At 47.2% G+C, this 144,179-nt stretch overlaps 3 protein-coding genes across 7 annotated transcripts in view; 1 reads left to right on the top strand and 2 right to left on the bottom strand.

Moving 5' to 3' along the window:
- Positions 1 to 14,852, bottom strand: part of LOC137437763 (ETS-related transcription factor Elf-1) — a 98,212-nt gene extending 83,360 nt beyond the window's left edge. The window contains exon 1 of one of the 5 annotated variants that reach the window (XM_068132362.2): positions 14,339 to 14,852. The gene's annotated coding sequence lies outside the window, so the exon portion shown is untranslated. The remainder of the gene's footprint in view (positions 1 to 14,338) is intronic. The other 4 variants (XM_068132365.2, XM_068132366.2, XM_078766218.1 and 1 more) reach the window with 4 other exon arrangements.
- Positions 14,853 to 64,687: 49,835 nt separating this feature from the next.
- Positions 64,688 to 68,190, bottom strand: MMUT (methylmalonyl-CoA mutase). Its single transcript, XM_068132358.2, has 2 exons — positions 68,014 to 68,190; positions 64,688 to 67,729 (listed from the first exon to the last, which is right to left on the bottom strand). Exon 2 carries the CDS (start codon positions 67,694 to 67,696, stop codon positions 65,477 to 65,479), a length of 2,220 nt encoding a protein of 739 aa, XP_067988459.2. The 5' UTR covers positions 67,697 to 67,729; positions 68,014 to 68,190; the 3' UTR covers positions 64,688 to 65,476.
- An 18,899-nt stretch (positions 68,191 to 87,089) lies between these two features.
- Positions 87,090 to 138,645, top strand: LOC137437760 (uncharacterized). Its single transcript, XM_068132357.2, has 8 exons — positions 87,090 to 87,194; positions 95,073 to 95,175; positions 125,924 to 126,172; positions 127,153 to 127,212; positions 133,422 to 133,559; positions 135,357 to 135,503; positions 136,451 to 136,511; positions 137,984 to 138,645. Exons 3-8 carry the CDS (start codon positions 125,933 to 125,935, stop codon positions 138,100 to 138,102), a joined length of 765 nt encoding a protein of 254 aa, XP_067988458.1. The 5' UTR covers positions 87,090 to 87,194; positions 95,073 to 95,175; positions 125,924 to 125,932; the 3' UTR covers positions 138,103 to 138,645.
- Positions 138,646 to 144,179: the final 5,534 nt, after the last annotated feature.

Genomic DNA, 144,179 nt, shown 5'->3' with positions numbered 1-144,179 from the left:
AGGTATGTTAATGATGATGTCATCGGTACCTTAATTATAATGTCATAATTCGACAAGTACAACGCTTGATCCAATCAGTATGAATTTTTTTTTTGCAATTGTTGGTCCGATTGACACTAAATTGTCACCATAGGAGCGCCTCCGCCTGTATAATTTTAGTGATAATTATGACGTTACAGGTCACGTGGTATGGGCACCATCTTGGAAAAACTTCACACCTCTATCTCTGAAACCGCTCCATGGAAATAATTAAAACAAGGCTCATTGTCAAGTAGGGTCAAGTACTCCATGGGGAATAAGATATGTTAATGATTATGTCATCAGTCCATTAATTATGACATCATAATTCGACAGGGACAATGCTTAGTCTGATCAGTTTGAAATTTCTTGCGTGTGATCTACACATCAGTATGAATTTCGAATCAATCGAAAGGAGGCCGTCTAATCTGCTCGCCTCACGCTTGTTGTGTCTTCGACGCGCGGTGTTCTACACCGCCATTTTGGACCACTTCCCGCATGAGTGGCTACCCCAGTTTCAACAGCCGCCAAGCTCCTGAAAGTACTCTTTGGGACGCCAAGCTAAGTGCCGACTGAAGGGGTTTATTTTCATTTTATCTTTCCCTTGACGCCGCCCCCCCCCCCCCCACCCCCCAGAATTTCCATGTTTTAAACGTTTCGCGGTGTGTACCCTGGATAAGAATAGGTACACCATATCCCTGCGTGTCGTAAGAGACGACTAAGAGGGTTGGCGTCAGGAAGGGCATCCGGCCATAAAAATATTGCCTCAAAAAGGGAACCATGACAATTACAACTACATATGGGCAGGGTACAGCCCGAAGTGGAGATCGGTTTCTGAGGTTTGGGACATGGAATGTAGGGACAATGACAGGGAGATCAGGAGAAGTGGTGGAAGTTTTGGTCAGAAGAAGAGTGGACATATGTTGTGTGCAAGAGACGAGATGGAAGGGAAGTGGTGTGAGAATGCTGAAGGGTAGGCAGGGACAGAAATACAAGTTTGTGTGGCAAGGGTGCCCGGAGGGCGTGAATGGTGTTGGTGTCCTGTTTTCTGAGGAGTTTGTAGACAGTGTGGTGAGTGTGACGAGAGTGAGTGATAGGTTGATGATGGTGAAAATGATGATTGAAAAGCTCTTGGTGAACGTCATCTCGGGATATGCTCCGCAGGTTGGTCGAAGCGATGAAGAAAAGGACAAGTTCTGGTGTGCGATAGAGAAGCTGATGGAAAACATGAAAGATGAGGAAGTTGTTGTGGTAGGAGGAGACCTAAATGGACATGTGGGAAGGAGTATGGACGGTTTTGAGGGAGTTCATGGGGGTTACGGATATGGTGTGAGAAATGGAGAAGGTGAAAGGATTTTGGAGTTTGCTGATGGAGCTGATTTGTTGATTTGTAATACTCAGTTCCAGAAAGAGGATAATAAGCTTGTTACATACACGTCAGGTGGGTCGACGACAACCGTTGACTACCTGATGGTGCGTAGGCGAGATAGGGGCCACCTCCGGGACACAAAGGTGATCCCGGGGGAGGAGGCTGTTTCACAGCACCACTTGGTTGTCTGCGACGTAAGGGTGAAAGATGCGAGGAGAGCTCGGCGGGTGAAGTACCAACCGAGAATGAAGGTGTGGAGGTTGAAAGAGGTGACAGTAAGGGAGGCATTAAAAGAGAGGCTGAGTAGGGTCGAGGATGATGTGGTTGAGCTTGAAAGTGGTTGGATGTCAATGAAAGATAGTCTGTTGGGAGCCGTTGGTGAGGTATGTGGATGGACAAAAGGACCACCGAGGCACTCGGAAACATGGTGGTGGGATGATGAAGTTGGAAAGAGGATTGACGAGAAGAGGAAGAAGTTCAAGGACTGGCAGAAGGCGAAGGGTATGGGAGCAGAAACAGCAGAGCATGAAAGTTATAAGGCAGCCAGGAAGGCTGCAAAGAAAGAGGTAGCAAAGGCGCAGGAGGCATGTAGGAAAATGTTCGGAGAACGCTTGGATTGGGAAGAGGGTCAGAAAGCAGTATTCAGGATTGCAAAGCAGATAGCGAAAGAGAGGTGTGATGTGATGGGGGTGAGTTGCTTGAAGGATGAAGTGGGACAAATCGTTGTCGACCCAGATGGAATTAAAGGAAGATGGAAAAGATAAATGGAAATGCTGTTGAATACAGAGAATGAATGGGATGGCAACATAGAGAGTAACCCTGTTTTAGGACCGGCAGAGAAGATAACTGAGAAGGAAGTTGAGGAAGCGATAAAAGCAATGAAGGGTAGAAAAGCGGGAGGGCCGACGGGAGTTGTGGGAGATATGTTGAAGGCAGCAGGAAGTTGGGGTGTGAAGAGAATGACAGAGATCTGTAATCTGGTGGTGAAAGAAGGCCGCATTCCAGTGGATTGGGAACTGAGTACCCTCGTCCCTCTATACAAGGGGAAAGGTGACCCTCTGGAGTGGGGCTCGTACCGAGCGATAAAGTTATTGGAGCATGGAATGAAGGTATTGGAAAGGGTGTTGGAGAGGAGGATAAGGAAGAAAGTGAAGATCGACGAAATGCAGTTTGGATTCATGCCAGGAAGAGGAACGACAGACGTGCTTTTCATTGTGAGGCAGTTGCAGGAGAAGTACATGGAGCAGAGGAAGAAGTTGTTTCTTGGGTTTGTTGATCTGGAGAAAGCATTCGATAGGGTACCACGCAAAGTATTGACATGGGCATTGAGGAAGTTAGGAGTGGAGGAATGGTTGATCAGAGTAGTGATGGCAATGTACAAAAGAGCGCGCACAGCTGTAAGGACGAAGGACGGGAACAGTGGTGAGTTTGAGGTGAAGGTGGGAGTGCATCACGGGTCGGTATTAAATCCACTACTATTTGTAGCTGTGATGGAGGTGCTGGCTCAGAACGTAAAGGAGGGTTTACAATGGGAGTTGTTGTATGCAGAAGATGATCTGGTGTTGATTGCGGAAAGTATGGATGGACTGAAGGAAAAGATGAACACGTGGAAGGAATGTATGGAGACAAAAGGTCTGAAGGTGAATATCGGAAAGACGAAGGTGATGGCAAGTGGTAAAGCATGTGGTGAGGTGGAAAGAACTGGGAAGTGGCCCTGTGCTGTGTGTAGGAAGGGTGTCGGAGTGAACTCCATTCAATGTACAATGTGCGCTGAGTGGGTTCATCAAAAATGTAGTGGTCTGAGAGGGTCATTAACCAGTGTGGCAGCTACATTCAAATGTAAGGTGTGCACAGAGGGAGCTGCAGATGGAGGAAATGTTGAGTTGGATCTTGGAGACGGCGTGAAGCTGGAAGGTGTGAAAACATTTTGCTACCTCGGAGACATGCTGAATGGAGAAGGTGGATCAGACTCGGCAATGGTTGCTCGAGTGAGATGTGCATGGAAGAAGTTTCGGGAATTGAGTGGCGTGCTGATGATGAGGGGAGTGTCGTTGAAGCTGAAGGGAAAGGTGTATGCTGCATGTGTGAGAAGTGTTATGATTTATGGGAGCGAGACATGGGTAATGAACGTAGAGCAGCAACGAAGGTTGGAAAGGGTGGAAATGCGAATGGTTCGACGGATGTGCGGAGTATCGTTGAGAGAGAGGAAGACAAATGATGAATTGCGAAAGATGATGGGAATAGAGCTTGTGATTGATGCTGTGAAGAGGAACAGGTTGAGATGGTTTGGTCATGTGTTGAGGAAGGATGAAAGTGACTGGTTGAGAAGAGTGATGGAAATGAATGTAGAAGGAAGCAGAGGACGGGGAAGACCGAGAAAGACTTGGCTAAAGATGGTGGAAGAAGAAATGCGGGCAAGGGGGTTAACAAGGAGAGATGCAGAAAATAGGGCAAAATGGAGAAGATTGTCATGGGGACCGCAAGGCTAACCCCCGCTCTAGCAGGGAAAATGGCCTTTAAAATGCATGTTGTTGTTGTTGTTGTTGATCTACACAACAATTATATTAGATAATATAAATTTATGATGTTCACGTTGTCTGGCAGCCATATTGGATCAAAGAAAAAAAACATTCAAAAGCAGAGGAGTTGGCTCACACCAAGAAGTATTCTATGAATACCATCTAGTTATTATTGTTATCATAATTGTTATTGTATAAAATAATATAAAGCTCTTTCTAACCACTGGCTGACTGATATGAATGTTCGGTACCTTCCTGATGTCCAGAACGCTGAAATTTGGCGTGCAGACAGACATCGAAGCCGGTACACCGGGAGAAAATCCCAGAACCATCGACAAGCGTCCAAAATGAAGATTTACATAAAAAAACGTAAACGCACACAACAAAAAACAACAAAAAACCTCAATCATTGTCTAGCATTTGAAAATTGTATTTTCTATAAGTGTAAACTTTGAAATTAAAATCTCAATGAGAATTTACGTAAAAGCAGTTGAACGCGTCCGTTAAATAAATAAATAAATATACCTAAATTGATATCTAGCAGCATGTCGATGATGCTTGCCTATACAGGCAGTCCCCGGGTTACGAACGCCCGACTTACGAACGCCCGTACTTACGTACCGACCACCGCAAAGCCTATTATTTTAAAAAATCGAGGTTTTTTTTTTTGTTTTTTTTTTGTATACAAGATCGAGGCTCATGAAAGAGCTAATATTAATCACACAAAAAGTCAAACCGACACATAAAACACAAAATAAGGGGAGCGGTAGACAAGATGGGGAGAGAGGGGGAAGGACACAAACAAAACATTTGAGAGCAGGGACATCGAGAACAATCTTATGTTCACAAAAATACCAATGGGGAGAGGGCCTAGACCTAGACTGACGACGACGAGTCACGTGAACAGGGCAAAAGGTGGAAGGCAAGGAGATGAGTTACATACAATGGTTCGTACTAACGAACGGGCAGACTATTTTGCGCGGTTCGTCGGCCCGAGGGAGAACGCCACGCCGTCATTGCCATTTTAAGTCGGATCGCGTAAACACTGTTGTGTGCGTTGTGTTTTGACTTAAAATTTTCGTGTGTTTACCCTCGTAATCATGGCTCCAAAGCGTAAATCTGATGTAAGTGATGGTGATGCATCGAAGAAAAGGAAAACGCTCACGATTGAAACAAAAGTGGAAATAATAAAGCGATCGGAGAGAGGTGAAACGCCAACAAACATTGGAAAAGCGTTAGGCTACAGTCAGTCAACGATCGGGACAATTATAAAGGACAAGGGGAGAGTAATGGAGCATGTAAAAGGCTCTGTCCTGATGAAAGCGACAATTATCACGAAGCAACGCAGTGGTTTAATTATCGAAATGGAAAGGCTATTGGTAATTTGGTTAGAGGATCAAAATCAGCATAATATACCTTTAATCATTATCTTTTCTTTTCTATCTCAACAGTTTAAGAAATGTTTCTTTAATGTTTTTTATACCTATAGATGTTTTAGGTAAATATATACTATATATGAAGACAAACATTTGACTAATTGACGCTAGATGTGAACCGTACGTAACTGTTCCGACTTACATACAAATTCGACTTACAGACAGACTTAAAAACAGAACTCGTTCGTAACCCGGGGACTGCCTGTAATCATAAAGCTTCTATTTATTATGTACCTACGTACGAAGCACGGTTTGTTATTGCTTTCACAATGTATAAGCATACCCCACTAGTATAAAATAAACCCGATTAGATAATGTAATAATATTGTAATACTGCATTGAGAAAATGCTGAAGAAGAAGAAGACCACTCCTTTTGCATCTTCAGATGCATATGGCTGCTGAAGCAGTTTCCTAGGCTATTGGGCACAATCCTGGATGGATCGCCACTCTGACGCAGGATACCTCCCAGTAAGCTGGTACTCATTTTGCAGACCTCAGAAGGATGACAGGCTGGGTCAACCCACCTGGTGTTAATTCAACAGCATGACAGGGGCTTGAACTTAGGACCCTGAGATCTCAAGCCAGCCACCTTAACCGTTAAGGCAACAACAGGCTTCGAAAATGTTGACTTCCCACAAAATTGGATCCTGAGAGCACCCTCTCCCATGTCACTCCCTCCCCAGATTATCGATAGTTTCCTGTGCTCAGTTTGATATCAAAAGATTCAAGGGTCACAGCAATAGATTCGCACTTGAGGGCAGTAGCACTCACCCACTCCAGACAGCACTCCAGGTCAGCAACGAACATGAATGATAAATCGAAACAATCAATTGATCAGAAAGAGGAATTCTTGCCGGGAAACATTCACCACCACTCAACTTCATCACCTTCAAACTGCACCTGCCATTATGACATCCAGAGTGTGAGTTCGTTCCTTTATACCATGACTATAGGTACGGTAGCTATGTTCATGCACACTCACAGTCACGGGTAGGTGAGCACACACCGAAGACTTTGTACACATCCTGACACCTCCATCATCTGGTCGGACGGAGACAGAGGGAAAGCAAACTCTGGGCCTGAGACCATGAAACGCCCCCATCATGATAACCAAAAACCTCTATTACGCATTTCAATAGTTCATATTTATTACCTCCACCACCGAGGATGGACAGAGGTTATGTTTTCACCCCTGTCTGTCTGTCTGTCTGTGAACAGGATATCTCAAAAAGTGTGGATGGATTATGACAAAACTAGGTTGATGAGTTGGTTCGGTAACGAGAACAAGGATTCTGGTTCAGGTCCCGATCAAGATCTGGCCTGTCAGTGGATCCAAATCTTTAACTGTTCAGCCTGACGGTGGTATGCTCTCCAACGAGTGCTGTTCTAATTATTATTAGTATTATTATTAATCTCATGCCCATTACATTTTGAAGAACAATTCTGCCCCAAATAACCAAAACAACTGCCTAAAAACAGATTCTTGAATTAAAATTTGAAAGAATTTTTCTCCATCTGTTATAACAAAGATAGAAACTTCTTTGGGGACAAGAGGCACCAGTTTCCGCAAAGGAGCGCTTGTTGCACCATGGAACCAGCACCCAGGCCGTCCTTCATGATGGTGCCATGGTTTCAGAGTGGTGTCGAACACGGACCACCGCCATGGAGATTTGAAGTCTCTATCTACCTCCTTGGCACTCTTAATCAGAGATCTCTCATTCCTTCCTTTGATTATAAAAGGGAATCCATGGATAGGCCTTTAGGGAGAAAGTATTCCTCCATTAACTTTTCCGTGGACCATAAATTATGCTCCACAACAAAAGGCACAACAATAGCAACAACCACAGCAGTAATAGACCTACCCTAGTGAAACTGACACCATAGTAGAAGAGTGAGCAGAAAGAAAGAAAGGCCCGAAAGCAGAAAAGAGAAAGCAGAAGCTTTGCACAAGGGGAACAGAGTACACAAGCCAAAGGCCTAATCTGGCGAACGCAGCCAGTTGCCACTTCCTCTGGACGGTGGCTTTCCTGGTTTCACAGCCACACTACCTTATCGGTATTTGCTTGCCTTCCGGCTAGCAGTGCATTGGAGACGCAGAACCCTCTGTTGCTCCCCTTCATGCTATTTCAACCGAAAGCTTCAAACCTTGTGACTCAAACCAACTCTTTCCCCTTCTTTCCAACACCCACAAACAACACCAGCACCCCTACCCCTCTAATCACAAATATTGAACACCCACCAGCTCTCTCCTTCCATTTCTTCCGAAACACTCCCATATCCTTAATTTCCTTCATCTAACCAACCCACCATGCACTCCCCCCTTCCTTCCATCACACCTTCCAGCACCTTTCATCACACCTTACAGGACTACACAATGTCACTGAGTATCAATGAGCGTTGGGACAGTTGGGAAGCTCACACCCATAATTAGGCAGCTTAGCAATTTTTGGGGGAACGAGTTTACAAAAGTACCATTTTTATTTTAGTGCTTCATTGGACCATATGCAATAGAATTAGGACCGGAGGCGAGACATACACAGTGTTTGACTTTTGCGCGAATACGACTCGCACAGCATAATATCGAGCAATACATTTATACAAATAAATCATCAGCTATTGGAGTTAGACTAAAATCGTAAATACATAAATTGCTGGACAAATTACCTTGAACAACATGTTGTCTGTTCTAAAGCAATATTGTCATTACTCCTTGTAGTTGCGTACATGTTAGATAAATGAGAGGTGCGCGAGTCACAAGTACAACACATTTGTATAAACACTCGGTATTATATTACTAATTATTATTACATGGAAGCGTAAGATTTATTATGCAGGCATGCATAAGTTTTACAAATAACACTGCAGGTAATGAAATAAAAGTTAGCCTCCTTGTTGAAAATATATACATAATTGGTTTTTGTCCTTGGTTTTTGTCCAATAAAAAGGTGAAGAACACTGTATATTTCTTGCCTCCGGTCCTAAATCTATTGTATATGGTCTAATGGACCACCAAAATAAAAATGGCGCTTTTGTCTAGCCGTTCCCCATTTTCGATAAATATGCTGCGAAGCTGCCTGACTACCAGTCATCTCTTTTGTCAAGACAATGCACTACCTTGAGCCATTAAGATTTGTGATTTTGTCTCACTCCCAGTCATCTCAGAGAAGACTTCAAGATGGCTGTATCATCCTATTTTATTATTTTGGTGTCCAAGGCTCGTGGAAGAGTTACTGGAAGTCATGAGTACACAGACAATGGGCAAATAGGTCCATGGCTTTCAAACCTGGAGACACAACATCACGAGGTGCTTGGAAAGGAACACTCAACTGGCTGTTTGTGCTAGTTGGCGTAAGGATCACGTGGTTTCTCACTCAGACAAGAGAAGGCCTAAGGCCTTTTTTTTTTTTTTTGTATACAAGTTCGAGGCTCGTGAAAGAGCTAACATTAATCACACAGAAAGACAAACCGACACATAAAACATATAACATGGGGAGCGGTAGACAAGATGGGGCGAGAGGGGGAGGAACACAAACACAACATCTGAGAGCAGGGACATCGAGAGATCTGTGGGAGGGAGAGGGCTTTGGGGGGGGGGAGGCATGGGAGGGGGGAGAGTCCCCCTTCCTCTTCATTAACGGTATGGACCTCAAACATCCGGGGCCTTCGCTCAAACTTGACTGACCTCTCCATACAGGTTGCTTTTGACAAACCAGACGTGATCTGCTGAACAGAAACTTTCCTCCTTCATGATGTCTCTGATGCCTTGGTATCTCTCCCGGGTTACTCCCTCCTCCGGTATGATAGACCTGAGCCTAGTCCTGGAGGTGGGGTTGCTATCTTTATTAAAAAAAAACTCTCTTCCTCACTCGCTCTGCACTTTGTATGGATACCCTGACTGTATCGTAAGTTCTGCTTTACAGTTCAGTGGCCACAACTCATCATTCATCTTCACAGTCCAGGTGTCATCGAGATGTGGACCAAGGGTGTGGTTCTGCGGCAGAGATGACAAAGGCACTTCACTCACTTAACATTAAGCTTGCGGACCCTAACAAATCTGTGGGGGTTGTGGGGTAGACACTCGACCGATATCAACTCAAGACGCAAGAGTGTCATTGAGCAATTGTAAGCTTATCTGTAAGGGCCCAGTGAAAGGTCTTCAATAACACTCAGTGACTTGCACTCAGTAGGGCCAAGCCCCTCGACCTATTCCTGTCCCGACCCCTCTTTTCCCTACAGCCTTCCCAACCCCCTTATTCCATTACCCACGTAGTCCTCCCCAAAACGATGCGATGCCCACGTATACAAACACCCAGTTGTGTGTCATCCGCCCCTCGTATGGCTATGAGCAATTCACATGGAATGTAAAATCGCAACACACTTCAGCCCAGGTCTATTAATATCACAAAGAAACTAGTTCTGTGTTAGCTAGTAATCCACTAGTTTGTGCAAAGGCTTTGCACATCATGAGAACGTCGACTGGGAAAAGTAGGGAATTTCACCTCCAGAGCCGAATCAAACTTGAACGGCCGGGATTCTACTGGAAACTGAACAAATCAAACTATTACAAGCAGAATAAACAACACAATGAGTTAATGCAGTGTAACTTAAAAGTAATGACAAGAACATAAAGACTAGTTATACACACCAGCTGGAATGTCCGTCTACGACGCACCCCAAACCCGACAATCCTACATAACCATGTTTTGTGATAGTTGTATTATTTAATTAGTTTAAAATTTAATTATTTTGTGTGCACATATATGTTTACAATTGAATTACAGCTTCAGTTTCCCAAAAATAGTTTGTACTCATTTTAATTTATGAAAAATACAATCCCTGCAAAAAAAAAACCTCAATTCAAATTTAGCAGGAGGTCGGTGATGCTTGCCTATAATCATAGGGCTTCTATTTATTATGTACCTACAATCTACATACAAAGCACGGTTTGTTATTGCTTACAATGTGGAAGCGTACCCCGTCAGTATTTATATATATACACAAATAAACGCACACACAAACACACACACATACATAGACATAGACACACACACACATAGACACAAACACACACACAGACACACATACATAGACATAGACACACACACACACACACACACACACAAACACACACACACACATAGGCACACACACACACACACACACACACACACACACACACACACACACACACACACATCTCGTTTTTTCATTTCTGTTCCTGACAATTCTATCCCTCTCTTTCATTCACAGACTCACTCACACACACACACACACACACACACACACACACACACACACACACACACACACACACACACACACACACACACACACACACACACACACACACACACACAATTAATTGTACAGTATCGGTTGTTCCTAAACTTAAATAATTTAAAGAATTGTTGTAAATGATGTTAATTTCACAACATCCCATATTCAACTTTATTTAAATTTCAAACCTCAAACATCGTTTCTCCACCTAAAGCAAGAACGTTAACCCGTAAGCAACTGACTCGTTTCCCGACTGCATGGATCATCAGCTGGGCACCGTTATGTAGATATACACACACACACACACACACACACACACACACAAACACACACACACACACACACACACACACACACACACACACACACACACAACACACACACACAAACACACACAGCACAAACACACACACACACACACAACCACACACACACACACACACACACACACACACACACACACACACACACACACACACACACACACACAAACACACACAGCACAAACACACACACACACAACCACACACACACACACACACACACACACACACACACACACACACACACACACACACACACACACAACACACACACACACACACACAGACACACAAACACACACACACATAGCCAAAGGCCATACATACACACGTACACACAAGACGTTAGTGCAGGAATTGTAATTTGACTATTGTGCCGGCGATAGCTTGCCTACCCTTCAATAAGAATACTGTGGGATCTTTAACGTCCATCAACTAATGATGGCAGATGGGACGTCAATTTAACGTCTATCCAAGGGACGTCACATACATTGATGAATCACCCTGCCTGTGGAACACCGGGATAACAGTTTATACCTGGGTCGGGATTCGAACCCAGGCTGCACAGCTTTGGGGTGAGTATGCATTGGGGTTACCTCTCGGGATCTAGGCCATCCTGTTAACCCAAATGAACACAGTACGAGACGTGAAACATGGTGTGAGTAATAAAACAGTATTTCAAGGTAGATATACAGTAAATCGAATAACTACTCCGTCGTACCTGGGAAAGCTGCAATCGACCTGCACGGGCAGACAGGTCGAGCAATTGATGGAAATCATACTTTGATTGATGCCAATGGTCTGTCGATTCAATCCATTATAAATATAGAGGTAAACAATTAGCTTAACACATGATGGTGAAATTGAACACTGTTTACTACTTAAAGGCAGTAAAACAATTTAAGCATTTAATGTTGTTATTTTGTTTGCTGCCTGTGGCTGCTGGTTGCATCATTTTCTGGGAGCACCGCAGTGTCGCTGATGCAGTGCCCCTGTTACCAGTAAGCTGGTACTCATTTTGCCGACCTCGGAAGGATGACGAGCTGAGTCAACCCACCTGGTGTTGATTCAACGGCGCGACGGGGGCTGAAACTCAGGACCCGAAGATCTTAAAGCACCAATCTTAAATCAAGATCTTAAACTTGAAGAAGAAGAAGATCTTACATCAGCACCTTAGCTGTTAAGCCAGCACCAAGCTTATAAGCACACCGTCATTCAAATTAACACATTAACACAAGGTGAAATGTAACTCAAGCCGAATAACATAATGGGGTTTGGTTCCGAAATGTGCCCCGAAAGATCCACCGTCCCCTGGTGGTCGTGTTTGCAATGGCGGAGCGAGTTGGTGGCGCGCCGGCTGTCACCGAATGATCAATGAAAATCAATGGTGTTATAGCAAGTTCCATTTGATCACATTAATGAGTCATTAAAAAAGTCATCAGAAAATGGAAACAAACTCATAAATTTGTCCCTATCCCCCCCGCCCCCAAGTCATTTTCTATCCACAAGTCTCCGCACCTTCGCCCCAACCCCTCCTCCCCCACCCCCAGTCCCTCCGCCCCTACCTACTCAGAATGTGCAAACTTGAGAATGAGCTGAGCGCGTGATGTGGGCGTGTCATGCCCCACCCAATGAAATGTTTGCATGCTGACAATCCATTCACGGAACCCCAAAGGGCATTCGTGGTGGACCCTCATGGCCCGCCCAAAAGGGCAAGCTCATGGGAGAAGAGAAAATCCACGGTACCACGTGTAATGGAGATCCCAAACTTTGATACGTGGTCACCGACTCGCTTTGTAAAAGTTTGTCCACGTGCACACAAGTTGTCACTTTGTAAAAGTTTGTCCACATGAACACAAGTTGTCACTTTGTAAAAGTTTGTCCACAATAGCACAAGTTATCACTTTGTAAAAGTTTGTCCACATGAACACAAGTTGTCACTTTGTAAAAGTTTGTCCACATGTCACTTTCTAAAAGTTTGTCCACATGAACACAAGTTGTCACTTTGTAAAAGTTTGTCCACATGAACACAAGTTGTCACTTTGTAAAAGTTTGTCCACAATAGCACAAGTTATCACTTTGTAAAAGTTTGTCCACATGAACACAAGTTGTCACTTTGTAAAAGTTTGTCCACATGTCACTTTCTAAAAGTTTGTCCACATGAACACAAGTTGTCACTTTGTAAAAGTTTGTCCACATGAACACAAGTTATCACTTTGTAAAAGTTTGTCCACATGAACACAAGTTGTCACTTTGTAAAAGTTTGTCCACATGTCACTTTCTAAAAGTTTGTCCACAATAGCACAAGTTGTTACTTTGTAAAAGTTTGTCCACATGAACACAAGTTGTCACTTTGTAAAAGTTTGTCCACATGAACACAAGTTGTCACTTTCTAAAAGTTTGTCCACATGAACACAAGTTGTCATTTTGTAAAAGTTTGTCCACATGAACACAAGTTGTCACTTTGTAAAAGTTTGTACACAATAGCACAAGTGGTCACTTTGTAAAAGTTTGTCCACAATAGCACAAGTTGTCCTTTTGTAAAAGTTTGTCCATATGAACACAAGTTGTCACTTTGTAAAAGTTTGTCCACATGAACACAAGTTGTCACTTTGTAAAAGTTTGTCCACATGAACACATGTTGTCACTTTGTAAAAGTTTGTCCACATGAACACAAGTTGTCACTTTGTAAAAGTTTGTCCACATGAACACAAGTTGTCACTTTGTAAAAGTTTGTCCACAATAGCACAAGTTGTCACTTTGTAAAAGTTTGTCCACAATAGCACAAGTTGTCACTTTGTAAAAGTTTGTCCACATGAACACATTTTGTCACTTTGTAAAAGTTTGTCCACAATAGCACAAGTTGTCACTTTGTAAAAGTTTGTCCACATGAACACATTTTGTCACTTTGTAAAAGTTTGTCCACAATAGCACAAGTTGTCACTTTGTAAAAGTTTGTCCACAATAGCACAAGTTGTCACTTTCTAAAAGTTTGTCCACATGAACACATTTTGTCACTTTGTAAAAGTTTTTCCTCAAGAGTACAAATTTGTTTGTGTTTGGAGAGCGATGACAGTGCAGACATGTTGAACTTATCTTCCAATGGTGCCATTTTCATAAAAACTCACAGCCGTAACAACAGCAAGGTGTAACAACAGCAAGGTGTAATAACAGCAAGGTGTAACAACAGCAAGGTGTAAAGCAAACACCATTCGGGGTTAAAAGGTTATCAGGTGGTTTATGTAATAAAACGTGGGAATCCCGACTCGCTTGAAACGAAGACCATGGACGTGTTCAAATGACCCTTTCACATCGCACGCAACAAAGAACAGGAGGTTCGTACAAGGGCGTACACTGTACACGCGAACACCTGTCCTGCACAACAAGTCTCTCACCGGGGCGTCAACGGGCGGAGGGTGCGCTTTCCCTGGACATGGCTCGGTCCGGTACCTGGGCTCCTGGACTCGGTGACCGGGTCTCGGGGGTTGGCACCTGGCGATCCGTACCTGGGCTCCTGGACTCGGTGACCGGGTCTCCGCGCTCGGGGATCGGCACCTGGCGATCGGCACTCGGTGCTCGGGTTTGTGGTTCGGTGTTCAGGGTCCGCGGTCCGGGGATCCCCACCCAAGACTGGTACCTGTACCTACTCCCGCCCGAGACCTTTTAATGGTCGGAACTCAGCCACGCACACGAGTAACGCGCGACTCCGGTTGGGCGCCCGAGGCTGTGGCTGCCCCGCCCTGCCAGCTTGAAATGCGCAAAAGCTGCTGCGGTTCGAGTACGGCCGGTTGGTTCAGTCGTTTCGGCAATTGTTTTCAAACTCACATCGGAACAATGTAAAGGTTACGTGGAGATTGCTGGGACGACATTGGAACTCCACAACCCACGGCCCCACCTGATCTCGTGCACGAAGTGCAACATGCGCAGTTTCGTGAAAACGTTCATTTGTGATTTAAATCGGAGGGAAAATGTTTATCATTCCAATTTTGATGAAACAACGACTTAGTACAATAATGGCATTTGCACAAATATTCCGTCATCACTCTCCACAGTTTCATGCGACGGTTTGAACTGAGAACGAACGTCACATACACAGGCTCATCTACTTATTATGTATGCGAAAATGGTGCATTTTTGAGACCCTCCCCTTCACGGCTTTTCCACCATCCCTCTCCATTTCACTCCCCTCCGCAGTCTCCCCAACAATCTCCCACTCACACACTCCCGAGTATCATCCTGTCTTAATGAGATGGTCTCCGAGGCTGTGTTTGGCAAAACGTCGTTTTTTAACGTCAGAAACACACAGGAATATCCTGGTGGTGTCCTGGTGGTGGGAGTGGCTATCCTTGTGGTGGGAGTGGCTATCCTGGTGGTGGGAGTGGCTATCCTGGCGATGTATGCAGCTATCCTGGTGGTGGGAGTGGCTATCCTGGTGGTGGGAGTGGCTATCCTGGTGGTGAGAGTGGCTAGCCTGGTGGTGGGAATGGCTATCCTGGTGGTGGGAATGGCTATCCTGGTGGTGGGATTGGCTATCCTGGTGGTGGGAGTAGCTATCCTGGTGGTGGGAGTGGCTAGCCTGGTGGTGTATGCAGCTATCCTGGTGGTGGAAGTGGCTCTCCTGGTGATGGAAATGGCTATCCTGGTGGTGGGAATGGCTATCCCGGTGGTGGGAATGGCTATCCTGGTGGTGGGAGTGGCTATCCTGGCGGTGTACGCAGCTATCCTGGTGGTGGAAATGGCTATCCTGGTGGTGGGAGTGGCTATCAATGGTGGTGGGAGTAGATATCAATGGTGGTGGGAGTGGCTATCCTGGTTGTAGGTGTGGCTATCCTGGTAGTGGTAGTGGCTAGCCTGGCGGTGTATGCAGCTATCTTGGTGGTGGTAGTGGCAATCCTGGCGGTGGGAGTGGCTATCCTGGGGGTGGGAGTGGCCAACCTGGTGGTGGGAATGGCTATCCTGGTGGTGGGAATGGCTATCCTGGTGGTGGGAATGGCTATCCTGGTGGTGGGAATGGCTATCCTGGTGGTGGGAGTGGCTATCCTGGTGGTGTATGCAGCTATCCTGGTGGTCGGAATGGCTATCCTGGTGGTGGGAGTGGCTATCAATGGTGGTGGGAGTGGCTATCAATGGTGGTGGGAGTGGCTATCCAGGTGGTGGGAGTGGCTGTCCATGGTGGTGGGAGTGGCTGTCAATGGTGGTGGGAGTGGCTATCCTGGTGGTGGGAGTGGCTATCAATGGTGGTGGGAGTGGCTATCAATGGTGGTGGAAGTGGCTATCAATGGTGGTGGGAGTGGCTATCAATGGTGGTGGGAGTGGCTATCCTGGCGGTAGGTGTGGCTATCCTGGTAGTGGTAGTGGCTAACCTGGCGGTGTATGCAGCTATCCTGGTGGTGGGAGTGGCTATTAATGGTGGAATGGTGGTGGGAGTGGCTATCAATGGTTGTGGGAGTGGCTATCAATGGTGGTGGGAGTGGCTATGGTGGTGGGAGTGGCTATCCTGGTGGTAGGAGAGGCTATCAATGGTGGTGGGGGTGGCTATCAATGGTGGTGGGGGTGGCTATCAATGGTGGTGGGAGTGGCTATCCTGGCGGTAGGCGTGGCTATCCTGGTAGTGGTAGTGGCTAGCCTGGCGGTGTATGCAGCTATCCTGGTGGTGGTAGTGGCAATCCTGGCGGTGGGAGTGGCTATCCTGGTAGTGGGAGCAAATAGCACAGTGGTGGGATTGGATATCCTTGTGGTGTGTCCTGGTGTTGGAAATAATACTCCAGCGGTGCGTCCTGATGATCGGAGTGGCTTTTCAGATGGTGAGATAGAATATCCTGACGGTAGGAATGGATATCCTAATAAATAGGAGTGGTGATCGTGATGTTGGGAATGGATACCCTGGTGGTGGGAATGGATAGATAGCCTACTGATAGGAGTGGTTATCCTGCTGGTGGGAGAGAATTTCCTGATGATATACCCTCGTAGGAGTGACTACCCTGGTGGTGGGAGTGGCTTTTCAGATGGTGGGCGAGAATACCCTGGTGGTGTGTATGGCTACCCTGGTGGTAAGAGAGAATACAGTGCCTTCAGAAAGTATTTACACCCCTTGACGTTTTCACATTTTGTTGCGTTATAGCCTGAATTTAAAATGGATATATCGAGATTTTTTGTCACTGATCTACACATAATACCCCATAATGTCAAAGTGGATTTTTTTTTAGAAATCAATACAAAATAATTAAAAATGAAATACAGAAATCTCTAATTTACATGTGTTCAACCCCCATAGTCAATACTTCGTAGATTCGCCTTTGGTAGCGATTACAGCTTCGAGTCTATTTGCGTATGTCTGTATTAGTTTTGCACATCTGGATTTTGGGATTTTTTTGTATACTGAATCGAGGCTCGTGAAAGAGCTAACATTTACTTCACAAACAAATCAACCAGACAAACAAAATATATAAAAAGAGGGAGCGGCAGACAAGATGGCGAGAGAAGAGGAAGCACACAAACACAACATTTGAGAGCAGGGAGATGTGTGGAAGGGAGAGGGCTTGGGGGGAGGAGGCGTGGGAAGGGGGGGGGAGGGGTGAGGGAGAAGTATAAAACACAAGGACACCAAGGACTTCCAGGACAGAAGTTGGAATTTCAAAAAAGTGGAATTGGGGTGAAATTAGCGGGGGTAGAAAAGATCAAGGTTTTGGATGGGGGAAGATAAGAGATGGTGGTGAACAGCTGTTTTAAAGACCTGGAGGGTGGAGTGGGATTGAAGAGAGTGAGGGAGTTTGTTCCAGGGGCGGGAGAAAAGAGGAATGAAGGAGTGAAGGTGAGCAGAGAGTCTGGATTTTGGCAGTTTAACCATAAGAGGGTTGCAGGCAGATCTTGTGCGACCTGTAGGAATATTTGGGGGACAGAGCCCAGAGAGGGCTGGGGGGCAAGGCCAGAGAGGAGTCGGTAGAAGACGGAAAGACCACCAACCTGCCTGCGGTGAGTGAGTGAAAGGCCCTTGGAGTTAGCTTCATCGCGGGAGATTCCAATGATTCTGAATGCTTTGGTTTCAACAGCGTGAAGACGAGCTAGGTGTGAGGCAGGAGCACCAGCCCAGAGGGGAGAGCAGTATTCCATTGAGCTGCGGATGAAAGCCTTGTATGTGGTGAGGAGCTCAGGTGTGCCAAGGAAGGACTCCGCACGACGGAGGATGCCCAGTCGGCGACTGGCTTTGGAGGCCAGATTTGAAATGTGGTTTTCCCAGGAAAGATCATGGCAGATAGTGAGACCCAAAAGCTTGAGTGACAGAACTTCTTGGAGAGGATTATTCAGAAAGTGGATGCGAGGGTTGTCCAGTCGGTCTTTTCGGAGAGACATCGTAAGAGTGTGAGATTTGTCAGGATTGAAAGACATGTTCCACTTGTTTGCCCAGTCTGTGATTTTGTCCAGGTCTGCAGAGAGTGACCTGGAGGGTGGAGTTCCACCGCAGAAAATAGGGCAAAATGGAGAAGATTGTCATGGGGACCGCAAGGCTAACCCCCGCTCTTGCAGGGAAAATGGCCTTAAAATGCATGTTGTTGTTGTTGTTGTTGTTGCAGAGAGTGGGGAGGCTGCAGACTGCCGATCTGAGGGATGAAGAATGGAGCGACAGAGAGTAGAGTCATCAGCAAAGAGATAGAGAGGATTTTCAAGAGAGTCAGAGAGATCATTGATGAAGACAAGAAAAAGCACAGGGCCCAGAACACTGCCTTGGGGAACTCCAGCCTGAACAGGAAGAGGAGATGAGAGAAACCCATTCAGGGCCACACGTTGACTACGACTAGAGAGGAAGTCTGCCAGCCATGCGTGGAGATTTCCATGGATACCAAAAGAGGAGAGTTTGGTGAGCAGAGCAGGGTGCCAGACCGTATCGAAGGCACGTGATATGTCAAGGGAGACTGCTCTAATTTCCTGTTTGGCATTGAGGACCTCGATCCATTGTTGAGAAAGCAGAAGCAGCATGTCCAGAGTAGAGTGACCAGGTCTGAAACGAAATTGATGATCAGAGATCAAGCCATTGGAGAAGAGGAAAGATTTCATATCTGAAGCAATGATGGATTCCATGACTTTGCTGATAATTGGGAGAAGGCTGATTGGTCTGTAGTTGCTGGGATCTGTTTTTGCACCTTTTTTGTGCAAAGCGGTGATGTTGGCAGATTTCCAAGCAGATGGAAGATGACCTTGAGCAAAAGAGAGGGTGAAGAGAACAGAGAGAGGGAGTGAAAGAGCAGAAGAACAGGATTTTAGGACCCGTGGGCTGATGCCGTCAGGTCCAGTTGCAGAATCAGAGTCGAGGGTTGATTTTCTCCCATTATTCCATGCAGATTTGCTCAAGCTCTGTCATGTTGGACGGGGAGCATCAGTAAAGAGCATTTGTCAAGTCTTTCCACATATTCTCAATGGGATTCAAGTCTGGGCTTTGGCTGGGCCACTCAAGGACTTTCACGCTCTTGTTCTGAAGCCATTCTCGTCTTGCTTTGGCTGTATGTTTGAGGTCATTGTCCTGTTGGAACATAAATCTTTGCTGCAGTCTAAGGTGTTTTGCACACTGAAGCAGGTTCTCCTCAAGGTTTTGCCTGTATCTGGCTGCATTTATTGTTCCCTCTAGCCTTACAATTCTCCCAGTCCCTGCCGCTGAAAAGCATCCCCATAGCATGATGATGCCATCACCTACTTCACGGTAGTGATGTTGTTAGATGGGCGATGAGCTGTGCTCAGTTTCTTGCAGACATATTGCTTTGCATTCAGGTCAAAGGGTTCAATTTTCATCTCATCAGACCACAGAATATTTTGTCTCATGTTTTCAGTCTTTCATGTGCGCTTTTGCAAACTCCAGGTGTGCCATCATGTGACTTTTTCTCAGGAGTGGCTTCCGTCTGGTCACTCTCCCATAAAGCCTAGATTTATGAAGGGCCAAACAGACTGTTGTCCTTCTGGCAGGTTCTCCTATCTCAGCCACGGAACTCTGAAGTTCTCACAGACTGGTCATTTAGTTATTGGACACCTCACTGACCTAGGGTCCTTCTTGCCCGGTTGCTCAGTTTGATCGGACAACCAGCTCTAGGAAGAGCCTGGGTAGTCCATATTCTTTCCATTTCCTAATGGAGCTCACTGTGCTCTTGGGAACTTTCAACACTCCAGAAATTGTTGTTTTATACCCTTCCCCAGATCTATTCCTCCTCATAATTCTTTCTCGGAGTTCTACGGAGAGTTCCTTTGACTTCATGGTCGAGTTTCTGCCCTCACATGCACTGTCAACTGTGGGACCTTGTAAAGAAAGGTGTGTCTCTTTCTAAATAATGTCCATTCAATTGAATTGGCCACAGGTGGACTGCAATCAAGTTGTGGAGACATCTCAAGGATGATCAAAGGGAATTGGATGCACCTGAGCCCAATTTGAAGTGTCATAGCAAAGGGGTTGAATACTTATTGACTCAAGACATTTCAGCTTTTCATTTTTAATTATTCTGTAAAACATTCTACAAATAAAATTCCACTTTGACATTATGGGGTATTATGTGTAGATCAGTGACAAAAAAAAATCTCAATTTAATCCATTTTATATTCAGGCTATAACACAACAAAATGTGAAAAAGTCAAGCGGTGTACTTTCTGAAGGCACTGCATCCTGACGGTGGGATAGGATATCCAGATGGTGGGATAGGATATCCTGACAGCGGGATAGGATATCCTGACGGCGGGATAGGATATCCTGATGGCGGCATGGAATATCCTGACGGCGGGATAGGATATCCTGATGGTGGGATAGGATATCCTGACGGCGGGATAGGATATACAGATGGCGGGATAGGATATCCAGATGGTGGGATAGGATATCCAGATGGTGGGATAGGATATCCTGACGGCGGGATAGGATATCCAGATGGCGGCATGGAATATCCTGATGGCGGGATAGGATATCCAGATGGCGGCATGGAATATCCAGATGGTGGGATAGGATATCCAGATGGTGGGATAGGATATCCTGACGGCGGGATAGGATATCCAGATGGTGGGATAGGATATCCTGACGGCGGGATAGGATATCCTGATGGCGGCATGGAATATCCTGACGGTGGGATAGGATATCCTGATGGCGGCATGGAATATCCTGACGGTGGGACAGGATATCCTGATGGTGGCATGGAATATCCAGATGGTGGGATAGGATACCCTGATGGTGGGATATGATATCCTGATGGTGTGAATAGCTTTCCTGGTGGTGGGAGAGAATAGCCTGATGGTAGGAATGGACATTGACGTGATAATAGTGGTTAACCGGGTGGGGGCGTGGCTATCCTGGTGTTGAGTGAGGGTATCCTGGTGGGAGGAGAGGGTATACTGAAGGTGGCAGAGGATATCATGGCGGTGGTGTGGGTGGCTATCCCAGTAGTGGAAGAGGATATCTTGGTACTGGGAGAGGTACTTGGTGGTGTTAGTGAATCCTAGCGGTGGGAGTCAATATCCTGGTGGTGGGAGTGAATATCCTGGTGGTGGGAGTGAATATCCTGGAGGTGTGAGTGAATATCCTGGTGGTGTGAGTGAATATCCTGGTGGTGGGAGTGAATATCCTGGTGATGTGAGTGAATATCCTGGATGTGGAAGAGAATATCCTGGAGGTGGGAGAGAATATCCTGGTGGTGGGAGTGAATATCCTGGTGGTGGGAGTGAATATCCTGGTGGTGAGAGAGAATATCCTGGTGGTGGGAGTGAATATCCTGGTGGTGGGAGCGAATATCCTGGAGGTGGGAGTGAATATCCTGGAGGTGGGAGTGAACATCCTGGCGGTGGGAGTGAATATCCTGGTGGTGGGAGTGAATATCCTGGTGGTGGGAGTGAATATCCTGGTGGTGGGAGTGAATATCCTGGTGGTGGGAGTGAATATCCTGGTGGTGGGAGTGAATATCCTGGAGGTGGGAGAGAATATCCTGGTGGTGGGAGTGAATATCCTGGTCGTGTGAGAGAATATCCTGGTGGTGGGAGTGAATATCCTGGTGGTGGGAGTGAATATCCTGGTGGTGGGAGTGAATATCCTGATGGTGGGAGTGAATATCCTGATGGTGGGAGCGAATATCCTGGAGGTGGGAGTGAATATCCTGGTGGTGGGAGTGAATATCCTGGTCGTGTGAGAGAATATCCTGGTGGTGGGAATGAATATCCTGGTGGTGGGAGTGAATATACTGGTGGTGGGAGCGAATATCCTGGAGGTGGGAGTGAATATCCTGGTGGTGGGAGCGAATATCCTGGAGGTGGGAGTGAATATCCTGGTGGTGGGAGTGAATATCCTGGTGGTGTGAGAGAATATCCTGGTGGTGGGAGTGAATATCCTGGTGGTGGGAGTGAATATCCTGGTGGTGGGAGTGAATATCCTGGTGGTGGGAGTGAATATCCTGGAGGTGGGAGTGAATATCCTGGAGGTGGGAGTGAATATCCTGGTGGTGGGAGTGAATATCCTTGCTGTGGGAGTGAATATCCTGGTGGTGGGAGTGAATATCCTGGTGTTGGGAGTGAATATCCTGGTGGTGTTAGTGAATCCTGGTGGTGTGAGTGAATATCCTGGTGTTGGGAGTGAATATCCTGGTGGTTCGAGTGAATATCCTGGTGGTGGGAGTGAATATCCTGGTGGTGGGAGTGAATATCCTGGTGATGTGAGTGAATATCCTGGAGGTGGGAGAGAATATCCTGGTGGTGGAAGTGAATATCCTGGTGGTGAGAGAGAATATCCTGGTGGTGGGAGTGAATATCCTGGAGGTGGGAGAGAATATCCTGGTGGTGGGAGTGAATATCCTGGAGGTGTGTGAATATCCTGGTGGTGTGAGTGAATATCCTGGTGGTGGGAGTGAATATCCTGGTGATGTGAGTGAATATCCTGGAGGTGGGAGAGAATATCCTGGTGGTGGGAGCGAATATCCTGGTGGTGAGAGAGAATATCCTGGTGGTGGGAGTGAATATCCTGGTGGTGAGAGAGAATATCCTGGCGGTGGGAGTGAATATCCTGGAGGTGGGAGAGAATATCCTGGAGGTGGGAGAGAATATCCTGGAGGTGTGAGAGAATATCCTGGCGGTGGGAGTGAATATCCTGGAGGTGGGAGAGAATATCCTGGTGGTGGGAGTGAATATCCTGGAGGTGGGAGAGAATATCCTGGAGTGGGAGAGAATATCCTGGTGGTAGGAGTGAATATCCTGGTCGTGTGAGAGAATATCCTGGTGGTGGGAGTGAATATCCTGGTGGTGGGAGTGAATATCCTGGTGGTGGGAGCGAATATCCTGGAGGTGGGAGTGAATATCCTTGTGATGTGAGTGAATATCCTGGTGGAGGGACCGGTTATGCTAGTAGTAACAGCACACGTTAGGCAGACACCTTGAAGGTCGAAGGTGAATGGTGAATAGAGAGTCGTGAAGGTGAATAGAGTTTTGATTTTGGCAGTTTCACCATAAGAGGGTTGCTGGCAGATCTTGTGCGACTTGTAGGAATACTTGGGGGACAGCACACAGAGAGCTGGAGGAGCTAGCCCGGATAAGAGTCGGTAGAAGACAGAAAGACCACCAACCTGACTGCGGTGAGTGAGTGAAAGGCCCTTGGAGTTAGCTTCATCACAGGAGATTCCAATGATTCTGAAAGCTTTGGCTTCAACAGCGTGAAGCCGAGCTAGGTGTGAGGCAGGAGCACCAGCCCAGAGGGGAGAGCAGTACTCCATTGAGCTGCGGATGAAAGCCTTGTGTGTGGTGAGGAGCTCAGGTGTGCCAAGGAAGGACTTCGCACGACGGAGGATGCCCAGTCGGCGACTGGCTTTGGAGGCCAGCTTGGAAATGTGGTTTTCCCAGGAAAGATCATGGCAGATAGTGAGACCCAAAAGCTCGAGTGACAGAACTTCTCAAAGAGGATTGTTGAGAAAGTAGATGGGAGGGTTTTCCAGTCGGTCTTTTCGGAGAGACATAGTGAGAGTGTGAGATTTTTCAGGATTGAAAGACATGTTCCACTTGTTTGACCAGTCTGTGATTTTGTCCAGGTCTTCAGAGAGTGAGGAGGCTGCAGACTGCTGATCTGAGGAATGAGAAATGGAGCGGCAGAGAGTGGAGTCATCAGCAAAGAGATAGAGAGGATTTTCCAGAGAGTCCGAGAGATCATTGATGAAGACCAGAAAAAGCACAGGGCCCAGAACACTGCCTTGGGAAACTCCAGCCAGAACAGGAAGGGGAGATGAGAGAAATACATTCAGGGCCACACGTTGACTACGACCAGAGAGGAAGTCCGCAAGCCATGCGTGGAGATTTCCATGGGTTTCTTTCATGATTTCATGGATGATTTCAGTATGTTTCATTTCTTCAATGAAAGGAGATTGTGATTCACTCAAATTTAATTGATTCATTTTTCACATATGTTTAAAAGTATTAAGTGACTTCTGCAATAACATTAACAAATACACGGGGTTGGTAGGATGGTTTCGAGTACGCACATTCGCCTCAAAGCTGCATATACTGGGTTCCAATCCCGACCCAGCCATAAACTGTCATCCCGGTGATTCACAAGCAGGGAGATTCATCAATGTGTGTGTCGTCCCTAGGATGGACGTTAAACGGCCGTCCTGTCTGCAAACATTCGTTGGTGGACGTGAAACATCCCACGGTGTCCTTAATGAAGAGTAGGAGAATGAACTATCGTTAGCTCCATGACAAAATCGCAATTCCTGCTCTAACCAGCAGAGGGGACTGCATCAGCGGCACAGCGGCGCTCTCCGCCAATGATGCTACCCCGCAGCCTCCAATGGGCTTGTTCTTGTCACCTAACTAACTCATCCACGAAGTTTCGTCGAATCGTTCCACAACCTATTGAGATATCGTGCTCACAGACAGACAGACAAACAAACACACATGGGTGAAAACATAACCTACTTCGTTGACGGAGGTAATCTATCTATATTAGCAAAGGAGCCATGTCTATCTCTCTGTCTGTCATGTTATAACTTGAGAATGGATTAACGGATTTCAATAAATCCAACTACGCTGGATTCAGGAAACTCCCGGGAAGGTTTGTGGCCCCAAAAAATAGGAATAAAGATCGGTTTGTGTGTATGGGTACAGCATGGACACACGTGGCGAAACTGCAAACGCCAACTTGCGACACTGGTTATCCCCGCACGGAGGGCAGGATCTCCCAAGAATCCTTTTTGGTTCTTGCTCCATTGATTTAGCCATCACATCAAAAATTGGTATTTCTGTCAGTGCAGCGACGGGTTTTATATTCTGTTAACCGTTAAACTTTAAAGGGACACAATCATGAAATTATTTGAAGAGATTTGTTTTAGAGGATGATATCGCTGACCCATTAGCACAAAAAAAAATTTTTGGAGGAGAATAATAAGCCAGATAATCTTGTTTTAAAATCGGACTATTTTCACTACGAGCTACTTCACATCGATTTCCGTGACTTCGTAGACGCACAACTCATTGGTGGATGTGTACGTCTACGTTTCATCATAAGTTGTTCTAGCGTTCAAGATGCGGATGTGCCAAGCTTTTAACTGTTCGAATCATCGAGAAATTTACCCACATAACTCAAAAGTCGTTTTCTGCATCCCTGCATCCCTGATCACCAAAAAATCATCAACGATTGTGTGCTTTGTGGTTGTGCTCATTCACAATATCGAGTTGTTTTGCGAACACCACTTTGAGCTGTCAGTGTTCATATTTAACTAGATGGTATTCATAGAATACTTACCCTGCGCAGTCAACTTGGTGTGAGCCAACTCTTCTGGTTTTGAACGTTTCTTTTTTTTTTTTTGATCCAATATGGCTGCCAGACCACGATGACATCATAAATTTATATTCTCTAATATAATTGTTGCATAGATCAAGCTCAATAAATTTCAAACTGATCAGACTAAGCGTTGTCCCTGTCGGGTTAGGTGAGTATTTTTCGTATATTGACCCTACTATGTAGCCTGCAGTAATTAGTTATTTCTTATTGAATGTAAAGATTAGCCCTTTCCCATTGTGTAGTACTCAAGACCAATATGCGTTGAGAGTTATGCAGGATTTCAAAACCTTCGTGTGGTTGAAGGAGGACATTTTGATGAGCAGGAGGCGTGGGCGGATCTGATAAAAGTCTGCATTTTAAAAATTAATTTTCTTGGCAACCGTTGGTCCGATTGACATGAAATTTTACTGTAGGAGCGCCTCTGCCTGTAGATTCTTTTTGCTGATAATTATGACGTCATAGGTCACGTGGTGCGGAGGCCATCTTGGAAAAATCTTACACCTCTATATCTCCCAAACCGCTTAATGGAAAAAATTTAAACATGGCTCATTGTCAAGTACTCCCCATGGGGAATAAGATATGCTAATGATGATGTCATCGGTGCCTTCATTATGACGTCATAATTCGACAAGTACAATGCTTGATTCGATACGTAATTTTTTTTCTTTTTCTTAGCAACTGTTGGTCTACAACAAACAACAGGCATTTTAAGGCCATTTTCCCTGCAACAGCAGGGGTTAGCCTTGCGGTCCCCATGACAATCTTCTCCATTTTGCCCTATTTTCTGCATCTCCCCTTGTTAACCCCCTTGCCCGCATTTCTTCTTCGACCATCTTTAGCCAAGTCTTTCTCGGTCTTCCCCGTCCTCTTCTTCCTTCTACATTCATTTCCATCACTCTTCTCAACCAGTCACTTTCATCCTTCCTCAACATATGACCAAACCATCTCAAACTGTTTCTCTTCACAGCATCCATCTCAGGCTCTATTCCCATCATCTTTGGCAATTCATCATTTGTCTTCCTCTCTCTCAATAATACTCCACACATCCACCGAACCATTCACATTTCCACCCTTTCCAGCCTTCATTGCTACTCTACGTTCATTACCCATGTCTCGCTCCCATAAATCATAACACTTCTCACACATGCAGCATACACCTTTCCCTTCAGCTTCAACGACACTCCCCTCCTCGTCAGCACGCCACTCAGTTCCCAAAACTTCTTCCATGCACATCTCACTCTAGCAACCATTGCCGAGTCTGATCCACCTTCTCCATTCAGCATGTCTCCTAGGTAACAAAATGTTTTCACACCTTCAAGCTTCACGTCGTCTCCAAGATCCAACTCAACATTTCCTCCATCTGCAGCTCCCTCTATGCACACCTTACACTTGAATGTAGCTGCCACACTGGTTAATGACCCTCTCAAACCACTACATTTTTGATGAACCCACTCAGCGCACATTGTACATTGAATGGAGTTCACTCCGACACCCTTCCTGCACACAGCACACGACCACTTCCCAGTTCTTTCCACCTCACCACATGCTTTGCCACTTGCCATCACTTTCGTTTTTCCGATATTCACCTTCAGACCTTTTGTCTCCATACATTCCTTCCACTTGTTCATCTTCTCCTTCAGTCCATCCATACTTTCTGCAATCAACACCAGATCATCTGCATACAACTCCCACGGTAAACCCTCCTTTACATTCCGAGCCAGCACCTCCATCACAGCTACAAATAGTAGTGGACTTAGTACCGACCCCTAATGGGTGCCTGAAAAAGGCCAACCCCCGCTTTGCGGGGAAAAATGGCCTCTAAAGGTGTTTTTTTTGTTTTTTTTTTTTAGTACCGACCCCTAATGCACTCCCACCTTCACCTCAAACTCACCACTGTCCTGTCCTTCGTCCTTACAGCTGTGCGCACTATTTTATACATTGCCATCACTACTCTGATCAACCATTCCTCCACTCCTTACTTCCTCAATGCCCATGTCACTACTTCACGTGGAACCCTATCGAATGCTTTCTCCAGATCAACAAACCCAAGAAACAACTTCTTCCTCTTCTCCATATGTACTTCTCCTGCAACTGCCTCACAATAAAAAGCGCGTCTGTTGTTCCTCTTCCTGGCATAAATCCAAACTGCATTTTGTCAATCTTCACTTTCTTCCTTATCCTCCTCTCCAAAACCCTTTCTAATACCTTCATTCCATGCTCCAATAACTTTATCTCTCGGTACGAGCCACAGTCCAGAGGGTCACCTTTCCCCTTGTATAGAGGGACGAGGGTACTCAGTTCCCAATCCACTGGAATGCGGCCTTCTTTCACCACCAGATTACAGATCTCCGTCATTCTCTTCACACCCCAACTTCCTGCTGCCTTCAACATGTCTCCCACAACTCCCATCGGCCCTCCCGCTTTTCCACTCTTCATTGCTTTTATCGCTTCTTGCACACCCTGGTGTTGGGCTAGCGGCTAGGTTGCTGGCTTAGGATCCTAGGATCCTGGGTTCGAATCCCGGTCGATCGCTGAATTAACGCCAGGGGGGTTGACTCAGCCTGTCATCCTTCCGAGGTCGGCAAATTGAGTACCAGTTCACTGGTAATTCCCTGTTTGTCGTTAAAGGCGGCAAAAAGGGTTGGCGTCAGGAAGGGCATCCGGCCGTAAAACATTGCTTCAAAAAGGGGACCAAAAAACAACAACAACCACGGTTCCCGAAAAAGGCCAACCCCCGCTTTGCGGGGAAAAATGGCCTCTAAAGGTGGTTTTTTTTTATTGCTTTTATCGCTTCCTCAACTTCCTTCTCAGTTATCTTTTCTGCCGGTCCGAAAACTGGGTTACTCTCTATGTTGCCATCCCATTCATTCTCTGCACTTGATGTTGCCGTTGGTCTGATGAACACTAAATCTTCACCATAGGAGCGCCTCCCGTATATATTTTTTAAATTATAATTTTGACATCATAGGTCACGTAGTACAGGCGCCATCTTGGATAAAACGAAAAATCCTCTCCAAGAAGTTCTGTCGCTCAAGATTTTGGGTCTCACTATCTGCCATGATCTTTCTTGGGAAAACCACATTTCCAAGCTGGCCTCCAAAGCCAGTAGCCGACTGGGCATCCTCCGTCGTGCGAAGTCCTTCCTCGGCACACCTGAGCTCCTCACCACATACAAGGCTTTCATCCGCAGCTCAATGGAATACTGTTCTCCCCTATGGGCCAGTGCTCCTGCCTCACACCTAGCTCGGCTTCACGCTGTTGAAACCAAAGCTTTCAGAATTATTGGAATCTCCCGCGATGAAGCTATCTCTGAGGGCCTTTCACTCACTCACCGCAGGCAGGTAGGTGGTCTTTCTTTCTTCTACCGACTCCTCTCCGGCCTTGCACCCCCAGCTCTCTCTGTGCTCTGTCCCCCAAATATTCCTACAGGTCGCACAAGATCTGCCAGCAACCCTCTGATGGTTAAACTGCCGAAATCTCGGCTCTCTGCTCACCTTCACTCTTTCATTCCTCTTTTCTCCCGCCTCTGGAACAAACTCCCTCACTCCCTTCAATCCCACTCCTCCCTCCAGGTCTTTAAAACAGCTGTTCACCACCATCTCTTATCTTCCCCCATCCAAAACCTTGATCTTTTCTACCCCCGCTAATTCACCCCAGATCCACCTTGTTTGAAATTCCAACTTCTTTCCTGGAAGTCCTGGCAGTGTCCATATGTTTTATACCTCTCCCACCGCCCCCTTCCCATGCCCCCCCCCCCAAAGCCCTCGCCCTCTCTCAGATCTCTCGATGTCTCCATGTCTCTCGGTCCCTGCTCTCAAATGTTGTGTTTGTGTCCTTCCCCCTCTCTCCCCATCTTGTCTACCGCTCCCGATGTTATATGTTTTATGTGTCGGTTTGTCTTTCTGTGTGATTAATGTTCGCTCTTTCACGAGCCTCGATCTTGTATTTAAAAAAAAAAAAAAAAAAAAAAAAAAAAACGTTGCACCTCTATATGTCCGAAACCTCTACATGGAAAATAAAAGTGACAGCAGTCACTGGTCTGGCAGCCATGTTGGATAAAAAAAAAACAACCTTAACTTAAAAAGCAGAAGAGTTGGCTTGCACCAAGTCCTTCTCAAGACTGCACAGGGAAAGTATTCTATGAATACCATCTATTTATCTATATTACTAGATTACTCGCGGAGCCTACCTGTTGTTTCGCCGACGCACCAGCTCGTCGTCCTGTTTGCCAAAAATTGATGGATTGGTTCACTGCGTCACGACAAACTCGACCAGCATATGGGAATATTTCATCAGTTCATAAAGCGCCCTCAGGTCTATTCTTGATCGGTGGCTCATTGAGGCTTCGTTTGTCATATGCCCCGAGGGCAGTTTTCATTCTCATAAGCTAGCCGATCGATCTCGCAGGAGTGAGCCTGATATCCTTCACCACACAGGCTTCCATATATAGGCTATGAGCCGAGGGGTCGACCATGCTCAATCAGAGGGAGGATGGCTAACAGTTATTTTTGGCAAGGCCAAGGTCCCTAGTGCTGAAAAAAATGTGATAGCAGTGTGAAACTCTTAGCCGTATCTGTGTTATCATCACATTTGTCAGATCACCCATTTATCGCTTTTCGGGTCATTTTTCCCGCTTAAGATTTAGGGGGTGGGGTTAGTTTTTTGGCTCTCAAATAATATCACGTGTATATATCAGCTAGTGTGGTATATCAGGTAAAAGGTTATTGAATTACCTTTCAAATGATGTATAGAAAGTGCCTGTGTGATCTATAGTAACCTCTTTATAATGATTATTAAAACATAATTATTTCCACCAACTCTCAAAACTTCATCACAAAATCCCCAATTTTAGGAACAAAAATAGGCAAAAATCAAAAGGTATGTAAAAGGTATGTTTCGATTTGAGACACACATACAGTATAATTCGAGTCAATATCCTCACACATATGATCATGATGTGCTATGAAATTCAATGCAATATGTGTAGACATGCTAATACGAATGTTGTCATCAATGTCAATATTTTCATTATATTTTAGGTGATTTGCAACCATGACAGCGGTGCACGACATCTAATGTATTTCTCTTTGTAGATTTGTTGGTGCAGAATACATTTTTAAGCAACTATAGCAACTGATGCTAATTTGTAGTAGTGGTGGTGGTGGTGGTCTCATTCGATATTATGTGTCTTTCCAGGTGAGACGGTGGTGGTGATATTGGTGGTGGTGAAACAGAGTGTACCGCAGATAGACAATTGAACAAATACTTGCAATGGAGATTGCGATCACTCAGAAAGTTCCCAAGGACGTTTGTATCATTCATAAGCTATCGTTAGATGTCAAACCAGAAGATCCACTCATAAGCCCTCAAACATTCGATTCGTGGACTACATTGCTGGATGCGGCCAAAATACGGAACCATGCACCCATTCTCGACCTTGCTCAGTCGCTGCCAGAGAAGGAGATTCCCCGAGTATTCTACCACAGGCAGTGCAGGAGCGTGTTCACCATGAAGCGAGATTTGGAAGCACTGAAACGAAAAGCTGAATCCAAATTAACCGACGATGCTGCTGCAACATGTTCAGCGAGCAAGAGACAAGCCAGAAGGGCATCTTCGGAATCACGCATCTATGAACCGGATTGTATATTCTGTGGAAAGACCAAGTGGTGCAAGGGAACGTCATCCCGTGAAATCTGGAGCAGTGAAGCGCTACTATGTCACATCCGAACACAGGAGTGCGTTTCTCCGCCAGATGAGGGAAATGGTGAATGTGAGCAACACACACGTACAACATGCGGATCTGCAGCAAACACGGATCAAGAAAGATGAGGACGCTGTATCATCACTGATAACTCTGATCCAGAGTTGGGTGAACCCATTCACTATGGCCAGCTCTCTCATCAGTATTTCCACCGCATGCGCAGCCCCTCCAAATATTGCCAAGGATCTGGAGAAAGCATGGGAAGTCGGACACAAGTGCTACACAAACTTCAAGATTGAGCGACTTGAGAGCAACCCACCAATCAAGAAATTCCACGACCCTTTGCAACTGAACAAGCTGAAGACTTTCAGCAACCTCACTAAGAAGAAGGAATGCAGAAGCAATGGCAGGGCAGTAATTCTTCAAGCAGACAGAGCTCTATTTGGTAGAATTATCGTGATGGCACAGGGCCGAGATCTTCACATGGCAGAGGTGCTATCTCATCCTCTAGGTCCCTTGCCATGGGCCCTGGCGACACCCGAAGGCCTTCTACGGAAAACCAACAAAGCTGCCCTAGCCACGGCCTTGCAAAGGACTGTGACCCCGGCTGAAAGGATACCCGACAATTCGGCAACAATTATTGACGGGATGCTCCTTATACAGAAGGTGGCAGGTGATCAAACTACATTTGCCGAAGTGGCCATGATTGTCCTATCCATGGCCCTGAAGGATGGATGCAGTAGCCAGAGGATCGATGTCGTCTTTGACACCTACAAGGAGACTTCCATCAAAAACAGCGAACGGTTAACCAGGGGGGAAGAACTTGGACTTGAGCTGAAAAACATCACGGCATCTCAAATTGTAAGGCAATGGCGCAAGTTTCTCAGCTATGTTGGGAACAAGTCAAGTCTTATCATGTTCCTGGTCGAAGAGTGGAAGAAACCAGAGTACATCAGACGCCTACAGGGAAAGGTTCTCTTTGTAACATGCGATGACAAGTGTTATCAGATCACATCTGATGCTAGCCAAGAAGTAGTGGCCCTGGAAAGCACACACGAGGAAGCAGATGGTCGTCTGTTCTTGCATGCTGCCCATGCTGCCGCACATGGATACCAGTCTGTGCTTATTAGCTCAGATGACACCGACGTACTTGTCATTGGCTTGGCATTTCATACCAAGATTCATGCCAAGTTGTTTCAGAAATGTGGCACCAAAGCAAGGGCTAAAATCCTAGACATAGGGAAAATAGGAAAGTCAGTCGGCACAAATGTATGTCAGGCCCTAATTGGAATGCATGCCTATACCGGATGCGACACAGTCAGCACGTTCGCTGGACGAGGAAAACTGACTGCACTAAAACTCATCAGAACCAACAAAGATGTGCAGGATGCATGTACACAGCTGGGAGAGGACTGGGACGTCAGTGAGGAACTGATGGATAAATTGGAGAACTTCACTTGTCTCATGTACGCACCGAAGGCGGGGACAGTGAAGGTGAATGACTTGAGATATCACCTGTTCTGTGCCAAGAGGGGAGAGATCGACAGTCACCAGCTACCTCCGTGCAAAGACTGCTTAACCAAACATGCACAGCGAGCCAACTATCAAGCCGCTATTTGGAAGAGGAGTCTCAAGATGGATCCAGCAGTACCGAGTCCAATCGGGAAAGGATGGCACTGGGATACCCAGGATGGTCGGGTGCAGCTGGCAGTCGACTGGATGCAAGGACAGCCCGCACCACAGGCGGTTCTGGATTTACTGGCATGCACCTGTTCGAAAAGATGCACACTACCCATGTGTGTCTGCATGGCCAGTGGTTTGAAGTGCACAGATATGTGCAAACTCACCACATGTGACAACCAGAGAGTGTATGGTGAGAGTGATGAGATGACAGTTCGGCAGAAGACGATGAAGAAGACGACGACGATGACGAGGATAACTTCTGAATTGTAGAACTGTATGGAGAAAGATCATGTACATATGTGTAACAAATATGGTGTACGCTGAATTGATAACTCGTGTACTTTATGGTATGATGTCTATAAATATATGTTGCTTAAATAGAAAGTACATTGTTTTCCTTTGGTTTACTTTATGTATAGCTGGTAATATAAGAGAACCATACAACACTACAAGACTAAAAACGTTTGCATGAATATGATGTAAATTATCTCGCCAAGTTAGGGTACATCAGGATACATACATATACATGGAGTAGGTTAATCATCACATGCATCATACGTCTGTGGTATATTCAAGAACACCACATACAGTTTGGTCATAATGCCTTCATATTTTTAGAATTAGACATTTCTGACACCAATTTCAGTACTTTTTGGCCTATATATGGCTGACATCCCAATATTATATATACTATTTTTAGACCAATAATGGTATACAAACTATATACATGCTGTCGGTCAAAAATCGTAAAATGTAAATCAATATATCATAAGAGCGGAAAGATATACATTTATGGATTTTAGGTCATGGTTACAGCAACTACTGTATATTGGATTTTCTCATCTTTATCAAGGTGTATGAGATTTAAGGCCCAAATTTGACTTTAATCATACTGTGTGTTTCTCAAATTCAAAAATTCATTTAATATCCGCCAAACTGAATTTTTGCCTAATTTTGTTTTCATTGGGGATTTTGTGATATATTTTTGAGGGTTGGCGGAAATAATTATGTTTTAATGATCATAAAGAGGTTACTATATATCACACAGGCACTTTCTATACATCATGTGAAAGATAATTCAATTACCTTTCACCTGGTATACAACACTAACTGATACATATAGGAGATATTATTTGAAAGCCCCAAAACGAACCCTACCCCCTAAATCTTAGGCGGAAAAATTACCGAAAGCGTTATTGGGGTGGTCTGACAAATGTGATGATAACACAGATACGGCTAAGAGTTTCACACTGCTATCACATTTTTTTCAGCACTAGGGTCCCTGGCCTTGCCAAAAATAACTGTTAGCCATCCTCCCTCTGATTGAGCATAATGTCGAAAATTTGAGGGTCTGGCTCATAGCCTAATAAAGGTTATTGGTTTAATCAAAAGACAGGCATGGCGTTTCCCCCTCTCACCACCCGTTTGTTGGGGTGTGGGGCAGTGGGGTTGGGAAACGCCAATATCATCTCGGCACTATGGTGGGTGAAGTCAAGCAACTGTACTATGAGCCTCTCGGTGCGTCATTACATCATCAAAGCTCGGCTTCGCAAAGCCGAGCAATGAATTCGGGTGGTTTGGTGTGGTCCGGCAGCTATCCGACCAATGCGGGCACATTTCAAAAATCGACCCCAACAAAAAAACAACAACAGCAACGCAAAGCTCTTGTAGACCTGTGACATGTCGCAGGTAAAATTACAAGAGATTGTGCTGGGCAGTATCTGTGTGGTAGGGTGGCACAAAAACGGAAAAAGCGTTGAAAACATGCCACCCCACAAGGCTTGGTCCGTTACACGTGACAACAGGACGTGGCCTGCAAAAAATTGGACAGATAGGAGCACGTTTGGAGGTCCCAACAATTTACACATTTTTCGTATCATTATCCAACCTAGTGTTAATCACATATCTCATTTAGAATTAGTGTATTAGCGTACCTATTAATTTTCAAAACCTAATAGTTTTATATTTTCAACCTTAAAATGATTGTATTGTGGGACCTGTGCTCGCATGATAAAGCCAGACAAAATGGACGACACAGGAACGAAGTTTCACCGAGCTATTTATTTTAGCTCAACACGAAAGAACTCAAAAGCACTGAATCAGCCCATCGAACGGGCGGCAATTTATCAGGCAAACTCAACACACAAAAGCCACGCCTCTCAGGCGGGGCGTGGTATGCAAAGAGGTAAGCCACGCCTCTCAACGGAGCGTGGTGTGCAAGACAAGTGTTCGCCCGGGAAAGGCAAGTCTGGACACGCCCGGGCGAGTCCGGACAAGTGACCGCTCGCCGGTTGCGTCATCGGCCGGTGCAAGGTAATTGTGCCATGCTTCCGGTAACCGCTACATGCGCCCCCCCAGAATTAACATGCACCGGGAGAGTCAGTTTGAGGGGGTCCTGATGACCCGGCCGAAACGACCCCTGGCGATTCGTGTGGGGGTGGTAGGTGGCGTGGCGGTGGATGGTCAGGCGGGGGGCTTGGTTGACGGGGGACGGCCCCGTCGCGGAGGAAGGGCCAACCGTGGAGGTTGGTCGAGGTCCAAATGGGCCGGCTTGAGGCGGTCCACGGAGATGCAGTCCGGCTTTCCGCCGATGTCGATGATGAATGACTTGTCGTCCCTCTTCAGGACCCGGAAAGGTCCATCGTACAGCGGCCGGAGCGGTCCCAGTTGTGCGTCGTGCCGGATAAACGTACTCCACAGTGCGAAGCGCTGGGGGGACGTGGGGTTGGGGGCAGCCGTGGTTGGACGTGGGCACGGGGGCAAATCTCCTGGCGGCCTCCTGCAGGACCGAGCGTTGGCGAGCCGCGGACCAGGGGCCGGTGGCGTCAGGGATGAATTCGCCCGTCACGCGCAGTGGCTGGCCGTAGACCAGCTCGGCGGTGGAAGCCTGGAGGTCCTCTTTAGGGGCCGTTCGGAGGCCCAATAGGACCCACGGGAGCCTGTCGGCCCAACCGTCGTCCTGGAGGCTGGCCCTGAGAGCGGCCTTCATCGAGCGGTGGAACCGCTCGCACAAGCCATTGGCTTGGGGGTGGTAGGCCGTGGTGCGGTGAAGCTTGACACCCAAGGCCTGGGCGACCGCGCCCCAAAGCTCGGAGGTGAATTGCGGGCCTCTGTCGGAGGAGATGTCCGAGGGGGCGCCAAAACGGGCAATCCAAGTGCCAATGAAGGCCTGCGCCATGTCGGCGGATGTTGTTGATGCCAGCGGGACGGCCTCCGGCCACCTGGTGGTCCTGTCCACCATCGTGAGGAGGTGGGTGAAGCCCCGCGAGGAGGGAAGGGGTCCCACCAGGGCCACATTGACGTGGTCGAATCGCCGCGTGGGCACATCGAATGGTGCCAACGGGGCCTCGGTGTGCCGGTGGACCTTCGCGCACTGGCAGGCGACACAGGCATTGGCCCAGTCGCGGACGTCTTTACGGAGCCCGTGCCAGACGAATTTCGCTGCCACGAGCTTCTGTGATGCTTTCCGGCCTGGGTGGGAAAGGCTGTGGAGAAAAATGTGCCGCTGCCATCCGGTGGGCACGATGGGGCGAGGTTGGCCCAGGGAAACGTCGCACAGGAGAACTGTGCCTATGTCCTTGAAGGGGACGTCGGCCAACCGCAGGCCTTTGTCCGCTGTCCGGAGGGCTTCCACCGTGGGGTCGGCGGGCTGGTCGGCGGCCATGCGGGCGAAGTCCACACCCAGGTGGACGGCGTTCGAACCGGACCGGGAGAGGCAATCGGCCACAGCGATGTCCTTGCCTGCGACGTGCCGGATGTCCGTCGTAAATTCGGACACGGCGGAGAGGTGGCGCTGCTGGCGGGCCGACCATGGCTCCATAACCTTGGCCATGGCGAAGACCAAGGGTTTGTGGTCCACAATCGCCGTGAACGGGCGGCCCTCCAAAATATGGCGGAAGTGGCGAACGGCCAGGTAAAGGCCGAGGAGCTCGCGGTCGAAAGCGCTATACTTGCGCTCGTTAGGGCGAAGCTGCCGGCTGAAGAAGGCCAGCAGTTGCCAAGCCCCGTTCACCCACTGTTCATGCACGGCGCCCACCGCGTAGTCGGAAGCGTCCGTAGTGAGGGCGATGGGTGCGTCGAGCGCCGGGTGTGCCAGCATGGTCGCGTTGGCGAGGGCCAGCTTAGCGCCCGTGAACGCCGCGTCCATCTCTGTGGTCCAGGCGACGTCGTGCTTGGCCGGCTTGCCCCGGAGGGCTTCGTACAGGGGGCGCATGAGTTGGGCGGCGCGAGGCACGAACCGGTGGTAGAAATTTACCATCCCCAAAAATTCCTGTAGGGCCTTGATGGAGCGGGGGCGCGGGAAACCTGTGACTGCCTCCACCTTAGTAGGCAGTGGGACGGCCCCGCGCTTCGTGATGCAGTGCCCCAGGAAGTCGACGGCCGTTATGCCAAACTGGCATTTCGCTGGGTTGATGATGAGGCCGTGCTGGCCGAGGCGCTCAAAAAGCGTGCGCAGGTGGATGAGGTGCTCCGCCCGGGAAGTGCTAGCGACGAGAATGTCGTCCAAGTAGACGAAAAGGAAGGTGAGGTCACACAGCACGCTGTGCATCAGCCGTTGGAAGGCCTGGGCCGCGTTCTTAAGGCCGAACAGCATGCGAAGGAACTCGAAGAGGCCAAAAGGTGTAATTACCGCCGTCTTCGGCACGTCGGCCGGCCGGACGGGTACCTGGTGGTAGCCCCGAATGAGGTCGACCTTGGAAAAGATCACCCGCCCCGCCAAACGGGCGGAAAAGTCCTGTATGTGTGGTATCGGGTACCGGCCCGGGTGGTGGCGTCGTTGAGACAGCGGTAATCGCCGCATGGTCGCCATCCGCCACCTGGTTTGGGCACAATGTGCAGGGGCGAGGCCCACGCGCTATTCTAGCGCCGCACAATGCCCAATCGCACCAGTGCGTCGAATTCCGCCTTCGCCACGGCGAGTTTGGCCGGGTCGAGGTGGCGAGCCCTGGTGTAGACCGGTGGACCTGTGGTCGGGATGTGGTGTTCGATGCCGTGCTTGACGGCGCCGGCCGAAAACGTCGGCTGCGTGAGGGCGGGAAACTCGGCGAGTAGGCGGGTGAAATCGTCCACGGCCGGGAGCGCGCAGGCTAGCTTGGTCGGAGCGGAGCCACTCAATGAGCGAGCTGAAGGTCTCCGCGTTGATGAGCCGACGCCGTTTGACGTCGACCAAAAGCCCATGCATGCAAAGAAAATCTGCACCCAGCAAGGCCATGGGCACGTTCGCCGGGATGAAGTCCCACCTGAAGCGCTGGCCCCCGAAGCAGAATGCGACGCTGCGCGAACCGAAGGTGCGGATGGAGGAGCTGTTTGCGGCGACCAAGGCGGGGCTGCACAGCGCGGCCTGTTTGTCCTGCACCGAGGCGGGTATCACGCTCAGCTGAGCGCCGGTGTCACACAAAAAACGCCGCCCGGACTCTGTGTCCGTGATAAACAGAAGGCTGCCTGAATGGCCGACGCTCATGGCAGGCAGCGAGCGCCGGCCTGGTCGTTTCCCAACCCGCCGAAAGTGCACAGTGGGCAGCACGTTCTGGCGTTCTGCCCGAACCTGGCGTGGTAATAGCACATGGTCCGCTCTAGTGGAGGCTCCGACGGTCGCGTCGGGTTCGGTCGACGGGGCGTCGCGGCGGCCGCTGCCGTCAGTGGCGCGGACTCGGCCGCTGGTGGCACCGGTCATGGCGCGGGCATTGCCTCGGTCGGCCCAGGGTTCCAGGCCGCCGCTCCGACGTGTCGCCTGGCCGAGAAAAATTTATCGGCCTCCTTGGCCAGGGCACGAGGGTCCGTGATGGGCGAGTTAGCCAAAGCTAACCGTACCTGCCCGGGTAGGCGCCGGAGGAACAGCTTGCGGAAGAGGAGGTCCGGGCTGTGGTCACTGAGAAGAGCAAGCATGTGGTCCATGCGTTCGGATGGACGGGCCTCACCCAGCTCCGGGAGGTCGAGTAGTTGTCGCGCGCGTTCGGTCTCCGTGAGTCCAAACGCACCGAGGAGTAGGCCTTTGAGCGCGCCGTATTTGTCGGCGTTCGGCGGGTGCTGTAGGAAGCTCAGGACGTGGGCAGCGGTGGAGGCGTTGAGCGCGGAGACCACATGGTGGTAGCATGTCGTGTCCTCTGTAATGTTCCGCAGGGCGAAGAGAGAATCCGCTTGAGCAAACCAGACGGCCACGTGCGACTCCCAAAAGCCCGGGAGCTTCAAAGCTACAGCTGACGCCATCGCCGTGTTCTTAGAGAGGGGTCACCAATTGTGGGAGCTGTGCTCGCACGATAAAGCCAGACAAAATGGACGACACAGGAACGAAGTTTCACCGAGCTATTTATTTTAGCTCAACACGAAAGAACTCAAAAGCACTGAATCAGCCCATCGAACGGGCGGAAATTTATCAGGCAAACTCAACACACAAAAGCCACGCCTCTCAGGTGGGGCATGGTATGCAAATAGGTAAGCCACGCCTCTCAACGGGGCGTGGTATGCAAGACAAGTGTTCGCCCGGGAAAGGCAAGTCTGGACACGCCCGGGCGAGTCCGGACAAGTGACCGCTCGCCGGTTGCGTCATCGGCCGGTGCAAAGTAATTGTGCCATGCTTCCGGTAACCGCTACAGTATGATTGCGTAGTGCGTATCTTGTCATATGCCCCAAGGGCAGTTGTCATATGCCCAGAGGGCAGTACATTGGTCACGTCTTTTCGAAGCTGCTCCATGCGCTCACGCTTTCGAAGCTAAGTGATATTTCTCAATCCTGTTTTTGTCGAGACTGTATCTATCTTTCGGTGTATGTACCTATAGCGTATCTTTTGGAAAATTTTCGGTGCTAATTTTTCGTACATGTATACACAATCGTCGGTTAATGGTATCGAGTATTCTGCGGCCTAGTACTCGTAGGCTTGGACTACCGTACCGTCTGTGGTTTGTTTTTCTCTCAGCGATTCGTCGAATGCGCTGAAATTATTTTCGTTCACTGTTTCGTCCCAGTCGTTCACCCCGTACCTCCTTGTTTAATATCTGTACTCACAAAAAAAAAAAAAAAAAAAAACCCCCAAAAAACTATTTCCTTCCCAGGTCTTATTCGTTTATTTGTTCTTTTTGTTCGTTCGTTCTTCGTTCGCGATCACGCGGTTAGAAATGTATAATCTCTCCCCTGAACAACTATTTTCTCTCATATATTATAACACCCTTTTCTTCTTTTCCTACAAAAGGATGCTTTCGTCTTGCTCACCAAATCTATTCATTCCAAAAAATATATATAATACCATCTCTTACAGTTCCTCCTTTCTACATTCCCTAAACTATGCAGAACTCCATCCCTCCTCCAGTGTCCTCAAACGTATTTTTGACTCGAAGGTCTCAAACTCATTTTGCAAAAAATGTTCGTTTCCCATGAATCGTACACTTTTCAAAATCCAATCTCACCCCTCCCCTCCAAATCCTCCCCATCACCCATCCCTTTCAAATCTCCCCCCTTGCCCCTTCCCTCCCCTCCCTCCTAAACTCCCCCCACACCCCTCCCCTCCGAGACTCTCCCTCGCTCCTCCCCTCCTAGACTCCCCTCTCACCCCTCCTCCTCAAAGCATCCTCCCTGCTTCTTCCTCCTTCCAACTTTCACCTTCATCTCCCCAAACCTCTGCCTTGCTCTTCCCCCTCCTCAAATAACACCTCACTGTGCCTCACCCAATCTCCATCAAACCTTTTGTCCGCCCCATTCTTCCCTTTCTCCAAGCTATTCTGAAATCTCTGACACACCTTCAACAGCTCTCCCTACCTATTCCTCCTCTTCCACATCTTACCCTACCCCTCCCCCCCCCCCTGTTCTGGACCCGATGCTCCCCCTTCCTCTTCATTAACGGTATGGACCTCAAACATCCGGGGCCTTCGCTCAAACTTGACTGACCTCTCCATACAGGTTGCTTCTGACAAACCAGATGTGATCTGCTTAACAGAAACTTTCCTCCTTCATGATGTCTCTGATGCCTTGGTATCTCTCCCAGGTTACTCCCTCCTCCGGTATGATAGACCTGAGCCTCGTCCTGGAGGTGGGGTTGCTATCTTTATAAAAAACTCTCTTCCTCACTCGCCCTCCACTGCCCTCTCTCCACCTCACCCCCAGGAATACCTTTGGCTACGGCTTCCCCTTCGCTCCCACCTTTTGTTCATATGTGTGTTGTACCATCCACCAATCAGCGATGACTCCATCTACATCTCACTGTCTGATAATATGGACCAACTTCTATCTACCCATCCCAACTCTCTCTTCCTCATATGTGGTGATTTCAATTGTCACCATGCCAGTTGGCTGGGTGTGGGTACCTCTCTCACCAGCCATGGCTCTTCAGCAAAGGACTTCTGCGACTCACTGGGACTGACACAATCTGTCAATTTCCCGACCCGGATCTCAGTCAACGGAGCATCTTCTCTTCTGGATTTGGTTATGACAAACTTCCTTGAAAATGTCTGCTGCTCTTCTTCTGCTCCAATCGGCTCATCTGATCATGTGCTTGTCAAAGTGGACATCTCTCTGACCATTCTCAGAGAGCCTCCTCAGCGTCGACGAGTCTGGCATTTCACTCAGGCCAACTGGCACGGTCTTCAAGCAGCCATCAATCATCTGGACTGGTCTCCCATCTCTACCGCCTCTGACATCAACTCATCCTGGGAATTCTTTCAAAGTAAATTGCTCTCTCTCATGCACAGATTTATACCATCTCGTCTTCAGTTGTCATACCCTTCCTCCCGTCCATGGTACACGGAATCTTGTGGTGAGGCTGTTGCCCTGAAACAACTTGCTTTCGTCTCCTGGAAAGCAAATCCAACGGAAGGAAATCTCATTTCCTTTCACAAAGCCCGAAACAAGTGTGTGTCCACCCTCAGGAGAGCCAGGAAACAATATCTCACCATTCTCAAGACCGAACTCTCTTATCTGTCTCCCTCTTCCAAATCCTGGTGGCGTCTGGTCAAATCTGTTTCTGGTGTTTGTTCCCCCTCCATCCCCTCCCTCACCTCAAACGGCTTAACGGCTGACTCCGCACGTGAAAAAGCTGAATGCCTCAACTCTGTGTTTGCCTCTAAATCTTGTGTCCCAAACCCATCCCTCTCTGTACCCACCGTACCCAGTCGTACCCAGCTGCTCCTGGACTCTGTGTCCTTTCCTCCTGACAAGGTGGAAAAGTTTCTGGCAACCCTCGACTCTGATTCTGCAACTGGTCCTGACGGCATCAGCCCACGGGTCCTAAAATCATGTTCTTCTGCACTTTCACTCCCTCTTTCTGTTCTCTTCACCCTCTCTTTTGCTCAAGGTCATCTGCCATCTGCTTGGAAATCAGCCAACATCACCGCTTTGCACAAAAAAGGTGCAAAAACAGATCCCAGCAACTACAGACCAATCAGCCTTCTCCCAATTATCAGCAAAGTCATGGAATCCATCATTGCTTCAGATATTAAATCTTTCCTCTTCTCCAATGGCTTGATCTCTGATCATCAATTTGGTTTCAGACCTGGTCACTCTACTCTGGACATGCTGCTTCTGCTTTCTCAACAATGGATGGAGGTCCTCAACGCCAAACAGGAAATTAGAGCTGTCTCCCTTGACATTTCACGTGCCTTCGATACGGTCTGGCACCCTGCTCTGCTCTCCAAACTCCCCTCCTTTGGTATCCATGGAAATCTCCATGCATGGCTGGCGGACTTCCTCTCTGGTCGTAGTCAACGTGTGGCCCTGAATGGGTTTCTCTCATCTCCTCTTCCTGTTCAGGCTGGAGTTCCCCAAGGTAGTGTTCTGGGCCCTGTGCTTTTTCTGGTCTTCATCAATGATCTCTCTGACTCTCTTGAAAATCCTCTCTATCTCTTTGCTGACGACTCTACTCTCTGTCGCTCCATTCCTCATCCCTCAGATCGGCAGTCTGCAGCCTCCTCACTCTCTGCAGACCTGGACAAAATCACAGACTGGTCAAACAAGTGGAACATGTCTTTCAATCCTGACAAATCTCACACTCTTACAATGTCTCTCCGAAAGGACCGACTGGACAACCCTCCCATCTAATTTCTCAACAATCCTCTCCAAGAAGTTCTGTCGCTCAAGCTTTTGGGTCTCACTATCTGCCATGATCTTTCTTGGGAAACCCACATTTCCAAGCTGGCCTCCAAAGCCAGTCGCCGACTGGGCATCCTCCGTCGTGCAAAGTCCTTCCTTGGCACACCTGAGCTCCTCACCACATACAAGGCTTTCATCCGCAGCTCAATGGAATACTGTTCCCCCCTCTGGGCTGGTGCTCCTGCCTCACACCTTGCTCGGCTTCACGCTGTTGAGGCCAAAGCTTTCAGAATCATTGGAATCTCCTGCGATGTAGTCAACGCCGAGGGCCTTTCACTCACTCACCGCAGGCAGGTTGGTGGTCTTTCTGTCTTCTACCGACTCCTCTCCGGCCTTGCTCCCCCAGCTCTCTCTGTGCTCTGTCCCCCCAATATTCCTTCAGGTCGCACAAGATCTGCCTGCAACCCTCTTCTGGTTAAACTGCCAAAGTCTAGGCTCTCTGCTCACCTTCACTCTTTCATTCCCCTTTTCTCCCGCCTCTGGAACAAACTCCCCCACTCCCTTCAATCCCACTCCTCCCTCCAGGTCTTTAAAACAGCTGTTCACCACCATCTCTTATCTTCCCCCATCGAAAACCTTGATCTTTTCTACCCCCGGTAATTCACCCCAGAGTCCTTGCAGTGTTCATATGTTTTAATCCTCTCCCACCTCCCCCCAAGTCCTCCCGATGTCCCTGCTCTCAAATGTTGTGTTTGTGTCCTTCCCCCTCTCTTTTGTGTCCTTCCCCCTCTCTTCCCATCTTGTCTACCGCTCCCCTTGTTTTTTGTGTTTTGTGTGTCGGTTTGTCTTTTTGTGTGATTAATGTTAGCTCTTTCACGAGCCTCGATCTTGTATACAAAAAAAAAAAAAAAAAAAAAAAAAAATTGTGCAATAACTAAAATTGGGGGGAGCGTTATTTTATTTCGAAGATGAAAAATGTGCATGTGGTTGGGATCTCTAAATATTGCCCGATCTTTCTGATGTTTTGAATCCAGACCTCTGTTGTGATATGGAACAGGGTCAGCCTCGTGGAGAATGACAATTCCAACTTTTGTTTTTTCGGCGCATCCTAATGTGGAACTCTCATTTTAGTCTTTAATTATTCATAAAAATACTTGGAATGGAAAAATTAAAGGAACCTTGGTATCTTTGACTAATCCTGTTTGGAGAACTTTATGAATATCCCTCATATAAGGGAAGAAACTCGAACTAAGGGTCATGTGTTGGTATTGTTGCGGTTTTGAGAACCCCTCACTTGTAAATACTTGTAAATAATAACTCTTGTAAATATTCCATCATTTAATAAGGTCGCACCCATAGTTAGTCCACAAGAAACACGTAGGACACCATAGGACTTTCAGTTATTTCCTTAATATGTGTTTTAGATAAGGCTGTGTTCCCGATAGTTGAATCTGCGTTGTATTAATTAAATAAGATAGGCCCCATTCCGTTCATTTTGCACTCTCTCTCTCTAAATTGGTTACGCGGCCTTGCCAGCAGCGTTCGCTGCATTGAGCCTTCGCTGCCTGAAGCGCTCACCCCGGCCGCCATTACGCACGCGGTCAAGCTGGAGAAGAAGGGGGCGGAGCGCCAAGAACAAGGCGTGGCCCTGTCAACGAACCAACCAGGGCTGAGGTGAGCTTACTGGTGGGCGTGGCGCGGCTTGATCTCTAAGCGCACTATATAAGCGCACGCGCCAAGCCCTTTGACGGACTGCGCGAGGGGGGGCCATTGTGTACGAACTGCGCGAGGGGAGGCCATTGTGTAAGGACTGCGCAGGGAGCGATCGATTGTCGCGGACTTCTTTCAGCGGGCTCCGGGTTCATGAACTCGTTTGAAAGGCGCTTTTTGAACTGAGTGATTGAGAGAGAGGCCCGATGGCCCGATGCCAGAGGGGGCATTAGTGGGGTAAGGGAGCCAGAGGGCCTTCCCCAGGTAGGTTAGGGTGAGGAGCAGGTAAGCTTGGGTGGCCACGTACAGTGGCGGAGGTGTGCAGGTGAGCGGACCTGCTGGTGAGCCACACGACCCAGCCCCGAAATTGTGCGAGGGCACAAGGAGTAGAATCGGGGGAGTGAGACCCCAAATTGGAGAGCGCCACAGTATGTGCAATGGGAATTGGTTTTTAGAACCACATAGTGTAATGATGGCCAATGGATTGGCAGGGAAAGACCCCGGGTAGAGTTAAAGTGTGCTAATGTCATTTAGAAGGTAGTTAGGAGAAAATCTCTTCGCACCATCCGCATCCACTCACCTGGGTAATAAGACTCCACACCATGTTTTGCAGATGTTTGGAATGTGAGACGCATCACGACGTGGGTGAGACATTGTTCGTTGTGCCATCTCTCCCTCCTTAGGAGGGATTGATGACAAATTTGGCATAGAGGGGAGATATGGGGAAGAAAGGACGTAGAGATGAATTTGTTAATAGTGTAAATACGGGGAGGGGCAAGGGGTAGTGTAGGTGAGATGGGGGGTGGGGGGAACGTACGCTAGGGATGAGCTTTCTCAGCTCGCTCGCCCGCGCCCTTCATGCCGTGTTGATGTGTACCCTTGCGCCCTTGCCCGCTGATTTACTTGTCCTCCTTCCCCCACTCATGGACTTGTTTTTTTTGGGCCCGGGGGGAATGCGCAGGTGGCCGCAGTTGTGTTCCCGCACCTTTGCTGCCTCCGGCCTGCACTGATGCACCATATGGACCACACTGGCACCACATATGGACCACACGTTCTGTGGCCTGGCACCACTTTGGACCACACGTACTGTGGCCTGGCGTCTCTGCTGGGACCGGCCACTGTGGCCAGCGGTATCTGGTTGCGGACCACTGTTCTTAAAGTGGCATCCATGCCATGCAGTGGACCACCTACGTTGGCCCTGCTGGCCCTGAATAATAAAAAGCGGACGCGGGTTGTGCCTTTTTTTTTATTATAAATAGACCGCAAGATGAAGAAGATCCATCGACAACCAGAACCAGCGGCCCAGCAGATAAGCAGAGAAGACATCAGAAGACATCATTTTATTATTCTAAAATGTGTGTTTTGTGCATTTTTCATTTCGGTGCTTTTGGTGCATTTTGTGATATGGGTGCATATGGTATGGTGTATCAGTGCAGTGCATGGCAGTGATTTTCCCTCTTATCAAAAACTTCTGCTTTTGTTCCCACAAAAGACAGGTCCTGGGTTGCAGTTTTGTAAATAATCAAAATAGTAGTGTCTTTGTAAATAACATGCTCCCCACCGGCTAAATGTGTAGATTTGAGAATAATTCCGCAATTCGGTTAGTCTGTGGGCATGAGTCTGTTAGGTAGAATGCAACGCAGCAGGCGGGACATACTTAGTGTTAAAACTGTCGCACTCAGGGTGAGGTTAAAAGTAGAGGGTTACCACACCTAAGTGTCACATTAAATTAAAGTTTTTTCGGCCCGGGTGAGTGCCTGAAGGAAAGGAGGGTGCAGTGTTGCGGTTTTGAGAACCCCTCACTTGTAAATACTTGTAAATAATAACTCTTGTAAATATTCCATCATTTAATAAGGTCGCACCCATAGTTAGTCCACAAGAAACACGTAGGACACCATAGGACTTTCAGTTATTTCCTTAATATGTGTTTTAGATAAGGCTGTGTTCCCAATAGTTGAATCTGCATTGTATTAATTAAATAAGATAGGCCCCATTCCGTTCATTTTGCACTCTCTCTCTCTAAATTGGTTACGCGGCCTTGCCAGCAGCGTTCGCTGCATTGAGCCTTCGCTGCCTGAAGCGCTCGCCCCGGCCGCCATTACGCACGCGGTCAAGCTGGAGAAGAAGGGGGCGGAGCGCCAAGAACGAGGCGTGGCCCTGTCAACGAACCAACCAGGGCTGAGGTGAGCTTACTGGTGGGCGTGGCACGGCTTGATCTCTAAGCGCACTAAATAAGTGCACGCGCCAAGCCCTTTGACGGACTGCGTGAGGGGAGGCCATTGTGTACGAACTGCGCGAGGGGAGGCCATTGTGTAAGGACTGCGCAGGGAGTGATCGATTGTTGCGGACTTCTTTCTTTAAGCGGGCTCCGGTTTCATGAACTCGTTTGAAAGGCGATATATATATATATATATATATATATATATAGATATATATATATATATATATATATATATATATACATATATACAGTGGAACCTTGACTTACGAGTGCACCAACTTACGAGTTTTCCGAGATACGAGCCGTCGCTCGGGCGGTTTATTGCTTTGAGATGCGAGCCGAGATCTGAGTTACGAGCTTACGCCAGCCGCCACCAGGTGGGTTCCGGTCACGTGGTTATCTTGCCGTGCAAGCATATCTGCCGTATATCGCTGCTGTTTTGTTTTCGCATGTTGGTTATTTTGGAGCTTACGCCAGCCGCCACCAGGTGGGTTCCGGTCACGTGGTTATCTTGCCGTGCAAGCATATCTGCCGTATATCGCTGCTGTTTTGTTTTCGCATGTTGGTTATTTTGGAAAATTTCTTAGTTTTAACCATGGGTCCTAAGTAATTGAGTGCCAAGGGCAGTACTGAGAAGAAGAAGAGGATGATGTGCTTGGATATAAAACACGCAATCGTCGAAAAACATGAGCGAGGTGTGCGTGTTGTCGACTTGGTGAGGCGGATGTGAAGGCAGCTGAAGATTTTATTATAACTTTTGCCGAACTGATAGAAGCCGAACGATACATCCCCCAGCAAATCTTCAACTGTGACGAGACAGGGCTCTTCTGAAAAAGATGCCGAGGAGGACGTATATAACGGCAGAGGAGAAGAGCATGCCAGGCCACAACTTGTTCAGAGTGCCGGCGATAGCTCGCCTTCTCTTTGTGGAAGACACGGTGAGATTCTTAACATCCAACAACTAATGGGACGCAAACGGGGCGCCCAGTTTAGCGGTACACACATTGATGAATCACCCTGCCTGTGAAACACCGACATGACAGGTTATAGCTGGGTCGGGATTCAAACCCAGGCTGGACAGTTTAGAGTCAAGTGTGCGTACCTCCAGTCCAGGCCATCCTGCCAACTTGTATGCTGCATACAGGTGAAATATAAAGCGCGAGATATTTTTATATATACTGCATATTTAAAAAAAAATTGGTGTGGTTTTTGGGGGGCTGGAACGGATTAATAGCATTTCAATGCATTTTAATGGGGAAATTTGATTTGAGAAACGAGCAAATTGAGTTACGAGCTCGGTCACAGAACGAATTAAACTCGTAAGTCAAGGTTCCACTGTATATATATATATATTGTTACGGACCGCGGATAAGATGTTGGTTTTGCCGAGCGGAGGCCCCGCGGCCCTAACAGTTACCCCGACTAACCCGATTCCCGAACGTTGGCCAGATCGCGCCACAGATATTCAATATGGAAAAGACAAAAGCGACACGGATGTGAAGAAGAAGAAGAAGACTAAAAAAAGGTTGGAAATACTACTAAATTTATTCCTACTATATACACGCTCAAAGTAACCAAGGAAGAAGGAAAGATAAGAAAATAATATACAGAAGAATTAGAGACACAGTGCAATTATTACCTAATACAAGCTAAATTAAATACCGATGGACAAGACACACAGAACAAACTCACGTACACAAAAGGATGGAAAGGCAGGAGGTGGATGGCTGGAGGGAGAGGAAGGTCCAATGGTACTGCAGCACGATCGGCGCGTTTAACCGCCGCCGTTCCTTCGCGGCCCTGCTCCGGAACTGCCGTCAAGGCCCCAAGCTGCTGTCGTTGCTGCTGTGGCTGTGGCTGCTCTGTGGACGTCGCGTGCTTTGCCAGGACTCGTCTGGTCCAACCACACAACTGAACAACGTGCTTGCTTCTTGCCCAACTCTCTTGCTTGGTCCAACTTTGGCGAGCAAGGCGACGAATAGCAGGCTTTGTGCTTCCCTGGATGATCTCTCGCAGTACCTTGCGCGCGCGCTTTTATAGCGCCTCCGGCGATCAAGCCGCCGGCCTTCAGGACACGCCCATCGGTGTGCTCACCTCGGCCCTGGTTGGTCGCGCGACCCTCTGGCACCGCCCTTGATGACGACGGGCGGGCACGCCCTTCTTTCCCGACCCGAGCACATGTTCAATGGTGGTTTTGGAGGGGATGTAATTGGCAATCGAGGCTTGGCAATGATGAAAGGGGAAAGTGAAAGGAATCTACTCTATTTCACTTGGTGCAATGGAGTGTCATCTTAATGGAAGACAAGGCCTTACCCTAATACACATAATAAAGATATAACTGTCGTGAAAATCAAGCTCAGACACGACTTGACCTCTGGGTAGGCTTTAATATCATTTAGATTTGCAGTACATCCTGTAAAAATACATGCATGCAACAAGCATTAAATCAGAGTATTTCAAGAGCAGCAATGGAAGTTTCAATATAACAATGGTTAGCACAGCGCATCCTCAGCGCAGCATTTGGGGCGTACATACCATTCAAACTACTGGATAATGTCACAGTGAGTTCCGCTGAAGTGTCCGCACGCCCCGGTTGTCCCGGGTCTTATAAACGGCCCCTTCCGTAGCGAGCACCCCTGGGTTCACCTTGGTATAATTTCACTACATTCTCCCCGCCGTTAGAACTATACTACCGCTCGGCGGTTTGCAAGCAAGCATCAGCAATAAACCAAAGGGTCACGTCAATCCACGTCAGTCGGTCCACCCGTAGCGGTCGGGGCGGCGAACCTCCCTGCCAGTTCGTGTTCGGAATCTACCGGGCACGGCGTCCCCTAGCCCGGAGTCCCCCGCGTCGGAATAGCCGCCCTAGGTTGGAGTCGGAGGGGGCGCCCCTGCGCCTTCGGGCACGGGAGCGGGGGACGACGGGAGTAACAGTGGTAGTTCCATAGGGGAAGCTTCGATAGAGTCCATAGACTCGTAGACGGGTTCGTCGATATCCCTGTCGTCGTCCCCACATGGGGCGAGATGGCGTACGGAGACAGTAGACTCGCGGCCATCCGCCGTTAACACGCGGGCATGCTCGGGATTAGCCTGGAGGACCTGCACCTTGTCAACAAGGGGGTCGTACTTGCTAGTGCGTACCGCTCGTTTGAGATAGGCGGGCCCCGGTTCAGCGAGCCAGCTGGGTAAAGATTGGATACTGCCGGAGCTTCTAGGGTGGTGGAACAGTCGTTCGTGAGGAGTCTGGTTGGTGGCAGTACATAGGAGAGCCCGGATCGAGTTTAGAGCGGCAGGCAGCGACCACGCCCATTTATCGAGGCCTCGGCCGAGGGTCCGAAGGCTTAGCATGACGGCCCGCCATATAATCCCATTAAAGCGTTCGATCTGTCCATTTGCTTGGGGCCGGTACGGGGTGGTGTAGCTCGAAGCGACATTATGCTGGAGCAAGTAGCCCCTCACCTCCTGGGACAGGAACACTGCACCCCGATCGGTATGCACGTAGGCCGGATACCCGAACATAGAAAACAAATTCTGCAGGCACCGAATAACCGTGGCAGCCGACATATCCCCGCACGTGTAAGCAAAGGGGAATCGGGAATACTCATCGACGATAGTGAGCAGATAGCGAGAGTTGCTCGACACCGGCAAAGGCCCTTTGAAGTCCATCGCCAAGCGCTCCCACGGTCTAGTAGCCCTAACGAGTGTCCCCAGAGGGGGGCTATAAAAACGCGGTTTGAGTTCCGCACAGATCGTGCAATCACGGCAGATGCGGCGGATGTCCTCCATCGAGTACGGTAGATTGCCCGCGCGCACAAAATGCGCGAAGCGCGTTACCCCGGGATGACACATAGTGCTGTGCAAAGTGCGCAGCCCCTCCAAAGTTACAACCCCCGCGCAAGTGGCCGGCCTCGATAAGGCGTCAGCGGCCAGGTTATCCTTCCCCGGGCGGTATTTGATGGTGTAGCAGAAGTCGGCGAGTTCGATACGCCAACGGGTGATTTTCTCATTCTTAATGCGCTGAGCATGTAAGGTGTCGTACATAAACGCAACACTCTGTTGGTCCGTGATGATTTGGAAACTCCGCCCAAGCAGATACGGACGCCATCGCCGAATTGATTCGACGATCGCATACGCTTCCTTTTCGACAGACGAATGCCTCCGCTCGGCGGAGGTGAGAGTCCGCGAGAAGAAAGCCACAGGGCGGCCTCCTTGGGAGAGAGTCGCCGCTATAGCATGATCCGAGGCATCACTCTCCAAAACGAAAGAGGCACTCTCGTCAATCGTCGCGACAGCGGCGCCAGCAATGTCGACTTTAAGGCCCTCGAAGGCCGCCAGGGCGGCCGGGCCCATGGGGAAAGTGTCGCAGGCCACGAGGGGGCGGAGCTTAGCGGAGAAATTTTGCACCCACTTTGAGTAGTGGGCGAACAGCCCTAGAGCGCGTTTCAGCGAAGCCCGATCGCTAGGCGGAGCCATATCGAGCAAAGGGCGCAGACGCTCCTTATCCGGAGAGACGGAGCCATGGGTCACGGTGTACCCCAAAAGGTCTACCGTGCGTAGAGAGTATTGACACTTCGCCGCATTCATGGTTAAGCGATATTTCCGCGCGACCTCGAGGAAGCGTTTCAGATTAGCGTCGTGATGCTCCTGGTCATACCCACAAACCGTAAGATTGTCCAGATAGACAAAGACATCGGTCAAATTCTCCTTCGCAACGAGGTCATCCATAGCTCTCTGAAAACAAGCGACGCCGTTCGTTACCCCAAAGGGAAGTCTCGTGAACTGGTACAACCGCTGACCCGATTCAAAGGCTGTAAAGACGCGATCAGCCCTAGAGATGGGGACTTGATGATACGCACTACGCAGATCGAGAGTGCTATAAACGGAATACAGGGCCACCTGGCGTACCAGGGCGTCCATCCCCGGTAAGGGGTAGGCATCCAGCTGTGTAAAACGATTAATCGTCTGCGAATAGTCGATTACCATTTGCCTGCGGTGGGCCTCACTCCGCACCACTAAGACTTGGGCCCGCCACGGTGACCTACTGTGTTCTATGATACCGTCCTTCAAGAGCAGGGCCATTTCTTCCGCAATGAATTGCGCGTCCGCGCGTGAGTAGCGCCGCGATTTGACGGCTACAGGGGTACAATCAGTGGTCAGGTTGGGGAACAGTGAGAGTGGCTCCATGTCCATTTGAGCGAGGGCGCACACAGCGAGCGTGTCCGGCCCTCCGAAGTCTATTTCCAAACGTCCGTGCCGCTTAAGGAAATCAAGTCCTAACAGAACGTCAGCGCATAAGGCCGGTAATACCATGAGATACACGTCCGGGAACGTGCGTCCGTTTATCACAAGTTTCAATCGACATGCCCATTTTGTGCTCAACCGAAGTCCCTGAGAGGCCATGAAGATCCGGCGGGTTGTCCCGAGAACCGGCCACCCATGTTGATGCACGAGTCGCTGATCAATAAAACTATCCGTGGATCCCGTATCAATCAAAGCTTGCGCAAAAACGCCCGCGACCGTGAGCGGGATGAAGGCCTGTGCTAGGCCGGCAGACCCGGCAGGTATAGTTCCGGCCGGGCGAGAAGATCGCGCCTCGCGGGTGGATCCCACGCCGGCTGCAATCCTTCGGGCCTCAGCAGGAGCATTGAAGTCCGTTGGCTCATCGGTAGTTTCATTTGCCAGAGTGGGTGTGGGGTGGTCGTGAGAGCAGCCGCCAGATGGCGCTCGTGTCACGTGAGAAAGATTTCTGCCATCTGCAGATTCATATGCCACAGCGGGGGCATGTACTTCATAAAAGCTGCCATCAGATGGGGCTCGTGTCACGTGCTGCGTTTGCCGCACCTCGAGAGGCATTTCCAAAGTAGGAGCATGTCGCTTGTTTGAAGTAGGCATTCGAAAGCCAGTCAAGGTCGGACGCTCTGTGACCGGTCGCGTTCGCGCCATTTGTTTCGGCGGCCCGACGTATCTCACCAAGGTCGGGCGAGAAGCCAGAGGCCCGCGAGGAGGGGAGCGGCTCTTCAAAGCTGAGCAAGGCACCCCGTCCGGCGCTCGATCCGTTGGCTCCGCGATGAGCCCATTCAAGGTCGCTCGGGAATGCGTGCCCCGAGCGGCCTTTCTGCAGACCTTTGCAAAATGGCCTTTGGTGGAGCAGAGGTGACATGTCGCCTCTCGGGCCGGGCATTCAGAGCGAGGATGCTGCCGATTTCCACAAAAATAACATTTTGCATACCGGGCAGGCAGTGGCCTGGCAGCGGTGGCAGCAGTGAGGCAGGAAGCGGAGTCCGCTTCCGGAGCACCCAGAGACTCGGCCGTCGTGGGGGTCGGGTCCTCCTCCGTATCCTCGGCGGTAGCCCTCTCAGGTCGCGCGAGTTGCGAGGTCCCCGCCACGACTCGTGGGTGATCATATGCGGTCAATTGTTCTCGGGCATCGGTGTATACACGTGCCAGCCATAGTGCTTCTGTAAATGTCAGCTCCGCGACCTCCAAGAGACGGAGCCGCAAGACTCCAGAACTAATTCCGGAGATGAATGAATCTCGGAGCAAATCGTCCTGCACTTGCTCGTGGGTCCGGACGTCCTGCACGCAGTCTGCCAATAAGTAGCGCAGCTCCTGCGCGAAGCGATCGATCGATTCGGACGGTTGCTGTCTCCGCTGAGAGAGTTGATGCCGGCCGTGCACAGCGCTCCGTGTTTTTACGTAGAGGCGCTTCAGCTCGGCTAGGGCCGTAGCGTACGTCCCAAATCGAGAAATGTTCTTGAAAACAGTATGATGGACCTTGGACTGTAACACGGACAGCTTTATCGCAGCGGTTGGCTCTGTCTCGTGAGCCGCAAAGTAATTCTGCAGCGTGTTGAGCCAATGAGCAAACTCCGATGCAGATCCCTCAGCTTGAGGGTCGGCTCCGAGAATCGGTACCACGATCATCTTGTGGTCAGCCATTCGAAGATCTAAATGATATTAAATGTCGTGAAATCAAGCTCAGACACGACTTGACCTCTGGGTAGGCTTTAATATCATTTAGATTTGCAGTACATCCTGTAAAAATACATGCATGCAACAAGCATTAAATCAGAGTATTTCAAGAGCAGCAATGGAAGTTTCAATATAACAATGGTTAGCACAGCGTATCCTCAGCGCAGCATTTGGGGCGTACATACCATTCAAACTACTGGATAATGTCACAGTGAGTTCCGCTGAAGTGTCCGCACGCCCCGGTTGTCCCGGGTCTTATAGACGGCCCCTTCCGTAGCGAGCACCCCTGGGTTCACCTTGGTATAATTTCACTACAATAACTATCAACCAGGGGGAAATCTATGATTGGCTAACGTGTATGCTTTATGGAATTAACTACGGGAACGCCCTTTGACCTTTATACAACACTGGAGGCAGGAGGGTCCAGAATAAAGCAATATTGCACAACAATTTACTATACAATACAACACAATAAAAAAACATAATCCTCATATCCGCAACACTGCACCCTCTTCCTCTTAGGCACGTCCCGGGCCTATAAGTTTAACTTAGTGTGACACGTAGGTGTAGTTCCCTCTACATTTAACCTGACCCTGAGTGCGACAGTTTTAAAACATAAATAAATATGTCCCGCTGCTCCATTGCACCCTACCTAACAGACTCACGCCCACAGCTAACCGAATTGCGGAATGGTCTTCAAACTATACACTGACGGTGGGGAGCATTATTTACAATGACTCTGCTTTTATTTACAAAACTAACCCAGGACCTGTGATTGTTCTTTTGGGGGGGGGAGGGACAGTCTGCTCTGCATCAATGCACCATGAAAGCACCCAAAACGCACCAACACACCCTCAAGCAGCAATCGGTGCACAGTCATCATTGTTCATGAATAAAATTAATCGACAACCACTAACCCTGCAGGTGGTCTCTTGCTCTTCGGCTCCCTCTGCTGGCTATTATTATTTTCCTGATGTCATCTTCTTTGCTGGCGGCCTATTTGGATTAATAAGATGCACCCAACGTGTCCATTTCTTTTATTTATGGCCCACAGGGGGCCGACTAGTGTGGTTCACCTGTGGGGCATCGGTGCCCTGTGATCAAGGTCCGCCAGCAAGATCTCGGGCCTTCATGGCCGGTTCCAGCAGAGGGGCCATGCCCCAACCCATGCGGTCCATCAGTGGTGCTCAGCCACAGACATGTGGTCCATAATGTGGTGCATCGATGCAGACAGCTGGTTCTGGGAGTTCCGGGCGCACAATGGCGGACTCACACACGCTCCCCTCGGCGCCCAGTGGTGCACAGGTCCTCATGTGGGAGACAAAGGGGGGGGGGGGGGGGGAAGACAGATGAGCGAGGGGTAAGGTCACAAGGGTACACATCAAACAAGGCAATGCAAGGTGAAGTGCGTACGGAGAGCGAAGTGAGAAAGCTCGTCCCTACCGTACGTCACCCCCCCTGTCACCTACTCTACCCTTGCCCTTACCCCATATTTACAAAATCTACACATTTACAAATTTGTCACTACTGTCACGTCTTCCCCATATTTCCCCTACACCAAATTCGTCACCACAATCCCTCTAGCCAAAATTTGCCATCACCCAATTCATCATCAATCCTCATAAGGAGGAAGAGATGGAACATCAGCACAATGTCACACCCACGTCATGATGCGTCTCACAATCCAAACATTTGCATCAAAAATAATAAAACAACCTGGCATGGTGTGGAGGTACGTCATCCCAGGTGAGTGGATGCAGATGGTGCGAGGAGACTTCAATCCTAACTATCCTCTAAATGACATTAACACACTTTACACTACCCGGGGTCTTTCCCTGCCAATCCATTGGCCAAATTACACTATGGGTTCTAAAAACCAATTCCCATTGACCAAACTGTGGTGCTTCATCAATTTGGGGTCTCACTCCCCCGATTCATCTCCCGGTGCCCTTGCACAATTTCTGGGCTGGGTCGTGCAGCTCTCCCAGCAGGTCTACCCACCTGCATACCTCCACCACTGTAGTTGCCTCCGAGCTTACCTGCTCCTTACCTAACCTATCTAACTGGGGAAGGCCCCTCCTGGCTCTGTCACCCCTCGGTGCCCTCTGGCACTGGGCTACCCGGGTCCGTCCTCCGGATCCTCGGGCCCCATCCACAACAACCCTACCGGCTCCCAGAGCCCACCTGCGGCCTCACCTGGCCGACATCCTCACAGTGGTGGAGTGCCCAAACCAACTACACACACTAACAGGCTACACGCCCAGCCATTTCCACAACACTAATGCACCCATCCAAATACCATTCTTTCACCCGCACCACAGATGCCAATATCCAACCACAATTTACCTATACCCTCTACCTAACACTTACACTACCCTCCCCGGGTATTCGTGATGGGGGTCCATCCTTCCCCCATTCACACCTTCGCACCATCCACTCCACTCCATAGCTTCCACCATACTCACTCCACGACCATCCATTCCAATACTCCATATACTCCAGACCATTTATTTCACACAACCATTCCCCATACACCTGTCGTTGCACACCTGTGCAATCACACCTGGTGCCACCTGCACCCTCCTTCCTTCCTGGACCATTTGGTCAACACAACACACATCACCATCACTCCCTCATACACTGCTCCATACACCTGTTCAGTTGCACACCTGTGCAATCACACTACAACTCACAATCATTTACTCATACCCTGCTCAATACACTTGAATACAGCTCCAACACTCACATGGCATCATCTAATCTACCTGGTGCCCTGCTAACTTAGTGCTCCCCGTCTTCCCTTTAAACTAAGCACATACCACGTCATTATCATCCAAACTACCCTCTCTATGTCCCCAGCTACCTGTCCAATGTAGCTACCTCACCTTACCGTTACCTATTGTCAATCTCTATGTCCCTACACATTATATCCTAACCCTCCCGGGCTAGTTTTCACTGCCATAAACCCCATAAGACTAATGCTCCTTTGCCCCCGCTGTGAGAGATGGCAGAGTTGCCATCCCACCACATCGGGCATCTTCCACTACCAATTTTGCTCGTCCAAATTCAACAAATCAAAAAATTTGCCAATCACTACCAATCGTCTGCCAATCCTCACTCTGCCAATCATCAAATTTTGTTTTTCTAATTTCGGGGCCAAAGCACTATCCTCATCATCACACGTCTACTCACTTCAGCCTCTCGGTGCGCCAATTCATCTCCAAAGCCCGGCTTTGTAAAGCCGAGCAATGAATGCGGGTTGCTTGGTGCCGGCGGCTGGATGCGTCCGACATTAGGTGCAAGGACGGGGGCTTACCCGGGCCGAGATCCCACGCACCACCTCGGCACGGAGCCGTCCAATGGCCCGATCTCGACCTGCCGGAATGCCTCAACAAAAAGGGGTCGCCATGACGACCCTTCCTATCGGGCTGCCCGCTCCGCCTAGTGGAGCACGGACGCGGCCGTTCAAAGCGCGGCCCGGCGTGCATCGCGTACGGCGGTTCTTTCGAAACCGCCGTGGTTCGGATCCCCGCTGGTCCTCGCGGCACGCGAAGCTGCCCGGCGCGCACCGAGGGCCCGATTCGGCTATAAGTCGCTCTAACCGCTAACCCGGTTACCGTCGATGCTTCACCTGCATGCTCACACGCATACGCTACCCCTTTCACCCTCACCGAGCTCGGTGCTCCAACGCCGCCCGTACACCCCGCGTACTTCGCTATTGCACTCGTTCTTTCGCTCACAGACTTGGTCACACACCTGACCACCGCACACCTTTGCACACACTCGTCGTTCGCACACCTCACCAACACACCTCTTCGCGCCCCCTCCTCGGTCACCTCCTCTGTGACAATCACAGGTGCGTTCTCACTTGCACACCCAACCACGTGCCTCACGACCAACTCCAGCGTGCATTCCCATACGCGTTCTACCATTCCAGGTGTGCATCCCTCCATTCCAGGTGAACATCCTCTCTCACCTGCCACAACCAACTCACGCTCCGTGTCACTCTCACTACTCTCACCTCCACACTCGGTCGCGCACTCACCCTTACTTTTGACAGCGCACTCTTTCCTCATGCACCCATCCGTTACACACCTTTCTCACGCATCCTCTTGCACACACTCTCTCGTTACTCCCTCCATAACACTCACCACAGGTGTGCATTCTCCCTTACTCTTGACAGCGCACTCTTTCCTCATGCACCCGTCCGTTACACACCTTTCTCGCGCATCCGCTTGCGCACACTCTCTCGTTACTCCCTTCGTAACACTCACCACAGGTGTACACTCTCTCGTTACATCCTCTGTAACACTCCCCACTCCGCGCTTCCATGTGCCCCCTCGCACACGCGCTACGACCAACTCACTCTTGACAGCGCACACACTCCTCGGCGCACACTTTTTCCTCACACACCCCAGAGTCAGACATTCTCGCACACCTCCTCTTTCGCACACCGTACCTGTCGCACACTTCACCAACGGCCTCTCACGAACACCCGGATCCACACCAACCCCCAAGCCGACTGAAGCTCCCCTCACATCATATGCATTTCCGAATATATCGCCACTCACCTTGGCACCTCGTCTCCGCACCTCCTCTGCCACCTGCAAACTCTTTATTTGGTTAGTGAGCACATAATCACGATTCGAGCACAGACCTTGTACCAATTCCATTACCTCCTCCTTTATCTCCTTTTTAGTTTCCCTTCATCTCTTCTTAATTTCACTCACCCCTTCTTCCACCTCCTCTAATTTTTCCTTTACCTCCATCTCCCAGTGCGCCCCCTCTATCTCTTCCTCTAACGCCACTTTAACCGTTTCTATGTGCGTCCTTACCTCTCGGTCCTTCGTCTCCATTACTTCTGTCACCTCTTCCAACTTCTTCGTCAACCCCTCATGTACCATCTGACATTCCTTCTGTGTCGCTATTAATTCATTTTTTATGTCTTTTTGTGTCGCTTTTAACCCCCGGATTATTGCAGTGTTCTTTTCCACTTGGTCTACGAGTTCCTTTTGTCCCACTGTCAGCTGTTCTACTCCCCTCGTCAGACCCTCTATTCCCCCTTGTAACCTCGCCGTATTATTCCTCACCTCTTTCTCCATACGCTTTTCACCTCGCTTTACCTCCTCGCGTACCCCGAGACCTCCTCGCTTACACCTCGTCATATCTCCTCCTTCATCTCCTCCCTCTCTTTTGTAGATGCCACCCTCACCTGTCCCAATTCATCCCTCTGAGCATCCAATTTGGTTTCTACCTCGATTTTCACCTCCTCTATCTGCTCTCCCATTTGTTTAATTTCCCGGGCCGATTGCTCCCCTATTTCCCGCAAATTGTTTTCCATCTTGTTTTCTAACCCCTCTAACCCATTTTTCACCCCCTCTATCTGATTCTCCTGGGCAGCCATTCTATTTTCCACCCCCGTTAACCCATGTTTCACCCCTTCTATCCCAGTGTCTAATCCCTCAAATTTCTTGTCTAACCCCTCAAATTTCTTGTCTAACCCCTCAAATTTCTTGTCTAACCCCTTAAAATTATTGTCTAACCCCTCAAATTTCTTGTCTAGCCCCTTTAAATTATTGTCTAACCCCTCAAATTTCTTGTCTAGCCCCTTAAAATTATTGTCTAACCCTTCAAATTTCTTGTCTAGCCCCTTAAAATTATTGTCTAACCCCTCAAATTTCTTGTCTAACCCCTTAAAATTATTGTCTAACCCCTCAAATTTCTTGTCTAACCCCTCTCTTAATTGCTCACCCATTTTGTCCATAAGGGCCCCCATTTGCAGCAAAAAAAGGTTCGAATCCACCGGCGGCGCTGCTACGGTCGCGGGCGCGGTCGCCGTAGCCATGTGCGAGGCGCCATTTTGCGCGCCCGTAACCTCGTGCGCGAGAGCGCCATTTTGCGTGCCTGAAACCTCCTCAACCACCTCCTCATTGCCCTCCTCCACATACATTTCCCCTAGGTCCTGGGTCGATTCTACCCCGTCTATCTCTCCCACCGACATCCCGTCGCCTTGACCAGCCATGGCGCGATTTCAAAATTCGGGTTTTTCTTTAAAACAACACAAATTTTGGCAGCTCGTAATTTTGAGCGCGTTAAGCGTGCTTCGGGTCCGACCCCGCTCCCGACACCAATTGTTACGGCCAATAGTACAATTGGTGTTCCAAAATTTGGGCTAAATAAATTTAGTCCCAGGTCCGAATCCGACACTCCTGACACCAATTGTTAGGGCCGCGGGGCCTCCGCTCGGCAAAACCAACATCTTATCCGCGGTCCGTAACAATATATATATAGATATATATAGACATATATAGATAGATATATATATATAGATATATATATATATATATATATATATATATATATATATATATATATATATATATATATATATATATATATATAGATAGATATATATAGATGTATATATATATAGAGAGATATAGAGAGAGATAGAGAGAGAGATATAGAGAGAGATAGAGATAGAGATAGAGATAGAGATAGAGATAGACACAGAGACACAGAGACAGAGACATATATATTACGTACGCAGCAGTCCAGCCCTCGCATATGTAAAGGTCTGGTCGTGCTCCAACGACACGCAAAGCTGCCGGCCGTTCTTCGCCGCGGACCCGGAGCCGGACTCGAGTGGACCGGAGCCGGATCCCATCGCCTGGACCATCTGCTTGGACCTTCTCCTCCTACCACTACCCTCCCGTGTAAGTCTGTTTGTTCGTCCTGGGGTTAAGTAAGACTATAGATAAGCTTGCTCTGTGTCCTGCTTCTTCTTCTTCTTGTACATTCTTCCCTTTCGTTTCCTCTTTGGTTGTAATAAGTCCTTTGTTCTTCCTTACCTTTTGGTTTCCTCTCCATTCGATCGTCTTCGTCCTTTCTCTCCATTGAGTATCTGTGGCACGATTTCGGAACCGCTCAGGATCGGGTTTCGTCCTTTGTTAATGGCTCGGGCTTCGGATTGCTAAACCGCTCGGCAATTTCCATCTTGTCAGCGGTCCGAGCGAGAGTTATCTCCCTGCTTTGCGGTCGGATTGGCACTCAGGTATTTGGGACTCCATTGACCAATCACCCTGGCCAATCTCAACCGGAAAGGAGCGTTATAATTTCCAGGATTGGGGGACGGCCAGCTTAAAAGACAAGGGGATTAACCCCCCCCCCCCCTTGGTAAGGGGAGCGCCGACCCCCGAATCCGCAACAGTATATATTTTTTAAAATACCAGCAGTTAGAAAATTTAAAAACAAAAAAGTTTTAAAAGGAGTTAAAAAAAACAAAAAACAAGCAAAAGGTTATAAAACTCATTTATTTGGATATTGTTCCCTCCCCCTCCCCACTTCCATCCACCTTCCCCACTCTCTCCTCTCCCTTCCCCCTTCCCCCATCTCTCCACCCTCTCCACCCTCTCCACCCACCATCTCCCCCCCCCCCCTCTCACCTCCCCCTCCCCCCTCTCACCTCCCCCCGCCCCACCCTCTCTCTTAATATTCCCACCAAGAAGCGACCCTACGTTGCCCAGCAATGCCAGTTACCTTTGCTAGTTTTATGAATAAAAACTGTTTCAGTGACCATAAAGTGGCGAGGCAGAAATGACCATTCATTTCAGTACCAAGAATGGAAGGGCTTCAGTGGATAATTGTTACGGATTCGTCACTTCCGTTGTTGTGGTTCTCGTCCACTGTAAACATTTTTGGTTCCATGTACTATTATCGTTATCGTTTAAGTGAATTGGAGATAACTGTTTTCAAAAGGTAAAAAAAATTAATGTTTTAAAAAGAAACCGGAAACCGGATGAAGAAGAAGAGGAAAAGGAGGCGGAGCAAGTGAGGTGGACAAGGAGCCGAGCTGCTTTGAGGTCTTGAGCAAACGCTGGCGAACGGGGGTCACGAGTAAACTTTGGGTTTCCTGGGAAAGGGATTCCTGCGACAGAGTTGTTATCGCTGTGACAGATAAACCTGCGTGACAGGTTTTGCAGTTGATTCCGAAGAGAATCGTTGGAGTGCCGTTACGCCTCGAGTACGGGCCGGTTGGCCATTTTGCCTCGCGCCCGATTTTGCATCGCTGTAGGCTCTTCACCTTGCTTCAACCATTTCACCGCATCCAGACGTTAACCTGGTGTGTGTGCGTAACGTGGATTTTGAGGTGGAATTTGCGGTTCGCCGTAAGGGGAGCCGTTGAACGTCCATTCCCGAAGGTGTGTTTTCCCAGTAGCCTCTTGAGGGTACCTTTGCCCATCTTTGGCAGTGTGACTGTCAACCGAGCGGGATTCTGGTCTCGATACAACATCGTTCTGACAATCACTGGAGCGTGGATCGACTTTGGCTTGAAGCCGGGACAGAGACATTGGGAATGTTCTTTTCGCTCACTTGGAGCACAGTGAGTTATATTGTACGAAACTGATGGTACCATCATAGGAATGATATATTTGTTGTACAATTGATTAATATTGTTTTTGTGCTGTTATTCTTGTGTGACCTTAATACAATACTTGTTTGTTGGTAACAATTGGTGTGGTTTCACCATTGATCTTTGACATGCAGAATAACACATCTTTCTGCCGTGACTCCTCTCGGGGCTCGGAGGTACACCGTGACCGGGGTTTGGGGAGGAGCACGTAACAATAATCTGGAATTACTGTGGAGTGGAGGAGAGGAAAGAGGAGTGGAATGTGGAGTGGATGAGAGAGGAGTGTACTGTTGAGTAGAGAATATGGAGTGGAGGAAAGCGGCTTGGAATGTGGAGTGGAAAATATGGAGTGGAGAAGAGAGAGGAGTAGATGTGGAGGAGAGAGAGGAGTGGAATGTAGAGTGGAGGAGAGAGGAGTGGATGTGGAATGGAGGAGAGAATGTGGATTGCATGTGGAGTGGAGGAGAGAATGTGGAGTGGAGGAGAGAGGAGTGGATGTGGATTGGAGGAGAGGTTAGTGTAATGTGGAGTGGAGGGTGAGAGGAGGAAGAGGAGTGGAACATGGAGTGGAGGAAGAGGAGTGGATGTGGAGTGGAATGGAGAGGTGTGGTGGAGAGAGAGGAGTGGAATGTGGAGTGGAGTGGAGTGGATGTGGATGTGGAGTCGAGAAGAGCAGAGTGGATGTCGAGTGGAATGTGGATTGGAGGAGATAGTAGTGGAATGTGGATTTGAGAAGTTAGTTTAATGTGGAGTGGAGGAGAGAGGTGTTTAGGGGAGAGGAGTTGAGTGTGGAGTCGAGTAGAGTGGAGTGTAGAGTGGAGTATGGAGTGGAGGAGTGGATGTGGAGTGGAATGGAGAGCTGTTGAGGAGAGAGAGAGGAGTGGAATGTGTAGTGGAATGGAGAGGAGTGGATGTGGAGTGGAAGAGAGGCATGGATGTGGAGTGGAATGGAAAGCTGTGGAGGAGAGAGAGGAGTGGAATGTGGAGTGGAATGGAGAGGAGTGGAAGAGAGAGGAGAGAATGTGGAGTGGAGGAAAGAGGCATGGATGTGGATTGGAGGAGATAGTAGTGGAATGTGGATTTGGGAAGTTAGTTTAATGTGGAGTGGAGGAGAGGAGTTGAGTGTGGAGTAGAGCGGAGTATGGAGTGGAGGAGATAGGAGTGGAGGAGAGAGGAGTGGAAAGTAGAGTGGAGGAGTGTAATTTAGAATGGAGGAGAGAGGAGTGGAATGTGGAGAGGAGGGGATGTGGAGTGGTGGAAAGAAGTGTGTATGTGGAGTGGTGGAGAGTGGAGAGGATATGGAGTGGAGGAGAGAAAGGAGTGGCTGTGGAGTGGAGGAGAGAGAAGTAGATGTGGAGTGGAGGAAAAAGAAAGGAGTGGATGTGGAGTGGAGGAGAGAGGAGTGGATGTGGAATGGAGGGGGATGGAGGGGGAGAGAGAGAGAGAGGAGTGGTTGTGGTCAAAAACAGAAGTGGCTCTGGACTATATGGCCTGGTGGTGGGGCCTAGAGTGGTGGGGGGCCTGGAGTGGTGGGGGGCCTGGAGTGGTGGGGGGCCTGGAGTGGTGGGGGGCCTGGAGTGGTGGAGGGCTTGGAGTGGAGGGCTTGGAGTGGAGGGGTTGGAGTGGAGGGGTTGGAGTGGAGGGCTTGGAATGGAGGGCCTAGAGTAGCTGTGGAATGATTGTCAAAAAGACATTAATAATTCTAAGAAAAAAAAAAAGTTAGATATATAGAAAAGGTAAATGAAAGCAACATCCATTATTCGAAATAGTAAACAAAGACTTCCTCTCGGGAGACATCAGGTGCTATATTACGCAGGTCAGCCTGTTCAGCGTTTCCATCTGAACCGATGGCTCTGATGTGAGGAAGCCATGTTCGAAATCACGTGTCGTTATTCATATGAAGTACACTGATGTCTGCTCAGGTTTTTGTCCTGCGCATGATTCATGTACAAGCTCCACCATGTGCTTCAGATGAACATTTAAAACAAACAAAACAAATGTTAATTACAAGATGGTGGACATTTTGGCCCTCAAGATAAAAACGTTTTATATTTTCAATATGGCCTTACAGAAGGAAACAGCAGCGCTTATATATTATTTAGTTACCCATTATAAGTTCACTCAATGGCACGCACTCGATCCGTCATATCCCATATGGCACGGCTCATCACTTATCTCCTGTGAGGACACAAACAACAACAACGACAACGACAACAACAACAACAACAACAACAACCATCGTAAAACAACTTACACCAAATTGCTTTGTCGGGATCCATTTATTTATCTATAATATTGTAATTACAATCAGCAACAGTTATACCAACAATATATTTACAGAATATACTATTCACATAATTTGAAGCCACTGATTTACAAAAAATATATATATAATGTAGCAACAACAAAAATAAGTACCATTTTTTAATTTCCAAAGCAAATAGTCACACAGTAAGTGAAGAACATACCATTTTAGCCAGAAGGTGGAACAAACCAGAAGCAACAGCTGATTAGATATGATTGGTGGGTTGTTTATATTTGACCTTTGATCAGGGTATTTGTTCATAAAAGTCAGACTCATGCAGCTGCATGGAGATTAATCATCATTTTGTAACCAGGACCTATAATCACGTGGTTCCTGCTTTAATGCAGTGCTCAAAAACAAGATGACAGGGAGAGGGAGAGGGAGAGGGAGAGACAGACAGAGACAGACAGACAGACAGACAGAGAGAGACAGACAGAGAGAGAGACAGACAGAGAGAGAGACAGACAGAGAGAGAGACAGACAGAGAGACAGACAGACAGACAGAGACAGACAGAGAGACAGACAGACAGAGAGAGATAGAGAGATATAGAGAGAGAGGGAGAGAGAGAGGGCAGCATCAAATAATTATGAAATTTTAACTCAAAGAAGACAGGACACCTGTTGAAATTTAGATTGTTCCTTGCAAAGTGACGATTGCCTGTCAAGGTTGCCTATAAACTGAGGGATAAACAGAAGTAAAAATTCAAATTTCAACCAGTCTCGTATTTCTCGTATGGTTCCACTTTAGGCGGTGCTAGCCCGTTTCTCCAGACCGTTCAGAATATCCTCCACGACTTTTCGGGCTGCCTCGGGGAGACGCGTACCGGGCCCAAATATGCTGGAGCAACCGGCCCGGTACAGGAATTCGTAATCTTGAGGCGGAATGACACCTCCACAAACGACAAGGATTCCTGAACCTCCTCGACTGGCTAGCTCGGACACCAAGTGCGGGATGAGTGTGCGATGGCCAGCCGCCAGCGAGCTGACTCCAACGACGTGAACGTCAGAGTCTACCGCCTGCTGAGCAACCTCTCCTGGAGTCTGAAAAAGGGGACTGATGTCAACATCAAAGCCAAGGTCAGCAAATCCAGTTGCAATGACCTTCGACCCACGATCATGTCCGTCCTGTCCCATCTTAGCCACAAGGATACGAGGCCGGCGTCCAACCTTGTATTCAAACTGCCGTACATAATTCACGGTTTCATCTATCTCTCTGCTCTCGCCATACTCTGTACGGTACGCTCCGCTGACCATTCTATCCCTTGCAACATGCTCGCCAAATATGGCCTTCATGGCATCGGTTATCTCACCAACAGTGCAACGAGTACGTGCCGCATCTATCGCGCTCTCCAGCAAATTACCTTTACCAGACCGACAGACCTTGCTCAGCTTTGACAGGCACTGGACCACAGTTTTTTCATTTCTATCAGCTCGAAGTTGGCACAACTTTTCAATCTGCTTCTTCCGCACAGCTGAGTTATCAATCGACAGCACCTCCACCGGCTCCTCAGTATCCAGGCGATACTTGTTCACCCCGACAATAACTTCCACCCCAGAATCGATACGTGCTTGACGCTTTGCAGCACACTCTTCAATACGCAGCTTTGGGATTCCTTGCGTGACTGCCCTGGTCATGCCTCCAAACTCCTCAATTTCGTTAATGACCTTATGCGCAGCTGCAGCAATCTGGTCAGTCAGGCTTTCCATAAGGTAAGATCCAGCCCAAGGGTCTGCCACATTGCAGACTCCAGTTTCCTCTTGCAACACTAGTTGCGTGTTGCGTGCAATCCGCGCGCTACGTATTGTCGGCAGTCCTAGTGCTTCGTCATATGCATTGGTATGCAAAGACTGCGTCCCACCAAATACCGCTGCCAGCCCCTCGACCGTAGTACGTATCACATTTGTCAAAGGGTCTTGCTCAGTAAGCGACCAGCCAGAGGTTTGGCAGTGTGTGCGAAGCAACATGGATTTCTCATTGCAGGGAGAAAACTTCTCCTGCATGAGCAATGCCCAAAGACGCCGTCCGGCCCGCAGCTTGGCTATCTCTACGTAGAAATTCATCCCGATGCCCCAAAAGAATGAAAGTCGCGGAGCGAAATCATCAATGTGCAGGCCCGCCGATAAACCGGTACGGCAATACTCCAGGCCATTAGCAAGCGTGTAAGCCAGTTCCAGCACCGCATCTGCCCCTGCTTCTTGCATGTGGTATCCACTGATGGAGATGGAGTTGAACCGTGGCATGTACTGGGCCGTGTAGCTAAATATATCAGCAATGATACACAGCGACGATTTGGGTGGAAATATGTACGTGTTCCGTACCATGAACTCTTTGAGGATGTCGTTCTGAATTGTACCGGTAAGCTTGGCCAAGGGAACGCCTTGTTCTTCGCCAGCTACCACAAACATGGCAAGCACCGGAAGAACTGCACCGTTCATAGTCATCGAAACGGACATTTTGTCCAAAGGTATGCCATCGAATAGGAGCTTCATGTCCTCGACCGAGTCGATCGCCACTCCGGCCATGCCGACATCTCCCTCGACCCGGGGGCTGTCCGAATCGAAGCCACGATGCGTGGCCAGGTCGAAGGCCACCGAGAGGCCTTGCTGACCGGCGGCCAGGTTCTGTCGGTAGAAACGGTTGCTCTCTTCCACGGTGCTGAAGCCGGCGTACTGACGGATGGTCCACGGCCTGTGGGTGTACATAGTCGGATACGGACCTCGGGTGTACGGAAACACTCCGGGCAGCTCGTTCCGACTGGCAGAATCAGCATCGAGGGACGTGTAGACCGGCTTCACCTTGAGGCCTTCGGCGGTCTCCCACATGAGTGACTCGACCGATTTGCCCTTGAGCTGCTTCTGCGCAAGTGCAGCCCATTCTGGGTGGATCGGTTGCTGGTGAAACTGAAAGGACCTTTTCAGACCCAGGAACCACAACCGTGGTCGAAGCACCATCTTCGTAGTCATAACGATCCTCCTCCACTCTTTTTCTGTGTAACACTGACAATACAGACATCGATTATTATAGAAATTTTAAAAACTCGAATGTACTCTGAAATGGTTTCACTGAAAATAAACAAATAATTCACAAAACGCGTAGAGGGTTCATTCTTGAGAATGTGATTTATAATAACTAGCTATTATATTATTTCACGGATCGATCTTTCTTTCTTTCTAATGTTTAAACACGGACAAAGGGAGTTTACATCGGTCCCCCAAATAAAAAAACTATTAACATCGCAAGTGTAATCCAAGCAGTCATCCAAAATCCAAATGAACTTTACCGCAAGCAAAAATGACCCACGATCGCTTCTTTCGGACCACCTGTAGTCCTTGTCCTGTACACTGACGAAAGAACCTGATTATTGAAGACGCGAACAGAGCATCTTGATCAAAAATAGGCAAACGCACTATGACAATTTAAAATAAATAATCTGATGAAAAAAATATATATATGAAGTGAGCGTGTGATCATACACCGCCTTAAACGTTGTACATTATTCACTGCCAATTGGCCTAGTGTAAGGACGAAAAATAACTTTAAACACATTACAATAAAATGTCTTTATGATAGAATGATTTTAAAAAGCTGGTGATTGTAAATAACGATATTTTGATTGTTACTGCCGTTTGGCAGAGCTTGTGAAGCACATAAAACAAACAAGAACTATTATAAATCGGAAACTGTAAAATTTATTATTGATAAAACTTGTACTTAGTCAGAAAACTTGAAAAACAAGTTGCACTTATCACGGATGACGAAAAACAAACGTGACTGTATTTTGAAGTGAAAATGTCGATATAAACAACAACACACAATACTGTTACACCGCCCGAAATAGTTTCTTATTACGTCTGTGAGTATTTCGGAAAATGTTACAATATCTTATGAAACGCGTAATAACTTGAAGAGCAGAAAAATAAAAATTGCCAAAGCCAAAATATAGTGCTAATTATTTCACTCATTACCGATTTGAATCATTTCAGAACAATCCGTCGGTGATTAATAATAATATGAAAATGAGGATCCATTGGGACTCCGCAGATAAACAGTAAAATCGTGTTAGTCGAACCAGTCGCTGGAATTCCATTAACGAGAGAAAAGCCATGGATGTTGGAAAAACAAGAATTTAAGGAATCACAAATATCTGCAGAATTCCAGATAACCCTGGATGTTCCATACCAAGCCGCTTGTTATCGCTCGCCAAGCTATCCGTTCCTTATCAAGCACTTCAATCTATCATCTGTTCGTTTGTTTGCATATCTGTACACGTCTTGTCTGCCTGTATTTGTGTTTGTTACATGGCAAAAAAATTAAAAAAATTTGCAAGTATGTTGATCACTCTGGTTTGTGTGTTTCTGTGTTTGTTACTTGGCCAAAAAACAAATTTTTTTTGCAAATATGTTGATCACCGGTTTGTGTTTGTGTGTGTGTTTGTCTGTCCGCTCACTTATACTTGGCTACAGGTCACAATTTTAAACCGATCTTCACGAAACTTTAGCAAATGGTAGAGTTCGTGTTCCGACAAAATCCTATATATTTGGGGTCAAAATGTCAAAAGGTCAACATAGGCCAAAGGTCAACCACTTTTTTCAAATTTCTAAAATCCTCAATTTTCATCCGATTGACTTGAAATTTGAATAGGATATACTTATCGGTACATTGAATTCAACCACCAACTATTTTTGAGATCAGCATAGGCCAAAAGGTCAACATAGGCCAAAGGTCAACAACCATTTCTATTTCTAAAATTCTCAATTTTCATCCGATTGACTTGAAATTTGAATAGGATATACATGTCGGCGAATTGAATTCAACCACCAACTATTTTTGAGTTCAGCATAGGCCAAACGGTCAACATAGGCCAAAGGTCAACAACCATTTCAAATTTCTAAAATCCTCAATTTTCATCCGATTGACTTGAAATTTGAATGGGATTTTCATATCGGCGAACTGAATTCAACCACCAACTAGTGATGAGATCAACATAGGCCAAAAGGTCAACATAGGCCAAAGGTCAACAACAATTTCGAATTTCTAAAATCCTCAATTTTCATCCGATTCACTTGAAATTTGAATGGGAATTACATATCAGCAAACTAAATTCAACCACCAACTATTTTTTAGATCACCACAGGTCAGAGGTCAACAACAATTTCGAATTTCTAAAATCCTCAATTTTCATCCGATTCACTTGAAATTTGAATGGGAATTACATATCAGCAAACTAAATTCAACCACCAACTATTTTTTAGATCACCACAGGTCAGAGGTCAATAACAATTTCAAATTTCTAAAATCCTAAATTTTCATTCGATTCACTTGAAATTTGAATGGGATTTACATATCAGTTAACTGAATTCAACCAACAACCATTTTTGAGATCAGCATAGGCCAAAAGGTCATAATAGGTGAGAGGTCAACCACTTTTTTCAAATTTTTAAATGCCTCAATTTTCATCCGATTGACTTGAAATTTGAATTGGATTTTCATGTCAGCTAACTGAATTCAACCACCAATTATATAAGAGGTCAAAAGGATGCTCTATTGAGTGCCATTCTGCTTTGTTCTCTTTTGCCAAGTGTCGCTCTATGAGTGATTTTTCATTTGTTTGTCTGTCCGCTCACTTATACTTGCCTACAGGTCACAATTTTAAACCGATCTTCACGAAAATTTACCAAATGGTAGAGTTCGTGGTTCGACAAAATCCTATATATTTTTGGGGTCAAAAGGTCAAAAGGTCAACATAGGCCAAAGGTCAACCACTTTTTTCAAATTTCTAAATGCCTCAATTTTCATCCGATTGACTTGAAATTTGAATTGGATTTTCATGTCAGCTAACTGAATTCAACCACCAATTATATAAGAGGTCAAAAGGATGCTCTATTGAGTGCCATTCTGCTTTGTTCTCTTTTGCCAAGTGTCGCTCTATGAGTGATTTTTCATTTGTTTGTCTGTCCGCTCACTTATACTTGCCTACAGGTCACAATTTTAAACCGATCTTCACGAAACTTTACCAAATGGTAGAGTTCGTGGTTCGACAAAATCCTATATATTTTTGGGGTCAAAAGGTCAAAAGGTCAACATAGGCCAAAGGTCAACCACCTCTTTCAAATTTCTAAAATCCTCAATTTTCATCCGATTGACTTGAAATTTGAATTGGATTTTCATGTTAGCCAACTGAATTCAAACACCAATTATACAAGAGGTCAAAAGGATGCTCTACTGAGTGCCATTCTGCTTTATTCTCTTTTGCCAAGTGTCGCTCTATGAGTGATTTTTCATTTGTTTGTCTGTCCGCTCACTTATACTTTCCCACAGGTCACAATTTTAAACTGATCTTCACGAAACTTTACCAAATGGTAGAGTTCGTGGTCCGACAAAATACGATATATTTTTGGGGTCAAAAGGTCAAAAGGTCAACATAGGCCAAAGGTCAACCCCTTTTTTCACATTTCTAAAATCATCAATTTTCATCCGATTGACTTGAAATTTGAATAGGATATACATGTCGGCGAATGGAATTCAACCACCAACTATTTTTGAGATCAGCATAGGCCAAAAGGTCAACATAGGCCAAAGGTCAACAACCATTTCAAATTTCTAAAATCCTCAATTTTCATCCGATTGACTTGAAATTTGAAGAGGATTTACATATCGGCTTAATGAATTCAACCACCACCTATTTTTGAGATCAGCGTAGGCGAAAAGGTCAACATAGGCCAAAGGTCAACCACTTTTTTAAAAAGTTTCTAAAATCCTTAATTTTCATCCGATTGACTTGAAATTTGAATAGGATTTCCATATCAGCTAACTGAATTCAAACACCAACTATTTTTGAAATCAGCATAGGCCAAAAGCCAACATAGGCCAAAGGGCAACAACAATTTCGAATTTCTAAAATCCTCAATTTTCATCCGATTGACTTGAAATTTGAATTGGATTTTCATGTCAGCTAAATGAATTCAACCACCAATTATTTAAGACGTCAAAAGGATGCTCCACTGAGTGACATTCTACTTTATGTTTTGCCAAGTGTCACCGTATGAGTGATTTTTCATTTGTCTGTTCGTCTGTCTGTCTGTCAATCTATCTGTTTGTATGGTTGGTTGTCTGTCTGTCTATATGTCTGTGTGTCTGTCTGTCTGTATATCTGTACATGTATTGTAGTGAAATTGTATAAGTTGTATAAATTGTATAAATTGTATAAGTTATAAGCGGCAGTTATAAGAACTCAGACAGACAGCACTACGATCATTCCTGTGACACTTATTGTGTGTAATGTTGTGCATAATTAGATGGTGTGTATCATTCCTTTGTTCCAGACTTGCTTGTGCTAGTTTGCAAATCCATTACTGATTCCTATGAATGCTGAATATTGATATGTTGCTTGTTGGTTTTCATACAGGTATTGCTAGAGATCGATTCAGAATTAAACTCACAATCTGAGACAATGTTGTAACTCTGGTTTTTACAACAATTAATTCTGAATCCTCTCTTGTCTTAAACGGGAACGCCATGACTCATAAGCTGATACATGTCCCGATCTTCGGAGTGGATCCACAGGCACCGGACGCGCCTGCCCAGCTCCAGCATTGGCTAAGTCTGCTGACAAGTTACCTGGGTGCCCAGGAGGGTCTCACGGATGCAACCAGGCTCGCGATGCTGAACTCCCACGTGTCTCATATAGTTTTCACATACATATCCCAGTGCAGCATGTACGCCGCCGCTGAGGCAGAATTACAACGGATCTACATCAAGACTCGGAGCGCGGTCTACATGCAATACCTGCTCGCGACACGGCGACAAGACCCATCGGAGACCATCGACCACTTCGTCCAGGAACTTCGCCGATTAGCGAAGGACTGTACGACGGAAGTACGGACACACGAACAAGTATGTGACGATTTGATGAGAGATTCATTTGTTTCGGGGCTTCACTCGCCAATAATACGACAGATATTGCTTGAAGAAATGGATTTGACGCTGGAAAAAGCTCATAAATTATCGCTCGTGTACCAAGAAGCACAGACACAATCGGAAGCGTACGATCGTCCATACGTCACTGCGGGTTTAACCGGCGCGTCACGGCCGGAGAGAGCTACTATCGCGGAGCAAATGGATGCTGAACCTCCGCCAGAATTGGGGACAACAGACACTCTCGAGGATCCCGGCCCGAGCGTGACAGCTGCCGCCGATGCCGCTCCATCAGCTGGAAGTAATGCTAAGTGCTTCTTCTGTGGGAACTGGAATCATTTAAGGTCAGTTTGTCCAGCCCGAGAAGCGATGTGTCACTCGTGCTCTCGGAAAGGACATTTTGCAAAGGTTTGTTCCTTGTCACGGGGCCGGCGAACTCGCTCGACTTTGTCTGTGATTCTCTCTCCGCCCAAGAGACAATCGGTGCCCCGTGGGGCCTTGATTGGGATCACCTCCCCATGCAGGCCTCGCACGGCTCACGCGACCTTGACTAGGATCAACTTGCCGAAGAAACAAGTGGTGCCTCGCGCGGCTTGAACGCCCTTGACTGGGATCATCTCCCCGCGCAAGCCTCACGTAGCTCGAACGCCCTTGACTGGGATCCTTTCATCGTCTGGGGCTCGTTCGGCTTCACGATCGATGCTGGCTGGCGTCGGGCCCACGTGCGTGGTTCGAGCGCCCCCTCTGGATGACTCGACGACAACCGGGCCACCTGGACTGTCCAACGCTGTTATTCCAATTATTATTGAGGGGCAGATCGCAAACACCTTAATCGACACGGGTTCTACTGATAGCTATGTCGATTTACGACTCTTTCAGAAGCATGGCTGGCCGATTCTCGGGACAACACGCCAAATTTTTATGGCTTCCCAGGGGCTATGGCTACCCACTCAAGGGGACATGATTTTTTCCGTCGGCATGGTCGTTTAGCAATGGAGTTTGGTGGTGATGACACTCTTGCTGTTTGTGCTCTGGCAGGGATGGAAATTGAACCACTGTCGCTGTTTCCCAATGTGACTCCTGACTGTACACCGGTTGCCGTTAAATCACGACGCTATTCACGGGCTGACACGCATTTCATTGCTGAGGAGACTGGGCGGCTACTAAAGGAGGGCATAATCGAACCTAGTCGATCACCTTGGAGAGCCCAAGTTTTGGTAGTTCAGACCGAAACTCACCGCAAACGCATGGTAATCGACTATTCGCAGACGATTAATCGGTTTATGCAATTGGACGCCTACCCACTCCTGGGATTGGATTCTCTGGTTCACCAGGTAGCACAGTACTCGGTATATAGTACTTTAGATCTCCGCAGTGCGTGCCATCAGATTCCAATCTCTGAAGCAGATCGCATCTACAACGGGTTTGAATCCGGACAGAGGTTGTACCAGTTCACCCGTCTGCCTTTTGGAGTCACAAATGGGGTCCTGCTTCCAAAGGGCCATGGGTTGACATCATTGCTAAGGAGAGCTTAACCGATGTCTTTGTTTACCTGGATAATCTCACGGTTTGTGGGTACAATCAAGCTCATCATGATGCTAATCTGAAGCGCTTCCTCGAGGTTGCGCGCAAGTACCGCCTGACTATGAACGAGGCTAAATGTCATTATTCCACTCGAATGATAGATCTCCTGAGGTACACCGTGACCCACGGCACTATCACCCCAGACAAGGAGCGACTGCGACCCTTGCTCGACATGGCCCCGCCACATGATCGTGCTTCTTTGAAGCGTGCTCTCGGGCTTTTTGCTCATTATTCAAAGTGGGTTCAAAATTTTTCTGACAAGCTTCGTCCACTTGTGGATTGCAAAGAGTTCCCCATGTGTCACGCTGCTAAGGCCACTTTCCATGGCCTGAAGTCAGACAAAACTGGTGCCGCTGTGTCGTCTATTGATGAAAACAAGTCCTTTGCTTTGGAAAGCGACGCGTCAGACCATGCGATAGCTGCCACACTCTCTCAAGGGGGGCGACCTGTGGCCTTCTTTTCAAGGACTCTCTCCTCTGCGGAAAAACGACACTCATCTGTTGAAAAGGAGGCGTACGCCATTGTTGAGTCTATCAGGCGCTGGCGGCCATATTTGCTTGGCAAATGTTTTGAGATCATTACTGATCAACAAAGTGTCGCTTTTATGTACGACACGTGCCATGCTCAGCACATTAAGAATGAGAAAATCACTCGCTGGAGGATTGAATTAGCCAATTGTTGCTACACTATCAGGTATTGCCCAGGGCGGGATAATCTCACAGCGGATGCATTATCACGGCCAGTGGTGTGTGCAAGTCTCACCTCCTTTGAGGACCTCCGCGTTCTTCATGACTCATTGTGCCATCCCCGCGTGACCCGTTTAGCTCATTATGTGCGCAGTCGCAATTTGCCCAACTCTATTGAGGACATTCGTCAGCTATGTCGCACTTGTTCCATTTGTGCTGAACTCAAACCTCGTTTCTACAACCCTCGGATGGATATGCTGGTCCAGGCTACACGGCCGTGGGAGAGATTGGCAATTGACTTCAAAGGGCCCCTGCCGACTTCGTGTCTACCGCCTTGTCCGGGTATACCGGCTTCGGGTAGTTGGCGTTATCTTCTCACGATAGTTGACGAGTTCTCCAGATTCCCTTTTGCTTTCCCGTGTGGCAATATGTCCGCTGCAACGGTTATCCGGTGTCTGCAGTACTTGTTTTCTATGTTTGGGAATCCGGCCTACGTGCACACCGATCGAGGAGCGGTGTTTTTGTCCCAGGATGTGAGAACCTTCTTGATCCAACGTAATATCGCTTCTAGCTATACTACTCCGTATACGCCACAGGCGAACGGACAGGTGGAACGATTTAATGGCATTATATGGAAGGCCATTACTCTGGGCCTTAAGTCCCGTGGACTAGGACTGGACCAATGGGCCTGGGTGGTACCTGGGGCGCTAAGCTCGATCAGGACTTTATTGTGCACCGCTACTAATCAAACTCCCCACGACCGTATGTTTCATTACACGCGTCGTTCTGGAGGTATCCGTCCTTTGCCAGGCTGGCTTGCTGAGCCCGGACCGGCTTTCCTCAAATGCGCGGTTCGTTCAAGTAAATATGACCCGCTCGTTGACAAGGTTCATATCCTCCAAGCCAACCCCAAGCACGCTCGAGTCTGCTGCCAAATGGATGTGAGTCTACAGTCTCGGTGCGTCATCTTGCCCCATGCGGGGATGCGGTTGGGCCGGACCTCGGCCCGGTTAATCCGTCGATGGGGAATCCACCGTCAACCCCACCACCACACGCGCCCGATCCGGATGGCCTTGTGGAGCCACCACCGACAGCCGAGTTAGGCGCGGTTATGCCGACGTGGGGGAATTTGGCCTCGTGGTTGAAGCTCCTGACGCCTATCGGACGTGCGCTGGAAGAGAAATTCGCCGCCCCGATCGCTATGGCTGGGACTGACATGGACTGCTGCTAACTGATGTTTCTATGCTGCTATAGCCTGCTAGCTTGGTTTCTACCACTAGGGGTAGTGTAGTTTTAACGTCGGGGAGAATGTAGTGAAATTGTGCCTAAGTTTGAACCCAGGTGTCATGCGGCTTCTGTCCACTGCGCGGCAGTGATAAGAACTCAGACAGACAGCGCTACGATCATTCCTGTGACACTTATTGTGTGTAATGTTGTGCATAATTACAGTCACGTCAAAAAGTAAGTACACCCCATGTGAAGTTTTGACTTTTTCAACATATTTCAACATACAGCTATTTGATCTTCATTTCAACAATATTGATAGATAAAGGTGATATTGTGGCGGACACAAAAGCCCACTGGCGTGGTGACATCATTCCACGCACCAAGTGGGCGGTGGCCACGCCCGAGGGGTAGGCGTGGCCTGAGGATATACACGGGGCGCGCAGCCCGGAGCGCGCTAGTGTTACAGTGAGCTCCTGAAATAAAGACGCTTATAAGTTACCGCTTGTCCGCTTCCTCCTTGCTCGTAAGCAGCGCGCGTAACGCCGCGCTTTAATATAATATAACATATATCATGAACATTTACATTTTGTAGCCCATTGTATAATTTAAATAAACATAAATGCAAATTTCGCATGTGGAAAAAGTAAGTACACCCCAACATTTATCACTTCTTCAAATACCTAAAATTAGAATCAGGTGCACCAGCTCAGGTGCAAATGATTAGAACATCATTAAGGAAGATCTTGGAGGAACCTGTCTTATTTAAAACTCAGACATTTAATTTGGTTTGCTCTTTGTTGACGAAGTGTGCAGCATCACCATGCCTGGATCAAAAGAGCTCTCTGAGGCCTTCAGAAAGAAGGTTATAGATGCCTACGAGTCTGGGAAGGGATTTTAAAAGGTCTCCAAACAATTTGAAATCAATCATTCCACTGTCCGGAAGATCATCTACAAGTGGAGAAGATTCCAAACAACTGCCAACTTGTTCAGGCCAGGCCGCCCCAGCAAGTTCAGCCCGAGAGCAGACCGCAAGATGCTGAAAGAATTCTCTAAGAACCCCAGAATGTCATCACGGGACCTACAGGTAGCTCTTGCCACTGTTGATGTCAAAGTGCACGAGTCTACCATTAGAAAGAGGCTGCACAAATTTGATCTACATGGGAGGTGTGCCAGGAGGAAACCTTTTCTGTGCAGAAATAACATCAGGGCAAGACTAAAGTTTGCCAATGAACACCTAGGCAAAGACCAGCACTTCTGGAACAATGTGATCTGGACAGATGAGTCAAAGGTAGAGCTATTTGACCACAGTACAGAAGACATTTTTGGTGGAAACCAAAGACAGCATTTGACCACAAGAACCTGATACCAACTGTGAAGCATGGTGGTGGAAATATTATGGTTTGGGGCAGCTTTGCTGCATCAGGGCCTGGGCAGCTCACCATCAAAGAATCCACTATAAATTCTTCATTGTACCAGAGGGTGCTTGAGGATAATGTGAGGCCATCTGTCGGAGAGTTGAAGCTCAACCGAAGGTGCACCTAGCAACATGACAATGACCCTAAACATACCAGTAACTCCACCAAGGAATGGCTGAAAAGAAAGAAATGGAGGGTTCTGGAATGGCCAAGTCAAAGCCCGGATCTAAGTCCCATCGAGATGTTGTGGGGGGATTTGAAACGAGCTGTGCATGCAAGAAACCCCTCAAACATCGCACAGCTGAAATAATTCTGCATGGAGGAGTGGGCAAAGCTTTCTCCCAATCGATGTCAGAGACTGGTAGACAGTTATAAGAAACGCCTACTTGAGGTTGTTTCTGCCAAAGGGGGCAATACCACCTATTAGAGCCAAGGGTGTACTTACTTTTTCCACATGCGAAATCTGCATTGATGTTTATTTAAATTATACAATGGACTACAAAATGTAAATGTTTCATGATATTTGTTATATTATATCACCTTTATCTATCAATATTGTTGAAATGAAGATCAAATAGCTGTATGTTGAAATATGTTGAAAAGTCAAAACTTTACATGGGGTGTACTTACTTTTTCACGTGACTGTGGAGTGTAGATGGTGCGTATCATTCCTTTGTTCCAGACTTGCTTGTGCTAGTTTGCAAATCCATTACTGATTCCTATGAATGCTGAATATTGATATGTTGCTTGTTGGTTTTCTTACAGGTATTGCTAGAGATCGATTCAGAATTAAACTCACAATCTGAGACAATGTTGTAACTCTGGTTTTTACAACATGTATCGTCTGTCTGTATGTATGTCTGTCTATATGTTTGCTTGTTTTTATGTTTGTTTGTCTGTCTGTCTGTCTATCTATTTGTCTGTCTGTTTATATGCCTGTCTGTCTGTCTATCTATTGCTTTATCAGTCTGTCTGTTTGTTTGTATGTCTGTCTATCTGTCTGTCTATTTGTGAACAACATATGTCCAAAAATTATGGACGGATTTGAATGAAACTTGGTGGACGGGTTGTGTGTGCGACAAGGGCGAAATTATTAGGTTTTGGTGAAGATTCTGATCCGGATCTGGATCTGAGAATTTTCTAATTTTTAAAGTGATTCTTCATCATTGACTGATCGGGCTAAATTATGAGCTTGACGCTTTGCAGCATACCATCTCCATCATCATTATCACCATCTCCATCATAATTTCCTTCATCTTCATTCATTCATTCATCGTCACCACCTCCATAATCATCACCATCTCCATCATCATTATCATCATCTCCATCATTATCATCATCTTCATCATTATCATCATCTCCATCATCACCATCTCCATCATTATCATCATCTCCATTATCATCATCACCATCTCCATCATCATTATCGTTATCGTTATCATCATCTCCATCATCATTATCACCATCTCCATCATCATTGCCATCTCCATCATCATCTCCATCATCATCATCACCATCTCTGTCATCATATCCATCATCATTATCATCTCCATAATCAGCATTATCATCATCTCCATCATTAGCACCACCTCCATCATCATCATCATCATATCCATTATCATCATCATCATTATCATTATCTCCACCATCATCATCTCCATTATCATCATAATCATCATTGTCATCATAATCATCATTATCATCATCTCCATCATCCTTATCATCATCATCTTCATTATCATCATCATCATCTTCATTATCATCATTATCACCATCTGCATCATCATCTCCATCATCATTATCATCTCTATCATCATTATCATCATCTCCATCATCATTAGCATCATACCCATCATCATCATCATTATCATCACTTCCATCATCATCATCTGCATCATCACTTTCATCATCTCCGTCATCATCTCCATCATCATTATCATCATCTCCATCATCATTATCACCATCTCCATCATCATTATCATCACCTACATCATCATTCTCATCATCATCATCATCATATATCGCAGATTCCTAATGGAATATCGGATATGATATCTTATTATCCGACTGGGTTTCCCTTTAATTGGAATATAATAAAGATTCCGGATCGATCACTCCATGAGGTTTACTCGGTATCGGTGAGAATTGTAAACGAACAAGTCAGGAGACGACGAGGGTTCACGAGCGAGCGGTATTCAATGACAAAGGACGGACTATAACCGAAACAGGCCCGGACAGGCCAGGCCCGGAAATGTCAAAACGAAGGTTACTGACCTTGAAATGAGATATAAAATAATGTATAATCAGTTATGAGGTCAGTTAGCTACACAATACGGAAAATTCGGTTCGATTCCGACAACTTTGAAAATTTGACCCTTGTGACCTTCAATGGTCAAAGGTCGAAGATTCTGAAATTTGTTGGAAAACTTGTATTTCATGATGTATGTGATAATATAAGATCATGTATGACATTTCACCCTATCAGGAAGTTGTAGCGGCTACCGCTGGGTATACACAATCGCCTTGCACCTACCGAGGACGCGGAGCGATCACCATGCCGGGCTCGCCCAGGACGCCTGGGCATGCCCGCTCTCGACTTGCCAGGCCTCGTCCGGGACGCCCGGGCGCGCCCGGGCATGCCCGCTCTCGACTTGCCAGGCCTCGTCCGGGACGCCCGGGCATGCCCGCTCTCGACTTGCCAGGCCTCGTCCAGGACGCCCGGGCACGCCCCCTCTCGCCTTTCCCGGGCAAACGCTCCGGGATAATGTGTATATATATTGCTGCCCGATAAACGGGCTTTTCAGAGTACCCGAGTTGATTTGACACAATAAAGAAACTCGGATGAATTCCAGCTTTTTGTCGCGTCCATTCTTTCGATTTACGTTGGAGCATAGCTCCTACATTGGTGACCCGACATGGACACGGCAGTTGCCCTCAAACTGCCTACCTTCTGGGAGGCTCACGCGGCGGTTTGGTTTGCCCAGGCGGACTCCCTGTTCGCCCTGCGAGGCATCACGGCCGACGACACCCGCTTCCACCATGTGGTAGCAGCACTCGGCTCAGCCACCGCGGCCCGTGCCCTGAGCCTCCTCGAGAGCCCACCAGCCGCTGACAAATACGACGCGATTAAAAAGCTCCTCCTCGACGCTTTCGCCCTCTCATCAGCGGAACGCGCACGGCGCCTGCTCGACCTGCCCGAGCTCGGCGACACGCGCCCGTCCGAGCGAATGGACGACATGCTTTCGCTGCTCGGCGAGCACTCTCCGGCATTCCTGTTCCGGGAGCTGTTCCTCCGTCAGCTGCCTAGCCCGGTACGCCTCACCCTGGCAGGCACGATGATCACGGATCCCCGCGCCTCGCCAGGGAAGCCGACAAGATCTCTGCGGCAGGCCAACGCATTGGAGCAGCGACCTGGAGCCCACCGCCGTCCAAAGCAACGCCCATGGCGCCCGAGCACCCGGCACAGTCGACGACCGAACTGCCGACGCAATTGGCGGCCGCTACGCCACGCCGACCACCTCCAGCACGACGACCGGAGCCTCCACCTGACCAGGCATGGTGTTATTATCATGCCAGGTTTGGACAGAAGGCCCGGACATGCCGACCCCCGTGCACCTTCGGCAAGCCGGGAAACGGCCGGGCCGGCGTTCATTACCAGCCATGAGCGCCGGCCACACGGGCAACTTACTTTTCATCACGGACAAAGCGTCCGGACGGTGCTTCCTGTGTGACACCGGCGCCCAACTGAGCGTCATACCCGCCTCCGATCAGGACAGGCAGTCCGCGGTTTGCGGCCCCTCCTTGGTTGCGGCCAACGGATCGGCCATCAGCACCTTCGGCCCGCGCAACGTCACCCTCTGCTTCGGCGGCCAACGCTTTAATTGGACTTTTGTAACCGCAAGCGTGCCCATGGCTCTGCTAGGCGCCGACTTCCTCTGCGCACACGGACTGCTGGTGGACGTCCAACGGCGTCGCCTCATCAACGCCGAGACCTTCAGCTCCCTGGCATGCACATTGAGCAGCTCCGCTCCGACCGAGCTGGCATGCGCCCTCCCGGCGGCAAACGAGTTTTCTCGCCTGCTCACGGAGTTCCCGGCCCTCACGCGGCCGACGTTTTCGGCCGTCGCAGTACGACATGGGATCGAGCACCACATACCAATCACGGGCCCGCCGGTCTACGCCAGAGCCCGCCGCCTCGACCCAGCCAAGCTCGCCGTGGCCAAAGCCGAGTTCGACGCTTTGGAACACCTCGGCATCGTGCGGCGCTCCGATAGCGCGTGGGCTTCGCCACTACACATCGTCCCAAAACCAGGGGGTGGCTGGCGCCCATGTGGCGACTACCGCTGCCTTAACGATGCTACCACCCCTGACAGGTATCCGATCCCGCACATCCAAGACTTCTCCGCCCGTTTGGCAGGACGGGTCATTTTTTCAAAGATCGATTTAATACGGGGATATCACCAGGTATCTGTCAGGGCTGCCGACGTCCCAAAAACGGCCGTCATCATGCCGTTCGGCTTATTCGAATTCCTGCGAATGCCGTTTGGCCTCAAGAACGCAGCTCAGGCGTTCCAGCGCTTGATGGACGGCGTGCTGCGCGACCTGCCGTTCCTCTTCGTTTACCTGGACGACATCCTCGTCGCCAGCACGTACCGGGCCGAGCACCTCCTCCACCTCCGAACACTGTTCGGGCGCCTCAGCGAGCACGGCCTCATCGTCAACCCGGCCAAATGCCACTTTGGCACGATGGCCGTTGATTTTTTGGGCCACCACATCACCAAGAACGGGGCCGTGCCGCTGCCAACCAAGGTCAAGGCCATCACCACATTTCCGCGTCCCCGCTCCATAAAGGCCCTGCAGGAATTCCTGGGAATGGTGAATTTCTATCACCGCTTCATGCCCCGCGCTGCTCAACTCATGCGGCCCCTCTACGAAGCCCTCCGGGGCAAGCCGGCCAAGCACGACGTCGTCTGGCCCGCAGCAATGGACGCGGCCTTTAAAAGCTCAAAGCGGGCCCTCACCGACGCAACACTGCTCGCTCACCCGGTGCTCAACGCTCCCATCGCCCTCACCACGGATGCCTCCGACTACGCGGTGGGCGCCGTACGTGAGCAATGGGTGAACGGGGTTTGGCAGCCACTCGCTTTTTTCAGCCGGCATCTCCGGCCGAACGAGCTCAAATATAGCACGTTTGACCGTGAGCTCCTCGGTCTACACCTGGCCGTTCGCCATTTCCGCCACCTCCTGGAGGGCCGACCCTTCACGGCGTTCGTCGACCAGAAGCCGTTGGTTTACGCAATGGCCAAGGTCACGGAGCCGTGGTCAGCCCGCCAACAGCGCCACCTCTCCGCCGTGTCGGAGTTTACCACGGACATCCGGCACGTCGCCGGCAAAGACAACGCCGTGGCCGACTGTCTTTCTCGGGCCAGCGCGAACGCGGTCCACCTCGGCGTGGACTTCGCGCTTATGGCGGCAGACCAAACCACCGACACCACGGTGCAAGCCCTCCGGGCAGCGGACACGGGCCTCCGCCTGGCCGACATCCCCTTCGCGGACACTGTCCTGCTCTGCGACGTCTCCCAAGGCCAGCCTCGCCCCATCGTGCCCGTTACCTGGCAACGCCGCATCTTCGCCTCCCTCCACGGCCTTTCCCACCCAGGCCGGAAAGCTTCCCAGAAGCTGGTGTCGGCGCGATTCGTCTGGCACGGCCTTCGACGGGACGTCCGCGATTGGACCAGCACCTGCACAGCCTGCCAACAGGCCAAGGTCCACCGACACACCCAGGCCCCGCTGGCACCTTTCACCATGCCCGAACGACGTTTCGACCACGTCAACGTGGACCTGGTGGGCCCCCTCCCCCCATCACGGGGTTTCACACACCTGCTCACCATGGTGGACAGGACCACCAGGTGGCCGGAGGCCGTTCCCCTCGTCTCCACCACCACCGCCGACGTGGCGCAGGCTTTCATCGCCACCTGGGTCGCCCGCTTCGGCGCACCGGCGGACATCTCGTCGGACCGCGGACCGTAGTTCACCTCCGAGCTGTGGGGCGCGGTCGCCCGCAACCTGGGGGTCAAGCTCCACCGTACTACGGCCTACCACCCCCAAGCCAACGGGTTGTGCGAGCGATTCCACCGCTCCATGAAGGCCGCGCTCATGGCCGGCCTTCAGGACGGCGGTTGGGCCGACCGGCTGCCGTGGGTCCTTTTGGGCCTCTGCACGGCCCCCAAGGAGGACCTCCGGGCGTCCACCGCCGAGCTTGTCTACGGCCAGGCGCTACGCGTCCCGGGCGAATTCGTGCCCGACGCTACCAGTCCCTGGTCCGCAGCTCACCAGCGCTCGGACCTCCAGGAGACCGCCCGACGGTTTGCCCCCGTGCCAACGTCCCACCACGGTGACCCCCAGTCCTACGTCCCCCCAGCGCTTCGCACAGCGGAGTACGTTTTTGTGCGTCATGACGCACATCGGGGGCCACTCCGGCCGCCGTACGACGGGCCCTTCCGGGTCCTGCGACGGGACGACAAGTCATTCGTCATCGACATCGGCAGCAGGTCGGACCGGATTGCGGTGGACCGCCTCAAGCCGGCGCACGTGGACATCGACCAACCGCCACGGTTGGCCCTTCCGCCGCGGCGAGGCCGCCCCCCATCCACGGTGCCCCCCACTCGACCGCCCACCACCACACCGGACCCCCCCCCCATGACCCGCCAGGGGTCGCTTCGGCCGGGTCATCAGGACCCCCCTTAAATTGACCCTGCCGGTGCAAGTCGATTCTGGGGGGACGTGTGTAGCGGCTACCGCTGGGTATACACAATCGCCTTGCACCTACCGAGGATGCGGAGCGATCACCATGCCGGGCTCGCCCAGGACGCCCGGGCATGCCCGCTCTCGACTTGCCAGGCCTCGTCCGGGACGCCCGGGCACGCCCCCTCTCGCCTTTCCCGGGCAAACGCTCCGGGATAATGTGTATATACTATATTGCTGCCCGATAAACGGGCTTTTCAGAGTACCCGAGTTGATTTGACACAATAAAGAAACTCGGACGAATTCCAGCTTTTTGTCGCGTCCATTCTTTCGATTTACGTTGGAGCATAGCTCCTACAAAGTGAACAATGTAATAAAACCATCAAAAATCGACTTTGCTAAATTTCGTGACCTTGTGACCTAGACGCGAAAATGAAAAATCGAGCTCCGTGGGGCTAGACACATGACATTGGCCTAACCAAATACCGAAACCCCTGTCAGATTCCACCAAACCCCTCGGAGAAGATGTAGCTTGAACTCGATTACCCCCTAAAAAGACATCTTTTTCGGGCGTCGCTCCGCCCACAATGGGCGCAATACGCCCACTCTAGGCAGGACACAACTATATCATGATATCAACCTCCCACCCAAGTTTCATCAAGATCGGATGATATCATCGGGTAGTTATGCTGCGGACAGACAGACACACAGACACACAGCCATGACGAATATAGTGGTCACTCTGTTTGATAACTCGTGAACCAATATTCATTACTTGCAAAATCGAAGATTTTTCAAGTATATTGGTCGGTTGCGTTTGTGGTTCTGTCTGTTTGTTTGTCTGTCTGTTTGTTTGTCACCGGCCTACAGGTCACAATAATTCTAAACCGATCGTCACGAAACTACACCAAGTGGTATAGGTCCGTCCCAATTGAGAAGGCTATTGTTTTTGGGGTCAAAAAGGCCAAAGGTCACCAACTTTGCCAAATTTCTAAAATCCTCAATTTTCATCCGATTGACTTGAAATTTGAAGAGGACTTGCATATCTGGTCACTGAATTCAACCACCCAGTATATTTGAGGTCAACATAGGCCGAATTTCTAAAATCCTCAATTTTCATCCGATTGACTTGAAATTTGAAGAGGACTTGCATATCTGGTCACTGAATTCAACCACCAAGTATATTTGAGGTCAACATAGGCCAAAAGGTCAACATAGGCCAAAAGGTCAACATAGGCTAAGTTTTTAAAATCCTCAATTTTCATCCGATTGACTTGAAAATTGAACAGCATTTGCACATTTAGTCACTAAATAGGGAAACTAACTATTTTTGAGGTCAAAAGGTCAAAGGTCAACTCAAGGTCAACCTTCCAAAATCATCATTTTTCTTCCTATTGACCCGAGCTTTGATCAAGATTGTCAATTTTAATCTTGATGAAATGGACAATTTGCTGTATTAATGGAATTTTTGGAATTTTTTTTCTTGGGGGTGGGGGTGGATTTTGCAAGTATTGTGCTCTGCATGACGTCTTCTTGTTTGTTTGTCTGTTTGTCACCGTCCTACAGGTCACAATTCTAAAACGATCCTCACGAAACCTCACCAAGTTGTCTACGTCGTCCCAATTGAGAAGCCTATTGATTTTGAGGTCAAAAGTCAAAGGTCATCTGGAGGTCAAATTTCTAAAATCGCCATTTTAAATCGATTGACTTGGAAATTGAATCACATTTATATATTGAGTCAATCAATTGGGAAATGAACTATTTTTGAGGTCAAAGGTCAAAGGTCAACTCAAGGTCAAATTTTAAACGTCATCAATTTTCATCTAAAAAGCTGTCAATTCTCAACTGATTGACTTGAAAATTGAACAGCATTTGCATATCGAGTCACTAAATTGGGAAACATACTATTTTTGAGATCAATCAGTCAAAGGTCAACTCAAGGTCAAACTTCCAAAATGTCACCTGAAATCATCACTTGTCATCATCAAATCATCAAAATCATCAAAATCATTACTTGTCACCTGAAAAACCATCAATTTTCATCCGATTGACTTGGAAATTGAACAGCATATGCATATTGCCTCACTGAATTAGGAAACCAACTATTTTTGAGGTCAAAAGGTGAAAGGTCAACTGAAGGTCAAACTTCCAAAATCATCAATTTTCATCTGAAAAACCGTCAATTTTCATCCGATTGACTTTGAAATTGAACAGCATTTGCACATTGTGTCACTAAATAGGAAAACCAACTATTTTTGAGGTCAAAAGGTCAAAGGTCAACTCTAGGTCAAACTTCTAAAATCATCATTTTTCATATGAAAGATGGTCACTTTTCATCCTGTTGATCCGAGCTTTGATCAAGATCGTAACTTTTAATCTTCATGAAACGGACAATTTGCTGTATCAATGGAAAACTTGTGGGGGGGGCGGATTTTGCAAGTATCGTGCTACGCATGACGTCTTCTTGTTCCTTCATTGTGTCGATCTCCTCGTACAGCAAACTTTTCTAAAGTTGTACCGACTACTCGCTCACCTTCGATGTGCACACCGGGATGACCACAGGACAGGTAGACTATACCTGTTGTGCCGACCGTTCCCCCCTGGGATTTTTCTCACCACTCAGTGAGTGAAACATGTGAAACCGATTCATCCTGTTTTTATAGGTACTTTATTACTTACTAGATGACATTCCGAAATAATATTCCTGTTGAACATATCACCCTCATATGAGGAGGAAGTTAATGTAAAGAAGAAGAAGAAGGGTTCCTTGGAGAATGTGGGCGGGGTACAGGAACCCAAAGGTTTCATTTTCCAGAACGTTGTCTTACGGTGCTCACTTATTTACCTGTACCTGTATTGCAGTCGCCTTGGTGCTGTTACACCTTCATATTGTGAGTCCCGTGTTCATAACTGCGTCACCTTAAGCAACATCTGACATACAGTGCCGCGCGCACAGGTTAATACTTAATAATAATACGAATAGCTGTATGACGTAGCAGAAGCGATGTGTGCACCTTTGGCCTTACCTTTCGCTCGGTGGCTGCCATGTTCGTTCTTTCTCCCTGCAACGAAACCATAACGAAGAAAAGTGTGTGTGTGTGTGTGTGTGTGTGTGTGTGTGTGTGTGTGTGTGTGTGTGTGTGTGTGTGTGTGTGTGTGTGTGTGTGTGTGTGTGTGTGTGTGTGTGTGTGTGTCTGTGTTACTATGTGCGTGTGTGTTATTGTATGTGTTACTGAAACAACGAAACTGAATGAAACTGAATGGAACTGTCAGCTGAAGGAGCAAAACAATGTCATTGTCTTACACTTACACGAATGGTTTATTAAATTGCAGAAGGTTAGCCTGGTACTTCGTAAGCAGTTTGTGAGTGTAACTTCCATGGGATAGGGTGTCACTCCACTGCATCAGTGTCCACTGTACCTGCGATCTATTTTGAAAATTCGCTCTCGTCTAGATGATGGACCTAGATTGCGTATATCATATTCCCTTCAGGAAGCGATTCATTGTTACCCGGCAAAGCCGGGTAATTTTGCTAGTTTCTAATAAAACTGCATACTCTGCACAGACTAAAATGTGAGTTATCCACTCTCTGCCGCTCCATTCCTCATCCCTCAGATCGGCAGTCTGCAGCCTCCTCACTCTCTGCAGACCTGGACAAAATCACAGTCTTGTCGATCAAGTGGAACATGTCTTTCAATCCTGACAAATCTCACACTCTTACTATGTCTCTCCGAAAGGACCGACTGGAAAACCCTCCCATCTACTTTCTCAACAATCCTCTCCAAGTTCTGTCGCTCAAGCTTTTGGGTCTCACTATCTGCCATGATCTTTCCTGGGAAAACCACATTTCGAAGCTGGCCTCCAAAGCCAGTCGCCGACTGGGCATCCTCCGTCGTACGAAGTCCTTCCTTGGCACACCTGAGCTCCTCACCACATACAAGGCTTTCATCCGCAGCTCAATGGAATACTGCTCTCCCCTCTGGGCCGGTGCTCCTGCCTCACACCTAGCTCGGCTTCACGCTGTTGAAACCAAAGCTTTCAGAATCATTGGAATCTCCCGCGATGAAGTCAACTCCGAGGGCCTTTCACTCACTCACCGCAGGCAGGTAGGTGGTCTTTCTGTCTTCCACCGACTCCTCTCTAGCCTTGCTCCCCCAGCTCTCTCTGTGCTCTGTCCCCCCAAATATTCCTCCAGGTCGCACAAGATCTGCCAGCAACCCTCTTATGGTTAAACTGCCAAAATCTCGGCTCTCTGCTCACCTTCACTCTTCCATTCCTCTTTTCTCCCGCCTCTGGAACAAACTCCCTCACTCCCTTCAATCCCACTCCTCCCTCCAGTTATTTAAAACAGCTGTTCACCACCATCTCTTATCTTCCCCCATCCAAAACCTTGATCTTTTCTACCCCCGGTAATTCACCCCAGATCCACTTTTTTTAAATTCCAACTTCTTTCCTGGAAGTCCTTGCAGTGTTCATATGTTTTATACCTCTCCCACCTCCCTCCAAGCCCTCCCCCTCCCACATTTCTCCCGATGTCCCTGCTCTCAAATGTTGTGTTTGTGTCCTTCCCCCTCTCTCCCCATCTTGTCTACCGCTCCCCTTGTTTTTTGTGTTTTATGTGTCGGTTTCACTTTTTGTGTGATTAATGTTCGCTCTTTCACGAGCCTCGATCTTGTGTACAAAAAATAATAATAATAATTCCCCTTGAGGTTCAAATCAACAAATCAACAAATCAGATTATTTATTAATTGACATCCTTAGTGGAGAATCTGCTGCCTGTGAGACGATGTCTGTTTCATAATCACAATTCCCTTTTATTTATGGTTCCTTCTAAATTTAAGAGGAAGTTGTGTTGATGAATATGTTCATCTCGTCTTTTTAGCATGTGCTACCAACATGTGCTACCAACATGTGCTACCAACATGCCAAGGTGTTCACGGTATGTTTGGACTCCATTTGGAATTGTTTGGAATCACTTCCAAAATTAATCCCAAATTGGCATACTGGAAAGCCAAGCGTGGAAGTTTTCTCAAAACTCTGGGAGGAAAGCAGAGAAGGAGAACCGCGTTTTTAGTTTAAAGCTCAAAAGGTCGACGAATGAGATGGTCACCACGCCACAAATTTCGTATTTTTCAATGTGCAAGTAAATATCATTAAAAACAGAAAACTTATTTTTTTATTTACAAATACCCCTCATTATCATTGTACCATATTTGATTAGTTTTGAACGAATGTGGGCATCTTCTTCATCAAGCCTTCTGAATGTCCGTCATGCATGTTTAATAAAACCTAATTTGTCTAAAGGCCTTGGATCAAAATGGCGGAGCATTTGACTTGCTTTCGTTTCAACATGGTGCATAAGCGGTGTGATTACGGCATGCCTCTACATTTCAGCAGCAAACACACATGGCACGGTGGAACACGGGCCTTCTCGATAAGGACCGCGTTACTCCTTCTTCGGATTGGTCCTTATCTCTTCCCTTGTCTTTCTTCATTTACAAATCCCAGTTTATTACTTGCAAAATCGAAGATTTTTCAAGTACATATATTGGTCGGTTGTGTTTGTGACTCTGTTTGTTTGTTTGTTTGTCACCGGCCTACAGGTCACAATTTTCAACCGATCTTCACCAAACTTCCCCAAATGGTAGAGTTGGTCAAAAGCCAGAAGCCTATTGTTTTTGGGGTCAATAGGTCAAAAGGTCAACATAGGCCAAAGGTCACCAAATTTGCTAAATTTCTAAAATCCCCAATTTTCATCCGATTGACTTGAAATTTGAAGACCACTTGCATATCTGGTCACTGAATTCAACCACCAAGTATTTTTGAGGTCAACATAGGCCAAATGGTCAACATAGGCCAAATTTCTAAAATCCTCAATTTTTATCCAATTGACTTGAAATTTGAAGAGGACTTGCATATCTGGTCACTGAATTCAACCACCTAGTATTCTTGAAGTCAACTTAGGCCAAAAGGTCAACATAGGCCAAATTTCTAAAATCCTCAATTTTCATCGAATTGACTTGAAAATTGAACAGCATTTGCACATTGAGTCACTAAATAGGGAAACGAACTATTTTTGAGGTCAAAAGGTCAAAGGTCAACTCAAGGTCAACCTTCCAAAATCATCATTTTTCATCTGAAAAATCGTCACTTTTCATCCTGTTGACCCGAGCTTTGATCAAGATTGTAAATTTTAATCTTCATGAAATGGACAATTTGCTCTATCAATGGTAAACTTTTGGGGGAGGGCGTATTTTGCAAGTATCGTGCTACGCATGACGTTTTCTTGTTTACTCATTTTCTTTCTTAGTGCCTCATTTTGTGGCGTCTGCAGTTACGAGAAAGGATTCTGTGAATTTCACTCTGTAAACATCACTTTTATTGTCCAGTTTCCCTCTTTGTACTGATGTTGTGATGTGCATCATGTGATATGATGGCGTTTTCACCATTAAGAAAGCACTGCAGTACTGCCCGGCCTGTGGATTGATTCCGACCTGCTGCGAGCAGCGTAACGCACGGGGATTTCTCACTACAAAGAGGGAACATATTTATGAATGGTAATTTCTACCTATCCTCAATTAGATGGCATTGGATCTTTTCAATTTTAATGCCGAAATTATCCATCAAAATGGGGGGTTTTGCTGGGAATGTAAAAAAAGAAAGATTGTGGCAACCATCATCATCATGTCCATCATCATCATCCATCCGAATTTCCATCATCATCTTCATCATCTCCATCATCCATCATCATGTCCATCATCATATCCATCATCATCATCACCATCATCCATCATCACCATCATCCATCATCTCCATCATCATCATCACCATCATCCATCATATCCATCATCATCATCACCATCATCCATCATATCCATCATCATCATCACCATCATCCATCATCTCCATCATCATCATATCCATCACCATCATCAATCATCTCCATCATCATCATCACCATCATCCATCATCTCCATCATCATCATCACCATCATCCATCATCTCCATCATCATCATCACTATCATCCATCATCTCCATCATCATCATCATCACCATCATCCATCATATCCATCATCATCATCACCATCATCCATCATCTCCATCATCATCATATACATCACCATCATAAATCATCTCCATCATCATCATCACCATCATCCATCATCTCCATCATCATCATCACCATCATCCATCATCTCCATCATCATCATCACCATCATCCATCATCTCCATCATCATCATCACCATCATCCATCATCTCCATCATCACCATCATCATCCATCATATCCATCATCATCATCACCATCATCCATCATCTCCATCATCATCATATCCATCATCATCATCTCCATCATTATCATATCCATCATCATCATCACCATCATTCATCATCTCCATCATCATCATATCCATCATCATCATCTCCATCATTATCATATCCATCATCATCATCACCATCATCCATCATCTCCATCATCATCATATCTATCATCATCATCACCATCATCCATCATCTCCATCATCATCATATCCATCATCATCATATCCATCATCATCATCTCCATCATTATCATCTCCATCATCATCATATCCATCATCATCATCTCCATCATCATCATATCCATCATCATCATCACCATCATCCATCATCTCCATCATCATCATATCCATCATCATCATCACCATCATCCATCATCTCCATCATCATCATCATCACCACCATCATCACCATCATCTCCATCATCTCCATCATCCATCATGTCCATCATCTCCATCATCATCATCACCATCCTCTCCACCATCCATCATGTCCATCATCATCATCACCACCATCATCACCATCATCTCCATCATCTCCATCATCCATCATGTCCATCATCTCCATCATCATCATCTCCATCATCTCCATCATCCATCATGTCCATCATCTCCATCATCATCATCACCATCCTCTCCACCATCCATCATGTCCATCATTATCATATCATCATCATCATCATCATCTCCATCATCATCATCTCCATCACCATCATCACCATCATCACCATCACCATCACCATCATCTCCATCACCATCATCTCCATCATCATCATCTCCATCATCATCATCATCACCATCATCATCACCATCATCACCATCATGTCCATCACCATAATCTCCACCATCCATCATGTCCATCATCATCATCTCCATCATCATCATCATCTTCATCATGCCCATCATCATCACCTCCATCATCATCTTCATCATGTCCATCTTCATCATCATCATCATCTTCATCATGTCATCATCATCATCACCTCCATCATCATCTTCATCATGTCCATCTTCATCATGTCCATCATCATCATCTCCATCATCATCATCATCTCCATCATCATCATCATCATCATCTCCATCATCATCATCATCATCGTACCATACATACTCTTCAGATTGTCGGTGCTGCCGAAGCAGCTCCTAGTTAAGGGTTATGCTAAATGACTTGTTATTCTGGGTAGTTTTCCAATAACTCCCGTATTCTTCACGAATGACACCGTGGGGTCTTTAACATCTATTGATTAACTAATGATGTCACATGGGACGTGCAAGTTAACATCCATCCGAGGGACGGCACACACATTCATGCCTCATCCTCTCTGCCTGTGAAACACCGGGATAACAGTTTATTGCTGGGTTGGGATTCAATTTTAGATTGAAGAGATCAGAAGCAAGAGTGGATACCTACAGGCTATCTTGCCAGCCCCTCACAACTATCAAGGTTTCAAATCACTAAAACTTTTATACATGAAATAAAAATAAAATGTCGCACTTTGTTTGTAATTTTTGAAACAGGCAAAATTACAAACCTGGAAAAAGCTGTTTCGTTTTTTCTCAAAATACGCTTTGATGTCCCGGTTACTATGGATGTTATATTTGTTCATCTTCATCATGCGTTACCCATGTACACCAGTTTAGCCATAGCCCATGTATGTATACAAAGGTATCCATGTATACAAAGGAAGGGTTCCTGGGATAGGGTGACAAATGTTCAAATCAAAATGCTATTGCCTATAACCCATATATACGAGTTTAACCAATAACCCATATATACCATGTTCAGCCTATAACCCATATATACGAGTTTAACCAATAACCCATATATACCATGTTCAGCCTATAACCCATATATACGAGTTTAACCAATAACCCATATATACCATGTTCAGCCTATAACCCATATATACGAGTTTAACCAATAACCCATATATACCATGTTCAGCCTATAACCCATATATACGAGTTTAACCAATAACCCATATATACCATGTTCAGCCTATAACCCATATATACGAGTTTAACCAATAACCCATATATACCATGTTCAGCCTATAACCCATATATACGAGTTTAACCAATAACCCATATATACCATGTTCAGCCTATAACCCATATATACGAGTTTAACCAATAACCCATATATACCATGTTCAGCCTATAACCCATATATACGAGTTTAACCAATAACCCATATATACCATGTTCAGCCTATAACCCATATATACGAGTTTAACCAATAACCCATATATACCATGTTCAGCCTATAACCCATATATACGAGTTTAACCAATAACCCATATATACCATGTTCAGCCTATAACCCATATATACGAGTTTAACCAATAACCCATATTAGGCTATGAGCCAGACCCTCAAATTTTCGACATTATGCTCAATCAGAGGGAGGATGGCTAACAGTTATTTTTGGCAAGGCCAGGGACCCTAGTGCTGAAAAAAATGTGATAGCAGTGTGAAACTCTTAGCCGTATCTGTGTTATCATCACATTTGTCAGACCACCCCAATAACGCTTTCGGTAATTTTTCCACCTAAGATTTAGGGGGTAGGGTTCGTTTTGGGGCTTTCAAATAATATCTCCTATATGTATCAGTTAGTGTTGTATACCAGGTGAAAGGTAATTGAATTATCTTTCACATGATGTATAGAAAGTGCCTGTGTGATATATAGTAACCTCTTTATGATCATTAAAACATAATTATTTCCGCCAACCCTCAAAAATTTATCACAAAATCCCCAATGAAAACAAAATTAGGCAAAAATTCAGTTTGGCGGATATTAAATGAATTTTTGAATTTGAGAAACACACAGTATGATTAAAGTCAAATTTGGGCCTTAAATCTCATACACCTTGATAAAGATGAGAAAATCCAATATACAGTAGTTGCTGTAACCATGACCTAAAATCCATAAATGTATATCTTTCCGCTCTTATGATATATTGATTTACATTTTACGATTTTTGACCGACAGCATGTATATAGTTTGTATACCATTATTGGTCTAAAAATAGTATATATAATATTGGGATGTCAGCCATATATAGGCCAAAAAGTACTGAAATTGGTGTCAGAAATGTCTAATTCTAAAAATATGAAGGCATTATGACCAAACTGTATGTGGTGTTCTTGAATATACCACAGACGTATGATGCATGTGATGATTAACCTACTCCATGTATATGTATGTATCCTGATGTACCCTAACTTGGCGAGATAATTTACATCATATTCATGCAAACGTTTTTAGTCTTGTAGTGTTGTATGGTTCTCTTATATTACCAGCTATACATAAAGTAAACCAAAGGAAAACAATGTACTTTCTATTTAAGCAACATATATTTATAGACATCATACCATAAAGTACACGAGTTATCAATTCAGCGTACACCATATTTGTTACACATATGTACATGATCTTTCTCCATACAGTTCTACAATTCAGAAGTTATCCTCGTCATCGTCGTCGTCTTCTTCATCGTCTTCTGCCGAACTGTCATCACTCTCACCATACACTCTCTGGTTGTCACATGTGGTGAGTTTGCACGTGTCTGTGCACTTCAAACCACTGGCCATGCAGACACACATGGGTAGTGTGCATCTTTTCGAACAGGTATCTAACAATATCCTGAGAGACGCTGATAGATGCCCTGACGGTGATGTTGAATCCTGTCCAACTTGGTGTTTTTTGTGTTACTGGGTCCACCTGACGGGCAATGACCCAAAGAAGATTCTTGATTTGAGCAACTTCCATAGCCATCTTGTTTTCCGCTGCAGCCGTTGATAATGTTTGTAGTGGATGAGGCCCAACACGTTCACCTGCAATGTAGACAGGCAGTGTTTCTTCTGTTATGCAGATTGTTCTTTGCTTGAGCTTCTCGATCTTCGGAAGTGGCTCCTTTGAAAGGTGTGGTCCATACATTTTGGCCTGCACTGCAATGCCATTGACTCGATGTGTTGTTCCTTTCCCGGTCAGCGTCTCTTCCAGTCTATCGATGTTATCCCATGCCAAGTTTGTGAATACATACGGCTGGATGCTGCTTGGTAGGACTGTTTGCTCATTTAAGTTTGCTGCAAGTTTTTGAAGACATAGTGCAGTGTCATTTTCCTCCAGTTGAGTGTAGGATATTGCATGTCCAAGATGGTTCAATGTGCGAATTAGTTCTACGTTCCCTGTGAGAGTCTTAACTGCATATGGGAGCAACATGTGTTTCGGAGGCTTTTGTTGTCCACAGCTCACTACATAGACAATGTCCTGGCTGAAAGATTGCATCGGCATGATGACCCTGTTTGATGGAAGCTCGTTTTCCGGATCTCCAGTCAAGAGGCCAAGCATAAAGCGCTGGAGATAGACGGGAACGACGAAAGAGTCGTTGTCTTCGTCGGCTGGATGATAGGGCCATGGAGTTGGTTTGTTATCCTTCCTTATCATCGATCTGATGTGTGTCGATGTCTGATCAATGACTTTGGACATGTTTGATGATTTCCCTTTCCAAATGCTCAGTTGTTGTTTCAGTGTTTGTATTTCTTTGACAGCATCTTGTAGTGTTACATTATCAGGTACGACAATCAGTTTTCCACTGTTGTCTTGAAAGATGTGAACGCTATTTCCAAGATCAGTTTCCAGTTTCCGTGCGAGGTTTTTTCTTGTAGCAGTTCTTATCCCATGCAACCCTCTTGATGTCATTATCGATTGTAGGTGCTCTACCAGCGTTGTCATCCTAACAATTTCCTTATTCCGGATTATATGGTTCCGGATGTATACTAGCAACTCATTGTATGCTTCTTCTTCAGTGTAGTCAGATTCGTTTGTGGCGGCCGTGTTTCTGTCATGTGCATCTTTAGTGCTTGGTCTCGTGTAACTTCTGTAGCAAGAGAAATGGTATCGTGCTTCAGCTGCCACAATGTCTCTACTTGTGGCAGCCATGATTTTCGTGTCACATTTACGCACGGCGCTGTTTCGCAGTGTTTCATCTGCTCTCAGATCAACAGCCTTGCTCAACTTTTCACGGGATGACGTTCCCTTGCACCACTTGGTCTTTCCACAGAATATACAATCCGGTTCATAGATGCGTGATTCCGAAGATGCCCTTCTGGCTTGTCTCTTGCTCGCTGAACATGTTGCAGCAGCATCGTCGGTTAAATTGGATGCAGCTTTTCGTTTCAGTGCTTCCAAATCTCGCTTCATGGTGAACACGCTCCTGCACTGCCTGTGGTAGAATACTCGGGGAATCTCCTTCTCTGGCAGCGACTGAGCAAGGTCGAGAATGGGTGCATGGTTCCGTATTTTGGCCGCATCCAGCAATGTAGTCCACGAATCGAATGTTTGAGGGCTTATGAGCGGATCTTCTGGTTTGACATCTAACGATAGCTTATGAATGATACAAACGTCCTTGGGAACTTTCTGAGTGATTGCAATCTCCATTGCAAGTATTTGTTCAATTGTCTATCTGCGGTACACTCTGTTTCACCACCACCAATATCACCACCACCGTCTCACCTGGAAAGACACATAATATCGAATGAGACCACCACCACCACCACTACTACAAATTAGCATCAGTTGCTATAGTTGCTTAAAAATGTATTCTGCACCAACAAATCTACAAAGAGAAATACATTAGATGTCGTGCACCGCTGTCATGGTTGCAAATCACCTAAAATATAATGAAAATATTGACATTGATGACAACATTCGTATTAGCATGTCTACACATATTGCATTGAATTTCATTGCACATCATGATCATATGTGTGAGGATATTGACTCTAATTATACTGTATGTGTGTCTCAAATCGAAACATACCTTTTACATACCTTTTGATTTTTGCCTATTTTTGTTCCTAAAATTGGGGATTTTGTGATGAAGTTTTGAGAGTTGGTGGAAATAATTATGTTTTAATAATCATTATAAAGAGGTTACTATAGATCACACAGGCACTTTCTATACATCATTTGAAAGGTAATTCAATAACCTTTTACCTGATATACCACACTAGCTGATATATACACGTGATATTATTTGAGAGCCAAAAAACTAAACTAACCCCACCCCCTAAATCTTAAGCGGGAAAAATGACCCGAAAAGCGATAAATGGGTGATCTGACAAATGTGATGATAACACAGATACGGCTAAGAGTTTCACACTGCTATCACATTTTTTTCAGCACTAGGGACCTTGGCCTTGCCAAAAATAACTGTTGGCCATCCTCCCTCTGATTGAGCATGGTCGACCCCTCGGCTCATAGCCTAAATATACCATGTTCAGCCTATAACCCATATATATACGAGTTTAACCAAAAACCCATATATACCATGTTCAGCCTATAACCCATCTATACTAGTTTAGCCATAACCCATGTATACCAGTTCAGCCTATATATAACCCATGTATACCAGTTTAGCCAATAACCCAAGCATACCAGTTTAGTCTATGACCCATGTATACCAGTTTAGCCTATAACCCATATATACCAGTTTAGCCTATAACCCATGTATACCAGTTTAGCCAATAACCCATATATACCTGTTCAGCATATAACCCATATATACCAGTTCAGCCTATAACCCATATATACCAGTTTAGCCTATAACCCAAGCATACCAGTTTAGTCTATGACCCATGTATACCAGTTTAGCCTATAACCCATATATACCAGTTTAGCCTATAACCCATGTATACCAGTTTAGCCAATAACCCATATATACCTGTTCAGCATATAACCCATATATACCAGTTCAGCCTATAACCCATATATACCAGTTTAGCCTATAACCCATGTATACCAGTTTAGCCAATAACCCATATATACCTGTTCAGCATATAACCCATATATACCAGTTCAGCCTATAACCCATATATACCAGTTTAGCCATAACCCAGTAACCAGTTTAGCCTATAACCCATGAACACATTTCAGCCTATAACCCATATATACCAGTTTAGCCATAACCCATGTATACCAGTTCAGCCTATAACCCATGTATACCAGTTTAGCCATAACCCATGTATACCAGTTCAGCCTATAACCCATGTATACCAGTTCAGCCTATAACCCATATATACCAGTTTAGCCATAACCCAGTAACCAGTTTAGCCTATAACCCATGAACACATTTCAGCCTATAACCCATATATACCAGTTTAGCCATAATCCAGTAACCAGTTTAGCCTATAACCCATGAACACATTTCAGCCTATAACCCATATATACCAGTTCAGCCTATAACCCATGTATACCAGTTCAGCCTATAACGCATGTAGACGAGTTTAGCTTTAACCCATGTATGCCAGTTTAGCGATAATCCATGTATACCAGTTTGGCCTATAACCCATATATACCAGTTTAGCCAATAACCTATTTATACCAGTTTAGCCATAACCAATATGTACCAGTTTAGCATGTGACCTATATATACCAGTTTAGACTGGTGTTCGCATCCTTTTTATACCTCCGCCCCCGAAGGTGGCTGGAGGCATTGTTTTTGGGGTGTCCGACCGTCCGACGTACCGGCTAAACCTCGTTTTTCTCAGCAACCACAAGGCCGATTAAGACGAAACCTTCAGGGTAGGAGGGACACCTATGCAGAATGTTGTTATGATAATTGTGACGTCACAGGTCATGTGGTATGGCAGCCATCTTGGATTAATCGCAAAAAAAAAAAAAAATTCTCAGAAACCACTGAATGGAAAAATTTGAAACTTGGCACATTGTCAAGTACTCCCAATGGGGAACAAAAGCATAATAATGATGACATCATAGGTGAAGTGGTATACCAGCCAAAAATGTTTTCATCGAATTCCTTATACTAAAAATCTGAAATTGCATGCACATGATCTTTGACTATTTGTATTTAAATATTAAATTTATGGCATCATAGGTCACATGGTTTGGCAGCTATATTGGATTTAACCTCAAACCGTAAAAAACATCTTCTCCCAAACCACAAATTGATTGATTCTAAACTTTACATGTGTCTTTAACTGGGCATGGTGATTAAAAGTTGATCACGAAAATATCATTGGTCACATGGTGTAGCAGCCATATTGGATTGAAGGAAAATATTAAATAATTATATCTCTGAAACCGCTTACCCATCGATGATGAATCTTACTATAATTCACCAAATGTCCGTCCATCCGTTCAAAGGTACCGCAAAAACGGCTCAACCGATCGCAACAATATTTTGGGTGGGTATTCCTGGGATCCCTGGGAGTAAAATAGGCTATATTGTTTTTCCAAGTTTTCCAAGTTTTCCAATTTTCCAGTTTTTCCAAACACATTGGAATAATATTTACCGATATGAACAGTGATGTGGCTTTTGTTGAAATTCTACAAATACTGTTTATTCTACGTACCAGGAGAGAGTAGATCGACTCCTGACGAACTCTTCCTATATAAACGTGCGGCTCCGAAGTAACATGGCAGCGTGTGCAAAGCGACTGAGAAACAGGTGTAGCGGCCGCTTCCGTGTTACAGATTCGGCGTGCACTCTTCACACATAAATGTGCGACTGAGAAAGACGTGTAGCGGCCACTTCCGTTTTGCAGAATTCAATCTTTTTTTCAAAATGGGCGCCATGTACTGTTTAGATTTTGATGATTTGCTGTGATATGATTCAACGGATGTTTATATGAATCGTTTAAAATAAAAAAAAGCCTTCAATTTCTGATATTTTGCCTTTTCATTTGGGCCTCCCAATTGAAGCCCCACCCATAGGGCGGGTACCGTTGCTAGTTTTAAAAATATCATCTAACACCATTGTTGCATATAGTTTGAAAATGATGATGCCGTAGGTCACATGGTTTGGCAGCCATCTTGGATAGAAAAACGAACGTTATCCGATCAACACAAAACGTAAGAAATGTGATCCCCGACACATAAATATGCAGAGTGTACATTTTTTAAGGTCATATGTCATGTGGTATGGCAGCCATATTTGCTTGAAAGCCAATATTTTTTGAATCCCATCTCTGAAACCACTTCACCGATCGATGTGAAACCTGTCATCACTGGTGAAAATGTGATAATTGAAAACAGCTGAAGGGATTTAAATCAAACTTGTTTATTTTTAGGACAGTGAACGAGGGCATCTACCCATTGTGGGACTATGCGGAGGCATATTGGCGACACAATCGCATTGCTCTAGTTCCTTTATAAGGGGTGAAGTCCGATGGCACCACCAAGCTTCTACCCTACGTAGACCATGATACTCCTCCACCCTCCTATATCCTCAGCCGACTCGCTCCACCCTCCAACCAACCCACCTTCCTGATATCCCTCCTCACACAATCCTCCCATCTCAACTGTGGTCTACATATTTTCCTCCTACCTTGTTCCTTCAACTTATCTGCTCTCTTTGCCATTCTCTCTTCCCTCATCCGCATCAAGTGTCCAGCCCATCTCAGCCGGAATTTCACTAAACTCCCCGTCAAGTTCATCTGCACACCAATCTCCTCCCTCAGTTCATCCATTCTCCTTCTATCCATCCTCTTCACTCCCGCAATCCTCCTGACCCAGTTGTTCTCGAAAATCTGAAGCCTCTGTTGTTGTCTCTCTGTAAGTGCAACCATCTCCAGACCGTAAAGGTAGGCTGGTGTTACACAAAACATCAGAACCTTTTATTTGATCTCCTTGATAATCTCCTTGATATATTTCTCCACCATTACACCCTCCACCCGCCTTTAAGCATTCGCACCCACCTGAATACTTCTCCACACCTCTGCCTCTGACTTACCATCCCCAGTCATCCCCAGCCAGATACTGAAACCTATGTCTTTGTCTGATCTCCTTCCCCTCCAACCTGATATTCATTTATTTTCTCTGCTGCTCAACCCACATCACCGCTGTCTTGTCCATGCTCATTTTCAGCCGATGTTTCTCAAATGCCTCCTTCCACTCTCCCATCACTTCCTGCATCTCATGCCCATGCTCCACCACAACATACAGATTGTCCGCATACATTAATCATCTCCAGAATATCTTTCATGTTTACCTTCCTGCTTACCAGTTCCATCACCATGATGAGTGGGCTGAGAGCGCTTCCCTGCCTCAAACCGATATTCAAACTAAACTCCTCTGACATCCCAGGACCAACCAAAACTCTTCCCTTCATCCCCTTGTACATCCCTTCCACCAATCTAACCTCTGCTTCTGGCACTCCCATTGATATCAATGTCGCCATCACCATGTCTTTCGGGGCAGTATCATAGGCCTTCTCCAGATCCACAAATCCCAATGCCATTTTATATTGCACCTCCAACCTCTTCTCCACCAGCTGTCTCAGCACGAACATTCCATCTGTCGTTCCCCTACCTTTTCTAAGCCGCTGCTGCTCTTCTCCGATCTCCATCTCCATTACCTAAGCCTACAACCCATATATTCAAGTTTAGCCTATAACCTATTCATACTAGTTGAATTTATCAAATGTATAAAGTTCTTTCTAACCACTGGCTCACTCATTTACTTTCACTCACTCGCTGATATAAATGTTTAGTATTTTCAGGTGGGCTATAAAGTTGACATTTGGAAAACTGATGTTACTCGAAGCTACAATTGCAGAAAAAGGTTCACAAAAATACCAGTGAACAAGAGAGCTCCCTTGACAATAGGTGTGCGTGCGTGGGTGCGTCATTGATTGTTATCTCCATATTTGGGTTTCAGAAGGTGCAACGAAGTCCTCCCAGATCTCAAAGCATCCACCTTCGTTTCAATGTTGTTGTGTCGTATGCAGTCTGTGGCTGCTGGTTGCATCATTGCTGGGAACGCAGCTGTGCTGCCGATTCAGTGCCCCCTGTTACCAGTAAGCTGGTACTCATTTTGCCGACCACAGAAGGATGACAGGCTGAATCAGCCCACCTGGTGTTATTTCAACGGCACGACAGGGACTCCGACTCTGGATCCTAAGATTTTATGCCAGCCACCTTGACCGTTAAACAAACACCAGGCTTCCGTTTTAATAAGGAATCATGATTCATTGGCTAAGCTGTGAAGTTTTCTTGTTCTCAAAGCTTTGTTTCGAGGGATCTTTTCAGGATCGTCACCGAGCCTCGGACAGCCTCCAACTGTAGTTCGTGTGTAGATTTCTGTGTTTTTTAGGCTAATATTGCTGGGTACTCACGCCTCAATTAGCAATGCCGTTTTTTCGATCTTCGATCTGAATACTACAGGGCCTTCAGAAAGTATTCACACCCCTTGACTTTTTCACATTTTGTTGTTACAGCCTGAATGTAAAATGGGGGTAAATTGAGAGTTTTGACACTTATCTACACATAATACCCCGTAATGTCAAAATGGAATTTTCTGTATATAATTTTTTACAGACGAATTAAAAAACATAGGGGCAATACACCTGGCGCTCACCTGGAAGAATAAACAGTATACTGCACCGACTAAGGGTATTTTAAATCAATTTCAGTGGTTGCTAGAAGACAGGGCAGCATGTAATAATAATAATAATAATAATAATAATAATGCATTTATTTTATATAGCGCTTTTCAGGAAGCCCAAAGACGCTTTGACAGAGTGCAAAACATAATGCATAGCAAAACATAAAAACAATTGCAAAAAAAGAAGAATCAATAGGGAAATATTCAAAGCACAAAGGAGGGAGAAGGAGAGGAGATAGTCAGGGGTTAGATGCTGTGGGTTGAATGTTGAATGCAGTGTTGAACAGGTGGGTCTTGAGTGATGTTTTGAATGTGGTGAGTGAGGAGGAGTCTCTGATGGTGTGAGGTAGCGAGTTCCAGAGGGTGGGAGCAGCGATGGAGAAGGCCCTGTCCCCCCAGGATCTAAATTTGGTCCGGATGGGGGGGGGGTCAGGAGGTTGGTACCAGCAGAGCGGAGGTTGCGGGTGGGAGTGTGTCTGGAGAGGAGGTCAGCCAGGTAGGATGGGGCCAGGTTATGGAGGGCTTTGTAGGTCAAGAGGAGGATTTTGTACTGGATTCTCTGGGAGATGGGGAGCCAGTGAAGCTTGTAAAGGACGGGGTTGATGTGGTCACGGGTCCGGGAATGGGTGAGTAGACGGGCAGCGGAGTTCTGAATGTATTGGAGTTTATTGGTGATTGTTGAGGGTGAACCATAAAGGAGGCTATTGCAGTAGTCCAGACGGGAAGTGATGAAGGCGTGGATGAGGGTTTCTGCAGCCACGGAGGAGAGGGATGGACGGAGACGGGCGATGTTTTTCAGGTGAAAGAAGGCTGTTTTTGTGATCTGTTTAGTGTATTTGTCGAAGGAGAGGGTTTGGTCAAAGATGATGCCAAGATTCCGGATGTGAGGGGAGGTGGATACTGGGAAACCGTCGATGTTGAGGGCAAAGTTATGGGTGGACTTGGTGAGCGTTTTTGGGCCAATGATGATTATTTCAGATTTATCACAGTTAAGTTTGAGGAAGTTGATTTGAAGCCAGGATTTTATTTCAGTGATGCAGTTTGTCAGGATAGAGTGGGTGGCGGTGGAGATGGACTTGGTGGAGATGAAAAGCTGGATGTCATCGGTGAAGCAGTGGAATTGGAGACCATGACTGCGGATTAAGTGACCGAGGGGGGACAGGTAAAGGATGAAGAGGAGGGGGCCAAGAACTGAACCTTGGGGGACACCTTGGGGGAGGGGAGCAGTGGGGGATTTGCAGTTATTGATGGAGATGAACTGACGTCTGTCAGAGAGGTATGATTTAATCCAAGAGAGGGCAGTGCCGGTAATGTTAAAGGTGGTTTCAAGTCGGGTGAGGAGGATGGTGTGATCGATGGTGTCAAAGGCGGCGCTGAGGTCGAGGAGGATGAGAATGTTGAGGTTGCCAGCGTCCGAGGAGAGGAGAAGGTCGTTGGTGATTTTGAGGAGAGCAGTTTCAGTACTGTGGTTGGAGCGGAATCCGGATTGGAATGTTTCATACAGGTTATTGGCAGAGAGGTGATGTTTGAGTTGAGTGGCTACAGCGCGTTCCAAAACCTTTGACAGAAAGGGTAGGTTGGAGATGGGTCTGAAGTTATTTAGGGTGTCAGGGTTTATTCCAGGTTTTTTCAGAATGGGGGTAACAGCAGCAATTTTGAGGGATGGTGGGACGATGCCTGTAGACAGGGAGGAGTTTATTGTTGCAATGATAAGTGGAGAGAGAGCAGGAAGGGAGGGAGGCCTTGACAAAGCTGGAGGGGATGGGGTCAAGAGTGCAGGTGGCAGTTTTCATTCCGATGAGGAGTTCAGAGAGGTCAGTAGGGGAGACTGGGGAGAATTGAGACAGGGGATGGTAGGATAAGGGGGGGCAGGTGGTTTGAGGGGGAGCGGTGCGGCGGTGGTCAAGCTGTTGTAGATGTTTTCAATTTTGCGTTGGAAGAATGAAAGGAAGGAGATGCAGTTGTCTATTGTGAATGACTGGGTGGTGGTGTTCAGGGGGCTGAGGAGTTTGTTTATTGTAGAGAAGAGTGCTTTTGGGTTTCCGGAGCCAGAGTGGATAATTTGAGAGTAGTAGGCGGAGCGGGCGCGGGAGAGGGCATCTTTATAGTGTTGTATGTGGTCCTTGTAGGCCTGGGAGTGAACTGTGAGACCTGTTTTATTGCGGAGTCTTTCAAGTTGGCGAGCACGAGTTTTCATCAGGCGGAGTTCAGGGGTAAACCAGGGAGCAGAATGGGTGAAAGAAACTGTTTTGGTTTTTATAGGCGCAAGTTGGTCAAGGCAGGAGGAGAGAGTGTGGTTGTAGTAGTCAGTGAGGTCAGAAGGGGTGTGGAGGTCAACGAAGGGAGAAGTGGACATTTTTTCAGAGAGGGTCGATGAGAATGAGGTAGGTGAAAGAGCGTTTAGCTTACGGAAGTTGATAGTGCGATAATGCCTTGGTGCTGGGGTGGGGATGTTGATGGTCAGAGTGATGGCTAGGTGGTCAGAGAGAGTGAGGTCGGAGCCAGAGAGATGGTGCAAAATTAGTCCAGTAAAGCAGACAAGGTCCAAAATGTGACCACGGTTATGGGTAGGAAAGTTGACATGTTGAGTGAGGTTAAAGCAGGTGAGTAAATCAGTGAAGTCAGTGGTTAGCGTGGAGTCAGTGGAGTCCATGTGGATATTGAAATCACCAAGGAGGAGGATTGAGGGGGAGAGGGAACATAGCTGGGTCAGAAAGTAGGAGAAGTCAGACAGGAATGATGGGTGTGGTTTGGGAGGGTGGTAGACAACAGCCATGACTGACTGTGTGTGACCAGAGAGTTTAAAAGCCAGGTGTTCAAATGATGGAGCAGATGAGATGGAGATGAGGTTGGTCTTGATGTCTTGTCGGTGAATAACGGCAATTCCACCACCTCGGCCCTCCGAGCGTGGTTTATTGATGTAAGAATATCCATTGGGTGTGGTGAGGTTGAGCGTGTAGTAGTCCAGTGGTTGTTGCCAGGTCTCAGTGAGACAGAGAAAGTCCAGTTTATTTTCCAGGATGTAGTCGTTGAATCATACTAACATAATCATAAGACTTTAAATAAACAAATAAAAAAATACCTATTTTGGGGGGAAACCTCCTTCCCCTCCCCCAACCCCATATACCTCCTAAGACTCCAATTTTTCTAATTTCTTGAACAAACATTGGTACATAATTGGTGATTAAGGTTGTGGTGAAGTTTCATCGAAATTGCATGTGTAGTTTATGAGAAGAAAGCAAATACCTATTTTGGGGGGCAACCCCCCCCCCCACCGTAGACCCCTAAAGGGGCAGATTTTTTTTAATGCCATGAACGTACTTTGGTACATCACGGGTGGTGAAGGTTGTGGTCAGGTTTCATCGAAATAGTGTGTGTAGTTTCTGAGAAGAAAGCAAATACCTATTTTGGGGGCAACCCCCCATTGACCCCCATTTTTTAAAATGCCATGAACAAACTTTTAGTACTTCACTGTTGGTGAAGGTTGTGGTCAAGTTTCATCTAAATAGTGTGTGTAGTTTCAGTGGAAAAAGCAAATTACTATTTTGGGGGGTCAAACCTGGATCCACGTTGACCCCGGTAAACCCCCTTAGACCCCGATTTTTTTTTAATGCCATGAACAAACTTTAGTTACAACACAACAAATATCATTTGTGCCAAATTTAGTCGCAATCTCATCAGCTGTTTCGGAGAAGAAGTTTCAAGTGTTTACCGACTGACGGACTGACTGACGGACTGACTGACTGACGCACGGACGGACGCACGGATGGACGGACTGATTGACGGATGGACAACGCGCCATCACATAAGCTTCCCTTAACGTAGTTCCAGGTGAGCTAATGAAAAGCTGAAATGTCTTGAGCCAATAAATATTGTCGTGTTCACCGGGATTAACACCCCTGGGTGACGGATGGCCAACCGAGCTTTAACTCCGAGGCGTATACACAACCATGGCGGTAGTGATATGTGCGGGGGGTATTGGAGGGCAGCAAGAGCTTATCTGTACAGCCGGACTCGACGCTAATTTTCTGAAGCACAAACAAATAAACGGACAAGACAAGGAATGTATTAAGACACAATTACACACAAGGGGATGATAAAATAACGAAAGCAAAAATGTGAGTAATGTTAGCTGGGACTCAGCTCTAGTCTCCTTGACCATCCGGCGTCGTCAAAGTCCCTATGCGTGAAAACACTCGGCGCGAAGTCGCGTTCACCACCAGCTGCCAACGCGAAGCGAAGAGGGGCCCGAGCTCCTCCCACATCCTTCTCGCTCGGCTGCACCGAGCTCCGACCGTCCCAAACTTCTCAGGTGCACATGGCACGAAACGCAGCCGTCACGAGCCAACACCAAGGAGAGGAAAGAGAAGGATGCGTCCACTCGCTATGAAGGCCAGGACAGAAGAGAGTAAATGTGCATCTGCCCGCAATCAAACCCAGCGCAAGAGAGTGAAAATGGCAGGATGTTTCCTTTTTGTCCCTAGCACTAGATTGTTCTCTCTGACGTCAGACGCGCTCCAATCGTGCCGCACCATCGCATCGCCATATGGCCGTCCTGACCAATTTTTCCTCTCGGGACGGGGCCTAACGGCCCGTCAAATATGGTTGCCCCCAAAATAGGTTCTGCACGCCCCTTGAAATGACTCGGCTGGGTGGCGTCAGTGGTAGAATGGTCGGACCCGGTTGGCGATTGTTTGGTTTATTTAATTGTAGGCGCTGATTGCATGGCTGGTGTTACAAGTGTCATAAGGAACGAAGGGAAAACTACAGAGGCAACTACACACAGGGAATCTACCCTTATACCTTAACTAATTAGGATAGCTCCACCCCTCACATGGAGACAAATATACACTTACACGACATCCGGCCCTACTTGGTTACAGGAAGGTTTCTTATTTTTCGCGAAAGTTGGAGCACACTACCCTATACAATCCTACCTGACCTAAGGTATTCCATTGCTACCCCCACAAACGTAATAGTATTCACCCCTTTACTATGACACTCTAAGTTGAGCGCAGGTGCATCCAATTTCTTTTGACCATCCTTGAAATGCCTCCACAATTTGATTGGAGTCCACCTGTAGTCAATTCAATTGATTGGACATGATTTAGAAAGAAACACTTTTCTATATAAGGTCCCATAGTGCATGTCAGAGCCAAAACTCCACCATGAAGTCCAAGGAACTGTCCATAGAACTCCGAATTGTGAGGAGGTATAGAACTGGGGAAGGGTATAAAACAATTTCTAGTGTTGAAAGTTCCCAAGAACACAGTGAGCAACATCATTAGGAAATGGAAAGAATATGGAACTACCCAGACTCTTCCTCGAGCTGGCCGTTCAACCAAACTGAGCAACCGGGCAAGAAGGACCTTGGTCAGGGAGGTGACAAGAACCCAATGACCACTCTACAGAGTTCCTTGCTGAGATGGAAGAACCTGCCAGAAGGACAACAGTCTCTACAGCACATCACAAATCTAGGCTTTATGGGAGAGTGGCCAGACGGGAGTGACTCCTGAGAAAAAGGCACATGACAACACGCCTGGAGTTTACAAGAGGCACCTGAAATATTCTGAGAGCACGAGGCTAAAGATTTTGTGGTCTGATGGGACGAAAATTGAACTCTTTGGCCTGAACACAAAGCGCTACGTCTGGTGGAAACCAAGCACAGCTCATCACCCATCTATAACCATCTCTACCGTGAAGCATGGTGGTGGCAGCATCATGCTATGGACATGCCTTTCAGCAGCAGGGACTGGGAGACTTGTAAGGAAAGGGGGGGAAGGATGAATGGAGCCAAATACAGGCGAATTATTGAGGAGAATCTGCTTCACAGTGCAAAAGACCTTAGACCACGGCAAAGATTGATGTTCCAACAGAACAAGGAGCACACAGTCAAAGCAACACCGGAATGGCTTCAGACCAAGGATGTGAAAGTCCTTGAGTGACCCAGCCAAAGCCCAGACTTGAATCCCATTGAGAATCTGTGGAAAGACTTGAAGACTGCTGTTCACCAACACTCTCCATCCAACTTGACAGAGCTAGAGCAAATCTGCAAGGAATAATGGAACAAACTCCCAAAATACAGATGTGCAATGCTGATACAGACATACCCAAGAAGACTCAAGCTTTAATCTCTGCCAAAGGCGTTTCTACGAAGTATTGACAATGGGGGTTGAATACTTGTGTCTTAGTTGTGGCTAAAAATATTGGCACCCTTGCACTTTTTTCAAATAACTCACAATTTTCTATAAAAAAATAAGTTGAAATTGACAAAAGCATTTTGTCTCCCCAATTCTTTATTTCACTGTTGATATTACAGAGCCTTTGATTTTGATTCAGAACTTAATATATCCTTTTAAATCAGAAAATAAAAAGAAATGGCATTGACAAAATTATTGACACCCGAGACTTCACATTTGGTAGCACAACCTTTGGACAAAATGACTGCAGTCAAGCGCTTCCTATAGCCATAAATGAGCTTCCTACACCTTTCTACTGGAGGTTTGGCCCACTCTTCTTGTGCAAACTGCTCCAGTTATCCCAGATTTGAAGGGTGCCTTCTCCCATCTGCTGTTTTCAGATCTCCCCACAGGTGTTCAATGGGATTTATATCTGGACTCATTGCTGGCCACTTCAGAACAGTCCAGTGTTTTGTCTTGAACCATTTCTGGGTGCTTTTCGAAGTGTGTTTGGGCTCATTGTCCTGCTGCAAGACCCATGACCTTCGACGTAGACCCAGCTTTCTGACACTGGGTTCAGCATTGTGCTCCAAAATGCCTTGGTAATCTCCTGATTTCATGATGCCATGCACACATTCAAGGCACCCAGTGCCAGAAGCAGCACAGCAACCCCAAAACATCACGAAACCTCCTCCATGTTTGACTGTAGGGAAGGTGTTCTTTTCTTTGAAGGCTTCATTTTGTTTGCTGTAAACATAGAGATGATGTGCTCTACCAAAAAGCTCTAATTTGGTCTCATCTGTCCACAGGACATTTTCCGAGAAGGATTTTGGCTTGTTCAGGTGTGTTTTGACAAACTCTGGTCGAGCTTTCTCAGCAGTGGAGTCCTCCTGGGTCTCCTACCATAGAACCCCCTTTCATTGAGTTGGCGACAGATGGTGCAAGTTGAAACTGTCGTACCTTGTGTCTGAAGGTCAGCTTGAATCTGTTTGGCAGTTGATCGAGGTGCTTTCTTCACCATTCGAACAATCCTTCACTGCAATCTGTGATCAAGTTTTCTTATGCGGCCACGTCCAAGGAGGTTGGCTACAGTGCCATGGGCCTTAAACTTCCTGATAACATTGCGTACGGTGGACACAGGACCATCAAGGCCTCTGGAGATGGACTTGTAGCCTTGAGATTGTCCATGCACCTCCTACAATATTGTGTCTGACCTCCTCAGACAATTCTCTGGTTTTCTTTATTTTCTCCACGCTCATTGCGGAACACACAGTGACACAAAACAGCAGAATGACTCCTTTTCTCTATTCAAACTGGTTGAAAGCAGGCACCTGCAACTCACCACAGGTGAGTTCAATTCCAAAGTAAAGGATAATCAACTGCTTGAAATCTTATTATGTCTAACAACTTCTAAAAGGTACCAGCCTTTTAGCTCTTTCACGAGCCTCGATCTTGTATACAAAAAAAAAAAAAAAAAAAGGTACCAACAATATTGTCCCGGCCATTTTAGGATTTCTGTGTGGAATAAGCTCAGATTTTGTGATTTTTTTTCAGCTTTATTTGTTTTCTTCCACTGCGAACCAAAGAAATACAGATGTGGATACCAAAATATTTTTAATTTCAACAATTTTCTGGAAGAAATGTTTGTTTTTTTTTGTTGTTGTATACAAGATCGAGGCTCGTGAAAGAGCTAACATTAATCACACAAAAAGACAAACCGACACACAAAACAAAAAAACAAGGGGAGCGGCAGACAAGATGGGGAGAGAGGGGGAAGGACACAAAAGAGAGGGGGAAGAGGAGGAAGGACACAAACACAACATTTGAGAGCAGGGACATCGGGAGGACTTGGGGGGAGGTGGGAGAGGATTAAAACATATGAACACTGCAAGGACTCTGGGGTGAATTACCGGGGGTAGAAAAGATCAAGGTTTTCGATGGGGGACGATAAGAGATGGTGGTGAACAGCTGTTTTAAAGACCTGGAGGGAGGAGTGGGATTGAAGGGAGTGGGGGAGTTTGTTCCAGAGGCGGGAGAAAAGGAGAATGAAAGAGTGAAGGTGAGCAGAGAGCCTAGACTTTGGCAGTTTAACCATAAGAGGGTTGCAGGCAGATCTTGTGCGACCTGAAGGAATATTGGGGGGACAGAGCACAGAGAGAGCTGGGGGAGCAAGGCCGGAGAGGAGTCGGTAGAAGACAGAAAGACCACCAACCTGCCTGCGGTGAGTGAGTGAAAGGCCCTCGGCGTTGACTACATCGCAGGAGATTCCAATGATTCTGAAAGCTTTGGCCTCAACAGCGTGAAGCCGAGCAAGGTGTGAGGCAGGAGCACCAGCCCAGAGGGGGGAACAGTATTCCATTGAGCTGCGGATGAAAGCCTTTTTTGTGGTGAGGAGCTCAGGTGTGCCAAGGAAGGACTTCGCACGACGGAGGATGCCCAGTCGGCGACTGGCTTTGGAGGCCAGCTTGGAAATGTGGTTTTCCCAAGAAAGATCATGGCAGATAGTGAGACCCAAAAGCTTGAGCGACAGAACTTCTTGGAGAGGATTGTTGAGAAAGTATATGGGAGGGTTGTCCAGTCGGTCCTTTCGGAGAGACATTGTAAGAGTGTGAGATTTGTCAGGATTGAAAGACATGTTCCACTTGTTTGACCAGTCTGTGATTTTGTCCAGGTCTGCAGAGAGTGAGGAGGCTGCAGACTGCCGATCTGAGGGATGAGGAATGGAGCGACAGAGAGTAGAGTCGTCAGCAAAGAGATAGAGAGGATTTTCAAGAGAATCAGAGAGATCATTGATGAAGACCAGAAAAAGCACAGGGCCCAGAACACTGCCTTGGGGAACTCCAGCCTGAACAGGAAGAGGAGATGAGAGAAACCCATTCAGGGCCACACGTTGACTACGACTAGAGAGGAAGTCTGCCAGCCATGCGTGGAGATTTCCATGGATACCAAAAGAGGAGAGTTTGGTGAGCAGAGCGGGGTGCCAGACCGTATCGAAGGCACGTAAAATGTCAAGGGAGACAGCTCTAATTTCCTGTTTGGCGTTGAGGACCTCCATCCATTGTTGAGAAAGCAGAAGCAGCATGTCCAGAGTAGAGTGACCAGGTCTGAAACCAAATTGATGATCAGAGATCAAGCCATTGGAGAAGAGGAAAGATTTAATATCCGAAGCAATGATGGATTCCATGACTTTGCTGATAATTGGGAGAAGGCTGATTGGTCTGTAGTTGCTGGGATCTGTTTTTGCACCTTTTTTGTGCAAAGCGGTGATGTTGGCTGATTTCCAAGCAGATGGCAGATGACCTTGAGCAAAAGAGAGGGTGAAGAGAACAGAAAGAGGGAGTGAAAGAGCAGATGTGAATGGGGCATTATTTGAAAAAAGGGCAAGGGTGCCAATATTTTTGGCCAAGACTGTACATGAATCAAAAACATGTCAATTTGATATTTCTTTATTTCATGTTTAATTATTTTGTGGAAATTTTTTTTTTTTTAATTCTACTTCGACATTATGGAATATTATATCTGTAGATCAGTGACAAAAATCTTTATTTAATCCTTTTTAAATTCAGGCTGTAACACAACAAAATGTGAAAAACGTCAAGGGGTGTGAATACTGTTGCGGATATGGGATTTACATCCATCCATATCCGCTTGTAAATATTCCCCTATTTCCTCAGTACTTCCCAACTATCCCCAATCCCCCATTCCCTAGTCCCATTTTCTGTAAACAACACTCTGTAGACCCGACCTCCCCCTATTTCCCCCATTAAATGTCGCATCCAGGTCCACTGCATCTCACGTAGACAACTATAGGACATCTTGCTAGTTATTCTTAGTCTATGTCAGTTAAGGACTCGTTTCCATTAATTCTGACTCTTCGTTGCACCAGAATGTGATTGTATGGCACCGTTAGGAAGTTTAGGACCTCCCAATACCTCCCCGCAGCTCTTCCTCACGGTTCAGAAACAACAACAACAACAACAACAGCAACGGCGGCTTGCACAGTGAGTGCGCGTCCTCACTCCGGCTTGGTTGGTAGGGGGTGTTGGGAGGGCATGAGGCCTTCCCAGCGAGCCGCCATCGAACATGTGCTCGATGGGGTTACCAAATAGGGGCTCCCTGTCAGCTCCTCGTCAAGGGCGGAGCCCGGTAACCCCCGCACCCAATGGAAGCGGCGGACCGGTCCCATCTGGGGCGGAGCCAACGAGCCGAGGGCGTGTCACTCCCCGCTGAGCATGCGCAGGAAGAGGGAGGTGACGTCAGATGCGCGCTGAGCTTGGAGAGAGAAGGAGGAGACGTACCGGGAAATAAAAGAGGTGAAGCAGAAATTAGAAGAAGTGGAAGAAGGGGTGAGCGAAATTAAGAAGCGACGGAGAGGGGATAAGAAAGAGATAAAAGAGGAAGTAAAAGAATTGGTCCAAAGTCTGTGTTCGGATCGTGATGATGTGCTCATTAACCGGATGAGGGATTCGCAGGTGATGGAGGAGAAGCGAAGAGGAAGAGGACCCGGTGTAAGTGGTGACCAATATGGTCGTGCGTATGATGCGCCAGGTGATTTAATAAGCTTGGGGGTCGAGATGGACCCGGGTGTTCGTGAGAGGCCGTTGGTGAAGTGTGCGACAGGTCTGGTGTGCGAAAAAGGAGGTGTGCGAGAAAGTCAGACTCTGGGGTGTGTGAGGAAAAAGTGCGTGCCAAGGAGTGAGGGTGCTGTCGAGAGTGAGTCGGTCATAGCGCGTGTGCGAGGGAGCACATGGAAGCGCGTAGTGAGGAGTGTTACGGAGGGTGTAAAGGGAGAATGCACGCCTGTGGTGAGTGTTACACTTACAGAGGATGTAACGGGAGAGGGTGCGCGAGAAAGATGTGTAACGGACAGGTGCATGGGGAAAGAGTGCGCTGTCAAGAGTAAGGGGGAATGCACGCCTGGGGTGAGTGTTACAGAGGGTGTAACGGGAGAGTGTGCGCAAGAGTGTGCGCGAGAAAGGTGTGTAACGGACAGGTGCATGAGGAAAGAGTGCGCTGTCGAGAGTAAGGGTGAGTGCGCGACCGAGAGTGGAGGTGAGAGTAGTGAGAGTGACACGGAGCGTGAGTTGGTTGTGACAGGTGAGCGAGGATGTACACCTGGAATGGAAGGATGCACACCTGGAATGGTAGAGCGTGTGTGGGAATGCACACTTGAGTTGGTCGTGAGGCACGTGGTTGGGTGTGCGAGTGAAAGCACACCTGTGATTGTCACAGAGGAGGTGACCGAGGAAGGGGCGCGAAGAGGTGTGTTGGTGAGGTGTGCGACCAACGAATGTGTGCCAAAGTGTTCGGTGGTCAGGTGTGTGACCAAGGCTGTGAGTGGAATGAGTGTACCTGGGTGTGTTAGAGAAGGTACGACGAGGAGCATGGGAACAGCTGGATGTATGGGCAAGAAAGGGGTAGCGTATGCGTGTGAGCATGCAGGTGAGGCATCGACGGTAACCGGGTTAGCGGTTAGAGCGACTTATAGCCGAATCGGGCCCTCGGTGCGTGCCGGGCTTCGCGTGCCGCGAGAACCAGCGGGGATCCGAGCCACGGCGGGTTCGAAAGGACCGCCGTACGCGATCCACGCTGGGCCTCGCTTTGAACGGCCGCGTCCGTGCTCCACTAGGCGGAGCGGGCAGCCCGATAGGAAGGGTCGTCATGGCGACCACTTTTTGTTGAGGCATTCCGGCAGGTCGAGATCGGGCCATGGGATGGCTCCGTGCCGAGATGGTGCGTGGGACCTCGGCCCGGGTAAACCTCCTTCCCTGCACCGAATGCGGGACGTATCCAGCCGCTGGCACAAAACAACCCGCATTCATTGCTCGGCTGTACGAAGCCGAGCTTTAGAAGGGAATTGGCGCACCGAGAGGATCTAATAAGTAGACGGGTGATGAGGTTAGTGTTTTGGACCCAAAATTAGAAGAAAAAAAACAAAATTTGATGATTGGCAGATGATGGGTAGTGATTGGCAAATTTTTGATTTGTTGAAATTTGATGTGCAAAATTGGTAGTGGGAGATGCCCGATGTGGTGGGATGGCAACTCTGTCATCCCTCACAAACTGGGGGCAAATGCGCTATAGTTTATGGGGTGTATGGCAGTGAAAACTAGCCCGGGTGGGTTAGGATATTGTGTGTAGGGATCTAGCGAAGATGACATTAGGTAATGTTAAGGTTAGTTAGTGACAAGGATACCTGTAGAGGGGACGCAGGTAGATTAGAGTGGATGATAATGACGAGGGAGCGCAATAGTTTAAAGGGACGACTGGGAAGCGCAAGTTTCAGAGGGGAGTAGTTAGATGAGATGATGCTGTGTGAGAACTGGACAGGTGTGTGGAGCAGTGTATGAGTAGTGAGTGTTGTGGATCAGCGCGAATGCGCTTGGGGGAGAGAAGGGTGCAGGTGGCACCAGGTGTGAGAGCACAGGTGTGCAAGTACAGGTGTGTGGAATACATGGAGTATTGGAATGAGTGGTGTGGAGAGAGTTGGAGTAAGTGGTACGGAGTGGTGTGCATGGTGCGAAGGTGTGGATGGGGGAAGAGTGGACCCCTTTTCACGAGTACCCGGGGAGGGTAGTTTAAAGAATAGTTAGAAGGTATAGGTAAATTGTGGTTGGATATTGGCATTTGTGGTGCGGATGCAGAATGGTATTGTGGATGGGTGCATTGGTGTGGTGAAATTGGCTGGTCGTGTGGCCTGTTAGTATGAGTGTGAATGGTTGGGCACTCCGCCACTGTTAGATGTCGGCCAGGTGAGGCCGCAGGTGGGCTCTGGGAGCCGTTAGTGTCAGTGGGTGCCTGAGGATCCCGGGTGTGGATCGGGCCGCCCGTGCCAGAGAGGGCACTGAGGGGGTGAGAGTGCGAGAGGGCCTTCCCCAGTTAGTTAGGTTAGGGTGAGGAGCAGGTGAGCTCGGTAGGCAACAACAGTGGTGGAGGTGTGCAGGTGGGCGGACCAGCTGGGAGCGTCACATGACCCAGCCACCGAAATTGTGCGGGGGCACCGAGTGATGAATCGGGGGAGTGAGACCCCAACTTGAGAAGCACCACAGTTGGGTCAATGGGAATTGGTTTTTAGAACCCATAGTGTAAGTTGGCCAATGGATTGGCAGGGAAAGACCCCGGGTAATGTAAAGTTGTTAAAGTCATTTAGGAAATAGTTAGGATTGATGAACCTGTCGCACCATACGCAGCCACTTACCTGTGGTGATGATGACTCCACACCTGTGTTCCTTTGTTCTGTGTTCTGTGCAGGAAGGGAGAATTGCTGTGTGGATTTGTGAGACGCATCACGATGTGGATGAGACATTGGGGTGATTCCATCTCTCCCTCCTTAGGAGGGACTGATGATGAATTGGTGATGGCAAATTTTGATGTTGAGTTGGAGATGGCAAATTTTGATGAGAGTTGGAAATGGCAAATTTGATTGGTTAGGAGGGAGAGAAGACGAATTTGGTTTATGGGAGGAACGGGGAAGACAGTAGGGACGTTTGTTGATGTGTAAAGTAGATGTTTATGGGTAGTGTTGTGTTTTGTGGATACAGTAAGGGGTAAGGGAGGGGCAATGTAGGTTACCTGGTGGGGGGGGGGGCGTACGGTAGGAACGTACCTGTCTCACCTGGTTCCCATGTGCCCCCAGTGTGCATTACCTTATATTGCTTGCACTTTTGCGCCCTTACCACCTTACTCACTTGTCTTCTTTTGTCTCCCACCTCTGAGGATCTGGCTTTGGGGCGGAGAGAGAGGAGAGAGAGGTGCTGGCTCCGCAGTTGTGGGCCTGTACTTTCGCTGCTTGCTGCCTGGATCGATACACCATATGGACCGCAATTTTTGTGGCCGCCCACGATGGACCGCAGTTCTTTTGCGGGCAAGCACCACCCGTTGATGGACCTCTGGGTCAACGTGGCACCTATGCCATACAGGTGAACCACTTTTAGTTGGCCCCCTGACGGCCACAATTTAGAAATGGACGCGGTTGGCGCCCTTTCTTTATTTTTAAAGAAGCCAGAAGGCCAAGTGCACTCCAGGAAGGCAAGACCAGCGGCAGAACATCGGCCGGCTGCGACACCACCGGTGACCATGGACACTTGATTGTGCTTTTGTTTTTAATGAACACTTTATTGGTGCACCGGATGGTGCTGACTGTGTGTATGGGGTGGTGCTTTTGGTGCTTGGACGGGGTGCTCTGCACATTATTAAAGGCCGTAGGGCCACAGGGCACTCGTGGGTTGGTGTATCGATGCTGGCATGCGTGCTCTCTCTCTATGCATAACATCTGCATGTGTTCCTCAAAGAACAGGTCCTGGATCGTAGTGTAAATATCAGTGTAGTCTTGTATAAATGATGCTCCCTACCGGCTGTATGTTTAGTTTGAGGATTCTTTCCGCGATTCGGTTATCCTGTGGGTGTGTTTCTGTGAGGAGAAGGGTGCAACGTCGCAGGGGGACATATTTACTCATTTGTGAACATCTGTAAAACTGTCGCACTCAGGGTTGAGTTAATAGTAGAGGGAACTACATCTGAGTGCCACACTAACGTAGGTAAAAATTTATCGGGTCGGGACGCCCCGAGGTAGAGAAGGGTGCAATGTTGCGGATATGGGATTTACATCCATCCATATCCGCTTGTAAATATTCCCCTATTTCCTCAGTACTTCCCAACTATCCCCAATCCCCCATTCCCTAGTCCCATTTTCTGTAAACTATACTCTGTAGACCCGACCTCCCCCTATTTCCCCCATTAAATATCGCATCCAGGTCCACCGCATCTCACGTAGACAACTATAGGACATCTTGCTAGTTATTCTTAGTCTATGTCAGTTAAGGACTCGTTTCCATTAATTCTGACTCTTCGTTGCACCAGAATGTGATTGTATGGCACCGTTAGGAAGTTTAGGACCTCCCAATACCTCCCCGCAGCTCTTCCTCACGGTTCAACAACAACAACAACAACAACGGCGGCGGCGCGGGGAGTGCGCGTCCTCACTCCGGCTTGGTTGGTAGGGGGTGTTGGGAGGGCACCATGCCTTTCCAACGAGCCGCCATCGAGCATGTGCTCGACGGGGTTACCAAGTAGGGGCTCGCTGTCAGCTCCTCGTCAAGGGCGGAGCCCGGTAACCCCCGCACCCAATAGAAGCGGCGGACCGATCCCATCTGGGGCGGAGCCAACGAGCCGAGGGCGTGTCACTCCCTGCTGAGCATGCGCAGGAAGAGGGAGGTGACGTCAGATGCGCGCTGAGCTTGGAGAGAGAAGGACGCCACCTCCGAGCACTGTGACACCTCCCCGCATCTCTGGACTGGACCGCGCTTTATCCTGTCCCTGAGCCAAGGTGCACCTTGTGCTATCGACTGCCTGTCCTTCCCTGCCATCAATCCCTGTGTAAGTCAGTCTTGTTCCGTTTGTCTGTGGTCTGTCTGGGATAGATATGATTGTGTCTAAGTGCCTATCTCTTCTGTGTCTTTACCTCATTACCTTGTAATCTACCCCTTTTCTCCACCACCAATTATATCCTCCTCCGGAGGTCTTGAGAACTGTACCCCTTGCGTCGTTTCATCTATCCCAGTTGTTGTGTCCTTTCCAATCATTGATTTAGCATAGCGCGATTTGGTCAACGTCGGGTGGAATCGGGTGAGTTGGGGGTAATCGGGTAAACTGTGCGAACACGGCGGCCATTCCGCTCGGTCAAGCAACATCTTAAGCCGTGTCCGTAACAATTGGTGTCGGGAAGTGGGATTGGACCCGAAGCGCGCTTCACGCGCTCGAAATTATTAACGGTGAAATTTGTTTTGTTTTAAAATAAAAACCCGAATTTTGAAAGTCGCGCTATGGCAGATCAAGACGGCTGGGTTCCGGTAGAGGAGAGTGAGGCAGGGTCGATCCAGGACCAAATTGAGGGACATGAGGAGAGCGAAGCAGTGAGGGCGGCAGGTTCGCAAAATGGCGTCCTCGCGCACGAGGTTACGGGCGCGCAAAATGGCGCCTCGCACATGGCCACGGCGACCGCGCCCGCGACCGTAGCAGCGCCACCGGTGGATTTGAACCTTTTTATGATGCAAATGAAGGCCCTTATGGAAAAGAATAGTGAGCAATTGGGAGACCAAATTAGAGGTTTGAAAAGCAGTATGGGACAAATGGGGAACTGGATGGATGCTCAGGGTGAGCGATTGGAGGGCCAAATGGGGGTAATGGGGTCCAATAGCGAGAAATTGAGGGAGGACATGGGGTCCAATAGCGAGAAATTGAGGGAGGACATGGGGGCCAATAGCCAATGGTTAGAACAAAGGATGGGGGCCCAGATCGGAGGGTTAGGGAGTAGAATAGAGGGATTAGACAATAGATTAGGGGAAATACAGGAGGGGTTAATGGGGGTATAAAACAGAATGGCCGTTCAGGAGAATCAAATGGAAGGGATGAAAAAGGGGTTAGAGGGGTTAGAAAACAGTATGGAAGGCAAATTGAGGGACATGAGGGACCAAGCGGAAAGGGAAGTTAAACAAATGGGGCAGCAGATAGAGGGGGTCAGAATGGGGGTAGAAACTAAATTGGATGCTCACAGGGAGGAAATGGAGCAGATGAGGGTGGCATCTGGGCAGGAGATGCAAGTGATGGGAGAGGAGATCAGAAGAGGTGTGAGTGAGGAGGTCGGAGGAGTGCGCGAGGAGGTGAGGCACTGTAAGGAGCGCATGGAGAAGGAGGTGAGAAAGGGGACTGTAAAATTGCAAGGTGGTATAAAGGAGTTGACGCTGGGAGTGGAACAGCTGACGGAGGGACAAAAGGAGTTGGGGGATCAGGTAAAGAAGAACACAGCGGTAATAGAGGGTTTAAAATCGACACAGAAGGAGATGAAAAAGGACGTAGGGGTAATTAAAAAAGAGTGTCAGATGGTACGTGAGGGACTGACAACGAGGTTGGACGAGGTGACAGAGGTAATGGAGACGAAGGACCGGCAGGTGAGGACGCAGATAGAAACGGTCAAGGTGGCCTTAGAGGACGAGCTTGAGGAGACGCACCGGGAAATAAAAGAGGTGAAGCAGAAATTAGAAGAAGTGGAAGAAGGGGTAAGCGAAATTAAGAAGCGACGGAGAGGGGATAAGAAAGAGATAAAGGAGGAGGTAAAAGAATTGGTCCAAAGTCTGTGTTCGGATCGTGATGATGTGCTCATTAACCGGATGAGGGATTCGCAGGTGATGGAGGAGAAGCGAAGAGAAAGAGGACCCGGTGTAAGTGGTGACCAATATGGTCGTGCGTATGATGCGCCAGGTGATTTAATGAGCTTGGGGGTCGAGATGGACCCGGGTGTTCGTGAGAGGCCGTTGGTGAAGTGTGCGACAGGTCTGGTGTGCGAAAAAGGAGGTGTGCGAGAAAGTCCGACTCTGGGGTGTGTGAGGAAAAAGTGCGTGCCAAGGAGTGAGGGTGCTGTCGAGAGTGAGTCGGTCGTAGCGCGTGTGCGAGGGAGCACATGGAAGCGCGTAGTGAGGAGTGTTACGGAGGGTGTAAAGGGAGAATGCACGCCTGTGGTGAGTGTTACACTTACAGAGGATGTAACGGGAGAGGGTGCGCGAGAAAGATGTGTAACGGACAGGTGCATGGGGAAAGAGTGCGCTGTCAAGAGTAAGGGGGAATGCACGCCTGGGGTGAGTGTTACAGAGGGTGTAACGGGAGAGTGTGCGCAAGAGTGTGCGCGAGAAAGGTGTGTAATGGACAGGTGCATGAGGAAAGAGTGCGCTGTCGAGAGTAAGGGTGAGTGCGCGACCGAGAGTGGAGGTGAGAGTAGTGAGAGTGACACGGAGCGTGAGTTGGTTGTGACAGGTGAGCGAGGATGTACACCTGGAATGGAAGGATGCACACCTGGAATGGTAGAGCGTGTGTGGGAATGCACACTTGAGTTGGTCGTGAGGCACGTGGTTGGGTGTGCGAGTGAAAGCACACCTGTGATTGTCACAGAGGAGGTGACCGAGGAAGGGGCGCGAAGAGGTGTGTTGGTGAGGTGTGCGACCAACGAATGTGTGCCAAAGTGTTCGGTGGTCAGGTGTGTGACCAAGGCTGTGAGTGGAATGAGTGTACCTGGGTGTGTTAGAGAAGGTACGACGAGGAGCATGGGAACAGCTGGATGTATGGGCAAGAAAGGGGTAGCGTATGCGTGTGAGCATGCAGGTGAGGCATCGACGGTAACCGGGTTAGCGGTTAGAGCGACTTATAGCCGAATCGGGCCCTCGGTGTGTGCCGGGCTTCGCGTGCCGCGAGAACCAGCGGGGATCCGAGCCACGGCGGGTTCGAAAGGACCGCCGTACGCGATCCACGCTGGGCCTCGCTTTGAACGGCCGCGTCCGTGCTCCACTAGGCGGAGCGGGCAGCCCGATAGGAAGGGTCGTCATGGCGACCACTTTTTGTTGAGGCATTCCGGCAGGTCGAGATCGGGCCATGGGATGGCTCCGTGCCGAGATGGTGCGTGGGACCTCGGCCCGGGTAAACCTCCTTCCCTGCACCGAATGCGGGACGTATCCAGCCGCTGGCACAAAACAACCCGCATTCATTGCTCGGCTGTACGAAGCCGAGCTTTAGAAGGGAATTGGCGCACCGAGAGGATCTAATAAGTAGACGGGTGATGAGGTTAGTGTTTTGGACCCAAAATTAGAAAAAAAAAAAAAAAATTGATGATTGGCAGATGATGGGTAGTGATTGGCAAATTTTTGATTTGTTGAAATTTGATGTGCAAAATTGGTAGTGGGAGATGCCCAATGTGGTGGGATGGCAACTCTGTCATCCCTCACAAACTGGGGGCAAATGCGCTATAGATTATGGGGTGTATGGCAGTGAAAACTAGCCCGGGTGGGTTAGGATATTGTGTGTAGGGATCTAGCGAAGATGACATTAGGTAACGTTAAGGTTAGTTAGTGACAAGGATACCTGTAGAGGGGACGCAGGTAGATTAGAGTGGATGATAATGACGAGGGAGCGCAATAGTTTAAAGGGACGACTGGGAAGCGCAAGTTTCAGAGGGGAGTAGTTAGATGAGATGATGCTGTGTGAGAACTGGACAGGTGTGTGGAGCAGTGTATGAGTAGTGAGTGTTGTGGATCAGCGCGAATGCGCTTGGGGGAGAGAAGGGTGCAGGTGGCACCAGGTGTGAGAGCACAGGTGTGCAAGTACAGGTGTGTGGAATACATGGAGTATTGGAATGAGTGGTGTGGAGAGAGTTGGAGTAAGTGGTACGGAGTGGTGTGCATGGTGCGAAGGTGTGGATGGGGGAAGAGTGGTCCCCTTTTCACGAGTACCCGGGGAGGGTAGTTTAAAGAATAGTTAGAAGGTATAGGTAAATTGTGGTTGGATATTGGCATTTGTGGTGCGGATGCAGAATGGTATTGTGGATGGGTGCATTGGTGTGGTGAAATTGGCTGGTCGTGTGGCCTGTTAGTATGAGTGTGAATGGTTGGGCACTCCGCCACTGTTAGATGTCGGCCAGGTGAGGCCGCAGGTGGGCTCTGGGAGCCGTTAGTGTCAGTGGGTGCCTGAGGATCCCGGGTGTGGATCGGGCAGCCCGTGCCAGAGAGGGCACTGAGGGGGTGAGAGTGCGAGAGGGCCTTCCCCAGTTAGTTAGGTTAGGGTGAGGAGCAGGTGAGCTCGGTAGGCAACAACAGTGGTGGAGGTGTGCAGGTGGGCGGACCAGCTGGGAGCGTCACACGACCCAGCCACCGAAATTGTGCGGGGGCACAGAGTGATGAATCGGGGGAGTGAGACCCCAACTTGAGAAGCACCACAGTTTGGTCAATGGGAATTGGTTTTTAGAACCCATAGTGTAAGTTGGCCAATGGATTGGCAGGGAAAGACCCCGGGTAATGTAAAGTTGTTAAAGTCATTTAGGAAATAGTTAGGATTGATGAACCTGTCGCACCATACGCAGCCACTTACCTGTGGTGATGATGACTCCACACCTGTGTTCCTTTGTTCTGTGTTCTGTGCAGGAAGGGAGAATTGCTGTGTGGATTTGTGAGACGCATCACGACGTGGATGAGACATTGGGGTGATTCCATCTCTCCCTCCTTAGGAGGGACTGATGATGAATTGGTGATGGCAAATTTTGATGTTGAGTTGGAGATGGCAAATTTTGATGAGAGTTGGAAATGGCAAATTTGATTGGTTAGGAGTAGAGGGAGAGAAGACGAATTTGGTTTATGGGAGGAACGGGGAAGACAGTAGGGACGTTTGTTGATGTGTAAAGTAGATGTTTATGGGTAGTGTTGTGTTTTGTGGATACAGTAAGGGGTAAGGGAGGGGCAATGTAGGTTACCTGGGGGGGGGGGGGGCGTACGGTAGCAACGTACCTGTCTCACCTGGTTCCCATGTGCCCCCAGTGTGCATTACCTTATATTGCGTGCACTTTTGCGCCCTTACCACCTTACTCACTTGTCTTCTTTTGTCTCCCACCTCCGAGGATCTGGCTTTGGGGCGGAGAGAGAGGAGAGAGAGGTGCTGGCTCCGCAGTTGTGGGCCTGTACTTTCGCTGCTTGCTACCTGGATCGATACACCATATGGACCGCAATTTTTGTGGCCGCCCACGATGGACCGCAGTTCTTTTGCGGGCAAGCACCACCCGTTGTTGGACCTCTGGGTCAACGTGGCACCTATGCCATACAGGTGAACCACTTTTAGTTGGCCCCCCTGACGGCCACAATTTAGAAATGGACGTGGTTGGCGCCCTTTCTTTATTTTTAAAGAAGCCAGAAGGCCAAGTGCACTCCAGGAAGGCAAGACCAGCGGCAGAACATCGGCCGGCTGCGACACCACCGGTGACCATGGACACTTGATTGTGCTTTTGTTTTTAATGAACACTTTATTGGTGCACCGGATGGTGCTGACTGTGTGTATGGGGTGGTGCTTTTGGTGCTTGGACGGGGTGCTCTGCACATTATTAAAGGCCGTAGGGCCACAGGGCACTCGTGGGTTGGTGTATCGATGCTGGCATGCGTGCTCTCTCTCTATGCATAACATCTGCATGTGTTCCTCAAAGAACAGGTCCTGGATCGTAGTGTAAGTATCAGTGTAGTCTTGTATAAATGATGCTCCCTACCGGCTGTATGTTTAGTTTGAGGATTCTTTCCACGATTCCGTTGTCCTGTGGGTGTGTTTCTGTGAGGAGAAGGGTGCAACGTCGCAGGGGGACATATTTACTCATTTGTGAACATCTGTAAAACTGTCGCACTCAGGGTTGAGTTAATAGTAGAGGGAACTACATCTGAGTGCCACACTAACGTAGGTAAAAATTTATCGGGTCGGGACGCCCCGAGGTAGAGAAGGGTGCAATGTTGCGGATATGGGATTTACATCCATCCATATCCGCTTGTAAATATTCCCCTATTTCCTCAGTACTTCCCAACTATCCCCAATCCCCCATTCCCTAGTCCCATTTTCTGTAAACAACACTCTGTAGAACCGACCTTCCCCTATTTCCCCCATTAAATGTCGCATCCAGGTCCACCGCATCTCACGTAGACAACTATAGGACATCTTGCTAGTTATTCTTAGTCTATGTCAGTTAAGGACTCGTTACCATTAATTCTGACTCTTCGTTGCACCAGAATGTGATTGTATGGCACCGTTAGGAAGTTTAGGACCTCCCAATACCTCCCCGCAGCTCTTCCTCACGGTTCAACAACAACAACAACAACAACAACAACGGCGGCGGCGTGGGGAGTGCGCGTCCTCACTCCGGCTTGGTTGGTAGGGGGTGTTGGGAGGGCACCATGCCTTTCCAACGAGCCGCCATCGAGCATGTGCTCGACGGGGTTACCAAGTAGGGGCTCGCTGTCAGCTCCTCGTCAAGGGCGGAGCCCGGTAACCCCCGCACCCAATAGAAGCGGCGGACCGATCCCATCTGGGGCCGATCCCAGCCGATCCCCTGGACCCTGGACCGATCCCCTGGACCGATCCCAGCCAACGAGCCGAGGGCGTGTCACTCCCCGCTGAGCATGCGCAGGAAGAGGGAGGTGACGTCAGATGCGCGCTGAGCTTGGAGAGAGAAGGACGCCACCTCCGAGCGCTGTGACACCTCCCCGCATCTCTGGACTGGACCGCGCTTTATCCTGTCCCTGAGCCAAGGTGCACCTTGTGCTATCGACTGCCTGTCCTTCCCTGCCATCAATCCCTGTGTAAGTCAGTCTTGTTCCGTTTGTCTGTGGTCTGTCTGGGATAGATAAGATTGTGTCTAAGTGCCTATCTCTTCTGTGTCTTTACCTCATTACCTTGTAATCTACCCCTTTTCTCCACCACCAATTATATCCTCCTCCGGAGGTCTTGAGAACTGTACCCCTTGCGTCGTTTCATCTATCCCAGTCGTTGTGTCCTTTCCAATCATTGATTTAGCATAGCGCGATTTGGTCAACGTCGGGTGGAATCGGGTGAGTTGGGGGTAATCGGGTAAACTGTGCGAACACGGCGGCCATTCCGCTCGGTCAAGCAACATCTTAAGCCGTGTCCGTAACAATACTTTCTGAAGGTACTGTCTTCGCTGTAACATCCAAGGATCTAAAATGAAAATGTTTATCTAAAATACTACCCTTGTCCTAATTCTTGCTGTTTAAAATTTGATGGAGACATTGGTTTTCCTTAGAATATATAAAAAGTGTTCATTACAATCACAATAATGGGATTATATCAGTGATAAATGATTGGACAATGTTATGAATCACAGGAAATTGACGTTTTTTTTCCTCCTCCAGGGCTTGATCATGGAACCAGCTAATGACATGTTTATACTATCATCGACATGGCTTTCAAATCATAGGAATCCTCGGGGAAAACGCCTTCGGCCTCAACGCTACCCTCACATCGATGAATGCTTTTCAATGACCCTCGCCATACTGCAGATGGTCACTGCTGTCTCCTGCTTTGTGCTGGGCTTCATGGACATGGCCTTTCGCAGAGAGACGGCAATGGTTCGCACCCGTGCTCCGATGTTGGCTGGCGTGGTGAGCTTGGGACAGCGTGGTGCGGGTATAGAGGTTCGGCATAAACATCTAATATTGGATAATGTAGTCTTATTGTGGGGAATGGCCTTTCATCAAATAACAAATTTTAATAACCTTTTAAAATATGTTTAATAACAAATAAGTTAATAACAAAGAAATTTTTTAAATGTTTGTTTATTCATTCTACTATTTTATCAAAAGAGGAGAACTAGCAATAGCTGGCATCATGTGTCGTGAGTTTCTCGAGGTGTTCCACACAAGACAGCTATCACTCATCTGGTAACTAGTGGTGAAACGTGGTGTCACAATTGGGATCCTGAAACCAGATTAGAATCCATGCAATGTAGGGACAAGGGATCACCAACAACCGAGACATTTCGTACCAAACCCTGGGCCACCAGGATGAAGGCCTCGCTTTTCTGAGATGCCAAGGGGATCCTGCTGATTGTCAATATCCCTCACAGACTACATCCAGAGGTTGAATATCACACCGGCCTCATGGAAAAAAAACTATGGCAGGCCATCAAGGATGAATGCCGAAGGATGTTGACCAAAGATGTGCTCATCCACAACAATGCAGCTGCACATATAAGGCCTGTGCTGTGCAGATAGCCGTTCATGGCTGTGGCTTTGAGCAGCTGGATCACCTGCCATCCTGCCAGACCTAATCTCTGATGACATTTGAAGAGCTGTCTGCATTGCTGCCGATATACCAACAATGAGGAACTGAATGAAGTAATCGAGACGTGGCTGAAGGAGTAATCTGAAAACTTCTATATTAATGGCACAGACAATTTCAAGGACAAATGGAGCAAGTGCATTTAAGTTAATGGACATGATATTAGATGAAAGTTGCCTTGGCTTGGACTATTGTGTGTCTCGTTTCCAGAACATTTGAAGGCCTTGACTAATTTAATTGGGATCTTAAAATATGGAAGGGGACTTCTGCAACCATCTCTGACAGTGAATTCTTGTTCCAGGTCATGGCAGTCCCTTCTGTGCTTGGTCTTACTGCTGCTCAATATCAAAAACCAGCACTGGTGAGTTTATATATTCCGGTTTTGTTCATGTCTGTGTATTTCAAGCACTTGTGCCTGAGATTTTAAATAAATCAATATATATATATATTTCAATTTTAGAGACCAATGTTCCTTCTCCGAGGTGGACTGGTCTGTAAAATTGAGAATCAAATCCCCTTCCTAGGCTGCTGTACAATCCTACTGGGAAGTGGGGGGCTAAGCTCTGGCAGAGCCTAGACAACTGTTTAGCCAGAAGCTTCGCATCATCCCAGAAGTTTCCAATAACTGTGAGAGCTTTAGAATCCACAAAATCCAAGAGAGACAGATGTGATGCTGGCGTGCCAGCCCATAGCAGAAAGCAGCACCCCAATGAGCTATGAACAAAGGCGTTGTAGATTGTGAGTAGCTGTGCTTTCCCAAAGAAAAAGTTGAATCAACGGAGGATTCCCAGTCTGCAGCTAACTTTGGAGGCCAGCTTTGCTATTGCATGTAAATCCAGTAAAAAAACAAAAAAACAATGATACTAAGTCAAGGGACCCACAATTATATGGGCCGTGCATAACAAGGTTGAGGGGGTGCGCGGAGTAAGCAAGTTATCACCTGAAGCCGAAACAGATCAAATTCCTGCCCAAATCACCCTCAATGAACCGACAGGCCAAGCCAACCGATTGGTGAAACAATTGAGCCAAGAGTGCTCGTTATACCAGTATGTGTATTTCCTCATCTCTGCAATTGCATCTTCATGGATTTGAATCTACCGGTGAGGTATCCTGCTACGCACGGGCGGGAGGCCAGAAGCATACAGACAATGCAGAAACGGCGAATGCTAAAGCATGAAACCAATAAATTCCACATTCCTGTGGCACCTTCGGTCGCACGTCAGACATGGACAGCAAGTTCGTGAAGGACTTCCATGAAAAACGTACCTGTTGGCAAACAAACGGGTACGTTTGTTCCATACCCAGTCAATGGCGAATCTGCATATGGCGATCCGCGAATTTCACGTTTAGAACGTAAAACCGTCACTGCATTTCGTCATTCACTTGAACTCGATATCTCTTTTTTTCATTCCAAACAGCATAACTCCAATCACAAATACACATTGATATAATAAACTTTTAACAACATTCGTTGCATAAACAAATATTTAAATCCTGATGTAAAGTTCCGAAGGGGTGGGTGAATACAATTACGAATTGAAAATGGTGCTTGTATTCACTCAATTCCAATCATCCATTGATACTTTAACAAAACGATTAACACGATTAATGTTTAACGATTTAACATTACTATGACGGTTGTATTGGGATATTATCAAACCCGCGCATTACCATCATCTGTCCACTTCCGCATTCGCGCAGGTTCGTAATTCTCATCAAAACCGAAACAGTCTTTGTAGAATTTCAATAAAAGCCACATCACTGTTCATATCAGTAAATATTATTCCATCGTGATTGGAAAAACTGGAAAATTGGGAAAAAATTGTAAAAACAATACATACTAGAGTAGCTCATGGTGGTTGAGTATGCACTTTATTGTACAGACCTAAACTCTTCAGGAATCCACTAATTGAAGGTCCAGGAACAATATTTGGTTGGTAACACATTTGCCACTGACGGCGAAATAGCTGAAATGGCCACACTCCTTTTTGGGCCACGCCCCCTTTTTTGCCGTGACTGTATCTACAGAACCGTTGGACCTAGGAGGTTGCCCGACCACTCAAAATTTGCGCAATGGCCACATTATGGGGGGTCAGTAATACATTTTCATATCCAAAAGTCAATGGTTTTTAAGATAATTGCCAAAAACCGATTTCAACATGTTACGAACTACAATATTATTCGTAATTGTTCCTGTTCCTGTTCCTATTGTTCAATTACTTGATTCCTGAAGAGTCTAGACTAGACTAGAGTCTAGACTAGAGTCAAGACTAGAGTCTAGACTAGAGTCTAGACTAGAATTTAGTCTAGAGTCTAGACTAGAGTCTAGACATGGCTAGAAATTCCGGTCATGGGTGTTTTGTCGTTTCAGCTGTGCGGAGGTGCATGCCTTTGTTCTTCGGGTTTGGCCGGACAAACTATAGCAGATGGGGTACGCTGTTCCTTGAAGATTGCCTGGACCTACAAAGGAAGTTCCCGGGTATCTACAGATGCTTTACAGATGGTGGATGGGTGATGTACCACACTACCCGACAAGGCAGTGCAGTAGGATTTGACATGGCACTCGAGAAGTGTTACAATAAACCCGCCAAGGTTGCTGGAGGTATCATTGGGATGACCAGACAGAAAGAAGCAGTAGCCTTATGGAATCTCCTAAAGCATGAGAAAGATCTTCATGTGGCACAGCTGCTGGAATGGTGCAACTTGGGAGACAAAGATGACAGTGAGCTGAGCCTACACCATGAGTTCAATCCAAGTTCTACGAAGATTGGCCATGTTCGTGCAAAGGCCCTTCTGGATTACATAAAATCCATCAACAATCCGTTCGACGCTGGAATCAGACTTCAGAACATCTCTACTGGAGCTGACATTCCCCAGGAGGTTGTCGACGGATTACTTGAATGCCTGGAAATTGGTGAGAAGAGTTATGAAGAGTTTGTTGAGACCAGATTTCAGGATAAGGAGAAGCACCTACATGATACAATCCCTACCAACCGCAAGACTGTTTTCGTGAAACGTACTTCTACTCCGTTCACAGCGAAGAAATCGATGGCGAAAAAGGTTGCAGCGGAAACGGTTAGGTACATTGACTATGCTAGAGAAAGAGGGTACAGCATGCTAGAACTCCTGAAGTATGAATTGACCAGCACATCCCAGTTCCTCACCACTGAATGTAAAGATGGCATCAAATTGAAGAAGCCCGATAAAGCCTCCTTAGCCAGGGAACTTGTCAGTCGCCTTCCACAGGAGACGAGGAATGTAAAGAGTGACGCTCAGATGACAATAGTGGACTTCATGGCACTTGTGCGTAAACTACCGATGAAAAAGATGGGCCTTCACACATTCGGGGAATTGGCTGAGAGTCTTTCCAACAGGATTCTTGCTACAGGCTCCGTGTCCACAAGAATAGACATTATTTTTGATGTTTATCAAAAATCATCAATCAAGCAAATGGAACGGGCACAGCGAAGTTCCTCAGAACAAATCACAATCACCATTGGGTCTGACAATCAGAAACTCCCTGTCGATCTTGATATGTTCTGGAGCTCAATGTTGAACAAAGTTCGGTTGCAGGAGTATGTCTTCAAGTGGATGCTGCAGAATGTCGAGTCGGACAAGGAAATATTCTTTGGAGGAGTATATGGGGGTGAATGCAGGAAACTGTTAGCTGGCACTGAAACACAGATCGCAGAGCTCTCAAGCAACCAAGAAGAAGCCGACGACAGAATCATGTTCCATATTAATGATGGTGTTGTGAAACACGGGGTTCAATCAGTCTTGGTCGACTCGCCTGACACAGATGTCTTTGTCAACCTCATCTTCCACTTCAACACAACCTGGCAACTACAAAAGCTGTACGTGAAGCTTGGTAACCGGAAAACAAAGAAAACTGTACCAGTCCACATGTTGGTTGATCAACTGGACAACGGTTTGGTGTCGTGTCTCCCAGCCATTCATGCTCTCAGCGGTTGCGACAGTACCAGCAAGGTGGGTCCAAAGCTGTCTGGCCTGAAAGCATCCATCGATCTCTCCCTACTGGAAGGGTTTGGTGTAGAAGAACTGTCACCACAGATAACAAGCAATGCTGAAAAGTTCCTTGTGTCTGGATTAAAGAAGACCGACTGTTCCACTTTCGATGAATATCGATGGGAGCAGTACCACAACTCCAAGAAAGAACTGGACTTCAACCAGCTTGTGTGCTGTTCATCAACGATACAAGAACACATAAAGCGAGCATTTCTTCAGTGTAAGATGTGGTTGCAAGCCCCAACTCCTGCCGTCACCAAACCAGATCCACTCCAGTATGGGTATGAAGCAACGGACGTTGGCATAACACCAGTGATACTGCCAGTATCGTGCAGGCCCGATGACCTGCCTCCTCCATGCAAATGCCCAAGAGCATGTATGAGTACCAAAACGTGCACTTGCAGAGACAGGAACATTAAATGTGTCACGTTTTGTGGCTGTAGTAAAGGCGAAAAGTGTCAAAATCCAAATAAGTAAATTCCAAAATAGGATGATGCAAAAGGTATAAGTGTCATATAATGTTGTGGCCTTGGTGGTATCATACAATTGTAGTTCGTAACATGTTGAAATCGGTTTTTGGCAATTATCTTAAAAACCATTGACTTTTGGATATGAAAATGTATTACTGACCCCCCATAATGTGGCCATTGCGCAAATTTTGAGTGGTCGGGCAACCTCCTAGGTCCAACGGTTCTGTAGATACAGTCACGGCAAAAAAGGGGGCGTGGCCCAAAAAGGGGTATGGCCATTTCAGCTATTTCGCCGTCAGTGGCAAATGTGTTACCGACCAAATATTGTTCCTGGACCTTCAATTAGTGGATTCCTGAAGAGTTTAGGTCTGTACAATAAAGTGCATACTCAACCACCATGAGCTACTAGAGCAACAGTATAGCCTATTTTACTCCAAGGGGTCCCAGGATTAGCCACCCAAAATTTGTTTTGTTTTTGTTTGTTTTTGTATACAAGATCGAGGCTCATGAAAGAGCTAACATTAATCACACAAAAAGTAAAACCGACACATAAAACACAAAATAAGGGCAGCGGTAGACAAGATGGGGAAAGTGGGGGAAGGACACAAACACAACATTTGAGAGCAGGGACATCGATAGATCTGTGGGAGGGAGAGGGGTTGGGGGGGAGGTGGGAGAGGTATAAAACATATGGACACTGCAAGGACTTCCAGGAAAGAAGTTGGAATTTCAAAAAAGTGGATCTGGGGTGAATTAGCGGGGGTAGAAAAGATCAAGGTTTTGGATGGGGGAAGATAAGAGATGGTGGTGAACAGCTGTTTTAAAGACCCGGAGGGAGGAGTGGGATTGAAGGGAGTGTGGGAGTTTGTTCCAGAGGTGGGAGAAAAGAGGAATGAAGGAGCGAAGGTGAGCAGAGAGCCTAGATTTTGGCAGATTAACCATAAGAGGGTTGCTGGCAGATCTTGTGCGACCTGTAGGAATATTTGGGGGACAGAGCACAGACAGAGCTGGGGGAGCAAGGCCGGAGAGGAGTCGGTAGAAGACAGAAAGACCACCTACCTGCCTGCGGTGAGTAAGTGAGAGGCCCTCAGAGATAGCTTCATCGCGGGAGATTCCAATGATTCTGAAAGTTTTGGTTTCAACAGCGTGAAGCCGAGCTAGGTGTGAGGCAGGAGCACCAGCCCAGAGGGGGGGGGGGGGGGGGGGGGGAACAGTATTCCATTGAGCTGCGGACAAAAGCCTTGTATGTGGTGAGGAGCTGAGGTGTGCCAAGGAAGGACTTCGCACGACGGAGGATGTCCAGTCGGCGACTGGCTTTGGAGGCCAGATTTGAAATGTGGTTTTCCCAGGAAAGATCATGGCAGATAGTGAGACCCAAAAGCTTGAGCGACAGAACTTCTTGGAGAGGATTATTCAGAAAGTAGATGGGAGGGTTGTCCAGTCGGTCTTTTCGGAGAGACATCGTAAGAGTGTGAGATTTGTCAGGATCGTTGGATCATTTGGATTTGTCAGGATCATTTGGTGAATCGTTGCGATCGGTTCAGCCGTTTTTGCAGTACCTTCGAACGAAAAGAACGGACATTTGGTGAATTAATAGTAAGATTTGCTCTTTCAGAAGCACCATTGATCTGAGTAATGCACCTTAATATTAGAATGCATCTGATCTTCAGGCAGGATATCGAATGTGGTAGCAAACTCTGATGTTGGGTTCAATACCAACTCGGACCAAGTTGACACAACAAACTTCCAATGTTGTGATTCCAGGAGAACATTCTGTATTACTAAGCATGCTTCCCTTCCACGGGTACTTGATGCTCGCTGTCCCATCGGCGATCGTGTGGAAATTAACCACCCCATAGCGTGTTTGACAAGCAAGTAGGCCTTGGAGCCTGCGCCAAACCAAAGGGATCTCTTACCGTGTCTTGCCCTAAGTCTCACCCACGTGTTTAAGCGAGTTAAAAAAGACATTGCTGTTAAGCACTCGTTGGATGATTGTTGTTGAATGAGTTATACGAGTTACGGGTGTTTTGATCTGTGGTGGGAGCTGATGGACCTCCTGCTGTGGTACTTGCAGGTACTCGCTTGGCAAGTGACGTCAATCATCGCCGGGTTCATTTCGCTTCCGGTCGTCGTCTATTCGACGCTCACCCTGGTGTACAGCCAGTCGGAGCTGCAGTATCTGCAGAATGCTCACATCTTTGAAAATCATCAGGTGATTCCCAGAGTCCCGCTTTCGGAGGCCGATGTTCCAGCTTGCTTGAAGGAAACAATTGAGCTTAAGGTTTTTGTTTTAGAGGTTTTTTCATTATATTAATATAACTCGTTTCATTTGATGGCATCAAGTTTTGGAGAAATTTTATTTTGCCCATCTTGCCATTTTCTTCCTTTGAGGGGAGTGGGAGAAATTGGAATTATCCGAGCTATACAACCATAATGTAATATATTATATATGCACCACGTAAGCGGTAAGCATGCTTTCACTCCATATACATAACCCGGGTTATTTGTATTTTTGGGAGCGATCAAGGCAGCGGTCTGTTGCCTATACACCGCTCAAATAAAGTGAGGTGTCAGAAGAACGTGTTTAACGCATGGAACAAGATCTATGCTACTTATAGGGTTATACTTATAGGGTGGCTACTCTGCTATGGCATTGATAATCATAAAGATAATAACATGACCCCTCCTCCCCCTCCCCATGGCAGCTGTGAACCATGGAGAGTTTGTATGTGAACAATTAGATGAGGAACATCAATTATATGGCCGCAGCAGCAGCGAGCAGTCTTTAGGGATGGTCACTCCTGCTAAACACAAAGGTCATTCATATGCCCAGTTAACTTAGTGCCAAGTTAGCGATGCTACCCCATTATCACCTCTGCCACCGAAGGTGGATGGAGGTTATGTTTTCACCCCTGTCTGTCTGTCTGTCTGTCTGTGAACAGGATATCTCAAAAAGTTGTGGATGGATTCAGACGAAATTGGGTGGACAGGTAGCGTATGTGATAAGGACGAAATGATTAGATTTTGGTGATTCGGATCCGGCTACTAGAATTTTTAAAGTGATTCTTCACCATTGGGAGATCGGGCCAAAAACGATACATAGCAGGATATCTCAAAAATATAAACGGATTTGGACAAAACTTGGTGGAGAGGTTGGGTATGTGACAAGGAAGAATTGATTCGATTTTGGTGAAGATCCGAATATGGATTCGGATATGAGAATTATTTAATTTTTAAGTGATTCTTCACCGTTGAGAGATCGGGTGAAAAACGATACATACCATGAGATTTAAAAAAAGTTATGGACGAGTTATGAATAAACTAGGTGAATGAGTTGGTTAGGTGACAAGAACAAGTCGATTAGATTTTGGTTCAGGTCCGAATCCAGATCCGGCCTATCAGAGGATACAACACATAAACTGTTCAGCCTGGCGGAGGTACACGCTCTACCGAGTGCCATTATAAATAATAAAATAACCACCTTTAGAGGCCATTTTTCCCTGCAAAGCGGGGGTGGGCCTTTTTCGGGGACCGTGGTTGTTGTTGTTTTTTTGGTCCCCTTTTTGAAGCAATGTTTTATGGCCGGATGCCCTTCCTGACGCCAACCCTTTTTGCCACCTTTAACGACAAACAGGGAATTACCAGTGAACTGGTACTCAATTAGCCGACCTCGGAAGGTATGACAGGCTGAGTCAACCCCCCTGGCGTTGATTCAGCGATCGACCGGGATTCGAACCCAGGATCCTAGGTATCCTAAGCCGGCACCCTAACCGCTAAGCCAACACCAGGGCTTCTACCGAGTGCCATTCTAGTTCTAAAACTAAGTTTTTCTCGCAAGTACAAATGAACCTGCCGTTGTTCAATTGCCCCACTTGTTGCCTTCATCGTGCCATAGTGCAGGAGGTGATTGTTTTCACAACAGCAGAGTAAGTTTCATAAGAGTATAGAACTTGCTAAAACATGTTCTTTTCTCCAACCTATCTTCCCGCGCCCTCCCCCTCTCCACCAGTACGACGTCCATGACATGTTTGTACACGCCGCCAACATCGGGCTGCTGCTTTTTGCCATAATAAATATTCCCATCAACGTGGCCGCGGCGTGGATTTCGGGTCGAAGCCAGCCGACCTGCTCCTGTACCGAGGTCAATTCGGACTTGGTGGGTTGAGTCCTGCAGTTTACCTTGATGTTGCATGTCAAATAGGGTGGTCCAAAAAACATCGATCTCTCCGATTTTGATGCTCTACTGGATTATTGTTAGAAATGGTCTAAAACATTCACCCACCAAATATTTTCGCTCAATTCCATCTAGAAACTCATACACACTTCAATTGAAATATGGCGTTTTTCACCAAATTTGGCTAAATGAGAACAATCCAATAGCAATCTAGGTGGAAAAAGTACATGCACTATTGTACGAAGCCATTTTGTGGTTCATGACTTTTTGCATGCGCCTGTGAGTGTGAAATCATCATGGTCGAAACATGTTTGACAATGCTTGAAACATGTTTGAAGCATGTTCATACATGTCTGACTCATGTTTCGACCATGAGGACTTCACAGGGGTATGTACCATCAATGACATTATTTAGGAAAAAAATATTTCTAAAGTCTTTGTAAGCCTCTCACCATGGACGATTTTCATTAAAATTGACCAAAATGACAAATTTATATGTTGAGTGTGTATGAGTTTATAGATGACTCAGATGCAAAATATTTTTTGGGTGAATGATTTAGACCATTTCTAACAATAATCCAATAGAGCATCAAAATCCAGATTAAAAAGTGATTTTTTTGCATTTTTGGACCACCCTAGTGTCAAAGCTCCACGTACCGTGTGGGAGTCTGGTTAACCAACCAGCAAGATGGCACGCCCATTGAGGCTCATAGATGTCCACTTGTCTGTTAGTTAAAATCACTGACGATTAAACCGTTCTAAGCATTGATGCAAACTTCCGGTTAACTTGGTGCCGTGTACAATCAAAAGTGCTCGAGTCATTTTCACCTGTGCGTTCAGGTTATTTAGTAAAAGTACAACTGATGAACATGGCGACGGCATACACCTTGCTCTGTCCCACCTTTTCTTCCTTTCCTCGTCCTCTGCAGGCTCCGCTGGTTGAAGACGAGTACATACAAAACACAGAGCTGCAAGAAATCTCTCTAACAGGTGCCTCTTTCACTTGGCATCAAGTGTCATTCACATTTGTCTCAGATAGCCACAAATACACCTGAAATCTCTGGTTCGTGCAAGTGGGCATTTACATATTACCAGATGCACATTATGGAGCGCTGGGACGTTCGGACTGTTTATGTTGTGAATGTTACCTCTCTTTGATGCATGTCCTATAACTATGATGCTCTTGAACCACCATAGAGGAAAAAATAATGAATGAATGATCGTTTTAAGGCTATTTCCCCCCTCTAGAGCAGAGGTTAGCCTTGCTATCAATCATGGTTCTGTGTTTGAGGCAATGTTTTTATAGCCGGATGCCCTTCCTGACGCCAACCCTTAGTTGCCTCTTACGATGCGCAGGGATACGGTGTACCTATTCTAAATCGGGGTACACACCGGATCATTCATCCCAGCAAGCTGGTACTCAATTTGCCGACCTCGGAAGGATGACAGGCTGAGTCAACCCCCCTGGTGTTCATTTAGCGATCGACCGGGATTCGAACTCAGGACCCCAGGATCCCAGGATCCCAAGCCGGCACCCTAACCGCTAAAGCAACACCAGGCTCCACCACCATATACGAAAGGTCTGAAAATGATACAAAACAAGTCAGGAGACGATGATGGTTCACGAGCGAGCGGTATTCAATGACAAAGGTCAAAACCGACATTGAAAATATATAAATAGAAATGTATTATCTGTTATGAGAGTAGTTAGCTACACAATACCGAAAATTTGGTTCGATTCCGACAACTTTGAAAATTTGACCTTTGTGACCTTGAAATGTCAAAACGAAGGTTACCGACCTTGAAATGAGATAGAAAATAATGTATAATCAGTTATGAGGTTAGTTAGCTACACAATACCGAAAATTCGGTTCGATTCCGACAACTTTGAAAATTTGACCTTTGTGACCTTCAAAGGTCAAAGATTCTGAAATTTGTTGGAAAACTTGTATTTCATGATGTATGTGATAATATAAGATCATGTACCCTATCAGGAAGCGAACAATGTAATAAAACCATCAAAAATCGACTTTTCTAAATTTCGTGATCTTGTGACCTTGACCTTGAGGCGAAAATGAAAAATCGAGCTCCGTGGGGCTAGACACATGACATTGGCCTAACCCAATACGGAAACCCCTGTCAGATTCCACCAACTCCCTCGGAGAAGATGTAGCTTGAACTCGATTACCCCCTAAAAAGACATCTTTTTCGGGCGTGGCTCCGCCCACAATGGGCGCAATACGCCCACTCTAGGCAGGACACAACTAGATCATGATATCAACCTCCCACCCAAGTTTCATCAAGATCGGATGATATCATCGGGTAGTTATGCTGCGGACAGACAGACAGACACACACCCATGACGAATATAGTGGTCACTGTTTGATAACTCGTGAACCAATGAGTGAAAAGGTAGACGAGGGTACTCGATGATGCAACTTGTTTCTTGTGTGTTCCGGCAGATCCCACGAGCCAATTTGACGTTCCGATTCGCCTCGAAGTCATGACCGACAAGGATATGGTGCCAGAGGGTGAACTCAGGGAAGCGAGACCCCTTCCGTACAACAGGCTCTCTGGCTGAGTGTGCGTTCCTCCGTGCTCCCTCCCTCCCCATTCTGGGTTCAAAGCAGATTGCCTTCCAGAGTCTCGCCCAACGGTTTGGTTTTTTTATTCATGTTCACCTGTGACAGACTCTCTCTTTGCCGTGCTTCCTTATGCAAACTACCAACAGGTTTTATCGACTGTTTTTGCAAGTCCTTCTGCACAAACCACAGCTCCGACACAGAAAAAGATTTTTAAAATTGGTTCACACCAACTGCTCGAGCATCCTGATGATGGTGCTCTAACTTGCGCTGTGAAGAAGAACTTGTTCCTTCGCTATCCGCCCAAATGTGTCATGTGGAAAGTCTTTGATTTCGTGTTTTTCTGTATATATAAAGACAAATTTCTGCACAGATGTAATGCCATCTAAACAAACAAACAAAAAAAGTTTAAAGTTTAAGGAATAATATTGATATTTATTGTAACTATGCATTTTAAAGGTGCTGCGATCGATCATGAGCACACTGTTACAAATGTCTTTGGTAAGTGCTTTATTCCAAGTAAAAGTTTACATTTTATTGTCTTTTGAATATTGTATTTCTAAATCGAACTCAAAAGGTTCGTAAATGAATATGGAGACAAGCAAGGTCAGAGGGCAGATCTCAACCATGCAGATCCAATCACATTCGCTGTTACAAAAAGACTGCACTTTCCTGGCCTAACAACAATCGTTGTCTTACACATGTGTATATATATATGTATATATATGTATATATATATATATATATATATATACACATACATACATATATATATAATATATATACATATATATATACATACAGTGCATTCAGAAAGTATTCAGACCCCTTCACTTTTTTCACATTTTGTTATGCTGCGGCCTTATGCTGAAATCGTTTAAATTCATTTTTCCCTCATCATTCTCCACTCAATACCCCATAATGACAAAGAGAAAACAGGATTTCAGAAAGTTTTGAAAAATTTATTAAAAAGAAAAAACTGAAATATCACATTTACATAAGTATTCAGACCCTTTGCTATGACACATTAAATTTAGCTCAGGTGCCTCCCATTTCTCTTGATCTTTGAGATGTTTCTACACCTTGATTGGAGTCCACCTGTGGTACATTCAATTGATTGGACATGATTTTGAAAGACACACACCTGTCTATATAAGGTCTCACAGCTGACAATGCATATCAGAGCAAAAACCAAGCCATGAGGTCGAAGGAACTGCCTGCAGAGCTCAGAGACAGGATTGTGTCGAGGCACAGATCTGGGGAAGCCTACAAAAAATTTTCTGCTGCATTGAAGGTTCCCAAGAGCACAGTGGCCTCCATAATTCTTAAATGGAAGAAGTTTGGAACAACCATGACTCTTCCTAGAGGTGGCCGCCCGGCCAAACTGAGCAATCGGGGGAGAAGGGCCTTGGTAAGAGAGGTGACCAAGAACCCGATGGTCACTCTGGCTGAGCTCCCGAGATCCTGTGTGGAGATGGGAAAAACTTCCAGAAGGACAACCATCACTGCAACACTCCACCGATCTGGGCTTTATGGCAGAGTGGCCAGACGGAAGCCTCTCCTCAGTGAAAGACACATGAAACCCGCTTGGAGTTTGCAAAAAACCACCTAAAGGAATCAGACTGTGAGAAACAGGATTCTGTGGTCTGATGAAACCAAGATTGAACTGTTTGGCTTCCGTCTGGCCACTCTGCCATGAAGCTCAGATAGGTGGAGTGTTGCAGTGATGGATGTCCTTCTGGAAGTTTCTCCCATCTCCACACAGGACCCGAGGATCCCAACAAAGGGCACGGTGGGATCTTTAAAGTCCACCAACTATTGTCGGCTGGCGGGACGCACGCTTAACATCCATGAGGAGGACGACACACACATCGATGAATCTTCCTACCTGTGAAACACAGGGATGGCAGTTTATAGCTGGGTCTGGATTAAAACTCAGACTAGACAGCTTAGAGGCGAGTGTGCGCAACCTCAAGGCCATCCTACCAGCCCTAACAAAATGTACACATTTAATATAATCAAAAACGAAACTATCTCGTCATTCTGCACTTCCTTATGGGTAATGGCTGAATGATGACATGCAATCATTTAATCACACACCTGCGCCATTGTTAGGTATTTGCAACACCCAACATCACCCCTCTTTCTGCTGTTTTTTTCAAAAATATTGATGCTTGTATACATTTTATTGAGATAGCCTGTATGTGTGTATGTGTGTGTATATATATATATATATATATATATATATATATATATATATATGCTTATTTTTGTTCCACCTACATTTGCAAACCCCATCCCAACTTGCCTGAAATCATGTTATCAAATCAAATGCTAAAGCACATGTTTACACATTTAAGGTCAACGTCACAATAAAAACGTTCAATTCTTAATCAAATTGATGTTAAAACATGAAATAAAGGCGTTGTGTTGGGGGTACCCCCTGGCGGGGAGACGGGTGGGGCTCGGCTTGGGTCTACACACTTCCATGTTTGAACGTGATCCTCTGTCAGGAATCAAAGCATTTAAATATTTGTATTTCGAATGCAGAATGGAAAGTAATATATGAAGGGTCCACAGTCTCTGTGGGACCACACCAGTGTAACGAGTGGTTGCATACTCCTGTATGACCTGAAACAAGGATAAGGGGCCATTTGGCACATCATTGCCATTTTGCACTCTGAAGTGAAAATAACCTCCTTCCTCAACCAATCTCCCACCTTTATAAGAACTACAGTTGCACTTCCTCCACCTCTTGTTAAAAAAAAAAAAAGAAAAAAAAAAGATTTACTCCCCTCCCCTTCCCATCCTTTTATATAAATTGCAGTTTCCTCCAGCCCCCACCATTGTATCCCAATTTGACCTGGACCTAATATACAAACACAAACATTACTCTACCTTTATGGCCTAGATGCCGAGAGATACACACACATCTCCAAGTTGTCTGGCCTGGGTTTGAATCGTGGTCCAGCTATAAACTTTCTTCCCAGTGCAGGATGATTCGGGCAGGGCAATTCATCAACATGTGTCTTCGTCAGATGGATATGAAACTGGCCCCCCCATCTACAGGCATTAGTTGGTGGATGTCTAAGAACCCATGGTGTCCTTCACGAAGAGACATCAAGCTATCCCCAGCACTCTGAACAGATTCCAAATTCCTGAGCCAGAGTGGTGACCCGATCAGAGCTGTAGCCGAGCAACTGCTCCAACGTCTTGCATAGGGTATGATAAATGATGATGATGAGGATGACTCTGCCTTTGGTCTGGGTCATCTCCCTTATCTTCAGGGGGAGGGGGAGTTGTGTAAGGGGCCCAATTTCAATTGTGTCCACGACCAGATCACAGGTACACTACATCTGGTGGACCTGAGCAAAGCAGTTTTTGATTCTACAAGGTTCATACATAAAGGTAATTGGCATGATTAACTATCACACACACACACCTATCCACTTGATAGACATGGCAAAAAAAAAATGTCTACTATGCGGAAAACTATTTGAGGTGCTGGGGCAATAAGGTTATTTGAGCACAGTCTATGTTGTCCTTTTGAAGGCTCAGCCAACAACCAGGCTCATGGGAAAAAATGACTTGCAGCTTGGGACAAAATAATGAAACTAGACGTTTCTCCAGATACAATTTTACAGAATTTCAACAACATCTTTCACTACTATGCTGATGATACCCAGGTTTACCTGTCCATTGTGCCTGATGTTCTTTGCGACAGCTCAGAAATTCAAATGTGGATATACCTGAACTCTAAAACTCCATGTTGATAAGATCTGAGTGCATATTTGGGAATAGCATTTAGGAGACCTCGTCAATCGGAGAAAATGATATTTGGGAATCGTTGCATGGCCTCCACTTTCATGGTTTTAAATCTAGGTGTCACTCCAAACCCAAATCTTTCCTATATTCCACACATTGCTACAATCTTAAAATCTAAACAATGTTTCCCAAATCAGAGCCAGTCTCTGGTTCATTCTCTGTTAGCATGTTTACCCACCTGTATCAAGCCCTTGTGTCTGCCAAGCTCATTCACAAAATGGCTGCCAGGCTCGTAGTGCTCGCTCGAATTTGTTCACACCACTCCAACCCCCAAAACTCTTCACTGGCTCTCAGTACACCAACAGGTAGATTTTTAAAAATATCTTCCAAGAATACAATCCAACACCAGGAATCTCCTGGTTGTCCCTCACACGAGGATGAAGACCTTTGATGATCAAACATTCTTCAGAATTGCTCCTCAATGAAGAAACTCGTACATTCTCACCAACTGCGGTTTTTAAATCTCAAAAAATTTCTACTGTTGATTTTTGTTCAATATTACTTTACTTACCTCTTCCTTCTTTGTAATGCTCTGAGATTTCTCTTCCAAATGAAAAACGCTGTGTAAGAAGTTATCTCCACGACTTGTCAAAATGTGTCCAATTCCTTATGTATTATAAACAAGGTGGTAACCTCCAGGTGTTTGTGCTGCTCACAGATTTCGTTTCGTAAAATAAATCCCACCAAGTCTTACCCATGTGGGAAATAATTTTTACGGCGTAGCCCATTGGGCAAAGCCGTCCAGAACAGTGTTTGTTTGTCTGTATGTACAGTGACGTGAAAAAGTAAGTACACCCCATGTAAAGTTTTGACTTTTTCAACATACAGCTATTTGATCTTCATTTCAGCAATATTGATAAAGGTGATATAATATAACAAATATCATGAAACATTTACATTTTGTAGTCCATTGTATAATTTAAATAAACATAAATGCAAATTTCACATGTGGAAAAAGTAAGTACACCCCTACATTTATCACTACTTCAAATACCTAAAATTAGAATCAGGTGCACCAGCTCAGGTGCAAATGATTAGAACATCGTTAGAGAAGATCTTGGAGGAACCTGTCTTATTTAAACCTCAGACATTTCGTTTGGTTTGCGCTTTGTTGTTGAAGTGTGTGGCATCACCATGCCTGGATCAAAAGAGCTCTCTGAGGCCTTCAGAAAGAAGGTTATAGATGCCTAAGAGTCTGGGAAGGGATTTAAAAAGATCTCCAAACAATTTGAAATCAATCATTCGACTGTCCGGAAGATCATCTACAAGTGGAGAAGATTCCAAACAACTGCCAACTTGTTCAGGCCAGGCCGCCCCAGCAAGTTCAGCCCGAGAGCAGACCGCAAGATGCTGAAAGAAGTCTCGAAGAACCCCAGAATGTCATCACGGGACCTACAGGTAGCTCTTGCCACTGTTGATGTCAAAGTGCACGAGTCTACCATTAGAAAGAGGCTGCACAAATTTGATCTACATGGGAGGTGTGCCAGGAGGAAACCTTTGCTGTCCAGAAAGAACATCAGGGCAAGACTAAAGTTTGCCAATGAACACCTAGGCAAAGACCAGCACTTCTGGAACAATGTGCTCTGGACAGATGAGTCAAGGGCAGACCAATTTGGCCACAGTACCAGAAAACATGTTTGGCGAAAACCAAAGACAGCATTTGACCACAAGAACCTGATACCAACTGTAAAGCATGGTGGTGGAAATATTATGGTTTGGGCAGCTTTGCTGCATCAGGGCCTGGGCAGCTCACCATCATATAATCCACTATGAATTCTTCATTGTACCAGAGGGTGCTTGAGGATAATGTGAGGCCATCTGTCAGAAAGTTGAAGCTCAACCGAAGGTGGACCTTGCAACATGACAATGATCCTAAACATACCAGTAAATCCACCAAGGAATGGCTGAAAAGAAAGAAATGAAGGGTTCTGGAATGGCCAAGTCAAAGCCCGGATCTAAATCCCATCGAGATGTTGTGGGGGGATTTGAAACGAGCTGTGTATGCAAGAAACCCTTCAAACATCGCACAGCTGAAATAATTTTGCCTGGAGGAGTGGGCAAAAATTTCTCCCAGTCGATGTCAGAGACTGGTAGACAGTTATAAGAAACACCTACTTGAGGTTGTTTCTGCCAAAGGGGGCAAAACCACCTATTAGAGCCAAGGGTGTACTTACTTTTTCCACATGCAAAATTTGCATTTGTTTATTTAAATTATACAATGGACTACAAAATGTAAATGTTTCATGATATT

The sequence above is a fragment of the Myxine glutinosa genome, chromosome 12, assembly GCF_964187855.1.
Source record: "Myxine glutinosa chromosome 12, kmMyxGlut1.1, whole genome shotgun sequence".
Lineage (NCBI taxonomy): Eukaryota > Metazoa > Chordata > Myxini > Myxiniformes > Myxinidae > Myxine > Myxine glutinosa.
This window is presented reverse-complemented; position numbering and strand designations above follow the sequence as displayed.

Excerpts from the sequence above, each read along its gene's own strand:
- LOC137437760 (XM_068132357.2), top strand. The coding sequence starts at position 125,933 with ATGGAACCAGCTAATGACATGTTTATACTATCATCGACATGGCTTTCA. Across the intron at positions 127,213-133,421 it reads AATATCAAAAACCAGCACTG|GTACTCGCTTGGCAAGTGAC; the intron begins GTGAGTTTATAT and ends TGGTACTTGCAG. Across the intron at positions 135,504-136,450 it reads CCGAGGTCAATTCGGACTTG|GCTCCGCTGGTTGAAGACGA; the intron begins GTGGGTTGAGTC and ends CGTCCTCTGCAG.
- MMUT (XM_068132358.2), bottom strand. The coding sequence starts at position 67,696 with ATGACTACGAAGATGGTGCTTCGACCACGGTTGTGGTTCCTGGGTCTG.